Source organism: Lissotriton helveticus, chromosome 9, assembly GCF_964261635.1.
Source record: "Lissotriton helveticus chromosome 9, aLisHel1.1, whole genome shotgun sequence".
Lineage (NCBI taxonomy): Eukaryota > Metazoa > Chordata > Amphibia > Caudata > Salamandridae > Lissotriton > Lissotriton helveticus.
The window spans coordinates 502,618,022-502,762,200 of record NC_136070.1 but is presented as its reverse complement, the minus strand read 5'-3'; positions in this window follow the sequence as shown (position 1 = coordinate 502,762,200).

Genomic DNA, 144,179 nt, shown 5'->3' with positions numbered 1-144,179 from the left:
GTCCCAACTGATTTCATCTTAGAACTTCTGAAAATTGCAATGATGAGCAATTTTTTCATGTTTCAACAAGACTTTTTTCTTCAAACCAAGGGAGTAGCGATGGGGGCCACCTTTGCCCCCAACTTGGCAATATTATATATGGATGACTATGAGAGTAAATTCATCTTCAGTGATACCAACCCATTCGGACACCACATGGCCATGTGGGTCCGTTATATAGATGATGTGCTGTGCATTTGGGACGGCACCAAAGAGGACCTTACATCATTTCATACATGGCTTAATACAAAGAGTACGGACATTCAATTCACTCTGGAAGCTAGTAAAGAGAGGATCCCGTTTTTGGACATCACTATCTATGTCAATTCTGAGACCAACCTGCTAGAGAAAACTCTATTTCGTAAACCATCTGAACGAAATTCATTATTAGAGTACAACAGCCACCACCCCAGGGGGTTGCGTGATAACCTCCCCGTGGGCCAATTCTTCAGAATTCGCCGAAACTGTTCCTGTAAAGAAAATTACATGGTGGAATCGCAGGACCTCACAGAGCGCTTAATAGCACAAGGATATCCGGCACGTTTAGTCAAACGTGCTCGTAAAAGAGCTTGGTATAGCCCTTGAGAAAATCTTCGGAATTACGAGCAAAAAGAGGACTTGGCCGGAGAACGTGTCATATGTGTCACCACATTCTCCACTCGCAGCAATGATATCAAGAAAATCATCAACCACCATTGGAGCTTAGTGGCAGATGATATTGGACAGAAGGCCTTACCATTGCATTCTTTTAAGAGAGCACGCAACATCAGAGACCAAGTGGTACAATCATTCTTACCGATACCTCAGAACCCCACTATTCAATCATTGTGGCATCTCCCACCCATTGTAGGACACACTAGATGTGGATCGTGCGCAGCATGCGATACGACAATTCAGACCAAAGATCTAACCTATAGGGGCAAGACCTACAAACTCAAATCTCACACCAATTGTAATACGTCTAACGTAATTTATTGGATTAAATGCCCATGCGATTTGGCGTATGTAGGCCAAACCCAGCAAAAGGTTAAGGCCCGCATCCTACAACATGGTAGCAGAATTAGATGCGGAGTACAGGGGGCCCCCTTAGTAGATCATTGCACAAGAACAGGCCACACCCCAGACACTTTACAGTGGGTAGTACTAGAGAAAATCAATTTGGGACCCAGAGGTGGTAATATTGCACACATCCTTACCCTGAGGGAATCCAAATGGATGACAACCTTAGATACCATTCGTAATGGGCTGAATGAGGCTGAAAGTAGCCATGCCCAACTGGCTAGGTTTGGCCGTTGAGCTGCTCAATATAAAGATCTTCACCCTCATGTTTGAGAGGTGCATCTGCTTAAACGAATTACTGTATTGTTAGACTAAGTCCTTATTCTGTACCAACAATGCACTATCAAGAGAACTATTCATTTTGACACGATTCGATTGAGCCATCTTCTAACACATGTTAATATGCTTCCTTGTGGATCGAATTATTGATGTATCACCCTTCATGAAATGTTTCTCAGTATATTATGTATCTGGGTTTCTATAATTACTGATTAATTTGCTTAACATAAAAATTTTGCCCTTTCACCCTCCTGTGTGAGAGGTGCTCGGCAAATGATATTCTAATGACCTTACAACATGATACATGATTGATTATTAGTATGCTGTTTGCAAGAATAATTTAATTTGCTTGACCAATGTTGTCCATTTATGAATTTTTGATCACACATCACGCGAATTTTTGATCACACATCACGCGTATGATAGGGCCCTCTCCGAACTAAATGCAATGGATTGCATATTCTTCTGCTAAGATCGCATCTGTTTAATTCCATTAACATGACTCGATGCGTTTGTTTACACTAGCTCATGACCCGGAAATGATCTTGTTGCTATTCCACTGTTGCCTGGAGCAACGACCCGGTTGGGCTCGTAGTCCTCCGTTTATTTTTGGCAACACACCCACTCCCTTAGGGTTGCAGACACAAAGAGGCTGCTCTCTCATTTTGGGAGCACTGACGCCAGTACTAGGTAAGATACGCTCTAGACCTTTGGTCACTCTATGCCTCTCCGCATTTGCCCCACACTATTAAATATCATTATTGCCGCCCACAGACACGGCGTTTGGGTGCGATCATATATGACGCATAGCCCTTGTTTACCTTGACGGGTTAACCACTACCTTGGCGACTGCAGACACCAAGAGGCTGGGTCGCCAATAAGGAGAAATTTACGCCAGTATTAGGTAAGACTGGGCGGATTTAAATCTGCCATCTGATCCTTTATCACGTTTATTCAATATCACTGAGAGTCATAATTACCACCCTACAGATACGGCGTTTGTGAGCGGTCGGCTTTGATGCAAACCGAGTTCCGGCCGCAGGTATGTGGGCACTATGCTCTCTATAATTAATGGCCTGGTGTCACATTGGAGGCCGATTTGAATTACATGGCACCTCGTGTTTACCCTTGCAGGTTGTCCTATATCTTTCTGACCGAAAACGTAAAGAATAGTACACACCTTCGGTGTTCCTTGCTGCAGGTAGGCCAACCCTAATGCTTGTAATATCAGAGCTTTACTTGATCGATACTCTGAAGAATCTCATACGATATGATAACCATACCTTACTAGTGTGAATAGGCTTATGCCTATACTGTCCAAATGTCAACCTTGAACAATTTAGAAGGCTACTTCTTAATATTTATGCAATGATCTTCAACCATATTATGTTCTGGAATATGAATCTTGTTATTGACAGCAATTTGGTTTTTCCTGGTTGAGACAGGATTGCTTGTGTTTTTGTTCATTGTTTTTAACGTGGATAAGTTAGGTATCATTCATTGAGTTATAAAAGTATTTATTCAAGTACCGAACAGTGCAAAATGGATGATTTTTCATCTCTGGTGACCCAAAGACAGTAATTCATTATTTCTATTACCATAAGTAATTTTTCTTTAGAACCATGGTAACATTTGAATTGTTTTGTTTACCGCTCACTACGGTAACCCGATATTCACTGTCGCTTTTCATTATATTCATGTTACACTGTTTACATTTTTACAGAAATTGTAGTGCACACTGTATATACCCTGTCCTGATGAAGACCCCGATGTAAGGCTACAAGTACGCCTACAATTGTAGCGTGGGGTCGAAACGTCGACGGCTACCTTCTACTCTCCTCAGTTGACACCGCCCGCATTAATTTGGATATTTTCATACCAGTGTCAACATAGACAATCTTAAGAAAAATGGGATATGTGATGATCCCTCACTTTGGCTCTGGGATCTGAAGCCGTTGAATAGTGTTTGTATTTCAAATGAAATTGGATAATTTTTATTTGTCAAAACTACTACCCTTTCACCTTTTTCTTCCTTTCACAGCATCACGCTATCTCACTCCCTTTCCTCTGGGGCACTGTCATTTATCAATTGTATTGGTTTAATCATTGTGATTAATTTACAGTGCGTTGATTGTTTTATTACTTTGTCCTTAATAAATTTAAATATTGATACATTAGTTCACTGGGACCCCTCTTTTGTACATCATATAGCACCCAGGTCCCATGTGGAATCCTTTGGGTAAAACCCCCCTCCCTTATACTAACCCACCACATCTTCAACAAGGCCGACTCCATCATCGCACCCCAACTCCGGGACATCATCAACACCTCCTTCAACACCGCCACCTTCCCGGAGAGCTGGAAGCATGCCGAGCTCAACGCCCTACTGAAGAAACCAACAGCGGACCCCACCGACCTCAAGAACTTCCGCCCCATCTCGCTCCTCCCTTTTCCTGCCAAAGTCATCGGGAAGACCGTCAACAGACAACTAGCAGCCTTCCTCGAGACGAACGGATCCCTCGACCCCTCGCAGTCCGGTTTCCGAGCCAACCACAGCACCGAGACCGCCCTCATCGCTGCCACCGACGACATCAGAACCCTGCTCGACAACGGGGAAACAGCGGCTCTCATCCTCCTGGACCTCTCTGCAGCATTCGACACCGTCTGCCACCACACTCTAGTCCAACGCCTCAGCAACATCGGGATCCAAGAGAAGGCTCTGGAGTGGATCAGCTCGTTCCTCGCCGGAAGAACGCAGAGAGTCCGCCTCCCCCCGTTCCGATCCGAGGCCACCGAAGTCATCTGCTGTGTACCACAAGGATCATCACTCAGCCCCACCCTCTTCAATGTCTACATGAGACCTCTTGCAACCATCGCACGCCAGCACAACCTCAACATCATCTCCTACGCCGACGACACCCAACTGATCCTCTCCCTCACCAGAGACCCCACCACCGCCAGAACGAGCCTGCACGAAGGGATGAAAAGCGTCGCCGAATGGATGGAGAACAGCCGCCTGAAACTGAACTCAGACAAGACGGAATTCCTCATCCTGGGACCATCGCCCTCCGCCAGGGACGACTCCTGGTGGCCCCCCGCCCTGAGCACCGCTCCCAAGCCAACCGACCACGCATGCAACCTGGGCTTCATCCTGGACTCTTCCCTCCGATTGACCAGACAAGTCAACGCCATCTCCTCATCGTGCTTCAACACCCTGCGTATGCTCCGGAAGATCTTCCGATGGATCCCGACCGAAACCAGGAAGACGGTCACCCAGGCCCTCGTCACCAGCCGACTGGACTACGGGAACACCCTCTACGCGGGTACCACAGCCAAACTACAGAAAAGACTCCAGCGCATACAGAACGCCTCCGCCCGACTCATCCTGGACATCCCCCGACGCAGCCACATCTCCGGCCACCTGAGGGACCTGCACTGGCTCCCCGTCAGCAAAAGGATCACGTTCAGGCTCCTTACCCACGCACACAAATCTCTCCACGACCTGGGCCCCAAGTACCTCAACGACCGCCTGACCTTCTACACGCCCACCCGTCAGCTACGTTCTACAAGCCTCGCCCTCGCCGCCGTTCCACGCATCCGAAGAGCCACCGCCGGAGGAAGATCCTTCTCCTACCTGGCAGCCAAGACATGGAACTTCCTCCCCATCCACCTCTGGCTGACACAGGACCATCTCGCCTTCAGGAAACAACTCAAGACCTGGCTGTTCGAGCAGTAGTGGACCCCTCCCCTAAGCGCCTTGAGACCCTTCCGGGTGAGTAGCGCGCTATACAAATGGTATGATTGATTGATTGACCTATGTTGACCGTTTTCTATTCCCCTTTGTCAAAGATCTCAGGTCCTATCTACATGATACAACCAACTTTCTTCACAAAATACAAGACATCAGTGTAGGAGACAGAGACTGGTTGGTATGTCTAGACGTGGAGGCTCTCTATACAAGCATACAACACGAAGACGTGCTTAAAGCATGTCAGTTTTTTTCTCAAAAAACATAATGCAGAATTCCTACAACACACAAATATGCTACTTGACATGATCGCAATATGCCTCAAAGAAAATGTATTTAGGTTTGTAAATGCATACTACAAACAATTGCAGGGTACTTCCATGGGCACTTGCTTCACCCCCAGCTATGCCAATCTCATGGTGGGATAGTGGGAGAAGCAGGTGCCCTGGAATGACCAGACGGATCAGTGGATTTACAATGTATCAAAATGGTTGAGATATATTGACGATATTTTCTTTGTGTGGAGGAGAACCGAAAGTTACTTCAATTTATTAATTAATTGTTTGAATATGAATGATGTAAACCTTAGATTTACCAGACACTACAGCCAAGGTTCCATTGAATTTCTTGACCTAAAATTGACTGTGGAAAAGGGAATAGTAAGCACTAATCTGTTTAGAAAGAGCACATCAGGAAATTCCATCTTACACTCCACAAGCTCTCACCCTCCCAGTTTCAGATGGGGAATTCCTTATAGCGAATTCCTAAGGGCTTAGCGCAACTGTAGTACTGAGGAAGCATACCTACTAACCAAGCAGGAAATGAAAGAGAGATTCAAAGACAGAGGGTATTCAAGAAAAGCACTCCACCAAGCCGAGAAACGAGTGGAAACACAGTGTAGAGAAGAAATTCTAGAAAAGAGTAAAACTAAGGGAACACACAAAGACAGGGGTAAGGAGCCTACCAGATTCATCACTAAGTACTGCAGCCAATCAAAACAAATACGTAGAATTCTAAAGAATAGATGGGACTTCCTGAGACAGGACCCTATTCTACGTAATGAAATAAGTACATCCCCTTCCATCACATACAAAAGAAGTGCATCACTGAGGGACATACTTGTGCACACCCACCTCCATCCCAAAGAGAACAATTGGCTCAGACAAAGCAAGGGCTTCAGCAAATGTGGTAAATGTAAAGCCTGCGAACACAGCAACAATATCACTGGAACCATCCTAGAAAGGACCAAAACTAAATGGAACATACCACACTTGATTACCTGCAATACAGAGTATGTAGTGTATGCCATTGTCTGCCAATGTGGCCTCTGGTACATAGGATCCACGACATTTGCAGTGAAGAAGCGAATCCTGGAGCACTGGCACGCGATCCCCAATGGTGATGAAAGCTACAGGATGACCAGGCACTTTGCCAAGGAACATGGGGCTCACTGGACCAAAGCCAGATTCTTTGGACTGGATACAGCCAACCCCAATCCTGGAGGAGGCAACCGAACTGCAGCCCTCCGCAAACGGGAATCACGCTTCATCCTCTTAGCAGGCACCAAATTCCCATATGGTCTCAATCAGGATGAAGAACTGTACAGCCATCTATAACAAAGAAAACACCATTTGTATTGAATTGTAACCTTGCCTTCAAGTAGCACTCACTCCTCTCCCCCTTCCCCTTTACCAATTCACATCCTCGTTTGTTTTTAATCTTACAACTGCTGACTCCAGGATTGTGAAAATTATCACAAAGGTTGTCATTGTTTGTTGAATGCAAAATGTGTTAAACACAGAGCTTGGATGCCCATCTCCATATGTCTAATTCCGTGTGTTTTTTCATAGGAGAGAGATGCTGCCCATCACCGAAAGGTCACGTTAACGCTAACGATTTGAGCACCGGAGTCCTGGGCAGATACCCAATCAACTCCGAGTCACGTATATAGCTGAACACATCACAATAGGGTACTATACCCTCACTGTGCATTTGTGCTGTTTAGATAACACGTCACCTCTCTACATTGAAAAATAGCACACAAAGGGCACTAGATCCTCAAATGCAATTCTCATACTTGAGAGATGGCAAAACAATAGCATGAGTATTCACACAAAGCCGCTTTTAAAAAACAGCCAAAGTTATTTTTTATTCTACATCTAAAACCATATAGAAATACACATGTAATATGCACACAATATTGCTCAGCCTGCAGTCAATTTGTATCCTATTTGGCACTATTTTCATTTGTAATGTGACGTTTCTATATCTATGATTGTACAATTAAGACTACACATTTAAAAGATCTGTAAATGGAGGCGGAGGTCATGTGCGGAAATGTTTGTTCCTTTGTTTGTAATAATATTAAGAACTCTAAAGAGCGTAATTTCTCAGTTCCCGAGATAAAAACTTTCAATAATAATGAAGGTGAGACTAAGGTCTTCGATGTGTTCATACCCAGTCTTTTTTCGAAAAATTAAAACCGGATGAAATATATGTTGGTTAATCGTGGCGTTCTGTCACTGTTATTCACATTAATTGATGTTTACAACCACTGCAGTGAAGATTACATTTTGTAACTGACAGAAGCAGCAGCAACTTTCTATAAAAAAGTATTGATGTTAAATCTGTTTTCACTTTTTATTGTTTGTTGAGTCACGTGGTGATTTAAGGAAATGTGAATACACTGACGGCACTCGTGATCAAGGGACACTGTCCCGAAAATACCCGTTGAGTTGCCAGAATTTTGCTGAATAAATGTACTGCTTAAAGAAGCCAGCTTGAGTCCGTGGTTGCTGTTTTTTTTGGGGGAACTCAACAGCGATTGTTTGCGGTGTTTGGAGGTCCGCCCCCTCACCACAGACTGCCGTCGCGAGAGGCGAGGTCATGGCAATGTCAGAGCAGAGCACTGAGTTCGGATGTCGGATATATATATATATATACAACATATATATATATATATATATATTCACTGAAAAAACCATAGGTTTCAGGAGTTATATAGTTAGGAATTAGTTTTTAAAAAACCTTTGAAATTCACTCAAAAAACTATAAGTTTTAGTGGTGTTATAGTTAGCTGGACATTTTACTCATACAAAACCAATGAAATTGCTCCTATATAGTTAATTGTACTAACTATATTTCGCGCACCCGCAATCCACTGCTGATGATGTCACATATTAGATCATTCATGACATGGTCAGTGACATCACTGATGACATCTCAAATGACATCACTGATGACATCACTGATGACATCATCCAGTGAATGTGGTTTGCTTCGTTATTTAAATATGCATTATATATATATAGCAATTTACATTGAAGAATGAGTGGATATATATAAATAAATATTTGGATGGAGGATTTAGTAGCAGTGTAATTGACTGTTTACTTGACCAATTTATAATGTCTCACTAAATATAGTGGATAGTGACTAAACTGTGTGAATATCTGTATCACTTTGTCAGTTGTTGTGTAAACTGATTCTACAGTTGGTTACTAGCTATGTGAAAGTCTATATTAGTTATTGATCAGTTAACTGAGTATTTGTATGGGAGTGTGAAAGTGTGTGTGGTTCGGTGGGGGGGGGTGTGACTGTCCAAAGATGTGTGAATAGTTGATTCAGTAGATATATGAAGTTAAAACTACATGTTCTAACAGTTTGGGGGAGGGAATCTCTTTATGGGTGTGGTGATGAGCAAATATATTTCTCAAAGGTACAGGTCCAACAAACTGGAAAAATAAAAGGCAGTGTATGTGTCAGTTGTTGTATATAAATAAGTATACATAAGACACAATGATTGTGTGAGTGACTGTATGGATAACTGTATACTTGTAATAATGATTTTATAATTCACTAAGTATGACCTACTATCTAAATGAATAGAAGAAGTGGTGTTTGTATAAGTGTTTTGCTAAGTAAATATGTAAGTATGACCCATTGTTTGCATAAGTGAGTAGGATGACTTCATATGTGAATAGGATGCGTGCTGTTGTTTAATGTCGATATAGATGTATAAGTATTTTTTATAGTGTTCTATTCTTCATTGACAGCATGTATGAGTGAATCCATAGGTAAGGGATTAGATGTGTGCATACATGTATGAATCACTGAGTAGATTTTTAGATACTTGTATTGCTGTGACAATGGATTTAAATATGATACTCTGTATTTTACAAACATTGATGAAAAATTGTAATAGTGTATGAAAAGGTGTATGTGATTGTCACGTGGATGATGTCATCAGTGATGTCATTTGAGATGTCATCAGTGATGTCACTGACCATGTCATGAATGATCTAATATGTGACATCATCAGCAGTGGATTGCGGGTGCGCGATATATACTTAGTACAACTAACTATATAGGAGCAATTTCAATGGTTTTGTATGAGTAAAATGTCCAGCTAACTATAACACCACTTAAACTTATAGTGTTTTGAGTGAATTTCAAAGGTTTTGTAAAAGCTAATTCCTAACTATATAACTCCTGAAACCTATGTTTTTTTCAGTGAATATATATATATATATATATATATATATATATATATATATATATATATATATATATATATATCACTGAAAAAACCATAGGTTATAGACCATATATAGTTAGGAATTAGCATTTAAAAAACCTTATTTTACTCACACAAAACCATTGAAATTCCATATATAGTTAGTTGCACTAACTATATATCGCGCACCCGCAATCCACTGCTGATCATGTCACATATTACATCATTCATGACATGGTCAGTGACATCACTGATGACATCACTGATGACATCTCAAATGACATCACTGATGACATCACTGATAACAACATCCAGTGATTTTTTTGTTTCTATAAAGTCTAAATATGTCTTACATATTGAAGAATGAGTGGATGTGTAAGTGTCTGGACGAAGGATTTAGTAGGTGCATGACTGACTGTATGAGTGAGTGATTAAATGTGTCTCACTGAGTGCATGGGTTAGTGACTAAACTGTCTTAATTTGTGCATCATTATGTCTGTTGTTCTGTAAACTACTGCATGTGTTGATCAGTAGCTATATGATTAACTATTTGGGTTATTGATTGATTGTCCAAGTATTTGTATGGGAGACTGAGTGTGTGTGTGGCTGGCTGGGAGGTGTGTGACTCTGTGCAGATCAATGTGTACTTGTATCAATGATTGTATAAGAAAGTAAGTATGTGTTACTATATGTTTGAAAATGTAAGGTGCTCTATGTTTAACTGTATAGACAAGAAAATGGAAGTGTGATTGATTCTTTACAGGACTGACTAGGTGTGTGAGTAACTCCATGGATGAGTGGCAGAGTGTGAGTGTCTGTATAGGTGTATGAGTGCATATGATAGTGTTGTAAAGATGAGTGATTGTATGTATGAATGATTGTATGGGTGAATGAGTGAATGTGTGTGTAGACGTAGGAATCAGTGAGTACGTATGTAGTAACTAGTATTGGTGTGTCAATGGTTTCAAAAATTATACTCTGTATTTAACACTGGGTGAAACAGAGGTTATATTAAAATGTGAGGAGATGCATTGTATTGTCACATGAATGATATCATCAGTGATGTGGTCATTGATGTCAAATGAGATGTCATCAGTGATGTCATCAGTGATGTCATTTAAGATGTCATCAGTGATGTCATCAGTGATGTCACTGACCATGTCATGAATGATGTAATATGTGACATGATCAGCAGTGGATTGCGGGTGCGCGATATATAGTTAGTGCAACTAACTATATATGGAATTTCAATGGTTTTGTGTGAGTAAAATAAGGTTTTTTAAATGCTAATTCCTAACTATATATGGTCTATAACCTATGGTTTTTTCAGTGAATTTTCAAGGTTTTGTAAATGCTAATTCCTAACTATATATGGTCTATAACCTATGGTTTTTTCAGTGAATTTCAATGGTTTTTTAATAGCAAATATCATAAGCTGTCGAATGTCAAGTACGTGGTAAGTGAAAACATTTTCGTGTTTATGCACACTGATCTGCTTTGAATGGTGCCCCCCCACCCCTCATTTCTATTAGGAGTACTCTCTCTTTGCAGATAGTGAAAGGTAGTTAACGCAGGCCTTTGCCCCCGTTGTAATCCGTCGTGCCTGCTTCTCTCTCCATTTGATTGATTGTTATCCAAGTATTTACTGTTTTAGAATTAGTTCTCTTTGGTTCATTCTCTATTTACAAACAAACACAGAGTCGCAATACTCTGTTTAGTCTTTGCAGATAACGAAAAATCGTGTAAAAAAAAAGAAAAGGAATCGAGCAAAATCAGTAGGCCACTAATGGGATCTCTTTTTGACCTCGCTAAAATAGAAACATTAGGAACAACCCCTCATGACAAATACAAAACTAGTGAGATGAACTGAACTCCACACAATGATGGCTGCAAAACAGCTCGGCTCCGCCACCCACCCCGCCCAAAATAACGATAAAGAGCGGCTGCCATGATTGGTTGCGGAATGGCCACAACGGAGCTACGAAATGGTGCTGCTCTCATGCTAACCCCAGCTTCGGTCTGAAACATCCAGAAACACTGTAGACTACCAATTCGATCAGTTCCGGTAGCGCCCCAATGTAACCCGGTAGAGAAGAACTAGCCCTCCCCTCTTTGACTGATGGTTCTTGTTGCCTGTCCCTTCTGTTGTCATTTAACAGAACTATTTAGCCTGCTGAAAGGGGTTGTGTTTCGACCGCTGGTTGGTGGAGACATTTTGACTATATTCTGGACCTGCGTTGTCGCGTAATGCGTCATATGACGCGCCGCGTTAGCGCATCCGGAAGTCATCCGGGGCGCGCAGCGCGTAACGTAAGCATAACAAGTCATGTGACTTGTTAATAAAACTTTTCATTGGTTCATTTTACTTTTCTTATTCTAATGATGAAAGCCTTGGTCATATCACCTAAAAATTACGCTTTTAATTACTTCCGAACATTATTTTCTCTTAAATATATGTTATAATGTTCCAGGCTAATGTACTTTCCCGGAAATTTTACAACTGTCCTGCAAGTAAAATATATTCTTTTTTCGAGAAAAAGAGCGTTTCTTCGTCCCATGACGGAGCCGTTGAGCAAAAGAGGGTCGACCTGCTGTCTTAGTCGCCGATACGCCTGAATATGAGATTCTTATCGATCACTTTATGTTGCAGGAATAGAAAACACAACAGCCCTTGACCATTTATCTTTACTGCGTTCCTTCGTATTATACCTTTTACCCTTCATGTAATTGGTCTGCTTTATTTCACTTGCCTTTTAATGATTCTAAAACAGTGACTATTATTAAAAACTTTACCAATGTATACACTACTACCATGTTTTCTTTTAAAAACCTTTATTGTGAAAATTTCATTATACAAATACGAGCCTATAACCACGTGGGCCTGCCACGGAGCAAACTGTAATCGTATATGATGAATAGACATTTACACTGTAGAGGAACGTAACGGGCGGGCCATTAGGTTGCAAAAACTAAGGTGTCTAACAGTTACGGAATCGGTGGACGTACATTTTATAATTAAAATACGACAGGGCCAGTTACAATAAAATTATCTAGATATACATTTGCGGGCAAGTACCATGGGTGACGTTAATTCGAATTTTCAACAGTACAGTAATCAATAACACATCAGAACTTAATATCAATAGGGATGTCGAAATATTCAATCAATTCTCGTCCCCGCCCGCCATGTGCTTCAAAACTGCATACGTATCTCGTGATTTCAAGGTTCTGCAACCAGTACACAACAAGGAGTTACGAGTCCCATTTATTCCGGCGCCATTTTGGGCGAGGACGGGCAGGTCCAGGATATAGTCAAAATGTCTCTACCAACCATCGACTATGATGATGTTCATATGCTGTATTTATTAGAGTAACACTCATCTGCCCACATGAAATTAATTTACCACAATCTAAACATGTCATTTTAATCTTTCCAAAGTTCTTCTAAATATTTGGGACCGTTTCCCTTGCCTCTGAAGCTCTCAGTGCCACTTCTTTGATGAATGTACTAGCAGGTCAGGGGTTCTCCTCCAAATCTCTCTTTTATGCAGCACTATAATTAATTGGTGCCACCTCTCCATATGACGATGCATGGTATAGTTACCACAACTATATTTTTTTTCGGTTCCTCTGGAGAGTTCATCGTGGCAGATGAAGCGTGTAACATACCGGGCATTTACCTTTTTTTGCATGTACAGGAAAGGAAAAAAAAATCGAGCGTCCGAGTTCTAAGGTGTCCCAGGGCCATTTTAGTGGACCAGGCCCAAATCCAAAGAACAGCCATCTCACAGGCTAATGGGGCGACCCACGCCGAGTTTCAGCATTCTAGGATGACCACACAAGTACAGCAACTTGCTAGACATCACCTCGGTGCCATCCGGATCTCGGCGCCCCACTGCAGATGAAGTGCCTCTCAACTATGAAACCACCACGGTGACATCCGGATCTTGGCACGTTGTGCTGCCTTCGGCCTATTCGCACATCGGTCCGCTACTGACGCCATCTCACAGGCTAATGGGGTGACCCACGCCGAGTTTCAGCATTGTAGGATGACCACACCAACTTGCTAGACATCACCTCGGTGCCATCCGAATCTTGGCATCTCAACGCCTAGTGGTATCTTCCATACAGAAAATATTGTTACGCTGCCTTTGGCCCCATTCGCACATCAGTCCGCAACTTAGACATCACCTCGATGCCATCCGGATCTTGGCATCTCAGCGCCTTGTGGTGTCAGTCAGAAAATATTGTTGCGCTGCCTTTGGCCCCATTCGCACATCAGTCCGCTACTGACACCATCTCACAGGCCAATAGGGCGCCCCACGCCGACTTTTACCATTGTACGATGGCCACACCAGTGGCACAACTTGCTAGACATCACCTCGGTGCCATCCGAATCTTGGCATCTCAACGCCTAGTGGTATCTTCCATACAGAAAATCTTGTTACGCTACCTTTGGCCCCATTCGCACATCGGTCCGCAACTTAGACATCACCTCAGTGCCATCCGGATCTTGGCATCTCAGCGCCTTGTGGTGTATTCTCTTCAGAAAATATTGTTGAGCTGCCTTTGGCCCCATTCGCACATCGGTCCGCAACTTACACATCACCTCGGTGCCATCCGGATCTTGGCATCTCAGCGCCTTGTGGTGTCTTCTACTCCGAAAATATAGTAGAAAATATTGTTGCGCTGCCTTTGGCCCCCTTCACACATCAGTCCGCTACTGACACCATCTCACAGGCCAACAGGGCGCCCCACGCTGACTTTTACCATTGTACGATGGCCACACCAGTGCCACAACTTGCTAGACACCACCTCGGTGCCATCCGGATCTTGGCATCTCAGCGCCTTGTGGTGTCTTCAAATCAGAAAATATTGTTGCGCTGCCTTTGGCCCCATTCGCACATCGGTCCGCTACTGACGCCATCTCACAGGCCAACGGGGCGCCCCACGCCGACTTTCAGCATTGTAGGATGGCCACACCAGTGCGGCAACTTACTAGACACCACCTCGGTGCCATCCGGATCTTGGCGCGTTGTGCTGCCTTCGGCCTATTCGCACATCGGTCCGCTACTGACGCAAACTCACAGGCCAACGGGGCGCCCCACGCCGACTTTCAGCATTGTAGGATGGCCACACCAGTGCGGCAACTTACTAGACACCACCTCGGTGCCATCCGGATCTTGGCGCGTTGTGCTGCCTTCGGCCTATTCGCACATCGGTCCGCTACTGACGCAAACTCACAGGCCAACGGGGCGCCCCACGCCGACTTTCAGCATTGTTGGATGGCCACACCAGTGCGGCAACTTACTAGACACCACCTCGGTGCCATCCGGATCTTGGCGCGTTGTGCTGCCTTCGGCCTATTCGCACATCGGTCCGCTACTGATGCAAACTCACAGGCCAACGGGGCGCCCCACGCCGACTTTCAGCATTGTTGGATAGCCACACCAGTGCGGCAACTTACTAGACACCACCTCGGTGCCATCCGGATCTTGGCGCGTTGTGCTGCCTTCGGCCTATTCGCACATCGGTCCGCTACTGACGCAAACTCACAGGCCAACGGGGCGCCCCACGCCGACTTTCAGCATTGTAGGATGGCCACACCAGTGCTGCAACTTGCTGGACACCACCTCGGTGCCATCCGGATCTTGGCGCGTTGTGTTGCCTTCGGCCTATTCGCACATCGGTCCGCTACTGACGCCGCCTCACGTGCCAACGTATTTTCTCCGCATTTTACACCCTATGCCGCATAACAGGTCATGTGACTTGTTTATAAAACTTTTCATTGGTTCATTTTACTTTTGGTTTCCTAATGATGGAAGGCATGATCATGTGACCTAAAAACAACACTTTTCATAGGATGAAAACTTTTTTTTTTCCCCAAACGATGAAAGCCCCACCTTGTTTCTGGATGTTTCAGACTGAAGCTGGCGTCAGCATGAAAGCACCACCATCTCGTAGCTCAGTCGTGGTCATTCCGCGAGCAATCATGGCAGCCGCTCCCCACCAGAAGCCTGCAGGAGTCGGAGCCCCCAAAACTTTTGATGAATTCTCAAGGCGGAGGGGACGCTTTCGAGAATGGGGTCCAAGACCTAGCAGACAAGCGTCCGATTTCCAAGGTGTCCCAGGGCCATTTCAGTGGACCAGGCCCAAAAAGGAAACAGCCTGCCGCCATTTTGAGAGTCCTGTGACAGCCGCCTATCGCTGCACCGCAAGAGTGGGCGCAACTCAGCTGAATTGCGGCTTTTGACACAGTGGACCAAAAACGGACGGAATGGCAACTGAAACGGTAAAGGGGCGCCCCACTACAACAGATGACACTCCACCTGGAGAGGCCCGTTCACGCCGCCTCCCCCGGGGCGCTCCACGCCGTTATTCGGAGCAGCATTGTAGGATACCAAAACCAGTGCGGCAACTTACTGGACATCACCTTGGTGCCATCGTTCTGCTGCCTTGGAACTATTCGCGCAACAGTTTGCTACTGATGACCCACCCCCCGCGACGCCCCATGCCGTTATTTGCTGGGTGGCAACTTACTAGACATCACTTTCGTGTCATCTAGATTTCGGCGCGTTCTGCTGCCTTGGAACTATTCGCACAACAGTTTGCTACTGATGACCCACCCCCCGCGACGCCCCACGCCGGAAATCTGGACGTTGTGCTGCGTTGGGACTATTCTCACAGCCGACCGCTACTTCGTTGTTTTTCCCTAAAAATGTTTATATGTTATTACTATTTTTGTTTTCTTGTATATATTTATAAATTATTAAAGTTTTATAATCTTACTACTTTGTCGGAGTGCTATATATTTTTAATGTGACACATAATTGTAAAAACTTTGATGTACAAACAGTCATCCCTGGAATCTTCCGCTTCAGGCTCGGTCCCCTCCCCAATCACAATACAGGATGGTTTTCAGATAATAGCAACGCTTCTGCTGTGACGGATCTCATCGAGTGTGGGCCTTGATCTACTATAACTCCTTTGAAGGGGGTGATTCTTTACAGCTGTGGCCATAAACTACATCTGCAGGGCTAGCTGATACCCTAGGACCAGCCTGGACAATCGGACACAGAGGAAAAGGAGTGTCAGAGGGTGCGGTAGTGAATAGGGCGAAAGGGAGGTGTCGGGCGGGCACAGGGTGTGATTCTCAGGGAACAGCAGCGCAGATGGGGGAGGTTTATTACCCATGCATAAGACAGAGAGCGGGGGTGACCACTGCCTGGGGGAGATGCTTGCGAGGGTGGGGAGCCATGCTAAGGATCGACAGCGTGCACAGAGTGGGTCTGGTCAAGGCATCTAAAATGGCTGCCGTGCACGACAAAAGTGTGGCATTTGAAAAAAGACAAGATGGCGCAGACAATGTTTTTCAACACTTCCTGATTTCCTTCGAATCGAACGTTAACAGACGTTGGGGCATATTACCAAAGTTAAGCGATATTTATCCCTAACGATGCTTAGCAACGATTTTTTTACCGTCAGAAATTATCGCAGATAAACCTTGCTATTATCAAGGTTTATCGGAAATACGATAAAAAACGACCGCAATGCATTAATATCGCTGAAAACTCAGCGATATTCATGCATTACCGAGCTAATGCTCTTAGCCATGTTATCCACCTCCCATTGGATAACATGGCTAAGAACTGCTCAGGGCAGGTGGTAGCTTTTGGAGATATTCGCCCTTATCTCGAATATTTCCAAAAGTTGATAATAGGAGATAGCGATGTTAGCGACTGTTTCCAGTCGCTAACATCTTGGCATGCCCACTTTGCATGTCATTAGTGATAAATATCACTCACATGCAAAGTGGGGCCCAAGATGGTCGCTATCTTCTACTAGCCGTCGCTAACTGGTGTTAGCAACAGCTAGGTAATACACATATAATTTTATCTCCGCGAAGCGGAGCGCTGTTACAGATATATATCTTGTTTCTGAACGTTAATTTCTCAAAATGCACTGAAGCACATATATTGAGACCTAGCAAAGGCACATCGGGCTACCAGTCCCTACAATTTTGCCAAGTTTCGTGCAAATCCATTCAGCTGTTCGATCCTACCGAGAGACAAGATGGCGGCCGCTACGGACTGTTTGGAATGTTTACAGACACCGGAGAGCCAATCAGCTTCGCTTCGCAAAGCTCCGTAACGCGAAAAGTACGCGAAGCGGTGCGCTGTTACAGATATATACCTTTCTTTGAACGTTAATTTCTCAAAATCCACTGGAGCACATATATTGAGATCTAGCAAAGGCACATCGGGCTACCAGTCCCTACAATTTTGCCAAAATTCGTGCAAATCCATTCAGCTGTTCGATTATTATTATTTTTATTTTTTTTTGCCCCGCGGGGCCCTTTTAAAACCTCCACATCAAACCTAGGGGGTGAGCGACAATGTACTATGCCCCCTTATGGTCATTTGCCCCTTCGCTTTGGCCTCCTCTTGTCTCTCGATCCTACCGAGAGACAAGATGGCGGCCGCTACGGACTGTTTGGAATGTTGACAGACGCCGGAGAACCAATCAGCTTCGCTTCACAAAGCTCCGTTGCGCGAAAAGTACGCGTAGCGGAGCGCTGCCCAGTCCGCTGTTACAGATATATATCTTTTTTTGAACATTAATTTCTCAAAATCCACTGAAGCACATATATTGAGACCTACAAAAGGCACATCGGGCTACCAGTCCCTACAATTTTGCCAAGTTTCGTGCAAATCCATTCAGCCGTTCGGGCTAAAAGTGAGGCCAACCGCCCTATGGAAATTAACATGGGAAAAACGCGTTTTGGGACCCCCCTTTTTTCTCGGCCCCCCCTTGACGAACCCCCCCAAAATTTTCAGGGGCTGCTCAGAAACAAAATGTGCCATTTTCCTGAAAATTTCAGCCAATTACGTCCACAAACGCCAAAGTTATTAGACATAGAATTTTCAACAAAAACCCATAGAGAAAAAATCCTAACTATATATACCTACTGGCGACCGCCAGTAGGTAATATATATATATATTACCTACTGGCGGTTGCGGATTTCCTATGGAAAACGATCCTAACTATAACTACCTACTGGCGACCGCCAGTAGGTAATATATATATATATTACCTACTGGCGGTCGCCAGTAGGTAGTTATAGTTAGGATCGTTTTCCATAGGAAATCCGCAACATTCTTTTGGGAATAACTTTGGCGCCGGTGGACGAATCTTCTCAAAGAAGGTGGCCCGCTCCGCTCTGCTACTTCCCTGAAAGTTTGTGGGGGATTCGTCAAGCGGGGGCCGAGATAAAAGGGGGGTCCCAAAACGTGTTTTCCCAATGTTAATTTCCATAGGGCGGTTGGACTCACTTTTAGCCCGAACGGCTGAATGGATTCCCACCAAACTTGGCAAAATTGTAGGGACTGGTAGCCCGATGTGCCTTTGCTATGTCTCAAGATATGTGCTCCAGAGGATATTGAGTAATTTAGGTTAAAAAAAATATATATCTATATGCGCGCCCCGGTACGCTCACCCGGCGCACTACGCGAGTACGCGAGCAGAAAGCTGATTGGCTCTCGGGTGTCTGTCAACATTCCAAACAGTCCGGAGCGGCCGCCATCTTGTGTCTCGGTAGGATTGAGACACAAGAGGTGGCAAAAACAAAGGGGGAAATGACCATAAGGGGGCAGGGTAGACCCCCCTGACCCCCTAGGTTTGATGTGGGGGCTATAAAAGGGCGGGGGGAGCGCCTGGTACGCGCACCGGGGAGCCTACCGGGGAGCGTACCATGGGTCTGCATGATTAAATAAATATATTTTTTAAGAACACAGCTCTTTGATGAGAATTGGAGGTAGTTCTGAAAAGATCTTTTTTTGTTCTTCTTTTTTTTACAACAAAAACAAAAACAGGGAATGGGAAACTGCTCAACAGGAGCAAAAAAACAAAAAAAAAATTAGGGCTGGAAATGGCAGCGATGGTTATCCAATGCTCGAACCATGAGCAGAACACTTTGTTCCCCATAGCAAAGTAACTTATCGCAATATCTGCATTTAATAACGCCTTTATTAAAAGCAGGCTGGATGTTGGGAATCTGCTCTTGTGATTGCTCCCTCCCTGATGCAGTTTGTCCTCCGGTTGAAGTAGAGGCCCCATCACTGGGAGCCTCTCGTGCCAGAGCCCTGACACTTTCCTGGGCATAATTCTGGGGGTGCCTCCTCTCCACATGGCGAATCATTGTGGAGTTACTAAATGAATATTTCTTAGTGGGGTCACCCCGTGACAGGACAGTGTGACAAATCCTGCACTCCACTTTTGGAGCATGTACTTTCTTCTTGTCATCAGGAATAGAAAAAAACTTCCAAATAAAGTGTTCTTTTACTTTCGGCTGAGGAGCCTCTTCATCAAGAAATTCATTGGAGTCATCTTCGCTGCTGGATGGTCTGGCAGCAATGATAATCCAAGATTTTATTCCCACAAAGATCCGACAGCAAAAAGTCAGGTCTTGCAGTCACAAAAGTGAAAGAAGAAGTGTAGGAAATGGGTGGGGATTTCATTCTTTGTAAAAAAAAAATGTTAGCAACCAATGAAAAGTGTTATGTTCAGGTCACATGACCCGACGCGCTTAAGCTGCGCGCCCCGGTGCGCGCCCGCGTGTGTGCCCGGCAGCGCTTACGTTGCGCGCTCGGGCGCTCGGGCGCTTCCGGGTGCCTCACAGCATTTTGAATTATCACTGACGAAGGATTGATTCCGAAACGCGTTTGTTGCTTGTCGTGCATTTTGCCAAATAAACGGCTTCAACGGTAACTTTCTGAGTGCCCGATCTCTGTTTGAAAAGGCAGAACTGGGAGCGTGGATATTTTCGCGGCCACACCGTCACGATCGGGCACCCGCCCAAGAGTGCCTCAGCTTGAATGGTGTACTCAGGAGCGGGATATATATATATATGTATATATCAGCAGAAAATCTCCTCCTGAAGGTAAGGAAGTGAGCCGCACATGCAACACTTTGCTTGAAGCAATTTTATTCGACCAGTTTGGGCAGTTCTTGACACCCTGACGCGTTTCGTTCACCTCACTGTGAACTTTTTCAAGGGTTGGCCCAGGCACACACAAACATGTTTGCGGGATGCATCATGATGTTTTATATCATTGCCGGCCCTCTAGTGGACACCCATAATGATGATCGCCTGGCATGATGGATGTTGTAGTCCCGCAGCTTCTGTCCGTGATTATTTTCTCGCCGTGCCTCTGTTTAAACTGTGACGGAGGGAGACTCTGAATATCCCTGGTGTTGCTCCAGTAGCAGTCCGTAGTTTAGGGCTATATATATATATATATATATCACCTACTGGCGGTCGCCAGTAGGTAGATATAGTTAGGACCTACTTTCCATAGGAAATCCGCAACATTCTATTTGGAATAACTTTGGCGCTGGTAGACACATCTTTGTGAAATTCTCCAAGAAAATGGCCTGCTCTGCTCCGCTCCTTCCCTGAAAGTTTGGGGGTGATTCGTCAAGTAGGGGCCAAGAAATAAGGGGGGTCCCAAAACATGTTTTCCCCATGCAATTTTCCCTAGGGTCCTTTAGCCAGGGCTACAGCCCGAACGGCAAAACGGAATTACACCAAATTTGGCAAAAAGGTAGAGTTCAGTTCGCAGATTGTGCTTTTTGTTAAATGGTGTAAATCCGTTCAGTAGTTCCTGAGAAAATCAAAAGTAAAATCATAGTGATATCTAGAGACGAAGTACTGTACACGTACAATTACGAGCACGACCTGCATGCTGATTGGCTGTCAACTGTCTGTCAACACTCAAAACCAGGAAGTGTTGGCAGCCATCTTGTGCCTCAGTAGAACCGAGTCACAAGAAAACAGGGAAACAAAGGTGAAAATGAAGAAAAGGGGGCAGGGTAGAAACACCCTGACCCCCTAGGCCTGCTCAGGGGGTCCCACAAGGACCCTCAAGGCCTCCCCCAATTGTGTTTTAGAAAAAACGCTGGATACGCGTATGGTACACGTACACTGCTGATCCCCAAAAAATAATTCAGGCACCACTATGCAAACGCGCCCCCTGGCACGTTTGCAGAGGGGGAACTAATTCTCCTTGAATACCGGGGGTCCCTGGAGGCCAAGTAGCCAACCAACAACCTCCAGTATGCACCAGGGGGCTGCCTTGCAGAGACATGCAAAGAGGCCACGCCCCTTTTTACACCTCTCTGCCACGCAGTCCCCTGGCGCATACTGGAGGTTCCTGGTGGGCTTTTTGGCATCCAGGGACCCCCAGTATTCAAGGGGAATTAGTTCCCCCTCTGCAAACGCGCCAGGGGGCTGCCTTGCAGAGACGTGTAAAGAGGCCACACCCCCTTTTACACCTCTCTGCAAGGCAGCCCCCTGGCGCATACTGGAGGTTCCTGACCCACTAGCCCTGCTCAGGGGGTCCCACAAGGACCCCTAAGGCCCCCCAATTGTTGCTTTGTTTTTTTAAATCCAGGGATACGCGTAGGGTACGCGTACCCTGCCGATCCCCAAAAATACATTAAGGCACCACCGTGCAAACGTGCCCCCTGGCGCGTTTGCAGATGGGGAAATAATAATTCCCCTTGAATACTGGGGGTCCCTGGGGGCCAAGTAGCCCACCAGGGACCCCCAGGCGCCCTCCAGTATGCGCCAGGGGACTGCCTTGCAGAGATGTGTAAAGAGGCCACGCCCCTTTTTAAACCTCTCTGCAACGCAGCCCCCTGGTATATACTGGAGATTCCTGGTGGGCTAGTTGGTCTCCATGGACCCCCAGTATTCAAGGGGAATTAGTACCCCCTCTGCAAATGCGCCATTGAGCGCGTTTGCAGAGTGGTGCAATCCGCACCTCAAGCCCTGCCCCCTCCTCGCACCACTCTGCAAATGCACCCCCTGGCGCGTTTGCAGAGGGGGAAGTAATTTCCCTTGAGTACTGGGGGTCCCTGGGTGCCAACTGGCTCACCAGGTACCTCCAGTAGGCGTGGCCTCATTACAGCACTCTGCAATGCAGCTCCCTGGCGCATACTGGAGGTTCCTGGTGGGCTAGTTGGCCCCCGGGGACCCCCAATATGCTAGGGGAATTAGTTCCCCCTCTGTAAACACGCCAGGGGGGTGCTTTGCAGAGAGGTGTACAAAGGGGCATGGCCTTAGAACACCTCTCTGCAAAGCAGCCCCCTGGCGCATACTGGAGGTTCCTGCTGGGCTAGTTAGCCCCCAGGGACCACCAGTATGCAAGGGGAATTAGTTTCCCCTCTGCAAACGTGCCAGGGGCCTGCCTTGCAGAGAGGTGTAAAAAGGGGCGGGCCTTAGTACACCTCTCTGCAAGACTGCGAGCAGCTCTGTTGGCGCCGCAATTCTTAAGTGCTTGGAATTTTAAAGTTTGTGTATATTTTAACTTGCAGCTTTTAATCTGTGTGAGCCTGGGGGTAATTTAATTGTGCACTGTGTATAGGTTCAGGACCGGCTCTACTGGGAGTATTATTACTCACTGCTTTGTTAGTTGCTTTCACTGGTGCCGACCCCGTTCCGCCGCGGCTGCTGTGCCGTTTGATGAGGAGGGCGGTAACCATTACTCTACACAGAATCCCTACTTCTGGCAGGACGCGGGCTAGTCGTCCACCGGAAGGAAGGGTATTTAGACAAGGGTGGACCGGCCGTGCGACGGACTGTGAGCAGCTCTGTTGGCGCCGCAATTCTTAAGTGCTTGGAATTTTAAAGTTTGTGTATATTTAACTTGCAGCTTTTAATCTGTGTGAGCCTGGGGGTAATTTAATTGTGCACTGTGTATAGGTTCAGGACCGGCTCTACGGGGGTATTATCACTCACTGCTTTGTTAGTTGCTTTCACTGGTGCCGACCCCGTTCCGCCGTGGCTGCTGTGCCGTTTGATGCGGAGGGCGGTAACCATTACTCTACACAGATTCCCTACTTCCGGCAGGACGCGGGCTAGTCGTCCACCGGAAGGAAGGGTATTTAGGCAAGGGTGGACTGGCCGTGCGACGGACTGCGAGCAGCTCTGTTGGTGCCGCAATTCTTAAGTGCTTGGAATTTTAAAGTTTGTGTATATTTTAACTTGCAGCTTTTAATCTGTGTGAGCCTGGGGGTAATTTAATTGTGCACTGTGTATAGGTTCAGGACCGGCTCCACTGGGGGTATTATCACTCACTGCTTAGTTAGTTGCTTTCACTGGTGCCGACCCCGTTCCGCCGCGGCTGCTGTGCCGTTTGATGCGGAGGGCGGTAACCATTACTCTACAGAGAATCCCTACTTCCGGCAGGACGCTGGCTAGTCGTCCACTGGAAGGAAGGGTATTTAGCCACATATGCATCGGACGCGCAGCGGGCGCGCCTAAGGCAAGCCCGTCTGCGCCCGTCCGCGGCCGACCGGGGCCCAGGGCCAGAACCCCTTGTGGAGCGGGGATAGCCACTAGCTATACGTGGCAAGAACTGATCGATTTATGTATTGAGGTCAGGCCTGAATGCAGTCATGGACTGGATCCTATTAAGAGGGATTCAGTAAAGGACTGCAAATATTGTGCATTCACGTTTGACAGCCGCACCCATCTGGAAGGTACCAGTAGGGAACTTAGGTGTGCCCTGTTAAACTGCAGGTCAATCAAAAGCATAATATGGATGTACATGACCTTCTGTTAGATAAAAACTTGGACATTCTCTTTGCGACAGAGACTTGGTTAGATGAGGAATTGGATCCTGAATTACTGGGCGCCCTCCCACAGGGATTTGGTATATGCAGACAGGATAGAGTCTGCGGCAGGGGGGGAGGGATTGCAGTGATTTTTAGGGAGACTGTTAAATGCACCATGGTGCCTGCGAATATAGCGGACAGTGAGACTGGTGCATTCTCTATAACGGTGTCTAGCAACACCATTATTAAAGGCCTGCTGGTGCGCAGACCCCCGGGAGGGAGCTGCAAATTTGTGGATAGTCTGATACACAACTTGCTATCCCCGGTTATGCGCTATGATAAATTTCTCTTATTAGGCGATTTTAACCTGCATTTTGATGATGTCTCTAACGCTGCGGCCCAAGAAACTAGTCAGGAGTTACCAACCATGCAACTGGTATTACAGTCGGTGTTACCTACACACCGTTTAGGCCATCATCTAGATCCGATCTTTTGTAATTGGGATGGCATTAAGGCTGATCCCCCTGTTCCGATGGTTTGGACTGACCACTTTTTAGTACCTTTCCGTGTTAAATATACTGTGGGAAGTAATCCAGGGAAAGGAATCATTACTAAAAAAGAAACAGCGAAAATGGGCTAAATTTTCCCCAGACAATTTTGGCGCTAGCCTGTTACAGGGGGGTCCCCCTGATGGGCTGGGCACTACTATTGATGGAGCTTGTGCGGCTCTGGATAAACGCATTCAGATGGCTCTAAATCAGACTGCCCCCTGGTCTAGTAATGGCCCAGCGCGTCGTACTAAATCGGCGCCCTGGTTTAATGCTGAATTAAAAGAAGCCAAGACAGCTTGTAAACGAATGGAAAGAGCCTGGAGAGGGGCCTATCTACCAGCTGCTCGGAAAGTGTACAAGGACAGCCTCAGGGGCTATCATGCCTTGATTAGGAAAACCCGATCGGCCTATTACACCGACCGCATTGATAAAGCTGAGTGTTCAGCTAAGGAACTCTTTGTGGTTTACAAAGAGATATCCTCGATGGCCTCAGTAGGCGAACAGGCTGATTCCTCAGTACAATCCTGTAATCAGATTGCCGAATTTTTCTATAAGAAAGTGCAGGATATTTACACCACCTTTCCTAGCGAGGCCAGGACGGGCCTAAGTGGCACTGTTCCACTGAAAGGGGGTTTCTCGGAGAAGGACAGCATTAGGGTATTTTCAGTTCCGGACCAGGAGACGCTAATTGCGGTAGCTAGGGGAGTAAAATTAGGATCTCCTGTAGATCCAGCCCCTGCTAAGATCTTGAGTGGCAGCATGGAGCTGTTGGCCCCCTATGTTAAGTTCCTGTTAGCTCTGTCGTTTGAGTCTGGCAGGGTGCCGGGCATGTGGAAGCAGGCTGTTGTGCTTCCACTCAAGAAAAAGCCACAAATTAGCATAACACAACTTAGCAACTTACGGCCTATTTCTCTTCTCCCCTACTTCTGCAAGATAGCCGAAAAACTGGTTAATCAACAACTGACGGCACATATTGAAGCGCATGGGCTTCTCCATCCCTCCCAGTCCGGCTTTCGTGACTGTCACTCCACTGAGTCTGCCCTCCTCTTTTCCACAAAGGCTCTGAGGAGACATGTAGATGAGGGTCAAACAGCGGCACTGATTCTTCTCGATCTCAGTGCCGCAGTCGACACTGTGGCACATCATACCTTGCTGCAGTGTCTGAGGAAAGGCGGAGTGATTGGGAGGGCTTGGTCCTGGTTGGAATCTTTCCTTCACGACCGCAGCTTCTATGTTGAACAGGGTGTTTATAGGTCAGAGGCTTTTGGCCTAAAGCAGGGAGTCCCCCTGGGCTCCAGTCTTAGCCCCACCCTGTTCAATCTCTACGTAGCGCCGGTGGCTTCGATCACTGAGCAATATGGGGTAGAGGAGGTAACTTACGTCGACGATACCCAGCTGGTTGTGGCCCTGACACAACAAGTTGAGCACGCAGCCAGCAACTTTACATCATGCCTACAAGATCTGGCAGGTTGGATGGCCAACAACTGTCTCAGATTGAACGGGGACAAAACGGAGGTGCTTATCGTTGGTAAATCCCCCTCGGTCTGGACTACTGCTTGGTGGCCTCAGGCACTGGGCCCGTTACCCGCTCCGAAGGACCATGTGAAGAATCTAGGCATTTGGATTGATTCCAAAATGTCTTTTGACTATCACACTCGCCGCGTTGCAGGTACATGCTTTGGTATTCTTCGCAGTCTGAGAAAGACACTCGACCTGCTCCCTGTGTCAGCTAGGAGGGCCCTGGTCCATGCTTTGGTTACGTCCAGGCTGGACTATGGAAATGCCCTATACCTGGGAGCAAATGCGAGCTGCCGCCAAAGACTACAGCATATCCAGAATGCAGCCGCGCGCCTTGTGTTGCTGTTGCCCACGAGAGCCTCCTCTAAAAAAGCCTTGGAGACATTGCATTGGCTTCCCATCAAGGAACGCATCGAGTTCAAAGCTCTCTGTGTTAGTCACAAGATCGTTCATGGGAAGGGCCCTGGCTTCCTGCGCAACTTGCTTCTCCCGTACAAACCTACCCGGCTCCTGCGCTCATTGGGCGCAGGTTTGCTCTCGATCCCTAGGATCAACAGGGCGAGAATGAGTGGGAGATCTTTCTGCTCCTTAGCTGCACGCAGATGGAATACCCTCCCACTCAGGCTACGTGTGGAGTCTTCGGAGGCGGTGTTCCGGAGGGAGCTAAAACATTTCTGTTTCCCAAGCCTTAAGTTGTCGACGTAGGGCTTTCTTTTCTGCCCAGGTGCTGTTTAGTCCACTGATAGCGCGGGGACACACTGGTAAGTGTAACCAGGCGCTTTAGAAACTCAGAAATAATAATAATAATAATAACGCAGCCCCCTGGCGCATACTGGAGGTTCCTGGTGGGCTAGTTGGCCCCCAGGGACCACCAGTATGCAAGGGGAATTAGTTTCCCCTCTGCAAACACACCAGGGGGCTGCCTTGCAGAGCGGTGTAAAAAGGGGCAGGGCCTCATTACACCTCTCTGCAACGCAGCCCCCTGGTGCATACTGGGGGTTGCTGGTGGACTAGTTGGCCCCCAGGAACCCTCAGTATGCAAGGGGAATTAGTTTCCCCTCTGCAAACGCACCAGGAGGCTGCGTTGCAGAGAGGTGTAATGAGGCCACGCCCCTTTTTACACTTCTCTGCAACGCAGCCCCCTGGTGCATATGGGAGGTTCCTGGTGGGCTAGTTGGCCTCCAGGGACCCCCAGGATGCAAGGGGACTTAATCCCCCAACTTAGAACGCACTACGGGGCACGTTTGCACAGTGGCGAAGGTAGGGGGTGGGGCTTGAGGTGATATGTGTGCAAACATGCCCTGTGGCGCATTGTAAATTTGGGAATTAATTCCTCTTCAATCCAGAGGTCCCCTAGGTGCCAACGAGTCCAACAGGTACCTCCATTAAGCGCCACGGAGCTGCGTTGCAGAGTGTTGTAAAAAGGGGGCGTGCCCTCTGAACATCTCTCTGCAACACAGCTCCCTGGCACATACTGGAGGTACCTGGTGGGCTAGTTGGCTCACAGGGGACCTCAGGATTGAAGAGGAATTAATTCCCCAATCAAAACGCGCCACAGGGCATGTTTGCACACATGTCACCTAATGCCCCGCGCCCTTCCTTCCCTATTGAGCACAATATTCCTCTAAAATCAGCGGAACTACGAATTCCGATTTACTCACCTGTTATCACGAGAGCCGTCAGTGTTGCATCTTTGTGCCCAGTACGGACCCTGAAAAGTAAATCTAAGCGTACTTACCAGTAACTTGTATTTCCTTCCATAGGAATCTATTGTGTGGTTTTCACCATAAAAGTTTCTAAGTGTCTATTTTTGAAACGTACAAATATTCCTCTAAAATCAGCCAAACTACGAATTCCGATATACTCACCTGTTATCAGGAGAGACCTCAGTGCTGCATCTTTCAACTCTCTACTGATCCTGAAAAGTAATTCTAATCGTAGTTACAGTAACTTGAATTTCCTTCCATAGGCTAACATTGACTGGTTTCACTTGGAAATTTTTCTACGTGTGGAGTTTTGGAACTTAAAAAAAAATCCTCTAAAGTCAGCCGAACTACGAATTCCGGTTTACTCACCTGTTATCAGGAGAGACCTCAGTGCTGCATCTTTCAGCCCAGTACTGATCCTGTAAAACTAATTTTAACCGTACTTACCAGTAACTTCCATAGGCTTGCATTGACTGGTTTTATTTGGAAATTCTTCGAAGTGTGGAGTTTTGGAACTTTAAAAAATTCCTCTAAAATCAGCCCAACTACGAATTCTGATTCACTCACCTGTTATCAGGAGAGGCTTCAGTGCTGCATCTTTGAGCCCAGTACTGATCCTGAAAAGTAATTCTAACCATACTTACCAGTAACTTGAATTTCCTTCCATAGGAATCCATTGTCTGGTTTTCACCAGAAAAGTTTCTGTGTCTATTTTCACAAACTAAAAATATTCCTAAAAAATCGCCTGTATGACTTAAACACATTCTTTCAACTGTTTACAGGAGATGGACCAGTGCTGGAACCAGGATCCACCACTGAGTAAGAAAAAGTAATGATAACACTACTTACCTGCTAAGTGAATTTCCTCCCATAGGATAACATGTCAACTTTTAAAATTCAATAATATTCCTTAAAAATCACTACTGTAACTAAAACACTTTTGCTCAGCCGTTTACAGGAGATGTCCAAGGACTGAATCTAGGATCCAGTCCTGTGGTTAGAAAAGTAATCCATAAAGTAACTAATTGCATTTAACTAGAAAAACACATTGAGTCCAATGTTGCTTTGTGTTCAAAATTGTGTTGCCCATTGCAACAACTGTAACTACTGTACTTAAAAGTCTATTGCCTATTTGCAAAGTATTTCAACTAAAGTAATTCATTCTGAGAAAGTATATTTTGTAATGTAATGTATAATGTAATTACAATGTAATTTAAAAATTTAAATTTCTAAAAATAAATAGTTTAACAAATGTAGTAAATCAGTATAAAAAAATAACAATTTTCTTTTACAAAACCTTCGAAATTCACTGAAAAAACCAAAGGTTTCAGGCCTGATATAGTTAGGAATTAGCATTTAAAAAACCTTTGAAATTCACTGAAAAAACCATAGGTTTCAGGCCTGATATAGTTAGGAATTAGCATTTAAAAAACCTTAGAAATTCACTGAAAAAACTGTAGGTTTTAGGGGTGTTATAGTTAGCTGGACATTTCACTCATACAAAAACATTGAAATTCCTCCGATATAGTTAGTTGTACTTGGTTTGTGAATAGCTACATGAATGTCTATATGTGTTAATGATTGGTTGTCTGAGTATCTGTATGGGTGCCTGAGTGTTTATGTTGGTGGGGTGTGTGGGACTCTGTGCATAGATGTGTGAGTGGGTGATTCACTGGGTGCATGGTTTCAAGAGTGCATCTGTGATAGACTGTAAGGGTGGGTGACCTTGTGTATGGCCATGTTAGTGAGTGAATGTATATCTCAGTGGTACATGTGTGAGTAACTACATATGTGAAAGGCAGTATATATGTGTGTTGGAGTATATAAATGGCTATAAGTGAGAGAGTGTGATTCTGAGAGTGGCTGTATGGATGGGTGTGTGTTTGTATCAGTGTTTGTATAAGAGCGTAAGAATGTGCTAGTATTTGTATGAGTATATGAGCTGTTGTGTGTATAACTGTATAGGTGAGTAAATGGCTGTGTGATTAATTATTTGCATGGCTGACTAGGTGTGTGAGTACCTCTATGGATGAATGGTGGTATGTGAGTGTTTATATAGGTGTATGAGTGCATATGATAGTCCTGTACTGAATGACCATAAGTATGAGTGACTGTACAGGTGAGTGAGTGGATGTGTGTGTAAACCTAAGAATCAGTGAGTGTGTATATAGTTATTGCTGTTGGAGTGTCTATGGTTTTGAGATTGGCAGTCTGTAATTTAGAGTGGGTGTATCAAAGGTTATATTAGGGGTGAGAAGATGCATCAATTTATCACATAGATGATTTCATCAGTGATGTCATCAGTGATGTCATTTGAGATGTCATCAGTGATGTCATCAGTGATGTCATTTGAGATGTCATCAGTGATGTCACTGACCATGTCATGAGTGATGTAATATGTGACGTCATCAGCAGTGCATTGCAGGGGCACAAGTATTAGTTAGCAGAACTAACTATAACGTTGGAATTTCTATGGTTTTGTATGAGTGAAATATCCAGTTAACTATAACACCCCTGAAACCTATATTTTTTTCAGTGAATTTCTAAGGTTTTTTTAATGCTAATTTATAACTATAACGTGCCTGAAACCTATGTTTTTTTCAGTGAATTTTAAATGTTTTTAAATGCTAATTTCTAACGATAACATGCCTGAAACCTGTTTTTTTCAGTGAATTTCAAAGGTTTTTCAAATGCTAATTCCTAACTATTATTTATTTTATTTAATGCATTTTTATAAAGCGTGGACTTTACCCGAAGGTGTCAGAGCACTGTACAATAGAACCAGTTACGTTACATGAGAGAACTGTTACAGGAATGGAACAAACAAAAATAGCATGCCATAGAATCAAAGCGATGCAGGTATAAGACACACAATCTCAAGCACAGCAAGCACAGACAGTACAAGCAAAAATATGAATATATATGACAAATTTTACAATGACTAAAGAACTTCTTGGTGAAAAATAGCAGTCCATAGAATCAAAACAACGCAGGCAAAAGGAACACAATATCAAACGCAGCAAGCACAGGATGTACAAACAAAAGTATAAATATATGTGACAAATTTACAATGACTAAAGCACTTCCTGGGGGGGTCTGAGAAGGAAGGAATTAGTTCTGAAAGTGTCTTTGGAATAAAAGAGATTTGAGGTCCACTTTGAAGATCTGGATGTAGGTGATGGCACGGGGCGAAGGAGGAAGCGAGTTCCAGATTCTCACCGCATTACCTGAGAACGATTGTGCCATCAATTTTTCCCATTTGAAGGAGGGGGGCTCAAGAAGGAACTTTTCCACATTCTGAGAAGGTCTTGAGCCTCCAGACAATTTCTGTTTATTCACCAGATAGCGAGGGGATGAAGAGTGCAAAGCTTTGTAGGTGATGCACGCCATTTTGTAGATAGCTCTGGCCTTGTTGGGAAGCCATCGGAGAGAAGACAGGATAGGAATGATATGGTCACTTCGGTTGGACCCTGAAATGAAGCAAGCTGCTGAATGGAGGATGGATTTGAGGGGGGAGAGGTGAGATTTGGGAAGGCCATTCAGAAGAGAATTACAATAATCCAGTCTGGAGAGAACAAGCGATTGGACCAATGTTTTTAGGTCATTATTTATTTATTTATTTATTTAGGGTCTTTTGATATCGCGCACAGCTACCCCAACGGGGTGTCCCGGCGCTCCTTTGTGATTATCTACAACCTGGTGATTTTAACTGAGTCCGAGATCGAGGTCATTCCGTAGGTCATTTAACAGAACAGAAAAGTTTTAAGTGCTCTTCGAAAAGGTAGTTCCTCCTTGATCAGCCGAATGGTGATCGGGAGTTTATTCCAGAGGGCCGCGGTCAGTACTGGGAAGGTTTTCCCACCTGTGCGGGTTTTCCTGTATCTGGGGACTGTTAGAAGATGTTTAGAAGAGGAGCGTAAAGTCCTAAAGTTATTATAAGGGATCAGACATGTAGATAAGTAGGCAGAGCCTTTACCTTGCAAGGCCCGATGAGCCAATACCAGTGCTTTAACATCAGCTCTTTTATGCACAGGCAACCAGTGAAGTTCTCGACGATGGGGGGTAATATGTTCACGGAGAGAGGTACCTGCAACTAGTCTCACCGCCGCATTTTGGACCGTCTGCAGGCGATGACAAAGCCCCACAGACAGACCAGTATAGAGAGCATTGGCGTAGTCTAGGTGCGAGGTAATAAGCGCCTGTACTATAATCTTCCTGGTGTTACAGGGGAGGAAGTGTATAAACTTTTTGATCATTCTAATCTTGGCTAGACAGGCGGTGGAGACTGAGTGAACTTGCTGATGAAAAGTGAGGTTAGAGTCCCATTTGACTCCCAAATTCTTCACCGAATCTTTTGGGACGGGGGGGGGCACTTAGGTCTAGAGGCCACCAGATGTTAGGGTCAAGCGGAGAAGGCTGATGGAAAAGCAGAACCTCCGTCTTCCCTGCATTTAGCCTGAGGAAGTTACTGTCCATCCATTGAGCAATGGTACGGAGGCAGTTTTTTTAGGGAACAAATGTGGAGGGGGAGGTGTTATTGAAAGAAAACAACAGCTGGATATCATCCGCGTAGGAGGTGACCTTTAAACCTGTTTGAGCGATTATATCAAAAAGTGGGGAAAAATAAACATTAAACAAAAGAGGACTCAGTGAGGAGCCCTGCGGGACGCCCCACCGAAGCGGACGACTGTCAGAAGTAAATGGGGGGGGTAAAAACTGCTCCGGGAACATTCTCCGGGAAGAACCAACGAATCCCCCATAAAAGGCGCAGCTGATAACGTGCGCTCTTGGCCATGGAATTGGTGTGTGAGATTAGGTTCAGTCTTTTGTCAAGTATGACACCTAAGGATTTAGCACAGTCCACAATGATAGGTTTACTGTTGAGTAGATTCAACTGATCCATCCAGGATTGAACAGGAGGCGGGGAGAGAGAGCTAGATAAGAGGAGGAATTCCGTTTTGAAGGGATTGAAAATGAGTTGGTGCACTAACATCCAGTTGTGAATAGTGTTGAGAGTAGAGCTGAGTAGTGAGAGATCATGAAGGGAAGACACCTTGAGGTAGATTTGGGTGTCATCCGCATAGAGACGGTAGAAAATTCCAGATTTGCTTAGGAGGTTCCCTAATGGTTCCAGATAGAGATTAAACAGAGTGGGAGCAAGGATAAAACCTTGAGGGACGCCTTGACCAACCACCAGAGCAGATGAGAGACTGTTCCAATCTTAATCATTTGGGATCTGTCCGAGAGGATAGAGGCAAACCATTTGAGTACTGTGCCTTCCACGCCCATTCTCTGTTGAAGAATGTTAAGGAGGGTGTTGTGATTAACAGTGTCAAAAGCTGCAGAGAAGTCGAGAAGAATCAGAAGGCACGATTCCCCCTAATCGAGAATATGCAGCGCATCATCGATCACTTGCAGCAGGGCTGTTTCAGTGCTGCAATTTTGAATAAAGCCCGACTGGAACATGTCGAGGAGATTATTGCCCATACTGTGTTGGGAAAGTTGTTTTGCAACACATTTTTCTGTGGGGAGATTGGTGATGAGGTGGAAGTTATTGAGGTCATTTGCATCTGCAGAGGTATTTTTTAGAAGGGGGTAACCTGTCCTGTTTTGAAGACAACTGGGAGGGATCCTTGACTGAGGAAGAGATTGACTAGCCTGGTCCAGTAGGAGAGAGTGTTAGTATAGAAATCAATGGCGATGCCACTTGGTATGGGGTCAGAAGAATGGTTGGAGGGTTTGTTTTCGCGGATGCATTTGAGGAGATCATCCTCCGAGATGGCGGCAAAGTTCTGTCAAGTGACTAAGGTTTGTCGCTCCTCGATGGGGGTGGGGTGGGTGACTTGTTCCACCAGAGATTTTACCTTTTGATCGAAGAATATAGTGAACTCAGTTGCTTTCATTGAAGCATCCTCAGGTTTGATGGTTTGGGGAGAACAATTTGGGTTTTTGATGAGGTCGAAAAGTTTTTTGGGTCTGTTTGTAGCTGAATCGAGAAGGGATCTGAAACTTATTAAAAACCTATGTGTTTTTTAGTGAATTTCAAAGGTTTTTTAAATGATAATTTTAAAGTATATTTATTGTTCTTTTTTAAAATATTTTTTAACTAAATTTTTTAATCTTTTGTTTTTAGATGTTATTTTTTAAATGACATTTCACATATTTTTTAAATAATCTTTTTACATAAAAAGATATTATTTTTATTATTTTATATTGTTTATGACATACTTAAATTATTTGTATTTGTTTTCCTTTTTCTTGGAGTCGTGCACCCAAAGCGCACCCTACTCGTTTACTGCGCGAAACGTGTCCGCCATTTTAGGGTCGCTGTCTAGGACCCGCGTAGGGTGTGCGACGGATAGGACTTTTCCAACGCGGTTGCTTTATGACTTTTGCTCGACTCCTGGTGCATACTCGAGATGTACGTATTACGCGACGTGACGGACGCGCGGTTGCGCGTGACATCATATGCATATCGGACGCGGTGGGTGCGCGACTCCCACGATTTTTTTAATGTTGATAAACGTATATATATATTTAATATAAATATTAAGACAAGAGATTATCTGAGGTTATTATAAAAATAATATTCTTTAACTTTCTTAAAAAGTACATCACTTTTTAATGCAATTTCGCGAAGTCGCGCTGGGTGTGAGCACGGTGCGAGCAGGGTGCGTGCTGAGTGCACGCATCCTACGTGCATCCTAGGTGCACCCCATGTGACCTCAAAAAAAGAGATTTGATTGGTTCATCACACTTCCTATTGAAACTATTGAAGGACCCCACCCATTTCAATCACTCTCCTTAGAACATTTCTTTGGAAAAGACCTCCTGAGAAGATCTGTTGCACCATCATTATTGGAGAAGAGATTCACCTGAATACACCATGGCTGCAAATCCACCACCTTCCTCTGATTCAGAGAATTCATCAGAGCAAGAATTTGTTCCTGAACCTCCACCTAAGGAAAGATATACCAGCACTGTCTGGAAATTTTTCACTATACCTCCAGGCTTTAAAAAGGTGAATACAACAAAAGTCACTTGCCGCATTTGCAAGGCAGTGCTTTCCAGGGGAAAAAATATTCTTGCAGTACTGCAAGTATGCAGAGGCACTTGCAAACCAAGCATCCGGTGAACTTTGCCAGGGAGGAGTTAAGAAGATTGAGGGAGACTCCTCCTGATTCATCAGCAGTCCCGAGTACCAGTGGAGCAACACCAGGAAGCTCTTCATTGCAGCATGACATCCGTCCCCAATTAGAGAAAGTCCGCATTATGTGCATTAAATGCGGATGGCTAATTGCATATGGGGAGCAGTCGGTGGATCTGGTGTGTCGAGCCGTTGACCACCACCATCGTTAGTTTTCTTTTTCCTCTCCTCACAGTTTTTAGTTCTCTTTTCCCAGTTCACATTTTTCCCGTTTTAAAAAGCAAAAAAACTAAATCGTTCAAAAAATCCCCCAAAAAAACAAAACAACAAAAAGAAAAAAAAAGTTATTTTCAGAACTAACTACTCTGGTTAAAGGAAGAGCTAAACTAGTATGCTAGTGTGTGAACGTTTAGATGAATGTATGTGTAGTGCATAATTGACTGCAAAAATACATATGTGATGTGAGGTGAATGCATAAGTGCAAAATTATAAGGAAGTGCTGCAGCATGACACTCTAAACTGTTTAACTACAGCATGCTGTGGTACTTCCGAAGCACAGGGCTGCAGCATATCTATATAAATATGTTGCAGGTCTGTGCTTCACTTTGCACAGCTCCTTAAACTGCAGCCATGTGGTGACACAGACACCCTTGTACCATGGTGCAAGGATGTCAGTGTCATGAGGAGATTGTTTTTGTGCAGGAAGGGACATCTTCTTGCACAAAAACAATCAGTAATGGCATTTTTCTCCTTCAATAAATGCTGTGCATTGTAGCATATATTGAAAGTGAAAAAATGAGGAAAAGTGAAAACAATTTTCCTCATTGGGCTTTGCTACACCAATAGGAGGATGGAGCAGCATTCACAAACATGTCCAGATTTATGATTTCTGATAAACCTGGAGATGTGTCTTGTTCTATGAGTGTTCTGTGCACACACGCACAGCAAAACCTATCGAACACCTTTTCAACGCAAAGTGCTGTGTATATTGAGATTATATTTACATGGAAAAGAAAAAGTATACAGAATGCCTTTTCCTCACCTTGTAAATAAGAAAGAGAGTTAATGGCTAGGCCAATTGTTATTATAGGAGTATATTTCTGTACTGATAACAGAGAACAAGATACATTTACAACTACTTACGTTTTAGGGAACTGATAGGATATATTTATATATTACTGCCTCTTATGTTGACCCCCGTCCGCCAACCCTGCCGCCTTGTCTATTTTCAATTCCCCCTATTACGGAAGAAGTGTTCCGGGAAACACTTCTTAAAGTCAAGTCAGGTTCCCCTGCTGATATTTGTCCGGCACGCATCCTACAACAAATCTACTCAGTTTGCATACAGCCCCCGATCACTTTTCTTAACAGCTCCCTCTCACAAGGGATTGTGACCCCGGCTCTTAAAGCGGCCACCATCGTGCCCATCTTGAAGAAACCAGGTGCCGATCCAGCTATCCTAACCAACTATCGGCCTATCTCCTTGTTGCCATACTTGGGCAAGGTGCTCGAGCGCCATGTTGCCTCGGTGCTCGGTGCCCATGTAGAGGCTACGGGAGGCTTGGCGCCCTGCCAAGCGGGTTTCCGTCCCAAGCACTCTACTGAGTCCGTTGTGGTGTCGGTCCTGAACAACCTCAGGGAGGGCCTGGACCAAAATAAACATCAAGCCCTGGTGCTCCTCGATCTCTCCGCCGCTTTCGATACGGTGGATCATTCCATCTTGCTTTCACGTATCGGAGCGGCGGGAATCGGGGGCTCAGCACTAGTTTGGCTCTCGTCCTTCCTGCGGGATCGCACACAGGCGGTCCGGCTGGGAGAGTTCACGGCAGCCCCTCTTAAGATCACTTGTGGTGTCCCCCAGGGCTCCTCTCTGTCCCCCTTATTGTTTAATCTCTATATCTATCCTCTTATCTTTGCGCTTCAGCAGCTGGAGGTCACTGTATATAACTACGCGGATGACCTCCAGCTTGTCTTCAACCTCTCTTCTTCCCCTCACGCTATTTCCAATTTTCAAGCTATTATGATTTTCATCAGGGACTGGATGAGCCACAACCATCTGAAGCTGAACCCAGATAAAACCGAGCTGGTGCTCACTGGTGGCTCCTCCAGTCCCTGGAACTCTTCTTTTTGGCCCTTCACTCTTGGTTCCCCTCCTATTCCCTCTTCTACGGTCAAGACTCTGGGCATAAAAATTAACAATCAGCTCACTCTCCACTCACAAATCAGCTCTGTCGTCTCTTCTTGCTTTCTGATGCTCCGCACTATCCGCACTGTCTCCCGGTTTTTCTCCCCTCTGGCTCTCAAACTTATCATGTCTGCCCTGGTGATCTCCCGGCTAGACTATGCCAATGCCCTGTACAACGGCATCCCGGCATACAGCCTACGTAAACTCCAGCTTGTGCAGAACCAGGCAGCTCGGCTGGTGTATGGCCTCCCCCGTTTCCACCACTCTACACCTCTGCTGAAAGCGCTGTACTGGTTGCCTGTTCTGCAACGGTCTCTCTTCAAGACTGGGTGCATGGTTTTCCAGGCACGGCAGGGAACGGCCCCTGCCTTCATTTCCTCCCTTTTAAAAGATTATGTCCCCACTAGACAGCTTCGATCATCATCTCAGTCCCTTTTACAGGTTCCTCGCTATACCAGGAAAAAATGGGGAGGCTCCAATTTCTCAGTTTTGGCCCCCGTATTTTGGAACTCCCTTCCTGACCATCTACGAGCGATTAAACAATACTCCCTCTTTCGCAAGGGCCTGAAAACTTTCTTGTTTGTTCAGGCCTTCCCACACTAACGGTCCCTTCTTCCTTTTGCTCTTCATGCCTCCAAAAGCGCCAAGAAACCGTTATGGTGTATGTTGCGCTATACAAGCTTTTTAAATTCAAATTCAAATTCAAGGGATGCGGTCTAATATGACATGTGCAAAAACACTCAGTAATGTGGTTTAAGTTAAAGAGTTTCATTTCTTTTAATTCTGAAATTACCAACACCTGCAAAACAACCGTATCAGTCTATTCTGTACTATACCATGTATCTTGCAGACAGGTGTTCTTAAGCTGTTCCCTATTTCATACTTGTCTGCATTGGAATTTTATGGCACAAATCTAGTCCATCCATCTTCCTTTTCTTCAACTGTGTGGAAACACAGTCCACTGTGCATTTTAAGACTTACTAAAACTTACCTGAATAGTAATACACCTAAAAAACGCTACACATTTTATTCACTTGTTTTTTATAATCTAAATTGTGCTAAAATACAAATTTTAAAATTAAGATCTGTAAAAGAAAAGAAAAAATAGTTATAACATGTAATAATACAGTTTAACAGTACAGCATAATTTTAACATTTTACAAAGTAATTTCTTTGCCTTTTATGCTGTTCTTAGAATATATTGAATTTCACTAGAAATAGTGATTTCAATCGTACTCATCACATAACAGCGGGCAAACAACAACCAATCAATTAAATTGTTTAAAAAAATAATAATAATAATCCATCTATAGTAAAATACTAGATAATACAAATTACACATATATAAAATGATTACTGCTAAGAAAATGTTATAACTTAAATTTATAAACACTATAAATGATGTCAGTTAAAATTATACACCAAGACAATGTGCAACAATAAGTCCATAATTCAAAGAAATACCTCTCCTTGAGGCCAAATTGTATTTTTGCAGTCATTTTTATGTAAATTGTCCAATGGTAATCCTATTAAATCATAATAATAAATTCCTCAGAGGCTGAATTATCTTCCTAAAACTTTGGATTTAAAAATATTAGGTAGGAATTTGGTAATTCAGAAGGCAAACGTTGTTTAAAAACCAACTCAGCATCATTACAAAGGCTCCAGCCTTTCTCACTTTTTAAATAGGCATTGTAATGTCCAGATGTTGTTGAAGGACCATCATGGAAAATTATTGCTACTGCTACAAAAGTCCTTCCTGATATTGATAGTTGTGTAGCTACAAAGGTTTTATTAAGTATCCAATTTCGTCAGCTGTACAAAATTGCATCATTAAAATTATTTATTGTCCATATCTTTGTATAATGTTGATAACATTTCTGATTTGCATTGGCAGCACTCCATGTTTTGATTTGCAGCTTTAACTAATTTATTGAAAGACACTGATTTACAGTCTGGTAATGTCAAATATAGAAATCTTTCAGTGTCTACATTAGTGCTACATGTATACATACAATTCTCACAATAATGATCCCATTTATAACAAAGGCTAAAAATACTCTCTATGTCTACACCTTCATTTTCCAAAACAGTAAGCATATACATAAAAAACTGCTGAGCATATTGTTGGATATTTTGTGTAAATTGTGTAGAACCAGAACATACATCCAAAAGATTACGAACATCAGAAACGCTTTGTATTTTACTTTTATTAGTTCTCAATTTTCCATAAACAGAATGCAACAAGGAACAAAATCTTTTTTCCCCGATTCTCCATAATTTGCTGTTGCAAACCTTCAAGAAAAAAAACAACATTGACCACTACATTAGCATAGCAGTTGATCCCAGAACTATTTTCAAACTGATAACCAACAGTCTCTTCAACTGTGTCCTTTTTCTTTTTGCTTGCAATTACATTATCTTGTTTTTTTCCCCTCTCTACACCTTCAGTACAGATATTCTCATACCTTCTTTTTCGACCAACCACACGCTTTTCAAATACAAGAAATTGACCTAAATTAGGAGCATATGTTCTTCTTAACCTATTATACACTTTGACACAGTTGGCATCTGCAGTAACCTTTGTATCATCAAAATCAATCAAAAACAAAGCAGATAACGTTCTAACTCGTGACATAGCAACATATGCCATACCCACTTTAAACACAGTATTTCCAATGTTCACCACAGCACTGTCAACACTTAAAACTTGAGACTTATGAGTGGTCACTGCATATGCCAGAGAAACTGGAAACTGTTTTCTATGGACATATAAATATTTAACATGTTTAACTTCTTCAATCTGATCGGATTTTATTTTTAAGAATTCAATACCAATGGATTGACTGAAAACATGGCGGCCGCTGGTTAGGGCGATGTGCACGTCTTTAACGGACCGCTACTAGCCCCTGTCAGTAAGCGGTAACGTTACCCTCCCCGGCTGAAATTTTGTAACAGAGGTTCCTGGAGGTAATGAGCCGATGCAGATTTAGTTTCTGTCCCCTTCCTGCTTGCAGTTTTTGGAAAATCTAAACGAAACGAAGGATAAACCCAGCGCGGCTGATGTGCGTCAGCCCTCTTCCGATCCCCGCCTCTCTCCTACGGTGGACAGAAGCAGCCGTGGAGCTGCGGAGGAGCCGGAGGGCGGCGGCGGCTGCGCGCGGACACCTCAGGGGGTATGCTCAATGGAGAGGTGAGGAGGGGAAGGTGGGGAGAGTGCTACCCTCCGGGAGGCTGCTCTCGGTTGAGCCTGTCTCAGAAGCGAATTCCGACTCGGATCCGGAGCTGAACTCCGATTCTGACGCAAACACAACGCCTGAAAACAGTAAGCTCGGGCGAGGAGTGGAGAAGGGAGGTGAGCGTTCAACAGTCTGAGGAAAATGAAATTTTACATGACCAATATGTCCCCTGCGTGTACCCTATGTTTAATGTATGTGCATGTCATGCATGCATTTTCCCGTAGTGGCCTGAATCACAAGGCCTCTGTATTTACGTCCTGCATTAGGATGCCAGTCATCAAGTCTCCCATGTAAGAAATATTAAGTTAGCATTTAAGGCCCATGTATTTGCATTGTGCACTTTTAAATAAGTCACGATGAACCCGTTTTGTGGCTCAGCCTGAGCCCGTCTCTGAATTAAGGGTTTTCATGGCTCAGACACTCTGAGAGCTACAGTTACGTATCCCTGACCTCGCATACCTCTGGCTCAGCTGAAAGAGACCCAGCACGGAGTGCCAAGACAGTGTTTTGCAAAATAGTTATCTGCTTGTTGTACAGAATCACATTCCTGCCCAGTGAAGAAGGTAAACAGTACCCGTCTGCAGAGATAGGGCCTAGCCTTTCTGTCTCCGTTTAAGTAAATTACAGAGCTTGCATCCGTAGAAAGCCCACGTTCCCCATGCAATGAACGAAGAAATATATGCCCCCTCTGGCTCTTAGTGATGAGCGACCCTTGGTTCAGATAAAACATCCCCGGACTCAAGATATCAGATAATACCAGACGTGCTGGTCGCCCTGACACTGAAGGCCTCTCTACCAGACTGAATGTCAGCTTTCCCCCCAGTCACACGTCAGTTGCACGTCATGATCAAGTTGCACGCACAAGTAGGGCAAAGTTCCAGCCTGCCATGCAACCCCCCTCCATGTATCCACCCACCTATGACTCACCTATGACTCATCAAGTGTACACCCTCATGCACGCCCACATGCTCTTATCTTCTTTTCTCTCTTGCTCTGCCTCGATCGCTCCTCCTATGTACAAGATTGCACGTATAAATATGTATTCAGAAAATAATGTTTAGAAGACCCTTCCTGAACCTTAGAGGTGATGGAACAGATTCTCCCTTAACTCGAGTTATTGGAATAAAGCCCTTTGACTCGGATACCACGGACTCTGCCTCTCATTTAATGCATGACACTTTGTTTAAATATAGAAATTATGACAGGGTAATATTTTATTTACCACATTAATCTGGCGCCCGACAGGGACATATCCCTTTCCCCACGCGCCGGTGACGTAGGTCCAGCCTTTGCCCCCTTCTACAGCCGTGACGGACTCCGAAGTGTACACGCAGCGGGACTTCCTGCTTACTCCCTCAGGCCCACGGAGGTGATGGACTGCGACCAGGCGTCCACACGAGGCGGTGAGGATCACGGATCATCCCAACCAGAGCCCAACCCGTGAGAGAGCAAGGTCCGAGGTTCCGAAAGCCCACCTGTTCCGAGGCGCATGCATGGTATCAAGTATCAAGTTTCCGAGGCCTTCAAGTTCTGCTTCCCGGTGAGTACCACTATGGGGAACGCATCAAGTTAAAGACGTGTCCGTTCACACGGACACGGTAAAGACGGGTCCACGGTAAAACGTGGGCACGGTAAAGACGGGTCCACGGTAAAACATGGGCACGGTAAAGACGGGTCCACGGTAAAACGTGGGCACGGTTAAGACGGGTCCACGGTAAAATGTGGGCACGGTAAAGACGGGTCCACGGTAAACGTGGGCACGGTAAAGACGGGTCCACGGTAAACGTGGGCACGGTAAAGACGTGTCTCATTTTTGGGACCGGTATGGTTGTACTGTATTCCAGTGCATAAAGTTAACTGTTTTCAAGTATGTGTTTTATTCCATGTATCAGGTTAGACTGTATCTGTTTTAGTGTTTTAATGTTGTAGTGTGAATGATTGTTGATTTTTTCAGTCTATTCTATGTGTATTGTATTTCCATTGTGTTGGTTTCAACATGCCACTGTTTTCGAAATTACGTCAGATAGGGACCAGGAAAGGTATACTAGAAGAGTCAGTCAACATCCCGCCCAGAGACACACCTGGTCATTACATGTATAATAAGCACGGGCTAGACGCCATTTTGTTTTTAGACTTATGGGTAGATTACACGAAGGACTTGGAGGAGAAGTATAGATGGCCTGTCTCGGGAACATGGGATTCTGAATGCATTATGAGAGTAGAGGAAGCGCTATGGAAAAAGAAATCAAGACCCTCTCAGAAAGATGCCATTGAATTATGGCTCAAAGAGTCACATAGGAGAACAGAGAAAGAATTGAACAAAGCAGAGAGAACTAAACAAGCAGCGGAAAAAGCCAAAGAAAAAGAACTGCGGGAGGAAGGGGAACGGGTCAAAACAGAACAGGCTGATAGAGAAAGAAATGCCGTTGTTACTGGTATTTATCCCATCCTCTCGGAAGAACTAGCTAGAATGACCCCCTCAGAAACACCCAGTAGGTCGCGAACGCCACCACCTGTACCCTTTAGAGTATGTAGAAAGAAGCCGACAGCATCATAGGCTTTTATTTTCCTCCTATATAGAAGAGCCCGCACCGGACTACGTAAACGCAGATTTCCCTCCGCCCCCATCGGCCATATAAGTTTACTGTGTAGTTCCTTGTAAATAGCTCCTTGTAAATATGGTTTATGAAGAGCATGTCATTATTATAACTTGTTGAGTTTCTTGTGAATATGGCTTGTGAATAGCGCCATGTAGTTATGGTTTGTGCAGAGCATGTTATCATTACGTTAGGCAGGAGAGAGCTGGATCTCTTTCAAGTGCTTGGAGAAAACGTTTTGAAGATGTGCGTACGTGTTATGTGATAACGTGGAGAGATGAGTTCATGACTTTCCCATGTACTGCAGTCATTGGGGAAAGATTGTGTTTCAGCTGCCAAAGAGTTAATATCTTGTATTGAGAAGGCAGTATTTGTTTTAACATGCTGTTTAACATGCATGGTTATGTGAGCTGACACTAAAAGTCAGTGAGTGTTTAGTTGATTGATGGTTTGATTTAACTTTTTCATTGGTTGCTGGATCTGCCTATGTGCTTTGTCAGTTTGCTGACTGAGTGGTAACATCTTGCATGGAGAGTAAAGAAGTGTTCATTTAACATTCTATTTCAAATGCGTCCGTGTATTTGTGTGGGTTTGCCTTGGAACACTTGATTTAATGTGTTTGACTCAGAGGTCGGTAAAGTTGTAAATAAACTAGTCGGATTGAGATAAGGGTTTGCACGGAGGGTGCTTTAATGTTTTCACGGTTGAGAAGAAAATATAAAACAGACCCATCATAGAATGTGCTTTTAATTAGTGTATTGCAACCGTGTGTTTTATTTTAAAAATAAAAATGTGTTCTACAAAATATACATTATTATTTTTCCCAATGCAAGATGCCCTTTAGAATAGCGTGTGACAGTTAATCCACTCAATTAGAAAACATGGCTTTTTTGAAAAATGATGAATCTGGCCCTTTTAATAGGTAGAATAGTAGAGCTTGCACACTTAATTATGAAAATCTTGGTTCTGCAATGCAAAATTATGGTGTTTCACATGTTATTTTCAAAAAGTAAAATGTGATGTGTTTCCATGCCATGTTGTTCTGTTTCTTTTTTTCCTTTGCAGCTAGTAACAATATTTTATGATATAATTATTTTAAAATGCTAGCATGTGTCTAAGTTACGAAATAAAATATGTCCTTATTAATTACTGATTTTAGGATGCTTTTTATCACGTTTTGAATTTGCTTCAGTTAAGTTAGAGAATGTTGGTTAGCTCTCTGGCCTGGGTACGGATATGTTTTGAATTACAAAGAATGTGTTTTTCGACCTTGAGGTGGCCTGGCTCCCAGGGAAAGATATTTTGTGAAGGGAGGGCTTTTCCCTCTTGGAGCGCCGAGCAGTGCCTGTCTTGTTATTATTGGCCATACTCCAATTCTTTTCCGCGGACAGGCTTCCTTCGCATGCAGATAAAGAATGCTTGCAATTTGACCAAGCTCTCTCTTCAGTAACTTGGCAGCTGTTCTTAGCTCTCAGAGTTTTGAAAGGGTGGAGGAACCGCCCTGTGGGTGACATCACGATGAAGGGGAAGGCAGTGTAGAGAAAAAAAACTTGATGAGCCGCGGAGAAATGTTTATATAAGGAGGGGGTCAAGTTGCTCTTCCTTACAGTCAGCACTGAAAGCTTCATTGACTTCAGATAAGGCATGCTTGCAAATGAATAGTTTTTCCCTCATAGTGTAAACAGAATAATTGGCAGGAGTTTCGCTCTTGCAATGAGCCGTAGCATTTACAGTCAGGCATTGAAGAGACAGCTGGACAGTATTTATATGCCTCCCAACACTGCGCTACTCCAGTACGTAGACGACATCCTGATTACAGCACGATCAGAACCAGAATGCGAGAATGCATCACTGACAGTTTTACACTTTTTGGCTGACAAGGGGCACAAGGTGTCCCCTTCAAAGTTACAATTCTGTGAACAGCAAGTGGTGTACCTTGGACACTTGCTGTCCAAGGATGGTAGACGGCTAACACAAGAACGTATACAGCTCATTTCTAACCTTTCACAGCCCAAGACACAAAAGGAGGTACCGGCCTTCATTGGCCTCACTTCATACTGTAGGCAATGGATTCCCCAGTATGCCTATCTAGCCAAACCACTCATACAATTGACAACACAGGAAGCAGCGTCTTCGACTGTCCTCCCTTGGACACAAGAACATACCTTGGCATTTGAGGAATTAAAAAGAGCATTATGTGAAGCGCCAGTTCTAGCGACTCCTAGTTACAGTAAACCTTTTATGCTTTTCGTAACTGAACGGGATGGAACAGCGTTATCTGTCCTCACACAAGATCAAGCAGGCAAACACAAGCCTTGTGCTTATTTTTCTAGTACACTAGACCCAGTGGCCCAGGCTCTGCCTGCGTGCCTGAAATCGGTTGCAGCAACAGCCCTAGCCATAAGACAAAGTGACTCGATAGTGCTGGGACACCCCCTGACAGTACAGGTACCACATGCAGTGGAGGTTCTCTTAAACAGGACACAGACACAACATTTGACTGTAGCGAGACTGACAGGATATGAACTGACATTATTTCAACCACACATAGAGATCAGACGATGTAATATTCTAAACCCTGCTACACTTTTGCCCTCAAGTACAGTAAATGCACCACCACATGACTGTGTGGAAGTAATGAATATAGTGACGAAACCAAGACAAGACCTGACAGATATTGCACTTCCAGACCCTGACCTAACACTCTATGTAGACGGATCATGCATGAGAACGAGTGCAGGAGAGTTAGTAGCAGCATATGCCGTGACCACTGCTACTGAAGTCATAGAGACACAAAGAATAGACACACTGTCAGCACAAGCAGCAGAGCTCATCGCTCTGACACAAGCCTTCATAAGAGCTAAGCACTTAAGAGTGAACATTTATACAGATTCACAATATGCTTTTGGCGTAGTTCATGATTTCGGAGTACTATGGACGGAGAGAGGTTTCTTGACCTCTCATGGGGCCAAAATTCGGCACGGCCCGCTTATTCAGGCCCTGTTGGAAGCAATACATTTACCTGCAGCCATAGCTATCCTGAAATGCAAAGCTCACACCAAAGTTACAGACACCATTTCCCAGGGTAATGACCTGGCAGACCGAACTGCTAAACTTACAGCCCAGACACCAACAGACACGACAAGGACAGAAGTACCATTACTGACAAAAAGTATGACAGTCAGGGATCCTTCTCAAGATGTACTCGACATACAGACATATGCCACTACAGATGAAATAAAGAAATGGACTGAACAAGGAGGGGTCCAGACTGACCAAGGTTGGATGACTAAGGGAAAAGGCACATGGTTTCTTCCAGATTCCATGGTACAAGTAATCATAAACACAACACATAGTCCAGCACACTTGGGAGAAAAGGCAATGATAGACAGCTTACAGAATATCTGGTTTAACAAGCACCTGCGTGCAGCAGCGAAACAGAAAGTACGAACATGTATGATCTGTTGCCAGTTCAATCCAGGTAAAGGCATCCCGGTGGAACAAGGCGGATTTCATCCTCCTGACCACCCTTTTGAGGTCCTCCAGATGGATTATATCCAAATGGACAGATGTAGAGGTTACAAGTATGTCTTGGTAGTTGTGTGTGCACTATCTAGATGGACAGAAGTGTATCCAGTTCCAGATTATACTGCTGTGACAACCGCCAGGCAATTGGTGCGCGAATTCTTCCCCAGATACGGATTGCCCCGTGTCGTCTACTCAGACAATGGTCAGCCATTTTCCTCTGAATTACTGAAACAAGTGTCTCTTCTGTTAGGATATAATTGGAAGTTCCATTGTGTACGACACCCTGAAGCAGCAGGCCTTGTAGAAAGACATAATCAGACAATCAAGACGAAACTAGCAAAGATCTGTGCAGAAAAAGGCGTGGATTGGATGGTAGCCTTGCCGGTTGCCCTCTTTTACATGCGTATGGTAGCTCATTCCAGAACAGGCCTATCTCCATATGAAGTAGTTTTCGGTAGACCGCCAAATATGTGGGGTACGCCTATGCCCAAGAAAATAACTGATGTTGACAGTAACATGCTGACAGATTACCTGGCTTCCTTGATGTCTGCACTACTCCCTTGTCGTTCACAGGTTGCTGCCGCCTTCCCTGACAACACCCAGGTCAAGGAACACGCCATAGTCCCTGGGGATTTCGTGTTAGTCTGGAATTTTGATCGATCAAGCCCCCTTGAGCCACGTTGGAAGACGCCGAAGTTGGTGTTACTGACCACGAGGACTGCGATTAAGGTCGAGGGAAGAAAGGGATGGCTTCACGCCCATCACTGTAAACGATATTTTGGACAATCTGGAACTTTGGTAAAGAATAAAGACATTAAAGAGATTAAAGACTTTGCGCTGCTTGCGCCGCCTTTGCTAGAAAAGACTCCACAGCAAGAGTATAGGTCTAAGTTACGATCTAGTAAGTCAGACGAAGTTTAATTGTTTAAGTCCACTAGGTGGTGAATCGGTTAGACTAGATTTCTGACATGTATAAGATCGCATACGACAATAGTATGAAGAGCAAAATGAAAGAAAAATATTGCAAGCTATTACATAGTAGATGTATAGTTTCTTTGATTATTCTATTTTTCCTGTGTATCGTTATAATCTGTGTTAGTTTAATACTACATGTTTTCTTTCCTCCTATTGCCTCACATATGCACTCTTCCCTTAACAACACCGTAGAGCATACATTCAGTGAACTGCCACTCCATGAACTGTCATATCGACTTGCCCTGCGTAACAATACTTTCATTTGAATGTTACACCGTTCTCATCAGACCAGCAATGCGACTGATTGCTGGGTATGTGGCCAACTGCCACCTTATCAAGAGACGAAGGGAGTTCTGCCCTTCTTCCCTTTACCGTTCTCCCACAATGGTTCGTGCGGAGCATGGTTTGCCTTAATGACCTCACTAGACAGAAAGTCCATAGTATACCAAGATGACTGGATATATGGAAACCTGAATAAAGTAATGAATGAAGCATGTTTTCCAGACAAAGACGGATTTCCCCAAAGGAAGGGAACAGATCTAGAAAATGAAGAGTACGAGTAAGGAAATGCATCTGTTAGTTTTATAATGCTGAACGCTCAGCCCATGCAAAATATAGGTCCACCGTTTATATCAGTCCTACCGGAAAAAGGTGCTTTGTGCGTTAGAAAGAAAGGCTCAGTACATATGGGACACAGCGAGTGTAAAGCTGTAGTAGAGTTTAACGATAAAGGACAGTCTTCATTCAAAACATCACGCCATACCTATTTCATTTGCGGTCAGACAGCCTATGTACATCTGCCCCCAGACTGGGGTGGGACATGTTATATAGCGTTCCTGCTGCCACCCGTCTTTCTGGCCCCATCCCATTACCATCGAGATTCACGACTAGAGCAGGTTAGACAAAGGAGAGAGACTGATTCCTCAGAGATAGATCAGACTGAAACAGCTTGGGAGCAATATACAGATTTCAACAAAGGATTCTTTTTCTTCATAGGTCCCGTCCAAAACAGTAAACTGATACGCAGGTTAACAAGAACTCTGGAAGCAGTAGTGAATGTGACTGCCTCTGCTCTGGCGAATTTGACCCAGGAGCAGTCTGCCATGAGACTTGTTGTTATTCAGAACCGCCTTGTTCTGCGACTGCCTGTGTTCCACATCCACGTATACAAAGGATCAAGGATGAACAAATGATGCTGTATGATCAAATATACGGTCTCATGAATATAGATGTGTCCTGAAGGGTAAAGTAGGGGACAAGGAGGGAATGAGGAAAATGAAATTTTACATGACCAATATGTCTCCTGCGTGTACCCTATGTTTAATGTATGTGCATGTCATGCATGCATTTTCCCGTAGTGGCCTGAATCACAAGGCCTCTGTATTTACGTCCTGCATTAGGATGCCAGTCATCAAGTCTCCCATGTAGGAAATATTAAGTTAGCATTTAAGGCCCATGTATTTGCATTGTGCACTTTTAAATAAGTCACGATGAACCCGTTTTGTGGCTCAGCCTGAGCCCGTCTCTGAATTAAGGGTTTTCATGGCTCAGACACTCTGAGAGCTACAGTTACGTATCCCTGACCTCGCATACCTCTGGCTCAGCTGAAAGAGACCCAGCACGGAGTGCCAAGACAGTGTTTTGCAAAATAGGTATCTGCTTGTTGTACAGAATCACATTCCTGCCCAGTGAAGAAGGTAAACAGAACCCGTCTGCAGAGATAGGGCCTAGCCTTTCTGTCTCCGTTTAAGTAAATTACAGAGCTTGCATCCGTAGAAAGCCCACGTTCCCCATGCAATGAACGAAGAAATATATGCCCCCTCTGGCTCTTAGTGATGAGCGACCCTTGGTTCAGATAAAACATCCCGGACTCAAGATATCAGATAATACCAGACGTGCTGGTCGCCCTGACACTGAAGGCCTCTCTACCAGACTGAATGTCAGCTTTCCCCCCAGTCACACGTCAGTTGCACGTCATGATCAAGTTGCACGCACAAGTAGGGCAAAGTTCCAGCCTGCCATGCAACCCCCCTCCATGTATCCACCCACCTATGACTCACCTATGACTCATCAAGTGTACACCCTCATGCACGCCCACATGCTCTTATCTTCTTTTCTCTCTTGCTCTGCCTCGAGCGCTCCTCCTATGTACAAGATTGCACGTATAAATATGTAATCAGAAAATAATGTTTAGAAGACCCTTCCTGAACCTTAGAGGTGATGGAACAGATTCTCCCTTAACTCGAGTTATTGGAATAAAGCCCTTTGACTCGGATACCACGAACTCTGCCTCTCATTTAATGCATGACACTTTGTTTAAATATAGAAATTATGACAGGGTAATATTTCATTTACCACAAGTCAGTGCCGGGATGAGTAAAGCCCTGGGGAAGCGGGGAGCCGGAAAGGGCAGGAGATGAGGGAAGGGTCCTGGGTGTCATACAACGACCGACAAGCCTGGGGGAGGCGAAAAAAAGCAGTAAACCACAGCGACCCCGCAGGAGAGTGTAAAGGAGGGGAAGGAGTACCCAGGCCAAAGGCTTTGTCGGAGGGTGATCCTCAAACAACTATCTTAGGATCTTTTCAAGGGGAGATAACAGGAGGAGGGACTGCTTGTTCTAATCCCAACACAAATATTAAAACGCAGCCGGTGGGAAAAGGCAAATTCAGGGCCCCGCGTAAAACCGCAGCCCAAGTAACACCATCACTAAAATCGTATTTCAAAGTCCCACCTCAGGTACTTGACATTGTGCAGAGTCTAGAAGGGGAAAAGGGTGTCCAGACCATGACTACCCCCAATACCTCTATTGTGGCCACCCCTCAGGGCCCTCTGTCTTCCGGTCCCGTGGACGCAATGGAGGTAGCCATGTCCGTGCCAGCAGAGGACCCCGAGATGCTCAACCGGGTGCAGGTGGAGGCAGCAGGAGAGAGTGGCGATATCTGTGACCCAACACCAAAGGGTAGTAAAGGGGGAGTTTCCCTTGAAGCACTGCTGTCAGCAATGAGGAGTGAGATTAAATGTGGTTTTGCGGAATCCAGACAAAATCAAAATGAGATCATGGCAGTCTGTGAAACCCTGGAAAAGAAAGTAGATGGTCTCTTTGAGAGAACTGAGAGCTTGGAAGGCGCTGTGGGGAAACTAAAAGCCAAGCTGGAATCTGCAGAGGGCAAGATCCAGACCTTGCGGAGAGAAGGAGAGGCTACAAAAGACAGGGTCGAATCCCTGGAAAACTACTCCAGATGAAATAATCTTAGAATCCTAAAGATCCCTGAAGGGAAGGAGGGTGGTGAAATCAAAGAATATGTGGTTTCCCTATTAAAGAACGCCCTAAACTTGGACGAGTCTGCTGTGGAGCTGGAGAAAGACATCCAGAGGATACATTGTGACCCCTTCCGTCTAAACCCAGGGAGAGTGAAACCCAGAAAAATTCTTGTGAACTTCCTCACTTATTCCATCAAAGAGAAGATCCTGAATCTTGCCCTCAAGGCCAACTCACTGAAAGCCCCGGATTTCTCCTTTGAAGTTCGATCCGATCTGTCTAAAACCACACTAGATAGACAGTGGGAGCTGGGTCAGAAAATTGACAAGTTCAGGGCCCTGGGTGCAACCGTCCAGATGAGGTTCCCTGCTTTCTTGAGGGTAATGTTTAACAACAAAATGCATAACATTCGCTCGCCCCTGGACGCAGATGAGCTCTTAGCCACTATTAGCAATCACTCACAGGGGGGAAAATAGATCACTTCAGTGCCAGCCTAACCTACTACTTGGTTACCTCACGATCTTTCCCGCTTACCATTCCTAAAACTGTGTATGATATGTAAGATTAATGGATTAACACACATAACTTGCTAAATAGAAAGCCAAAATATATACTTGAAAAATAGAACATAGCAAACAGAAAGTTGGAAAAAACCAAGTATTAAAAAAAAAAAAACTTAATAAGGAATGGGAAAGGGGGGTTAAGGAAGTAGAAAAAGGAGAAAAGGGGAAAAATACACTCAATAAAAACATAAAAAGCAAAAACCCTAAATACAAAAAAAAAAAAAAAGGGGGGAATCATTCCACTCAAGCTATTAACCTCTCTAAACTCTTCTGTGACACAATATGGGGGCTCATATCCTCCTCCTATCTAGAAGCCCCTTGGGGCGAACATCTATATATAAATATCCAACAATATAATGCTACTGTTATGGCCGGTCACAATTTTCTATATAATAGACAGGGCTAGGTCAGGGTCATGTTAGAGACGTAATCTGGCGATTCATCTGGCCAGGTTAAGTATGGGGGGGGTTTCCAGGGTAGGGGTGGGAGAGGGGGTAAAGCACAGAAAAGTCCTCACAAGCCGGTTCTCTTTTTCTTCATTTGTCTATATATTAGCACCCATCTTAATTGCCGCAAGAGTCACAGAACCCAGGTCAAGTGCACTTATTCTTGGGTCCCCATAGGTTTGGGGGGTAGGCAAGGGAGAAGGGGTCTGGGTGGTGAATGAGGGGGTTACAGGTCCTATCCTGGAATGTCAATGGCCTGCGCGTGAGAGGTAGGAGACAAAAAAAATGTTGCAATATGGCGTGGCTTGCCGGGCGACGATGGCGGTCGCAGCGTTGTAGAGCTCCCGCCTGCCCTGACATAATCCTTTCATTTATCCTGACCCCCGAGCCCGCTAACTGCCCTACCTGAGCGGCGATTGTTCCTGGCAGCATCTCGATCTGTCCGGTGTGGCACGCTATCCCCCTGGCCGCTCTGGTGAGCTGACATCATCTGTGGCGAGGTGCGGCCTGGGGCCGGCAGACGGAGCCGGGACCTCAATTTTCGAGGCATCGGCCGGCGGCCGCTGGTCGGACCGGTCGGACGCCTCCCAGATCGGAGCCTGCGGCGCCGGAGGTGGAAGGGGCTACTGCAGTGTCCGGTGGAGCGGACTCCCACGCCGGGGTGGCCCCTGGATGTTCCGGAACCGCTGCGGCCTGTGCAGACCCCGAGCAGCCGGGGCCTCGAGTTTCGTGACACTGAGCTGGCCCGCGTCTGGAAGGTGGTGAGTCGGCGCTGGGTGTCCCTGGTGTTGGTGGGACCGTGGTCTTGCCAAGAGACATCATCCGTCGTGAGGAGGGGGTGCCACGGGTGACACCTCGTGACTACGGCCCGTCTACATTGTGGGTTGGACCCCTCTGGTGGCGTGGGGTCCGGCGGTGCAATTCCCTTGCCTGGGTCTGGGGCTGCCTGTTCCCGGGGACGAGACGGAGGAGTCCCTGGACTGACTTTGCTGTGGCGGCGGAGGGACCTGGCGCCCCGGGGACACCGGAGTGGTGCTGTGACCTGATGGGCCTCTGAGAAGCCGGGACCTTGAGCTTGGCGGTCCCCGCCTGGCACAATCATCTTTGGCTCTCTGTCGGGGGAGCAGACGCTGTGTGGTCGGAGGCCCGTGGGGTTGAGGGCCCCTTTGTGATTCGACCGCTACGAATCCTGCGGCTGTGCTGGCTGGGCAGTGGATCGGTGGCAGATAGAGTCCAGTGAGACCTATCCCCGAAACACTGGGGATTGCGCCTGCTGCCCTGGAGTGGACCGAGGCCTGATCCAACTGCGGCACACGGAGAACTGTGAGTACCCCCCGCTTTGGTGTGTCCACCTGCAGTGTGAAGCTCGGCCCCCGAGTGTATTCTATGTCTGTGTTACTGAGGGTGCGGAGTGGTTCGCCTGACTTCCCCTAATCATGACAAGAGGTGGGGGCGGCGCTGGACCCAACAAGCAAGGTCCGATCGACAAGTTTACCGGACCCAGCGGGGGGTCGGGGGCCTCAGGAGGCAGTCAGACCACGGGACCTGACAACGCGGCCCTGATGACTGCCATCACGCAATCCAGAGACTCACTGGACGCCAAGATCGGGGCAGTGGGGGCCGATGTCATGCTCCTGCGCCAGGACCTTCGCAACGCGGTTGCTCGCATCACGGAGGCCGAAACCAGGATCACGGGAGTAGAGGATGATGTGGGTGCCCTGAAAAAGAAAGTGGCAGAGATGGACAAGATTCAAAAGGGACTGGCACTCCGCATTGAGGACGCAGAAGGGCGAGCGCGCAGGAATAATCTACGCTTCATTGGTTTTCCGGAGGATTGCGAGAATGGGCCCATGGATGCGTTCTTGACGCGTTGGCTAGAAGGTTGGCTCCCCCCAGATGTCCTTTCGCGCTGTTTTGTAGTAGAACGTGCCCATAGAGCTCTGATGCAGAAGCCGCCAGTGGGAGAGCGACCGCTCCCTATCATCGCAAAAATCCTCAACTTCCACGATAGGGATACTATACTTCGAGAAGCACGGGCCAAAGACGCGTTGCTGTTCGATAATCATAAGATTATGATTTTCCCAGACTATACCAGACAGGTGCAGCAGCAGCGTCGCTCCTTCCAAGATGCGAAAGCCAAGCTCCGAGGTTTGAAGAGTCCGTATTCGCTGCTCTACCCGGCTCGTCTTCGAGTCGTCTTCCAGTCCAAGACTCATTTTTTTGATACTCCGGAGGCAGTGTATGGTTGGACCGATGAGACTATCCGGCTCCGGCCGAACGCCCAGCCGGGCCTGAACCCCGGACCATCGCGTGGATCGTCGCAGGAAAGGAGTGACTCCTCCGCCAGGGGTAAAATACACAGGAAATCTCGGTCGCGGAGACGCTCCCGATCCGGGGGCGCCCCGCGGGACGGTGTGCAGTCCGACACTGATCAGTCCGGGAAAGGGCTTTAGAGACCATGAGACCTCCATCTCCTATGTCTGATCTCTCTTCCTCATTGGACTATCCGAGAGGCCCGGAGCTGCTGCCGCGATGGCCGAGAGACTGACGCCAGGGGTGGTGAGACCCGGACATTGGTTTGTCTCAGGAGGGGCGCTGTTGGTGAGGCCTGATTGCCTCGCCCTGACCATGTTACAGGTCACTTGTGGTTCATTGGGGCTCGGGGTGTTGACGTATGGGCGGCCTTGTCCTCTCACGTTGGGAGGCGGCCCCGAAGGGTAGATCCCGTTAGTTGGGGGGTGTAGTGGGATCCATTGGTATGGGTGGTTTTGGGCACTATGTTTTGGGCCCGAAGCTCCCCATGCCGCGACAGATACTTCAGGGTTTAATGAGGTATAGGGGTGGGGGGAGGAGGGGTGTTGGGAGTTGGGCAGTTTTTGGGGTAGTGTTAGTGGGGAGAGCTGGGGGGGCTGGAGGGGTATTGGACGGGACGCACGTGATCTTGGCTACAGTGATATGCATGCTGCAGGGTGCCTGGGCTGGGTCCTGGGGCTTTCTGAGACTTTCCCATCGAGACTATGGCTGATCCCACACAAATGACACCTGCTAGTGGATCTATGAGAATTTTAAGTTGGAATGTGAGGGGGATGTTGGACAAAATTAAGCGAGGGGCAGTGTTGCGCTGGGGCAAGAGAGACTCAGCTGATGTCATGCTATTGCAGGAGACGCATATGTTGGGAACAAAGGTGCTAAGCTTACAGCGCTTTGGCTATACTCAAGTGTTTCATGCGGGATTTTCTAGAGGTTCGAGGGGGGTGGCCATCCTTATACACAGGAGACTGTCATATACCCACGAGCGTCATTGGCTGGATCCCCAAGGACGGTATGTCTTTGTCAAAGGTGTGATAGGTACGGAGCCAGTGGTGTTTGGCTGTGTGTATGCCCCTCCTCCTTTACAATGGTCCCTGGCTGAGCGCCTCTTTGCATTGTGGGCTGAGATCCCGGACTCTTTGGCCGTGATAGGTGGTGACTGGAACGATGTGGTGGATGTGTGCCTGGATCGGCAGAGGCAGCAGGAGACTGCGGTGGCGACCTCCCCTACACGCTTGAAGGCGATGGTTGATGGGCTGGGCTGGGTGGATGTCTGGAGGCATTTGCATGCCAGGTCGCGCGAGTACACGTATGTATCTGCTGTGCATGGCTCCTTCTCCCGACTGGACTGTGTGTTTGTGCCGGGGGCCTTTCTTGACAGAGTGAAGCAGGCCGTAATTCAGCCTCGCGGGCTGTCCGACCACTCCCCAGTCGTAGTACGGATTGCACTGCGCAGGTCGCACCAGCCATTTCGGTGGCGGATGTCCTCGTGGCATCTCCAGCAAACAGACTATACAAATCACATGCGCGGAGCGATTGCCCACTACTGGCACGAGAACCTGACTGAGGAGATTGATGGGGTGACGGTCTGGGAGGCCTTGAAGCCCACGTTGTGAGGTGTCGACATAGCTTGGTGCGCTGCCGCCCGTCGACGTTGTCAGGAGGCTATAGTAGCGGCGTCAGATAGAGTAGGGGTATTGGAAGCCCGGTGTCGGAACGACGGTAATGGTGTAGCTCTCAGACTGCTCCTGCAGGCGCAGCAATCTTACGCCTCAGTCTTGCTTGGCGAGGCGCGACAGGCCTGGCTGGCTACGAGGAGCAGGGTCTACCAGTGGGGTGACAAATCTTGCACCATGCTCCATAGACTGTGTCAACAAACACTGCAACCGGTTACTATACCGGGCCTCGTGGACGAAGAAGGGATTGCCATGACGGATCCGGCTACCATTGCGGCGAGCTTCGCGCGCTATTATGCGATACAATACGCCCCTCGGGACAGTCTCCCGCCGGAGGCTATTGACAAGTTTATCGCTGACCTTCCCCCTCGTGCGATAACAGACGAAGCCAGGACTGCCCTTGATCTCCCCTTGACGGCGGAGGAACTAGACGATGCATTGGGACAACTCAACACTGGTAAGGCGCCCGGACCGAGCGGATTTCCCAGCGAATTTTATAAGAAATTCCACTTGCAGCTGGGGCCGCATTATAGGCGGGCACTGGAGGCGGCGCGGGAATGTGGTAGCTTACCAGTGGACTGGCGTCAGGCCGAAATCGTAGTTTTTCAGAAGCCAGGCAGGCCACCCGACAGACACGAGTCATATCGCCCCATATCTTTGATCAACTTTGAAGCCAAATTGTTGGCCAAGGCATTGGCGAACCGCCTCCTCCCGTATATAGCAGACCTAGTCCACCCGGATCAAGCGGGCTTTATGCCCGGTAGGGCGACGCGACACAATATCAGGCGCGCGCAGGTGGCCGTGGATGCGATGGGAGCGACGGGAGAACAGGCGGCGCTTCTACTAGCGGACATCGATAGGGCGTTCGATTCGGTCAGTTGGACTTACCTCTTCGCTCTTTTGCCGCGGCTCAACCTAGGTCCAGTTTTTGTCTCATATGTCCGGCTTCTATACACGGACATCACCGCCTCGGTGCGTGTTTCGGGGGCTGTATCGGAGAAGTTCCCAGTCGCCAGGGGGACCCGCCAGGGGTGCCCCCTCTCCCCGTACCTTTATGCATTGGTCATGGAACCGCTGGCCGCGTGGGTGCGCATTGATGCGCAGCTTCGGGGCTTTGTGTGGGGAGCAGGACTCTCGGACAGGATTGCGTTATACGCAGACGATGTCCTCTTCTTTCTGACCGACCTTCATCGTTCTGGCCCGCGGATCCTGGACATGATGCGTATTTTTGGAGAGGTGTCGGGACTCTTCCTCAACCCGCGTAAATCGACTTTATGGGTACTAGGTGGGAGGTCGGAGGTGTTCCCTTGGGCCTCGGCCTTACAAGTCGCGGTTGGTGGTCTAAAATACCTGGGAGTCTTCCTGTCTGAGTCTGCCGCAATTGCATGGGAGCGCAACGTGCAGCCGGTGTGGGACAGGGTTCAATCGGACGTCAAGACCTGGTCTCGCATGCCCCTTAACATCTATGGCAGATCGGCAATCTTTAAGATGGTCGCCCTCCCTAGACTCCTATACCAGCTGCAGAACTACCCATATAAGGTTGACCCGCAATGGTTCCGTCGCGTGAATTCTGTACTGGGACGTTTCCTGTGGGCAGGGGGTGCCTCCAGAGTGGCACTACGGACTTGTTTCCTGTCCACGTACTGTGGTGGTCTCGCTACATCGGACATTCTATCCTACTACCAAGCCTCTCATTTGTTGGTTCTGAATGAGTGGTGGTACGGTGGGCGCGATGACCCGGCCTACGCCCTGGAACGCTTTCTGATGGGTGATGCCACGCTTCACACGCTGCTATACTCGGCCAGCCGGCGGAAGAAGCTGCCGCAGGCTACTCAGGTGGTTTTCATGCTTTGGAGACAGGTGCTGCGTCGTATGGGCTGGTGGGGTCGCCTAACAGCGGAAACGCCACTTTGGAACAATGGCCGGCTCCCTGCGTTCGCCTCACTGCCGGGGTTTAGTGGCTGGGACTCCATTGGGATCTCGACACTTGGCCATGTTCTTACTGGGACTACTCTTAAAACCTTTCAAGCCCTTAGCGCCGAATTCGACATGCCCAAGACCCAATTTTTTAAATACTTACAACTTCGTCACGCTCTTGCGCCGAGTCTAGTGGGGTTGGACCAACTTCCTGAGTTTAGCCCCGTTGAAGCCAAACTCTTCAAGGGGGATCTGGGGGATAAAAAAGTTTCCAAAATTTATCAAACCTTAATTACTCACTGCTCCTCTTCCCTTCTGTCGTTGAAGGCCTCCTGGGAGGTGGATGTTGGCCCCTTGGATGAGGATGACTGGAGGGAGGCACTGGAGTCCCCCCGTGGGGCGGCAATTGCTGTGAGACTCCGGTTTATACAGTTCAAGTACCTACATCGGGCCTATTACACCAGGGAGAGACTGTGGAAGGCTGGCCTCATTGCTACCCCTGTATGCCTGCGTTGTGGGACGGCGAGCGGTACGCTGTTACATACTGTGTGGTCGTGTGTGGGTCTGACCCGGTTCTGGAATGGGGTCTGGACTAGCTTGTCAGAAGTGCTGCAATGGGACCTTCCTCGCACGCCCAGACTAGGTCTTTTGCATATCCTGGATCAAGTGGGGGGTAACATTTATTAGCGTCACCTCCTTCTGTTGGGCCTGACTGTTGCCAAACGGGATTTGGCAAGGGCGTGGAAGAGCGACCGCGCCCCCCCACTCAGCGCATGGAGGGCGGGACTAGATTTTCTTATGGGATTGGAATTGCCAGTGTTTGAGGCCAGGGGCTGCCCCCGCAAACATTACAAGATCTGGAAGCGGTGGGCGGAATACAGAGACTTGCCATTGGAGCCTCCCGTCGACCTGGAAGATGGACTGCCTACCAGCAGTGACCTCGGGGCCTAGGTGGCTCCAGGACGCCTATTGTGCTTTACACTGTTTACTGCAGCTGATAGTGATCACGTGCACCGGGTTAGGGTGGGATAAGGGGTGGGTAGTTGGGGGTTTTGGGGTTGTTGGTGGGGGGCAGGAGCGTGGGTGGGGGGATAGTTGAACGTCTAGGCTGTTCATGCATTCTATTATGTGTTTTCCACTGACAGTGTCCTCCTGGCTATGGAGTACTGTGCATATGATTTGCCTAAAACCCTTAATAAACGCGGTTGTGAAAAAAAAAAATGTTTCAATATCTGAGAGACTCACCCGCGCAGGTCATTGTCATCCAGGAGACACATTTATTAAAACAAGAGGTAAATGAAATGATGAAAAGCTTGAAATGGGTGGACAATTTCCTCTGTACGGATCATAACGCCAACATCCGTGGGATCCTTTTTGTCTTCAAGAAACAGGCCAAGGCTCAGGTCATAGACTATAAGGAGGATCCCAGTGGTAGATGGCTACTAGTAAATGTTTTGTTAGATGGGAGGGCCTTCACTCTGGTAGGATATTACAGTCCCAACCATGACGACCCTTCATACCTTAACATAATTCAGAGCCACCTCTCAAAATCCTGTGATATGGATTGGAGACTTTAATCTAGTTCTAAATCCTAAATTGGACAAATCACCAAATTGCAGAGCACAGACGCATGTTAAATCTAGATCAATCCTTTTAGCATCCATGAAAAACTTGGGGTTAGCGGACCTTTGGAGGGAGCGAGCTGGTACTATTTTGGGGGTGTCTTTTCACAACCTCAAATACAAGCATAAGTCTCGAATCGACTACGCTCTCTTTAGTTATATTCTTAAGGACGCCCTGAAGGAGTTAGCCTACCTCCCATCCCATTCGGCTATCCTTTTCTCTCTGACACTGGATCAGCAAACTAAACACACTTCCTGGTCCTTAGACCGGACCGTTTTGCTTTAGGAAGAAGAGACTGATTTCCTTTTAGAAGAGTCCATCTTGTTTTTACAATCCAATTTAAACTCGGCTCCTCTGGCTATCGTCTGGGAGGCGTATAAGGCCTACCTAAGAGGATCCATTACCAATCGAGCCTCATACAGAAGGAGGCAATACAGAGAAGGGATATTGTGCATAGAGCGGGAGCTGACACTCCTGGATCTGAGGCTAGGCTCAGGCACTATACCCTCATCAGAGCCAGAAAGACGGGAGGAACTAAAAGCAAAGCTGGAAAATATACTACAAGCAAGGGTGGCAAAGAGGTGGGAGGCTAGCAAGCTCTCACACTTCGAGTACGGAGAGGCCGCAGGCAAAGGTTTGGCCTGGAAAATTAAATCAGACCAGGCCAAAAAGTATATCAGGAAAGTGAGAGCGGATGGTGAAAATACACCTACGTCCTCAAATACGGGTATAGGAAAAGCCTTTCAGGATTTTTTCCAGAAAATCTACAAAGAAGAGAACATAGTAGACCCAACGGTAAGAGATGCGTGGTTAGAGAAGGTCGACCTCCCAGCGCTCTCCTTGGAACAGCGCGACCGTCTGGACAAGGAAATAACAAAGTCAGAAGTCAGCAACACTATAAAAAAACTTACGCGGGGGAAGGCTGCTGGGCCAGATGGTATCCATGGTAAACTCTACCGTGCTCTGAGCTCAGGTATCGTCCCAGTTTTGACAGACCTTTTTAATGACATCCTACTAAATGGAGTGGAGCCACCCGAGTCGTGGCGCCAGGCAAACATCGCTCTGATTTTAAAACCAGGTAAGGACCCGGCCGGCTGTGGGTCCTATCGGCCGATCTCGCTCCTAAACAATGACTATAAGATCTTTGCCGCTATTCTGTCGGCACGGCTTGGGAGTGAGATCGGCACGATTATTCATCAAGATCAAAAGGGTTTTACACGTGGCCGCCAGCTAGCAGATCTAACCCATGACCTGGTAGGCGCGATTGACATTGCCTCAACCTTTGCCCTCCCTTTAGCCATTATAACCCTTGATGCCACGAAAGCATTCGATAGGGTCAATTGGCCCTATCTGAATGCAGCAATGAGGAAGTTTCAACTCGGGGCAAAGTTCTGTCGAACAATCAATCTTCTATACAGAGACCCCAGGGCCAGTCTCCTGGTCAACGGTACCCGCACTGAGCCCTTCCAAATTATATGGGGCACCTGACAGGGATGTCCACTCTCCCCCCTTTTATTTAACATATACGATGAACCCTTTATTCAGAGCCTTAGGGACGAAGGTAGTATTCCGTCTTTTAAATTCTGTGGTTGTGAGATGAAAGTCGGACTTTATGCCGACGATATCCTCATCTACACTACAGACCCTGTCCAGGCGATACCATTGATAGTAAAGAAGGCAGAGGACTTTGGGCGGGTCTCCGGGTATGAAATAAATGCGGGTAAAACCGAGCTTATGACGTGGAACATCAACAATTTAAATCTTCCTGTGACCCCCTCAATTCGTTACCTAGGAGTAAGAATCACCCTTGACATCGGTGCACTGGCTCAGACCAATTTAGATCAGGTCTTTCATGAGTCTAAGGCACTATTGAGAGCCTGGTCCTTTCTCGCTCTGTCTGTCTATGGGAAAACAAACCTAGTGAAAATGTCTATCCTCCCTAAATTCCCGTTTATTTTCAATTCCATCCCACTAACATTTCATCCCAAACAGATCCACAAATGTCAGCAGGAAATAAATTCCTTTATTTGGAGCTATAAAACAGTAAGGTTGGCATGGAAAAAATTAAGGAGGAGAAGGGAGGGCTTGCACTGCCAGACCTAGAGTACTACACCTGGGCTTTCCAGCTGTCCCATTCCAGGATGTTGCTGAAGAACCCCGAAGACAGCTCAAATGGGAAAATGTTTAAGGCCATGTTAACTGGGGCTAATCTTCCACTTGACGGGTTTTTGTTTAAGTTTGGTCACCAGAGGTTTTTAAAAAAGGTGAGACTAAAGATTCTACAATCACTACTAAGACAATGGGTTCAAATAAAAGCGAGAGTGGGGCTGGCTTATTTCTCTAATCTCGCCCCAATCTGGGATTCCCCAGGGCTCCCCCATGCCTAAAAGACAGCCTTGCAGTCCCCCTACTAGAGGCAGGGGTTCAAAGATGGGGAGAGCTGATGGCAGGAGGGTCTTTGGTAGAATGGGAGGCGCTCTCAGATAGGGCTAGTCCAGCTTTATCCAGATTTAAATATCTACAACTGGCCAGCTGGTCCCGGGAGCAGCTAAGAAAAAATGTTCAGCTGGGGAGGGACAGTTTCCTAGAAAACCACCTGGTAAAAAGGCAAACGGGGGGTAAGGAGGTCGCGTTCTGGTACTGGTCCATCATGGAGGAGGTAGACGGTGATTTTAATCTCCCGTCGGAATTGTGGGGAAGCGACATGGGGGCACAGGGTGAGGATCTATGGTATAGATCTTTTAGCCTACTATACAAAACAGTTAAGCCTGCATGGTTAAGACGCAACCACCTTTTTACTGTGCACCGAGCAAATCTCTCCCTCCAAAGGCTATCTAAATTTCAGCCAGGAAAGTGTTGCAACAAGTGCCTCCTCCCAGCAGCCTCCGATATACATATGTTCTGGTAATGCCCCGGCATCACGTTGTACTGGGGGAAAGTTCAGGGTATCTTGGAGTCAATCCTTAAAATACCGATCTCCCTCAGCCTAGCATCAATCATATTTGGCCTGGTAGACAACATTACGGGCCTGGCCAGGACTTTTCTTTTTTATGCAATCCTCGCAAGACGGCAAATTTGTAAACACTGGGTTGACTCCAATCCACCAACCCATGCAGAATGGCTGTCATCCCTCTAAGAAACATCAAAGGTAGACTTAGCTAGATCTAACAGCTCTCGGAACCTTGCCTTTTGGAATCTGTTAGTTAAGTGGAGATGAAAAAGCTATTCGGGCTTCCGTTTTTTTTTCCCCGGGTCCGATGATTACGCCCTTACACTTCATGGTCTAGACGGGGGTCCGCGATAAATATTCTAGGGCCAGCAGGCTGAAATATGTCTTGACCGAGTAAGATCTTCCGTAAAAGCACCTTTTGGTCTCTTTCTTAAGGACATTAAGGTGGTTGGCTATTTCTTGGAATGAGGACGTGGCAAATGAGGACAAAAAAAAAAAAGAATTCAATACCATCTTTATTTTGATAATTAACAAAATCCACAACTTTGCCCATTGCTCCATTAACTAAACCTTTTTCTACATCCAAATTACGCCTTAAAATTATATGACAGTTTCTACATGCATATAGATTACAGATTTATTTTCTGCAATTTCCATGTATATTTTCTAAGGAACTACATTTTTATTTGGAAACAAATTGGAAAGTAATCGAGTCTGCAAAGCTTGTTTGCCATGTTCAGTCAGTAGTCCAATTCTTATATCTTGGAGAATAGTTCCATAATCAACATCATTTGCCTGTCACATATTTGTAATGAGTTCTTTGTATTCAAAATATGACCAAATGTTCACGTTTCCAATACAACCCAGAGACTTTCTGGTGTCTTCATGCGCAAGTGTTTTAAATACTGGTTGTCCTTTTACAGGAGTCAGTTGCAGTAGATCTCCAAAAACTATGACGTGTTTTCCTCCAAATAACACGTCATACTCTGTTTTAAGAATTTTCTGCATTCTTAAATGCACAAAGGCAAGCATTAAGTTTGATACCATGGTTACCTCATCAGTAATAAGAAGTTTTATTTTCTTCAAGACTCTTGAAACTTCACAACAAGCTTCTCCAGATAGCTTTTGGTATTCCAATTTGTTTTCATGCTCTACTGGTAGCATTAGTAAACGATGTAAAGTAATTCCTTTAATTTTGTGTGCTGCCAACCCAGTTGGAGCAGTGACAACAAAAGACAAATGCGACTCAGTTGTTTTCTGTAGATAACTTGTAATTAATTTAAATAAAAATCGTCTTCCTGTTCCAGCTTGTCCACTCATGCACATTCGGACAGGTTCGGACAGGTCAATCTGTTGTCTCACTTACTCATATATTTGTTTTTGCTCAACATTTAGTTGTTCTTCCAAGTTTGCAATGTTAGTTACATCTTTTTGAGCTTGATGCATTGCTGTTTCCACCTCATTCATGGCTATTGCTGCTTCATTTTCAACAATTGATTGTCCTAGTGGATCTTGACTCAGCGCAGCGCAGCAGAACTTTGACTGTCTTGAGAACTGTCTCTAGCAATCTCAGCTGCAATTGTAGCTTCATGATCAATTTCATTGTTCAACATTTTCACATAATTTGCAAAAGCACTGCATTGTATGCTATCTTTACAAGCATTAAAGGAATCTTCATAGCTCTAGAAATCTCCAAGTAATTCCAGTTCTGAACCCCCTGGTTTGAATAGTTGTAAAAGGGCTAAATAGTACAATTCCCTTTTATAAGCGTTGTCGCAACTCAGCTTTCTGTGATTAATCAAATTTCTTTTCGTTTGTTTCACCAAACATCCTTCGGAATCAATGACTCCATATTTTCCATCGTTGATGTACTCTGTAGTATTCCGTTTAAAAGTGTAGATTTGCAGCACTTCATAGAGACACATGTTCTCAAGATGATGACTTCTGTTTGGGTAATATGTTTCCAACATATTCATTTTCAAAATATCTGTACTTTCTGGATCTTTTGCTGCTAAATATTCAATTTCTTGTACAGATTTCAGTACTCAATTTCGCTTTGCTGCTAGACCGAGACTCACTTTCTTGTAGATTTGGAGTATAGATTTGACGATGATAACCAATCTGAGCATTCATATGCTCCGATTTCTCGATGTGATAACATCTTCAAACTGAAGCTGTATAATTTCTTACTTAGAGTCTTCTCATGAGAAATCTCTTCCCACATTTCTTTCAATTCCGTCTTTTCTGATTTTGTAATATAAGATGTTACATATCAAGCAACGGAAATGGAATTGCCTGCGGCATATTGAATATCCATGTTAGCATTCGACATGGACAAAATAACTGGGTTGTAGTCATTTATGTATTTTGACTCTTCATTTCTTCTTAAGTTGTAGGTATTTTCTGGAGACTTTCTTGTGATAATATGTCGCAAAGATGACATAAAACTGTTCACTCTTCCTTTCGATATTACAAGACGTGGAAATCCAAAACAACATTTGGTGTAGAACTTGACCTTAGATTTGTACTTTCGTTGCCAGTATTTTCCACATCGGTGGCTTTGGAATTGTAACACTTGTGCTATTAAGGTGTCTTCTTCTGTGCTTTTGGGTACAGCACATGTTGCATATTGTTCAATAAAACTCAAAACAGTATTATCCGCATCTGTACCAAAATTGGGAGCGTCCTTAATCCATAACAGCATATGTATATGAGGATCACCTCTTGCTTGATACTCTTTTCTCCAAAAGAAATCCACAACTTCTCCAAGAGGAGGATTTTTTTTATTGCAGATAAAAGACATCATAGCCTGAAATCTATGATTGAAATACCTGCATACATTAACAGGATCCAAAGAGCACAATTCTCTAGGTGTCTTATATTCAAAAATGTTTATATTAGAATTTGCCTCCCAAAGAAATTCTAGTAAATCATCCCAAGCGTACTCAGCATAGCTTAGGCTAAGGAACCATGTTGGAGTTCCTAAGTTCCGTAGCATACATTTCAGTTCTCCATGACGACAGTACCAATATTCATTAGTCCCACGCTGACATGCCATCAAATTAATGAGCTGAGATTCTAGATGATCATCTCTCTAGTACAATTTATCCATGAAATATTTTGCAAATACATTTTGCAGATGTATTCCAGTTTTTAGAATATGATTGACTGCATATGAAAGTCCAGACAAGTCATTTTCAAACAAAAGATGAAATATATAAGGGATACATTGTCGAAATCTCGGATCTTCTGCATATAATCTTGTTGTCCGATATTCAGATGCAGGAATCTGCACAGGACGTACATCATATCGTCCTCCTTTTCCAGTTGGGAACAACTGTGGAAAACAACGAGCTTCCATCCTGTCTTCCCATACACTCATTGGAGTTCCTTTTGTTTTTTTCATTTGGAAAAAATCAATAGTGTTCCCCATCACTTCTTTTGAATGAAGTGGATGCACACTGTAATGTTCATAGATTTCTTCACATCTTAACATATCCACTTTTTCAATTTGTCCACTTGACGTTTCAGTATCTTCTGCTAAAACTATTTCTTCTTCTCCTTTATAAACATTCCTATAGTATGTATTGTTTTTTATCAAATACAATGTTGCCTTTTGCACTTTCCTAACATCCACTAACTCTTGCCAGATCTTCTTATTCTTAGTCGGCACACCATTAACAAGAATAACTAGTGGTTCACTTTCTACACTCTCTACACCAATCCAAACTAATATTTTAAAGAGAGAGCCCAAACCTTTGAGGCGGGTAATCTCAGTAACCACAGCACCAATCACAACACCCAATACAGCGTTGGAAAGGGCAGTTGCAGCAGAAAGACACAGGCTATGCAGACGGCCACCATATATATATATTTTTTTTGCTGGGTTTTATATAGCGCGAACTTGACCCGAACTGAATCAGGTATCAGAGCGCTTTACATAGCACCAGTTACGTTACATGAGGACACACATTCATTTTTGTTAAGCACCGGGAGATTAAGTGATTTGCCCAGAATCACAGGATGTTTGGCGTCGTTACCAAGACTCAAACCCAGATCCCCAGGTCCGAGGTCGAGCGCCTTAGCCGTTAGGCCAACTCCTCTATACATTTAAAAGGTAAAAGAACCATGCCAGCAAAGTAGTCCCTTGTGGGCGTGTCTGCGTTGTGCTGTTGGTGTGGGCTGGGGGCGTGACTAATGCTGGGGGTGTGTGGTACGGCCATCACATCGTGGGCTGTGGGCGTGTGCTGGGGGCGTGACAAACGCTGGGGGCGTGACAAACGCTGGAGGCGTGTGTCCGCCCTTCATGCCATGTGAGTCCTACATACAAGCACCAATTACGTTGCTGCGCAGCATCAAGGGGCACGCTGGGGGTGTGACACGCTGGGGGTGTGAGAAACACTGGGGGAGTGTGTCCGGCCTTCATGCCATGTGAACGCAATTGCGCCGCATCAAGGGGCACGCTGGGGGCGTGAGAAACGCTGGGGGCGGGTGCTACATTCCACCCTGCATGCCATGTGGGTCGTACATTAATCAGAAGATCGTCTGCTGTGGCCGTGTGCTGGGGCGTGACAAACGCGTTCACCTGGAGGCCTGGTAAGTAACGTTACTGCAGCCTCTCTTGCGCACTGTTACTGAACTCTCTCATTCAACAAAATTACATGTGCCTGCTACCATCAACCAGGGCTCTAGCTGGGCTCAGGCGGCGGATCAGTACACTAATTACATGCGCCTGATAACATCAACCAGGGCTGCAGCTGGGCCTCAAGCGGAGGAACACACGCCTGCTAACATCAAACAGGCCTGCACCTGGGCCTCAAGCGGGGGAACACACAAATGAGCGTGTCTGCAGGGACAATTACTGCAGCCTCTCCTACTCGCTGTCACTCAACTCTCTCTTTAAACGGATTTACCCGCGGCTGATAACTCTCTCATTCAATGACATTACACGCACCTGCTAACTTCAACCAGGGCTGTAGCCGGGCTCAGGTGGCGGATCACTACACCAATTACACGCACCTGCTAACATCAACCAGGGCTGCAGCCGGGCCTTTTCCGTCCCTATTCTAATGAAACAAAAAATGTTGTCTACCGCGAGATTTTAAAATAAATTGCCCTTGCCAAATACACACATTCTATTTCATACCCGGACAACGTCGGGACGGGCTGCTAGTAGTTTCAATATTTTCTTTAAATCGAACGGTAAATACACAACTCTTCCTTTTAATCCTCTTTGTAAATCTGAGGGAGGCAATTTACCTGTTTTAGGCCCCATATGAACAATAGCCTGAAACGGGTGCACACATTGAATGAGAATAGACTCATACGTGTTTGAACTTATCAGTTCTGGAGGAATAGCAACCAACTCTAGATTATTATGAACAGCTCTAGCGGGCATTTTATTCTCATCTACTTTGTTATAGCAATATTTACAAATACGCTGATCAGAACCCAATTCAAAACAATTCTCTACCAACAAATAAGTTGCAAATTCATTCCACGTATCATTATTTTCTTTTTTACTTTTTAAATACAGATCAACACTCCTAGTCTGAATTTTGTAGTGAGTTCGGCGACAACAAATACAAAAAAAATTTGGCCTTTCACCTGAAATCACCTTAAACTTTGTAATTTCATTTTCAAATTTTTTTGTACAACTATGTTCAACATTTTCTACAACATATTCTACTATTAAAGTCTGAGTTTCTTCACTCACTCTCTTCTTCAGGACCAAAGTAGCAAAATTCCATATCATCACAAACCTTTTTCACATCTGATACTGACCCACGCAAAAGAGCACTGTTGAACTCATGTAACTTTAGTGCTGGACTTTTTGCATAATACAATCTTCTCACTAACTTCTCCATTTCAGTATGAGATACTGCCAACATCCTGAAATGGTGAAAACACTTTGACATACTTTCTTAGAATGACAAGCCAAAAAATTACCATGCAAACCAGTATATTTTCTCACTCTGCAATGGTCTAGTCCTTGCAACAGCTTCATCTTTTGTTAACACTTTTCTTACAATATGCAGGAAATTTCGTAATTTATCAATAGATTCTTGTCGTACACAACAAATACTACTACAATCCCAAGTGTATACTGGGGCTTTAGGACATCTGCCTAGAACTTCATCAGCCATCACTTCTTCTGCATTTCTAGGAACCATTTGCTCTTTCTCAATTGGACAACCATCTCTAACCTCATAAGCTCGACCACTGGTGTCAACTGCATGCAACAAATTATTGCTCTGTAAATTACTCTCTTCATTAAAAAAAAAAAGGCTCAGAACTTGAAGAGTGTTTCCATTCCCCTAAAAAAATATCACAAAAATTACTTTGGTTAATTACTCTTTTGCTCTTATTTTTTGGCTTCATTAAATGGATTTGTTTATATAGTGATCAAATTCTGTTTCTTACTAAAAAATAAAGAGTTTCCTCTTTACTTCAAAAGCCTTTTCAACAATGGATTCAATATGCTTCTTCTTTTTATAAAATTATGTTCTCTTTCTATATTTCTTTGTATGTTTCAGTAAATTATGGACTACCCTGTTGTAAAAAAAATTTTGCGCAATTCTTTATATTGATTTTTTCTTCTTTTACAAAAAGCTGTAACCTGTTTTTACATTGCCTTTTTTCCTTTTCTATCCTTTGCACTTTCTTTTATGCTTTAAACATTTTCACTGCTTTGCACATTTGCATTTTTTTTCTAAATCTAGTAATATTTTTTATGAAGTCCTTTTATTACTATACAAACACTTTTCATATAAATTCTGACTAAAATTTTTTAGGCCTGAAGCACAACTGTGAAGGTTGTAAGAGCACTACATACATAGTGCATAGCAGCTTGAAGCACTCCATAACACTAAAACCTAAAGCACTCTATTAGTGCATGCATATTTTCCTAATGATCACAATACTATAAGGAAAGACACTGAGTGAATTCATAATTGGTTCACTTTTACTTTAGTAGATACATTACTACATGGTACATAAACAGTCACTATGGTTTTGCAACAGTACAGAGAATTCAGAGTAGTACAGTGTTGTTTGTCTGGTGTAGGGAGTCATGTTAAGGTACAGTTCTAGGGTAGTGCAGTGTTATTTCAGTGGTGTAGGAGGTCGTGCTGGCATAGAGTTAAGGTTTAGGGTAGTGTAATAGTGTTTCAATAGTGTAGGGGGTCGTGCTAGGGTAGTGTTTTAGAGTTTAGGATACTACACTGGTGTTTGGGTAGTGTAAGAGGTCGTGTTGGGATAGATTTAAGGTTTAGGGTACTGCAGTGGTGTTTGGATAGTGTAGGGGGTCATGCTGGGATAGTCTTCAAGGATAGTACAGTGGTGTTTATAGAGTGTACGGGGTCATGCTAGGGATAGTGTTTTAGGGTTTAAGGTAGTGCTGTGGTGTTTGTGTAGTGTAGGGGTCATGCTAGGGTAGTGCAATGGTGTTTGAGTAGTGTAGGAGGTCGTGCTGGGGTAGTGTTCTAGGGTAGTGCAGTGGTGTTTATGTAGTGTACGGGGTCATAATAGGGAGAGTGTTTTAGGGTTTAAGGGAGTGCAGTGGTGTTTGGGTACTGTAGTGGGCCGTGCTGGTATAGTGTTTTAGAGATTAGGGTAGTGCTGTGGTGAATGTGGTGAATGGGTAGTGTAGGATGTCATGCTGGGGTAGTGTTCTAGGGTAGTGCAGTGGTGTTTATGTAGTGTACAGGGTCATCATGGTAGGTTTAAGGTTTAGATTACTGCAATGGATGTTGGGTAGTGTAGGGGGTTGTGCTGGGGTAGTGTTTTACCACTTAGTTTAGTGCAGTGGTGAATGCGTAGTGTAGGGGGTCGTGCTGGGGGTAGATTTACTGTTTAAGGTTGTGCAGTGGTGTTTAGGTAGTGTAGGAGATTGTGCTGAATTACTCTTTTAGGGTAGTACAGTAGTGTTTGGGTAGTGGACGGGGTTTACTGGGGTAGGTTTAAGGTTTAGGGAAGTACAATGGTATTTGAGTAGTGTAGGAGGTTGTGCTGTGGTAGTGTTTTAGGGTTTAGGGTAGTGCAGTGGTGTTTTGGTAGTGTAGGAGGGCGTGCTGGGATAGTGTTCTAAGGTAGTACAGTGGTATTTGGGTAGTGTAAGAGGTTATGCTGTGGTAGATATAAGGTTTAGAGTGGTGCAATGGTGTTTGGGTAGTGTAGGAGATCGTGCCGGGGTAGTGTTCTAGGGTAGTGCAGTGATGTTTATTTAGTGTACGAGGTCATGCTAGCGATAGTGTTTTAGGGTTTAACGTAGTGCAGTGGTGTTTGTGTAGTGTAGGGGGTTGTGCTGTGGTAATGTTCTAGGGAAGTACAGTGGTGTTTGGGTAGTGTAAGAGGTCGTGTTGGGGTAGATTTTAAGTTTAAGGTAGTGCAATGGTGTTTGTGTAGTGTACGGGATCGTGCTGGGGTAGTGTTTTAGGGTTTAGGGTAGTGCAGTGGTGAGTGGGTGGTGTAGGTGGTCATGCTAGAGGTAGATTAAGGGTTTATGGTAGTGCAGTGGTGTTTGTGTAGTGTAGGGAATCGTGCTGGGGGCAGTGTCACTGCAAGAGTACATGCACTTATATCTCTGCAAACACATCAAGCAACCAAATCATTCTCTCTCAATTTTCCAAAATGGACACTGACTCACAGTGTGATTCTAGACAAATAACAATATTTCTTATAAATGGAGTAGTAGGGTAGTACAGTGGTGTTTGGGTAGTGTAAAGGGTCGGGCTGGAGTAGGTTTAAAGTTTAGGGTAGTGCAATGATGTTTGGGTAGTGTAGGAGGACGTGCTGGGATAGTGTTCTAAGGTAGTACAGTGGTGTTTTGGTACTGTAAGCGGTCGTACTATGGTATATTTAAGGTTTAGGACAGTGCAATGGTGTTTAGGTAGTGTAAGAGGTCGTGCTGGCGTAGGTTTAAGGTTTAGGGTAGTGCAATGGTGTTTGAGTAGTTTAGGAGGTCGTGCTGAGGTAGTGTTCTAGGGTAGTGCAATCGTGTTTATGTAGTGTACGGGGTCATGATAGGGATAGTGTTTAGGGTTTAAGGTAGTGCAGTGGTGTTTGTGTAGTGCAGGGGGTCGTGCTGGGGTAGTGTTCTAGAAAAGTACAGTGGTGTTTGGGTAGTGTAAGGGATTGTGCTGGGGTAGGTTTAAGGGTTAGGGTAGTGCACTGCTGTTTGGGTAGTATAGGAGGACATACTTGGATAGTGTTCTAAGGTAGTTCAGTAGTGTTTGAGTAGTGTAGAGTGTCATGCTGTGGTAGATTTAAGGTTTAGGGTAGTCCAATGGAGTTTGGGTAGTGTAGGGGGTTGTGCTGGGGTAATGTTTTACCATTTAGTTAAGTGCAGTGGTGAATGCGTAGCGTAGGGGGTCGTGCTGGGGGTAGATTTAGGATTTAAGGGTGTGCAGTGGTGTTTATGTAGTGTAGGAGATTGTGCTGAATTACTCTTTTAGGGTAGTACAGTGGTGTGTGGGTAGTGGAAGGGGTTTACTGGGGTAGGTTTAAGGTTTAGGGAAGTAGAATGGTATTTGAGTAGTGTAGGAGGTCGTGCTGTGGTAGTGTTTTAGGGTTTAGGGTAGTGCAGTGGTGTTTCGGTAGTGTAGGAGGTCGTGCTGGGATAATGTTCTAAGGTAGTACAGTGGTATTTGGGTAGTGTAAGAGGTCATGCTGTGGTAGATATAAGGTTTAGAGTGGTGCAATGGTGCTTGGGTAGTGTAGGAGATCGTGCTGGGGTAGTGTACTAGGGTAGTGCAGTGATGTTTATGTAGTGTATGGGGTCATGCTAGGGATAGCGTTTTAGGGTTTAACATAGTGCAGTGGTGTTTGTGCCGTGTAGGGGGTTGTGCTGTGGTAGTGTTCTAGGGAAGTACAGTGGTGTTTGGGTAGTGTACGAGGTCGTGTTGGGGTAGATTTTAAGTTTAAGGTAGTGCAATGGTGTTTGAGTAGTGTACCGGATCGTGCTGTGGTAGTGTTTTAGGGTTTATGGTAGTGCAGTGGTGTTTCGGTAGTGTAAGAGGGCGTGCTGGGATAGTGTTCTATGGTAGTACAGTGGTATTTGGGTAGTGTAAGAGGTCATTCTGTGGTAGATATAAGGTTTAGAGTGGTGCAATGGTGTTTGGCTAGTGTAGGAGATCGTGCTGGGGTAGTGTAGTAGGGTAGCGTAGTGATGTTTATGTAGTGTAGGGTATAGGGTTTAGGGTAGTGCAGTGGTGAATGGGTGGTGTAGGTGGTGGTGCTAGAGGTAGATTTAGGGTTTACGGTAGTGCAGTGGTGTTTGTGTAGTGTAGGGAATCGTGCTGGGGGCAGTGTCACTGCAAGAGTACATGCACTTATATCTCTGCAAACACATCAAGCAACCAAATCATTCTCTCTCAATTTTCCCAAATGGACACTGAATCACAGTGTGATTCTAGACAAATAACAACATTTCTTATAAATGGAGTAGTAGGGTAGTACAGTGGTCTTTGGGTAGTGTAAAGGGTCGGGCTGAAGTAGGTTTAAAGTTTAGGGTAGTGCAATGATGTTTGGGTAGTGTAGGAGGACGTGCTGGGATAGTGTTCTAAGGTAGTACAGTGGTGTTTGGGTACTGTAAGCGGTCTTCCTATGGTATATTTAAGGTTTAGGACAGTGCAATGGTGTTTAGGTAGTGTAAGAGGTCGTGCTGGCGTAGGTTTAAGGTTTAGGTTAGTGCAATGGTGTTTGAGTAGTTTAGGAGGCCGTGCTGAGGTAGTGTTCTAGGGTAGTGCAATAGTGTTTATGTAGTGTACGGGGTCATTATAGGGATAGTGTTTAGGGTTTGGTAGTGCAGTGGTGTATGTGTAGTGCCGGGGGTCGTGCTGGGGTAGTGTTCTAGAAAAGTACAGTGGTGTTTGGGTAGTGTAAGGCATTGTGCTGGGGTAGGTTTGAGGGTTAGGTTAGTGCACTGCTGTTTGGGTAGTATAGGAGGACATACTGGGATAGTGTTCTAAGGTAGTTCAGTAGTCTTTGAGTAGTGTAGAGTGTCATGCTGTGGTAGATTTTATTTATTTATTTATGGGTTTGTACCGCCCTAGAATCAACTCCCGGAGGAGTATCTCTGCGCACACCGCAAGTGAGAGGCAAGAGTGGGAGAGCTGAGCATCTATGGAGGTACTAAGCCTGGAACAAAAAGGTTTTTAGACGTTTCCTAAAGGACAGGTGGTCCGAACATTGCCAGGACCGAGAAAGGATAAGGCTTTTCCACCCTGTCTTGCCTTTTTAACCATTGGGACTTGAAGCAAAGACTGATTACTAGAGCGGAGGGTACGTACTGGATTGTAGGGGATGAACTTTTCCGCCAGATACGAGGGGCCTAAACCATGTATACCCTTGTGGACTACACAGCAGGTCTTGAATTTGACCCGTTGGCGAATCGGCAACCAGTGTAGTTTTTCCAGCAAGGGGCGTGATGGAGATCTAGGTGGGGCGTTCAGGACCAGCCTTGCGGCAGTATTTTGCACCACCTGAAGCTTGCTAAGTACACCATCATTTGCCGATAACAACAACCCGTTGCAGTAATCCAGGCGACTGAGCACCAGGGCCTGGTCCAACGTTTTCCTAGTTGTGTCTGGAAGTAAAGGAAACACTTTGCAAAGTAGTCCAATCATATGAAAGCAGGACCCAACCTTCTGGTTTACGTGGTCCTTTAAGGATAGATCTCGATCCAGCCGCACGCCCAAGTTCTTTACCACCTGTTTAGGGCTAGGGACGGGACCCAGATCTGGGGGCCACCAGTCTGGAGTCCACAGCATTGAGGCTTCCCCAAAAAACATAACCTCCGTCTTTCCAGCATTTCACTGTAGGAAATTCAGGGCCATCCACTGAGAGACCGCCTTCATGCCTTCTGAAAGGACTGTTTGACCACGGAGCTTAGTGACTTGAAAGGGAAAAGGAGCTGAGTGTCATCAGCGTATGACACTGGGATAAATCCGTAGGATCTCATAATACTGGCATGGGGGGCCACATATATGTTAAAAAGAGTAGGGCTTAAACATGATCCCTGTGGCACCCCCTTTGTGAGCTCTACAGAGGCAGATCGAAATGAGCCCATATTAACACACAGTGTACGGCCAGTTAAAAAGCTCCTCATCCAGGCCAATGCCGAAACCTCAAGCCCCACCTCTACCAAACGCCTGAGCAAGATGTCATGGGATATAGTATCGAACGGCGCCGATAGATCCAATAGCACCAGAATCACTGAATGCCCCATATCCTGGGACATTCGGATGTCATCTACCACTGAAAGGAGCGCTGATTCGGTGCTATGGCGCGGCCTGAAGCCGGACTGGGATTGATCAAGACTTCCTGTTTGCTCGATAAAACTTGACAGATGGATATTAACGTGCTTTTTCGTTAATTTTCTCAGGTACGGGAGGAGAGATATGGGCCTGAGGTTGGACAACTCTGTCCATGGGATGGAAGAATTCTTCCTAATGGGTCTCACCATTGCCGTCTTCCACTCCTGTGGGATCCGGCCCTCGGAAAGAGAAAGGTTGACAAGAGACTGGATCGTAGGACCGAGTGTCTTGCCAACCGATGACAACATTCTTGCCGGGATAAGGTCTAATGGTGAACCACTCTTGATTTGACTTATAAGGTCCTCTGCCTCACCCATGGAGGCAGCAGGAAACTCGGTGAGCATGATGGACTTAGTACCCCTACTTTCCTGAGATGGCACCAAGGGCCGGCCCATGGAAAGGCTTGAGTCAATGATTTTATCATAGATCCTGTCAATCTTGTTGGTGAAGTAGAGAGAGACATCATCGCATAATTGTTGCGATGAAATATCAGGACTCTCACAAGCCATGGGTTTGGTAAAGGTTTGGAGAATCCGATACAAAACCTTGGGGGCATTGCCTGCCTCCTTAAGTTGTAAGGCAATATAGTTCTTGCGTGCCAATCTAATATTCTTGTGATAGGAGGCTAACGCTATATAGTAACAGTTCTTATCCACCTCCGAGTGAGACGATCTCCAGATCTTTTCAAGCTTCCTACAAGCCTGTTTTTGAGACCGTAATTGGTCGGTAAACCAAACTTCCTGGCGTTGTGCAGGGCGCAGTTTACATAGTTTCAAGGGGGCAATGGTTTCTACAGCAGAGTGAATGGCAAGATTGTATTTAGACAGGGCTAACTCAATATTGTCAGAGGTTGTAATTGGGGGCTCGACAAATATCTCTTGAAAAACTTCATGAGATATTTTATGAAACTGTCTCCGCAACAGGGGTAGAAGTAAGAACTGGCTAGGGGGTTTAACACAATCAGGCATAACAAATTCTAAGACCGAATGATCGGTCCAGTTTACCTGTTTAGGAAATTGGCATAAGATCTTAGGAGAGTTGAAAAAGATAAGATCTAATGTATGTCCTGCCCTGTGGGTAGGGCCCGTATTGTATTGTGTAAGCCCAAGTAGGGACAAATCTGCTAGCAGAGACTGTGCCTCCATATTATCCGGTAATTCACTGTGTACATTAAAATCCCCTAGGAGTAGGAAATCATTACTGGAATTAATGTGCGGGGCTAATGCTTCAACTAGTGAGATGGAGAAAGTCGTACAAGGGCCTGGGGGGGCGATATACCAAGGCCCCTTTCCAACCAGCCTTTGCCGAAGTTTGATTCAAAAAATCATTAGTTCCATATCCGCAGTGCAACAGTGATCCAGTATAGAAATGGTTACGTCACATTTATGGACTATGGCGATGCCACCACCAGTTTTCTTGGGTCTATCCCTCCTCACTATTTTATATCTTTCCAGTATGCCAAGGGTGATTGCAGGGACCGAATGGGGCTTCAGCCACGTCTCCGTTAGGAAACACAGTTCAGGTTGTGAGGTTGATATCAAGTCCCAAACCTCCGTGTAATGTTTAGACGGATCTGACATTGCAGAGCAAGTTCTTCCACCCTTTTCGTATGTTAGGAGTAGTCAGAGAAGGCACTCCAGATTGATAGTCATCATGGGGAGCCTGAAACTGACAGTACCTACAGGAAAATGGCCCCTCCGGGGAAGGCCTGGCCTCCTTAGCACAGCCTTGCAAAGGGGCTAAACGAAAAGCTAATAGTTCCTGGGACGAGAATCTGATAGGATTAAATGTGTAATAATCCCCGTCTAGCGGGACAGAGGTCATGGCCCCTGGCCCCGTCTGGTCGCGGACGGGCGCAGACTGGCTTCTCTTTGGCTTGTCTTAGGCGCATCTAAGGCGCTCCTCTGCGCGCGACCGCTGCGCGCTCAATGCGACGAGAGGGCTAAGTAGCCCTTCCCTTGCAACAACTAGAGCGCTAACCGCTCCAGTTGAAGGGCGGAAGTACCTGGCTCTCCCTGTCCCGCCCTCCGCTCAACGGTACTAGCTACCGAGTTGGACCGGGGCGGGCAGGATCAAAACACCGAGCCCAGGCTTCCCTACTTGGTAAGTGCCAGGCCCCCCTTTTAATTTCCCCGTATGGCACAGAACACTGTTAAAAGCAGAGATGCAAATGCACTAAGCACATAAAATTAAGAGATTGAATTTAGCGATTTTTAAAAGTCAATATAGCACCATAAAATCTCAGCTCTGGGTTATCTCACTGTTTGCGTGAAGCGGATCGGGAGAGACACTGCCACTGTCCCCCCTACCGCAGTAGGTTTAGGGTTTAGGGTAGTCCAATGGTGTTTGGGTAGTCTAGGGGGTTGTGCTGGGGTAATGTTTTACCATTTAGTTTAGTGCAGTGGTGAATGGGTAGTGTACGGGGTCGTGCTGGGGGTAGATTTAGGGTTTAGGGTTGTGCAATTGTGTTTATGTAATGTAGGAGATCGTGCTGAATTACTCTTTTAAGGTAGTACAGTGGTGTTTGTCTAGTGTAGAGGGTTTTGCTGGAGCAATGTTCTAGGAAAGTACATTGGTGTTTGGGTACTGTAGAAGGTTGTCCTGGTGTACATTTAAGGCTTAGAGTAGTGCAATGGTGTTTGGGTAGTGTAGGAGGTCATGATGAGATAGTGTTCTAAGGTAGTACACTGGTGTTTAGGTAGTATAGAAGGTTGTGCTGGGGTAGATTTAAGGTTTAGGGTAGTAAAGTGGTGAATAGGTAGTGTAGATGTAGGTGTAGTATAGGTGGTCATGCTGGAGGTAGATTAAGGGTTTACAGTAGTGCAGTGGTGTTTGGGTAGTGTAGGAAATCATACTGGGGGTAGTGCCGCTGCAAGACTACATGTAATTATTTGTCTGCAAAAACATCAAGCATGCATTCCATATATTTCAGAACTGCATTTTACTATTAATACTAAACTCATTTTGGAAACACATAACCAATGACTATTTTCTAATTCTACCAAAATGTGAGAACACAATACGTTTTTAACCAATTACATGTCGGGAAACACATGAATTACCAAAATGCTTCTCTCAGAGTGATTCCTAAATGCACAGACTCACTGTGTGATTCTAGACAAATAATAATATTTCTTATAAATACAGTAGTAGGATAGTATAGTGCTGTTTGGATAGTGTAAGGGGTCCTGCTGTGATAGATTTAAGCTTTAGAGTAAAGAAATGGTGTTTAGGTAGTATAGGGAGTCATACTGGGGTAGTGTTCTCGCATAGTGCAGTGGTGTTTATGTACCGTAGGGGATCATGCTAGGGATATCGTTTTAGGGTTTAAGGTAGTGCAGTGGTGTTTGTGTACTGTAGGGGGTCGTGGTAGGGTAGTGTTCTAGGAAATAAAGTGCTGTATGGGTAGAGTAGGAAGTTGTGCTGGGGTAGATTTAAGGTTTAGGGTAGTAAAGTGGTGAATAGGTAGTGTAGGTGGTCATGCTGGAGGTAGATTAAGGGTTTACAGTAGTGCAGTGGTGTTTGGGTTGTGTAGGAAATCATACTGAGGGTAGTGTCACTGCAAGACTACATGTACATTTTTTTTCCTGCAAAAACATAATTTCTAATTCTACGAAAATGTGAGAACACAATACGTTTTTAACCAATTACATGCCGGGAAACACATGAACTACCAAAATGCTGCTCTCAGAGTGATTCCTGAATGCACAGACTCACTGGGTGATTCTACTCAAGCAACTCTACCCCTTGCTTTTTACCAAAACACGTTTACCACTCAACAAGACTTTAGGCAACTCTACACATTGCACACCATTTTCTCCTACCCATTAGTATAGAGTGCTTCTATCAGTATGATTCCTAAATGCACAAAAGACTCAAAGTGACACTCTAGACAACCAACATTATCCATTGCATTTTACCAAAACACATTTCATAGTCTAGAATGAGTACTGCATTTTAATGTAGAAACTTGAGTCATTTTTGCAAATAAATAAAAAATAACTGGTTTCTAATTCTACCAAAACATGAGAACAGCATAGTTATCTGTCTGCAAGCACATACAATAAATACACAAATGCTTATCTCAGAATGCTTTTTAAATGCACACACACTCACAATAAAACACTAGAGAAAAAAAGTATTCCCTGCACTTTAGCAGGACAAACACATTAGTCTGATTAAAATCAAAATGCACCACATACATTCCCTCACAAATTATTAACTTACCTTTCAAATTGTTTTGTAGAATAAGAAGTATATCAGTCACACAGCAGATTTTCTTATACAGAATCTCTGTTTTGCACACCTCTCAAGAGAACCAAAGAATGGCAGAGTTTCCTCTCATTTTGAACACATATACACCTTCACATCAAATCACATTGCTTCCCTCATTAATTCAAAAGCAAACACACATTTCTATTGGTTACAGATTTCAACCCTTTCCAAATGACATACATTTCAACCATACCCCCTATCTGCCTTCTGCCTGTTACCATAGAAACAGTTTATGGAACACTTAACTGAGTACACAGGTCAAAAGTTCAGCAAGTGTACTTGACTTCTCAATATACCAGCTTATCCTATGTAATGTTCTTTTCAATCACTTTTTGATAACCAATGAGAATCATGCTTTTAAAAAACAGAAACATGCACCCTAGTTTTCAGTGTAGAATGTTGTCAAACAATGATTTCTTTTCTGTTTTTCAACACTGCATGTTATTTACCATTTTAGAATAATCTTAGTTTTCAAACTGCCACTTCATTTACAGAGAGCATCTGAGTGCATCCAGACCTCCCTTCAAGATGCTTAGAGTGTGGGTTGTGGGAGGACATAGGTTTACCAAATGTAGACATTAAATGGATTGGACAGAGAGGGTTAAAGTGGCACAAAATGATGCAATTGCTTAAATCCTTTTTACATCTCCAACACCCTGACCTCATAATTGTGCACTGTGGTGGCAATGACCTAGGCACTTTGACTTGGGTAGGTCTGGAAATGCTTATGAAGGACACCTTTGGAGAATTGAAGTCACTTTTCCCCCAAACTGCCTTTGTCTAGTCTAACATATGCCAAAGGCAGAAATGGAACTGATCCAATCAATTTTGTCCACAGATTGAGAAAGCTAGGAAACATGTGAATAAATCTGTTTCTGTTTTTCTCTGAGGTTTTAGAATGGGGTCCATATACCACAACAATCTGCGTTTCAATATGCATGGCATCTATAGGAGAGATGGTGTACATTTTACAGATGAAGGGAACAGAACTTCCTCTTGAACTTCAGACTCTGCATCGGTACTTACTTGTAGGTACTAAAATCTCTCAATAAACACAAGGGCTCTTTTTAGAGCCACCTAACAACTAAACACATAAGCTTCATGTATATCTGAAAAATATTATTTGTTTTTTACTTGGAGTTGTGTACCCAACGGGCCACAGTCATGCACCACACGCGCTGGAGTTGCGTACCCTATGGGTTAGATGCTGTGCATCCAACGCGTGCACACCAGGGGCCGCACTGAGCGCCGTGCTGAGTGCGTCACTCCTAATTTTACCATAAAAAAACAATTTGCCCCTATCAGTAATTTCTATTATCCCTCGGGACCCCATCCCGCGGTGCCTATATAATACGTGGGGAACCGTGGGGGGAGCCCCAATGCCCCCACGGTCCTAGCCGGCTCCCTGCATCCTTCGAGAGCCGGCATTGCTTTTCCTCAGGGAGAGCAGCTACCATGCTGCTCCCCCTGAGCCTGCTCTCTCTTCCAAATAGGAAAGCAGTTTGCAATGACAGGGTGGGAGCCACTTGGCTCCCGCCCTGCCATTGCAAACAGCAGTATCCCGGGAGTGGGCACTCCGGGACACTGCAGGAGCAGGCCCTGGGGGGTGGCGGTCCCCAGGGCCTTCTTGGGCTCCAGTAGGGGGGCCACACGGCCCCCCCTCCACACTTTAAAGAAGCCCCAGGGATGGTGGTCCCCAGGGCTGGGGGGCCTCAGAGCTCCCCTCAAATAATGTTTTGAAGCCCCAGGGGTTGGCGGTCCCTGGGTCCGGCAATTTAAAAAATAAATTAAAATATTTGAGCCCTGGGGGTCCTTGTGGAACCCCCTGAGCAGGCCTAGGGGGTCAGGGTGTATCTACCCTGCCCCCTTTTTCCGGTTTGCACACATATTTCACATACTTCCTCAGCCTCGCTTCTACCGAGGCATAAAATGCCTGCCAACAGTTTCTAGTTACAAATGTTGACAACCACTTGACAGCCAATTAGCATTCAGCGCATTATCAGGAGGGAGCGCTTATGGTGCACTCATGGTACGCGCAGGGTGCGCGGAACCACCGCGCCCATAGATATATATGTAATTTTAAATGTCATTTTCTCAGAAACTACTGAACAGAATTCCACCAAATAAGCAAAAGGCACGAGTCTGAACCAAAGACTACCTAATTTGGTGTAATTCTGTTCAGCATTGGGTTGTAGCTACAGCTAAAGGTCCTATGGGAAATTGCATGGGGAAAACACGTTTTGGCACTCTCCTTTTTTCTCGTCTCCCGCTTGAATCATCGTGAAACTTTCAGGACAGAAACAGACCGGAGCTGGGCAAAATTTCACGCAGATTTATGAACCGACGCCAAAGGTATTCCAAATAGAATGTTGCGGATTTCCTATGGATAATAGGTCCTAACTATAACTACCTACTGGCCGGCCACTGCCAGATATATATATATATATATATATATATTACCTACTGGCGGTCGCCAGTAGGTATATATAGTTAGGATTTTTTCTCTATGGGATTTTTGAAAATTCTATGTCTAATAACTTTGGCGTTTGTGGACGGAATTGGCTGAAATTTTCAGGAAAATGGCACATTTTGTTTCTGAGCAGCCCCTGAAAATTGGGGGGGGGGTTCGTCCAGGGGGGGTCGAGAAAAAAGGGGGGTCCCAAAACGTGTTTTTAACATTGAGGTTTCCATAGGGCGGTTGGCCTCACTTTTAGCCCGAACGGCTGAATGGATTTGCACGAAACTTGGCAAAATTGTAGGGACTGGTAGCCCGATGTGCCTTTTGTAGGTCTCAATATATGTGCTATAGTGGATTTTGAGAAATTAACGTTTAAAAAAAGATATATATCTGTAACAGCGGACCGGGCAGCGCTCCAGTACGCGTACTTTTCGCGCAACGGAGCTTTGTGAAGCGAAGCTGATTGGTTCTCCGGCGTCTGTAAACATTCCAAACAGTCCGTAGCGGCCGCCATCTTGTCTCTCGGTAGGATCGAGAGACAAGAGGAGGCCAAAGCGAAGGGGCAAATGACCATAAGGGGGAATAGTAGATCCTCGCTGACCCCCTAGGTTTGATGTGGAGGTTTTGAAAGGGCCCCGCGGGGCAAAAAAAAATAATAATAATAATAATCGAACGGCTGAATGGATTTGCACGAAACTTGGTAAAATATTAGGGACTGGTAGCCCGATGTGCCTTTGCTAGGTCTCAATATATGTGCTCCAGTGGATTTTGAGAAATTAACGTTCAAAAAAAGATATATATCTGTAACAGCGCTCCGCTTCGCGTAACGGAGGTTTGCGAAGCTGATTGGTCATTCTGTCACTGGGCTATAGTTGGGCTACATCTGGCTGATATTTGGGCTACATTTGTTTTTTTTGTCTCTGGCGGCCATCTTTGGGCTACATTGGGCTTCATTGGGCTTCATTGGGCTACATTGGGCTACATTTGGGCTCCAACATATATATAGGCCAATGTAGCCCAATATATATTTTTCAAAGTTAATTTTCGTAAAAACCACTGGAGCATATATCTTGAGACATAGCAAAGGCACATCGGGCTACCAGTCCCTACAATTTTGCCAAGTTTCGTGGAAATCCATTCAGTCGTTCGAGCTAAAAGTGAGTCCAACCGCCCTATGGAAATGAAGGAAATGAATGGGTAATTTGTAATTAGCAAATAGCTCATCGCAAACTAGGAATGGTAAAGAATCGCTATTTATTCCTTAAAGTTCGCTATTTAGGAAATGCAAAAAACTTTGATGATACATATGGCGGTTCATCTCTAACAAGATAAGAAGCATAGGGATAGATTTATGATGACTGGCGCATCACCAGGGATGTGTTAGTCATTCTGTGCCGCTGTTCCGTCACCTATGGTGTGCTGCATTTACAATGCGGCGCATCATGGGGCAAAAACAGCACAGATGCGTGATGTATCTGTGCCGTAAAGGTGGCGCATTGCTGGAGTTGTATCGCAAGTGTGATGAAGCTCCAGCAAGGGTCGGGGGTGCCCCTGTCGCAGGGTTTCTGTTCTCACACAGAACTGTGGACAGAGGATTGGAACCTCGGCGAATTAGGGTGTCCCAAAACTCACCTTAGTAATCAAAAACCCCTTAGCAAGCTAGGTACAGTGTCACATTGGATATAACAAACTCTCAATGTTTAGACAATCCAGAATATGAACTTATAGTACCTCAGGATACGTGGAACTCATGAACAGTCGGTCGTTATATATTTCTTAGAAACCAGAACATGGAGTTAAGAAGAACACATGTGTATTTGAAATGTTTATTTACTAATGCCGTCTTCTCAGGCGTAGTATCTTAGATAATACAAGTACACATATTATCAGTAGCAAAATTACCAGCATAGTTACTAGTACATAAAAAGCGAATGGTGACAGTATGTTAACATGCTGTAAATGAATAAGAGTTAGCAACACTTATAAGCAGCCACGGGCCGTGGAGGGAGTTACGGTGGGGCAGGGAGGCGGGGAGGGGGAGGGGCAGGGTGGAGAGGGCTCCACCCTGCCCCTCCCCCTCCCCGCCTCCCTGCCCCACCGTAACTCCCTCCACGGCCCGCGGCTGCTTATATCTCACCCTCCCTAATACACATATTATATTATTTGCTAAGAAGGTCTGTTTGTGTTGGTTTAGGGCGTGCCCATACTTTAGTGTCTTAGATTTGAAGGAATCACATCAGCATACACCAGCTCTCTCTTCATGTGAACCGCATCAACTGTTGTGTATGTGTGTTCGGCAAAGCAATATAAAACCCGCCTCATGCCCAGAATTGGCAGAAGCTGCACTTATGTTATGAGTATGAAGTCGTGGAGATCAGACCTCATAACAATTCTGTATCGTGTTGTTCTTGAAACTTCAGCACTCGCTGTACAGATATAGTTTAACAAGCAAAGCAGATAGTAGAGCAATAACATATTATTCTCATGTAAACCACGATGAACTACTAGGTTGAAAGCTAAAGCAACAACTAAGTGTCGTGTGCAGAAGTTGCAAAAAAGGAAAAATGGCGTTTAAACCGGTAATGAGCTCATGCTAACTTAACACGGTGTAAAGATATCCAGGACCTAGATGACACCTCCCCATGATCCGGAAACGAACTGAATAAGATAATAGAAGTGCCATCTCATGAGAGCAGATTGCAACTTTATATGTGGACGGTCCGCAAGGTAAAACATTAAAAACTAGGAAAATTTAATGCTAAAGAAAAATAAAACAGCCAAGTACTTTATCGAGTCTTAAGCCAATAGGCAAGCTAAATAATAAAAACTTGACAAATAAGTCAATGAATTGTCAATGAAATGCTAGTACTCAGCATATCAAACATGAAAAAGGTCTATGACATAACTGTGTATGCAAAATAAGCTGCAACAGCCTCCAATAGGAAGTCACCGTCTTCATCCGAAAAGAGTTCAGCCATCCAATTTAAAAGCGGAAAAGAACATACGTGCTCTCCCAGCACCGGATCCTCTATCACCATCAGAGGACAGCTCGGTGGGTTTTCAAGAAAGCTCTGTTCCAAGAAAGACTGTGTTGCCGCCAGTAAATTCCAGGGACCAATTAGTCCATGCATCAATGCCACAGCCATAATCCTTTCGCCAGGACAAACCAACTCGTGAGTAATGATAGGAGTCATCAGCTGATTAAAGTCGACGTCAGGAGAAACCGGTCCGCAGAGACACAAATCAATGGCCCAATCGAAATCACAGGTCAGGCAGTGAAATACAGGCTGGACACAGGTGAAGTAGGAGAATCGAAAAGATAATCCATATGCCGTGCTTAATATCGCCAACGGCATTGTGCCATAATATTCTAGCATGCGATTGCGGAACAGTGTCAGCAGCTGCAGGGCGGGAGCTTGCACAGGAGGGACATCCATATTTAAAAATGTAAAAAAGCACAAGAGCGTCCGCTGGTAATGCAAGTAAAAATGGGAATCCACGAAGCAGAGTGGAAAAAATAGAATGAAAGAAAGCAGGGATGACTCCAAAGATTTTCTCAAATGAAGTCACGAGACCACTGGTAACAACTTTAAAAAAGTGCGCCAGGGCCTTTGTGGAGGACGCGTCAAAGATAGTCCGAACCATGTCGCTGAAATGCAAAGGCGAATCAGTATTTAAAAGGGTCTGCACCTCTGTACGGGTGTTCGCTATGTGAAGCACGAAAGTTTCACGGGCCGAACTCAAGGCCACCTCTCTCTGAGACAAAAGAGCTCTTATTCTTGCCATGCCGTTGAAATGTGCTCCCAAGGTTGGTATTTGTGGCCAGATTGAAAACTCCCTATGTTCATGTGTGGGAGGAAATAGAACATTTCTGCAGCAAATAACCCGTTCACTTACTGTTACGATAAAAGGAATACTTTTAATTAACCCAGAACAATCTTCATTATTGAGCATCAAATAACTGTCATTTTCCAACAACTTGAACGTGGGGATGATAGCAGGAACTGGCGTGCCTTGCAACACGCAAGCCATATTTGGTCGGTGTTTGTTTTTTGTTTTTTTTATCCTCATATTGCGATTTTTATGTTTTGTTTGGGAATCCTAGGGGTTCAAGCCTCTCAATGAGTGTACCAGCACTGCCCCAAAACGCGAGTATGCTAGGGGAGTTTCCCTACCGATGGTATTGCAGAGGACTCCCCTTTGGAACCAACACATATGTAACTTGTCTGTTTTTTCGTTAGTCGGGGAGAGCTAGCCACCATTGACTACTCGATGAGTATTATACCCATCAACAGATGTTACCATCGCTTAATCATAGGATCATCATTTCATCATTCCATCTCGACCATTAATTAGGGTTAAAGTGATTTTCCCAAATTCCCCAAAAGTTATTTCTTTTCGTATGCTTTTCCCTTCTATCTAGTTTGTTTATTTTTATGACCGAATTCATCCATTCCCCGATGGTTGGAGATACTGGACCAACCCATTTAATACAAATCTCCCTTCTTGCGAGAAGGATCAGCACAAAAACTAGATCTTCTTGCTCTTTTGTTAGCTTGCCCGCTCCCATATTACTATCAATCCCAAAAAGTACAAGAGAGGTACTTACAGTTATTTGCTGTTGGAGGACTGAAGTTAAATTCTTACCCACTTCGTACCAGAACTCTTCAAGGGATGGGCACTCTTTAAAGATGTGAATATCGTCTGCCTTCTCCTCACCACATTTCGGGCATTTCCTGATTTGGGCTCCCTTGAATTTGGACAGTTTTTTAGGAGTCCAGTAGGCTCTATGAATCGTGAAGATGTGATTCCTTTTTAAGGCCGCTGATTTTAATGTAGCCCAACATTTCTCAATTGATTTGAGCCACACCTCTTCAAGATTTAGAATTTGGAGGTTCTTCCCCCAAATTAGTTCTGCAATCAGGGCATCTTCCTCATTTGATGTTATTAATGCCCAATACCATCTGGCTATCTCTTTTTCTATGGGAAGAACTTTCTGCATTTCTTTCTCCAGCTCTTCGGTATCATTTTCCTGCTTTGTAAGGGTATTTGCCCAACTGGAAAGCTGGTAGTATTTAAATTTGGAGATAGTAAAGTTGGTCTTGGTTTGAAGGTCCTCCCATGAAATTAGTGATGTTCCAGTTAGTAACTGGCCCCAGTGCTCGATGTTTGATAATTTTAGCGGTTTTGCCAGGCTATCTTTCAGACAGTCTGGGGTGCCTGGGGAGTCCCATATGGGAGCCAGAGGGCTATAGTATGAGATGTTTAGAGTCCCTCTGACCTGCGCCCATATTCTGGCCGCGTCCTTCAGAATCTTCAATTTAACCTTTTTGAAAAATTTTGGGTGGCCAAATTTATACAGGAAGTGGTCGGTTTTCATGGTCATTGCTTGGAGATATTCCATGTCATGAATGATGTAATATGTGACATCATCAGCAGTGGATTGCGGGTGCGCGATATATAGTTAGTGCAACTAACTATATATGGAATTTCAATGGTTTTGTGTGAGTAAAATAAGGTTTTCTAAATGCTAATTCCTAACTATATATGGTCTATAACCTATGGTTTTTTCAGTGAATATATATATATATATATATTTTTTTTTTTTTTTCCGATCCTGGATCCAAACATGCAAAAACAGGCGCTGACACCGTGGGATCACTTTCTCAACGAAAAGTTTTCTTTATTCCATTAGGATGGTTTGACGCGTTTCGGCGGCAAAACCGCCTCCACCTTGCTCACAACACATATATATATATATAGATATACATATATATATATATTTGTAAATATTGTAAATACTATAAATATTATGAAATTTATAACAAAATTAGGATATATTTTTCTATATATAGTGTTTTTACATATAATCTCCCTCCAATGTTTAAACTTCCCCTTTATATGTGCATATGCTGCTATAAATGTTGGTGTATATAGGATGTATATTTATTAAGCATGGGCGTAAAATCCGTTTCGCTCGCGGATTTTGCGGATTTTCGGCAAATTCGCAATCCGCGAACTCTCGCGAACTTGCCGAAAATTCGTAAAACCCGTGCGAAGCGGATTTTTTGCTTGGTCGCACTTGCCAACTTGAATACTATACAATTTCGCGGGGGGTAAACACTTGCGAACACGTAGATGCGGCGGGCAGCGACAATCTCGCAATTGCGAGATTGCAAAATTTGCAATTTCGCACAAGAAATCCACCAGCAGGCAGCATAAACCTTGAAAATTATGATTTTTAAAAGAATAACTCCTCAGGTTGACAATTGCCTGCACTTTTTCTTTGCAAGGAGTCCATTTTGGGGGGGGGGGGTGGGAGGAAGGAAGTGCCCCACAGTCTCCAACTTCCTGTTCCTGTCCAGCAGGCTCCTCCCAGTGCTTTCTTCATGTGCTGGTCACTTTGATTTGGATCTTGACCTGGAAGGGTTACTTTTTGTGGATGCTGCTGGATATTTGGATTTTTGCAAAACTGAAATCACTCAGCAGGTGCAAAAGTTCAATCTTATCATTAGTAACCTTTCCCTGTAGTGCTTCCTGATGGGCCCCTTCAGAGTTCATTTGCCTACTTGCAACTATTCTATGACCCTGCTCTGACCCTCACAGCAGGCTCAGAGAATAGCTACAAGTATACAACAAAGGTCCTGTTAAAAAAATTACACTGCAACAGAAAGCAATTACAGACAAAACTGAAAGCACTCAGCAGGTGCAAAAGTTCAATCTTATCATTAGTAACCATTCCCTGTAGTGCTTCCTGAGGGGCCCCTTCAGAGTTCAGTTGCCTACTTGCAACTATTCTATGACCCTGCTCTGACCCTCACAGCAGGCTCAGAGAATAGCTACAAGTAGGCCACAAAGGTCCTGTGAAAAAAAATTGCACTGCAACAGAAAGCAAATTACAGATAAGGAAGCAGGTGCCTGCCAGACTGGAAGTTTAAATTCAGTGACACATTAATCAACCCCAAATTAATTCATGTCAGTTGAAGCAGGGCAGGTGTGCTTGCTTTTTTTCACCCCCATAATCTACAGTGATAAACCAACCAGGGGGTGGCAGTGATGTACCAGAGGGTGGCATGGGTGTACCAGAGGGTGGCAGTGGTGAAACAGAGGGTGCTGTGAACCTGTGATGATGAACCAGATGTAGAAACAACATAGTCGCGGCCGTTGCGAGCCGACAAGTAAGTTCGCAATTGTGAACTGGTACACAACCCTCGCGAACTGGCAGAAACACTTGCGAACACAAAAAAAAAAAATAATCCGCAAATTCGCGAGAGTTCGCGGATTTTGCGGATTGCGAATCCGTAAATACGCAAGTTCGCGGATTGCCAATTCGCAAAATCCGCCCATGCTTAATATTTATTAACTATTGCACAGGTCTTAGTGGTACAATCTGAGGCTGAATATATTGTGATGTAAATTGGGCACTATGTCCTTTATCGAACTAAAACAAAGACATCGTCTTATTAATGTGAAACACCTTTGCATATGAAATGGTTAAAGGGGTTGGCCTAAAAACATTGGGTGCCTCCCCATGTGATTCCACAAGCTCTATAAGTACCCTCATCTATGTCTAGCAACCTATCATGTGATCAAGCCTCTGGCTAGAGGCGAAACGCGTCATGCGGACTTGCTTGGGTGTTATTCTAATTTGTTAATGGAATAAACACACTATTTGCACAGAAACTTGGGTCTTACTTGTTCGTTCTGAAATCCAGTCTAAGGAATATGACTGGGATGCTGCAGCATCGAGCGAAGTGAAAAAGGAATATATATATAAATATATAAATATATATATGAAAGTTCGAATCGACCCACAGGTAAGGAATGCACTCATCCAGCAGCCCTCATTCAAGCGGGTAAAAGACATCACCGCATCCCAGTCTGCAGCTTCTCATGTCTCGGTTAAAAGCCTGACGCGTTTCTGAGCCTGCGCTCGTCTTCAGAGGCTCGACTTGAGTTTCTAACGCCTGACACTCCCACTAATATTTCAATGAACCGCCCTCCAATGGGCGATGTGGGACTTGTAGTTCGTGTCTCTTCCCTGTATGGGTGTGTATTCTGCCATTTCACAGCCCTGGATGGGCCCCAGGATGCGGATGTCCATAAATCCCTTGGCTGCTGTTTCACCGTCTGCTCGGCGGCTTCCGGCCCGTGACCCCCTGTGGTTTTCGAGCGGAGGGGTGCATACATTTGCGGCTGGGCTGCCGCGTATAAATGAAAGCTCGAAGGACCCACAGGTAAGGAATGCACTCATCCAGCAGCCCTCATTCAAGCGGGTAAAAGACATGACCGCATCCCAGTCTGCAGCTTCTCATGTCTCGGTTAAAAGCTTGACGCGTTTCTGAGCCTGCGCTCGTCTTCAGAGGCTCGACTTGAGTTTCTAACGCCTGACACTCCCAATAATATTTCAATGAACCTCCCTCCAATGGGCGATGTGGGACTTGTAGTCTGGGTCTCTTCCCTGTATGGGTGCGTATTCTGCCATTTCACAGCCCTGGATGGGCCCCAGGATGCGGATGTCCATAAATCCCATGGCTGCTGTTTCACCGTGGGCTCGGCGGCTTCCGGCCGGTGACCCCCTGTGGTTTTCGAGCGGAGGGTTGCACACCTTCGCGGCTGGGCTGCCGCGTATAAATGAAAGCTCGAAGGACCCACAGGTAAGGAATGCACTCATCCAGCAGCCCTCATTCAAGCGGGTAAAAGACATCACCGCATCCCAGTCGGCAGCTTCTCATGTCTCGGTTAAAAGCCTGACGCGTTTCTGAGCCAGCGCTTGACTTCAGAGGCTGGACTTGAGTTTCTAACGCCTGACATTCCTACTAATATTTCAATGACCCACCCTCCAATGGGCGATGTGGGACTTGTAGTCCGTGTCTCTTCCCCCTATGGGTGCGTAATATGCCATTTCACAGCCCTGGAAGGGCCCCAGGATGCGAATGTCCATAAATCCCTTGGCTGCTGTTTCACCGTGGGCTCGGCGGCTTCCGGCCCGTGAGCCCCTGAGGTTTTCGAGCGGAGGGGTGCACACCTTCGCGGCTGGGCTGCCGCGTATAAATGAAAGCTCGAAGGACCCACAGGTAAGGAATGCACTCATCCAGCAGCCCTCATTCAAGCGGGTAAAAGACCTCACCGCATCCAAGTCTGCAGCTTCTCATGTCTCGGTTAAAAGCCTGACGCGTTTCTGAGCCTCCCCTCGTCTTCAGAGGCTCGACTTGAGTTTCTAACGCCTGACACTCCCACTAATATTTCAATGAACCTCCCTCCAATGGGCGATGTGGGACTTGTAGTCTGTGTCTCTTCCCTGTATGGGTGCGTATTCTGCCATTTCACAGCCCTGGATGGGCCCCAGGATACGGATGTCCATAAATCCCTTGGCTGCTGTTTCACCGTGGGCTCGGCGGCTTCCGGCCAGTGAACCCCTGTTGTTTTCGAGCTTAGGGGTGCACACCTTGGCGGCTGGGCTGCCGCGTATAAATGAAAGCTCGAAGGACCCACAGGTAAGGAATGCACTCATCCAGCAGCCCTCATTCAAGCAGGTAAAAGACATCACCGCATCCCAGTCTGCAGCTTCTCATGTCTCGGTTAAAAGCCTGACGCATTTCTGAGCCTGCGCTCGTCTTTAGAGGCTCGACTTGAGTTTCTAATGCCTGACACTCCCACTAATATTTCAATGAACCGCCCTCCAATGGGCGATGTGGGACTTGTAGTCCGTGTCTCACTCTCTTCCCTGTATGGGTGCGTATTCTGCCATTTCACAGCCCTGGATGGGCCCCAGGATGTGGATGTCCATAAATCCCTTGGCTGCTGTTTCACCGTGGGTTCGGCGGCTTCCGGCCCGTGACCCCCTGTGGTTTTCGAGCGGAGGGCTGCACACCTTCGCGGCTGGGCTGCCGCGTATAAATGAAAGCTCGAAGGACCCACAGGTAAGGAATGCACTCATCCAGCAGCCCTCATTCAAGCAGGTAAAAGACATCACCGTATCTCAGTCTGCAGCTTGTCATGTCTCGGTTAAAAGCCTGACACGTTTCTGAGCCTGCGCTTGTCTTCAGAGGCTCGACTTGAGTTTCTAACGCCTGCCACTCCCACTAATATTTCAATGAACCACCCTCCAATGGGCGATGTGGGACTTGTAGTCCGTGACTCTTCCCTGTATGGGTACGTATTCTGCCATTTCACAGCCCTGGATCGGCCCCAGGATGCGGATGTCCATAAATCCCTTGGCTGCTGTTTCACCGTGGGCTCGGCGGCTTCCGGCCCGTGAGCCCCTGAGGTTTTCGAGCGGAGGGGTGCACACCTTCGCGGCTGGGCTGCCGCGTATAAATGAAAGCTCGAAGGACCCACAGGTAAGGAATGCACTCATCCAGCAGCCCTCATTCAAGCGGGTAAAAGACCTCACCGCATCCAAGTCTGCAGCTTCTCATGTCTCGGTTAAAAGCCTGACGCGTTTCTGAGCCTCCCCTCGTCTTCAGAGGCTCGACTTGAGTTTCTAACGCCTGACACTCCCACTAATATTTCAATGAACCTCCCTCCAATGGGCGATGTGGGACTTGTAGTCTGTGTCTCTTCCCTGTATGGGTGCGTATTCTGCCATTTCACAGCCCTGGATGGGCCCCAGGATACGGATGTCCATAAATCCCTTGGCTGCTGTTTCACCGTGGGCTCGGCGGCTTCCGGCCAGTGAACCCCTGTTGTTTTCGAGCTTAGGGGTGCACACCTTGGCGGCTGGGCTGCCGCGTATAAATGAAAGCTCGAAGGACCCACAGGTAAGGAATGCACTCATCCAGCAGCCCTCATTCAAGCAGGTAAAAGACATCACCGCATCCCAGTCTGCAGCTTCTCATGTCTCGGTTAAAAGCCTGACGCATTTCTGAGCCTGCGCTCGTCTTTAGAGGCTCGACTTGAGTTTCTAATGCCTGACACTCCCACTAATATTTCAATGAACCGCCCTCCAATGGGCGATGTGGGACTTGTAGTCTGTGTCTCTTCCCTGTATGAGTGCGTATTCTGACATTTCACAGCCCTGGAAGGGCCCCAGGATGCGGATGTCCATAAATCCCTTGACTGCTGTTTCACCGTGGGCTCGGCGGCTTCCGGCCCGTGACCCCCTGTGGTTTTCGAGCGGAGGGGTGCACACCTTCGCGGCTGGGCTGCCGCATATAAATGAAAGCTCGAAGGACCCACAGGTAAGGAATGCACTCATCAAGCAGCCCTCATTCAAGCGGGTAAAAGACATCACCGCATCCCAGTCTGCAGCTTCTCATGTCTCGGTTAAAAGCTTGACGCGTTTCTGAGCCTGCGCTCGTCTTCAGAGGCTCGACTTGAGTTTCTAACGCCTGACACTCCCAATAATATTTCAATGAACCTCCCTCCAATGGGCGATGTGGGACTTGTAGTCTGGGTCTCTTCCCTGTATGGGTGCGTATTCTGCCATTTCACAGCCCTGGATGGGCCCCAGGATGCGGATGTCCATAAATCCCATGGCTGCTGTTTCACCGTGGGCTCGGCGGCTTCCGGCCGGTGACCCCCTGTGGTTTTCGAGCGGAGGGTTGCACACCTTCGCGGCTGGGCTGCCGCGTATAAATGAAAGCTCGAAGGACCCACAGGTAAGGAATGCACTCATCCAGCAGCCCTCATTCAAGCGGGTAAAAGACATCACCGCATCCCAGTCGGCAGCTTCTCATGTCTCGGTTAAAAGCCTGACGCGTTTCTGAGCCAGCGCTTGACTTCAGAGGCTGGACTTGAGTTTCTAACGCCTGACATTCCTACTAATATTTCAATGACCCACCCTCCAATGGGCGATGTGGGACTTGTAGTCCGTGTCTCTTCCCCCTATGGGTGCGTAATATGCCATTTCACAGCCCTGGAAGGGCCCCAGGATGCGAATGTCCATAAATCCCTTGGCTGCTGTTTCACCGTGGGCTCGGCGGCTTCCGGCCAGTGAACCCCTGTTGTTTTCGAGCTTAGGGGTGCACACCTTGGCGGCTGGGCTGCCGCGTATAAATGAAAGCTCGAAGGACCCACAGGTAAGGAATGCACTCATCCAGCAGCCCTCATTCAAGCGGGTAAAAGACATCACCGCATCCCAGTCTGCAGCTTCTCATGTCTCGGTTAAAAGCCTGACGCATTTCTGAGCCTGCGCTCGTCTTTAGAGGCTCGACTTGAGTTTCTAATGCCTGACACTCCCACTAATATTTCAATGAACCGCCCTCCAATGGGCGATGTGGGACTTGTAGTCTGTGTCTCTTCCCTGTATGAGTGCGTATTCTGACATTTCACAGCCCTGGAAGGGCCCCAGGATGCGGATGTCCATAAATCCCTTGGCTGCTGTTTCACCGTGGGCTCGGCGGCTTCCGGCCCGTGACCCCCTGTGGTTTTCGAGCGGAGGGGTGCACACCTTCGCGGCTGGGCTGCCGCATATAAATGAAAGCTCGAAGGACCCACAGGTAAGGAATGCACTCATCAAGCAGCCCTCATTCAAGCGGGTAAAAGACATCACCGCATCCCAGTCTGCAGCTTCTCATGTCTCGGTTAAAAGCCTGACGCGTTTCTGAGCCTGCGTTCGTCTTCAGAGGCTCGACTTGAGTTTCTAACGCCTGACACTCCCACTTATATTTCAATGAACCACCCTCCAATGGGCGATGTGGGACTTGTAGTCCGTGTCTCTTCCCTTTATGGGTGCGTATTCTGCCATTTCACAGCCCTGGATGGGCCCCAGGATGCGTTTTGTCCATAAATCCCTTGGCTGCTGTTTCACCGTGGGCTCGGCGGCTTCCGGCCTGTGACCCCCTGTGGTTTTCGAGCGGAGGGGTGCACACCTTCGCGGCTGGGCTGCCGCATATAAATGAAAGCTCGAAGGATCTACAGGTAAGAAATGCACTCATCCAGCAGCCCTCATTCAAACGGGTAAAAGACATCACCGCATCCCAGTCTGCAGCTTCTCATGTCTCGGTTAAAAGCCTGACGCGTTTCTGAGCCTGCGCTTGTCTTCAGAGGCTCGACTTGAGTTTCTAACACCTGACACTCCCACTAATATTTCAATGAACCGCCCGCCAATTGGCGTTGTGGGACTTGTAGTTTGTGTCTCTTCCCTGTATGGGTGCGTATTCTGCCATTTCACAGCCCTGGATGGGCCCCAGGATGCGGATGTCCATAAATCCCTTGGCTGCTGTTTCACCGTGGGCTCGGCGGCTTCCGGCCCGTGACCCCCTGTGGTTTTCGAGCGGAGGGGTGCACACCTTCGCGGCTGGGCTGCCGCGTATCAATGAAAGCTCAAAGGACCCACAGGTAAGGAATGCACTCATCCAGCAGCCCTCATTCAAGCGGGTAAAAGACATCCCCGCATCCCAGTCTGCAGCTTCTCATGTCTCGGTTAAAAGCCTGACGCGTTTCTGAGCCTGCGCTCGTCTTCAGAGGCTCGACTTGAGTTTCTAACGCCTGACACTCCCATTAATATTTCAATGAACCTCCCTCCAATGGGCGATGTGGGACTTGTAGTTCGTGTCTCTTCCCTGTATGGGTGCGTATTCTGCCATTTCACAGCCCTGGATGGGCCCCAGGATGTGGATGTCCATAAATCCCTTGGCTGCTGTTTCACCGTGGGCTCGGCTGCTTCCGGACGGTGACCCCCTGTGGTCTTCGAGCGGAGGGGTGCACACCTTCGCGGCTGGGCTGTCGCGTATAAATGAACGCTCGAAGGACCCACAGGTAAGGAATGCACTCATCCAGCAGCCCTCATTCAAGCGGGTTAAAGACATTACCGCATCCCAGTCTGCAGCTTCTCATGTCTTGGTTAAAAGCCTGACGCGTTTCTGAGCCTGCGCTCGTCTTCAGAGGCTCGACTTGAGTTTCTAACGCCTGACACTCCCACTAATAATTCAATGAACTGCCCTCCAATGGGCGATGTGGGACTTGTAGTCCGTGTCTCACTCTCTTCCCTGTATGGGTGCGTATTCTGCCATTTCACAGCCCTGGATGGGCCCCAGGATGTGGATGTCCATAAATCCCTTGGCTGCTGTTTCACCGTGGGTTCGGCGGCTTCCGGCCCGTGACCCCCTGTGGTTTTCGAGCGGAGGGCTGCACACCTTCGCGGCTGGGCTGCCGCGTATAAATGAAAGCTCGAAGGACCCACAGGTAAGGAATGCACTCATCCAGCAGCCCTCATTCAAGCAGGTAAAAGACATCACCGTATCTCAGTCTGCAGCTTGTCATGTCTCGGTTAAAAGCCTGACACGTTTCTGAGCCTGCGCTTGTCTTCAGAGGCTCGACTTGAGTTTCTAACGCCTGCCACTCCCACTAATATTTCAATGAACCACCCTCCAATGGGCGATGTGGGACTTGTAGTCCGTGACTCTTCCCTGTATGGGTACGTATTCTGCCATTTCACAGCCCTGGATCGGCCCCAGGATGCGGATGTCCATAAATCCCTTGGCTGCTGTTTCACCGTGGGCTCGGCGGCTTCCGGCCTGTGACCACCTGTGGTTTACGAGCGGAGGGGTGCACACCTTCGCGGCTGGGCTGCCGCATATAAATGAAAGCTCGAAGGACCCACAGGTAAGGAATGCACTCATCCAGCAGCCCTCATTCAAGCGGGTAAAAGACATCACCGCATCCCAGTCTCAAAACCAAAGCACACAGCAGGAGACCAAGGTTTAGCACATTAACTTTCTCTGTTTCATCAATTATTGTGGTGCAACCACTCTCCACATCCACTGCCAAGGATGTCTGATATACAGAAGATTTACAAAAAGTTTGAGAGGTGCACTCAATAGTATAGTTAGCAAAAAAAGTTCATAGAATTTATGGATCTTCTGTTCCTTCTTTATTGATTTCTTTATTGATTTCTTTGTAAAATACAGAGGCACAGCCAACGCGTTTCAATCCCTTTCGTGCCTTGGGAATTTCGTCAGGGCTGCAAAAGAATTTTTTACATACGTAAACATATTTGCCTCATATGTAGACACAAACATTGACATACATGATGCATAAATTAAATTAAAAATGACTAAAGGATATACCAATAGACAAAGAGATTTTTAAAAGATACATATGCCAAGCGGCATGTACATCATCTGTCTGAAAACATGCATGCCCTCACCTGTGCATGATCTCAAAATTAAAAAGGGGTGTGTCTCAATTATACACACCTAGGTATTGAATCAAACCAAATCCATATGTTTTGACATGCCCATAGGGGAAAAAAGACATCCAAAACAGAGGCCAAGAGGAACAAGAGAATAGGGTGCCAATAAGCCCGGTCAATCAAATGAAAAAATATAGACGAGGAAGAGAAAAGAGATGAAAAGATCGTGTACAAGTTTTACGATGCACCAGAATAAAAAGAAAGAAATGAAAAGGAACATTCCTCCCTAGTTGTGACCCAAAGTTATATAACTTTCTTTCAAAACTTTATTTCGATTTCACATAGAAACCATAAAAGTATACATAGACAATTTTAAAAAGCAGTAAAATTAATCAACCATAAAATCACAATACATGTTTTCATGGTTTTTCTTAAAACCAAATTCCATCAATATCTATTTCTAACAAAACATTCAGACTAATGGATTAACACAATATAAAAACAAAAAGAACAAATAAAATTCGTTACAAGTTGAGATCTACATATTAATAATGTCAGTGTCTATACAATTTAAGAGAGTAAGTGAAAATGATTAGAAGTGGGGATGTTGTAACCACTCGAGACGAGGGAACTTCTGCTCGTCAAACATTTGTTCTCAGGTCTTTGACTTGATAATGGAACGTATGACGTTCTAGGGTAGAAATCAGTTAGGCCCCAAATCAATATAGGGCCATCCCCTATTTGTGGCTGCCTTGATTGGAGATGTGAGACAACGTGTTTATTTCTAAATCTTACCAGTACCAGATCACCAGCTATATCCTTTGACAGATGTCCTAACCAGCCCACCCTTCTAACACTTTGTATACTTCCGTCTATGTTTGTAGGAAGAGGTCTATTTTTAGTTAACCAAAAGACAACCTTATTCCTAAGGTCCTGTTGTCTTTCGCTTTTCCCCTTGGTAAGTTCCGGTACTCCCGAGAGGACACAGACAAAGGGAGTAGCCTCCGGTGGCAAATGTAAATGATTAGTTTTAGGTACGTTATTGTCATAATTGGCAGCTGTCCCCTTGTGTGATATAAAATCTTTCTTAGTCCCTGCTTTGGGGTAGGCACTCCGTGCTACTGCGACTGCTTTCGGGGTATTTAAAGATGTTATATGAGGGGATACTGAATGTTTGTTGGGGATTTTACTTAGTGCAGTATTTTTAGGCACTTCTGTGAGAACTGGTGTCTGTGATGACTGTGGTTGAAAGGGACCTGCCAAACTCTTTATGTATGCCGAGTTGGCCTTAATTGCTTCCTCAACACCTGTGAGCCTTTCCCCTAAGGTGTTCATTTTTTCCATCAGAGGGGATATTATTAATTTGATCATGATTTCGATCTGGGCCAGTAAAGTAGCCTGAATAGGTACTTTGAGGGTGGGAGTGTTGGGAAGTGGGGAACTTGGTTTTGGTTGTTGAGTCTTTACATGTTTCCCCCATTGTTTGGCCCCTTCTCCCTTCCCTTTAACAGAAAGGCTCTGAGGGGACAGTGTACATTGGGAATTTGCTTTTGTTTGTACTAAAAGGGGAGTATCCTGGAAGCTTTCATTTGATTGGAATGATCTAGTGCGCTGGGGGCTAGTAGTTACTGTGTGACAGGTCGAAGCACTAGTTTGCGTACTTCCTGCATCAACGGGAACATACTTAGATTTACAGAGTTTGTTTAGCTCCGCTAGGAGTAATGAATCTAGAGCTGTTTTTTCTGTCTGGGAAGAAAGGCATGTGCTCAAAGAACTACCCATGTCCATGGATCGTTCTATACTCTCAGGTGTCGCTGGTAATGGGGGATGTCACCCTCTTTAAGTAATTGTCCATAGTTCCCTGGCACAGGTTACTCTGCGTGAAAAAGTTTTTAGTGACCCCCTTGCAAGTCATAGCTTAACAGTTTTGTGTGGGAAAAAAAGGGGCGTCAACCACCAGAAATTTGATCAATTGTCACGATGTGGTTGCACTTCGGAGGAACCTGTAAGGCACAGAACGATAGATTATCTTTACCTTCCTATGCCAAGGGGGGTGTCCCGACCCGGCCTCCTCTGGCCTTGGATGGCCGCTGATGGCCCCGCCCTTGTCCCGGGCTTAGCCCAGCGCCGCCCGCGCGCGTCCCGCGGGCCGGAAATGAGGCGTCGATTATATCCTCCCCGGTGTCCAGGGGGTGTGGCTGCCGGTCCTCTGCTCGCAGCCTCCTGGGACAGGTAGTCCCACTGCGGCCCCCGCTCTCCCCAAGCAACAACTGGTGGCAGGAACGATGCGTCTCCCGCGAAGCGGGAGGCGCGAGAAGTATTTCAGGGATTTCCCGGTGTCCAGGGGGTGTGGCTGCCGGTCCTCTGCTCGCAGCCTCCTGGGACAGGTAGTCCCGCTGCGGCCCCCGCTCTCCCCAAGCAACAACTGGTGGCAGGAACGATGCGTCTCCCGCGAAGCGGGAGGCGCGAGAAGTATTTCAGGGATTTCCCGGTGTCCAGGGGGTGTGGCTGCCGGTCCTCTGCTCGCAGCCTCCTGGGACAGGTAGTCCCGCTGCGGCCCCCGCTCTCCCCAAGCAACAACTGGTGGCAGGAACGATGCGTTATATAACAAAATTGAATCCAACAGGATTCTCACCAAAATTATCATCATCTGGGTCCCATAATTCAAGGGAAAAGCTGCACGTTCACCGTAGACGCGGATTTAATATATTGTTTAGTACCCAAATTTCCAGTACCTAAAAGCGAGAATAATGATGAAAATAAAAATCCACTGGTTTCAACCACATACAAATTTGGATACTGTTTCTAAGAATCTTGATTAATATAAACACAAGGCATTATTACATACCAACGTGTAACCGGTATCTATTCTGCTTTGAGTCCATGATCAAAGAATGTCATTCGTAAAACAGAATCCATTAAAAAGGAATACATTTTCTTATTATGTTCATTTCTTATGGAGAATCGTCCGAGCATCCCAAACATATAACATCAAAGAATTCCCAGGTTCATTGCTAGTCTGTTATTTTACGGTGGGGGAGACAAATACCTTTAATTAGGATAGTATTCCTGAATGGAATCCAAATTTGTTCCTCCTTGTGTAGGGAATGGTAGTGTTCGCAACCAGAGCGAAAAGTAGTTCTTGCCCCCTAGGTGAAAAGCGTATAAGTATAGCGTTATAGGTCGAAATTGCTGGGGCAAAGTAGTGCTGAATAGCACAGGTCTATATACATGAATTCTAACATCGTTGATGACCATAGATTATGTTTTAACTGAGTGGTAACATCACTCTGAGTAATATGGACATATGGCACGTAAATGGCATATGTATCGTAAACGTCTAATAGAATTGTCAACAATTAGAGTGCATTTCACCAAAAAGAATGTAGACTTAAATACGTCCGTTCTAAAATTCCAAAGGCAGCAGGCTAAGGATAGTATTGGAGAAACTGACCTATAGCCCGGATACACAGAAAAAGTGTGTCCAACATCTAGGCAAACATATTAAACCCAGAAGTCCCTACCTATTATTTCTTTCTTGTATTACATTTGACACCCTAAACATAATATACTGAAACTAAGTAATAAGTGATTTACCAATGGGGGGTGTTATGTCCTTTGCGCCAACAGTTCCTATGGGTAGGTATGGACTCGATATCGAACGGCGTGCATTCAAGTTGTTAAGGGCAGTATAAAGCCCTGCCATGGTACCTGTAGAAAAGAATAATAATAGTCCGGCCTCGGATGAATATACCTATTCGCGTATCTAGGCGTGTGGAATCTCGTCTCATAGTGCTTACCTCTGATAGGGTTTACGGCACCATCTGCTCCTTAATCCGTATTCGTAATCAACAGTCAACAAAACCCGCCATTCCTGGCGTGGATCTTTTGATCGGAGTCCCGATCACGTGAGCCCTCCATGTGACTATGCTAGGTCAGGTCCATACAGCGCGAATCCGCGCATGTATGGCAGCCATATTTGAGTGGTGATGTATCGTACAGAATTCTGCGAGAGATATGGGTAAATTATCAATAATAGACAGGGCGATAGAGTACAACACCCCATATGAAATGATTTCATCGCCTATATAAAAACGATAATTTACTGACCATATGGGGAAATAAACACCACATACTAGTCGGGTATGATAAATTGGACATATGAGTTCCCTGTTTCTTACCTAAGGAGTGGACATATTTTTCTTGACCTAATGTCACAAATTCAATATGTGGATGCTGCCCGCAATGCCCATAATTGAAATCAGTTCAAATGAAGATGACAGAGAAAATCCTGTTTACACTAGTTGAAAAGGGTAGTTGGTGAAAAGAAAAAATAGCGTCAGGAAAAATTTGGAGAAAGTCACTCCATTGTGCTAAAATAAATAGTAACAGAAAGAATAAGAGAAATCAAGAAAACACATTCAAATTTGAATTACCAGAGTACACAGAAATAAACAGATCTACCAAAGGCAATGCATTTTTAAAATTTGTGACTCCAAAATCATGAATGTTTCAGGGAGGAGAAGAAAAAAGAGGTAAATCTCATAGATCAGTTAGACAGAAAACATATGATTCATTAGTGTTCAATATGCTACTTATAAGATATTCACAATGTACAAATCATAATGGCATTACAGATGTGGTAGGGTGGGTGGCATCTATGCACTATTCAAGAAAATAATGCAGTTCTTTGTCAGCGTTGTGCCCCATCTGTGTGGCCCTCAAACGGCAAATCCATTTAGCCTCCCTCTGTCTGACTGCTAATTCACGGTCGCCCCCTCTTTTGTCCTGGGGCACATGATCTATTCCGTGAAACCAGAACGAGGTTTCTCCTGGGTGTTTATCATTGTAGTGTGTGCTTACTGGGTAGCGATTATCACTGCCAATGATCGCCCTCCGGTGTTCTTGAATACGTGTTTTTAGAGGGCGCACTGTACTTCCTACGTAAATGATGTTACAACTACATCCCAGTACGTACACCACATGGGTGGTATTACAATTGATAAAACTATTGATCTTGTAGTTTTTGGGCGTATTGTATGTGAAATTGGTGGTCCTGTTTAGACCTGATTCACAAACTATACACGAGCCACATGTGAAAAAGCCTAATGGCTTGGAGGGAAACCACGAGTCCCGTGGGGTGGGCACATAGCTCTGGCATAGATTGTCCCACAGGGATCTCCCCTTGCGATAAGAAACAATTGGCCTTGCTGATATAGACTCTCGTAGACCAGGAGAGTTCTTAAGAATATCCCAATGCGTGTTGAGTATCTTGTAAATCTTATTGCTGTTTGAGTTGTATTGAGTCGTAAAGGTGATACCTCGTTCCCTCCTAGTGGAAATGTCATCACATTTGGTCACTAGTGTGTCTTCTCTACGTAGGTTTCTAGCTTTTTGAATAGCAGTATCTACAACTTTGTGGTTATAGCCTCTTTTAAGGAACCTGGTTCTTGCCACATTTAGATTTTGAGCGTAGGAGTCCTCCTCGCTGCAATTTCTCCGTATTCTCACCATCTCGCCATATGGTATGTTATTGATGACTGAGTGTGGGTGTGCGCTCTCCGCGTGCAATACAGCGTTACAGGATCTTTCCTTCCTGTACAAAGTACTCTGTACTACAACTTCTCTGATAAAGAAGTGGATATCATGAAAATTGTTGGATTCTTTATCATGTGTCATTGTCAGCTTCACGTTGTATTTGTTGTTATTCAAATATGTGTGAAATTGATTTAAAGATTCCGTGGAGACTGACCAAAGTAAAATGATGTCGTCAATGTACCTCCCCCAGAAAACGATGTGTTCAATCCAGGGGGAGGCACATTTATTCTATGCGTGGTTCTTCTCATATTGACCCATGAACAAACAGGCGTACGAAGGCGCAGCCTTAGAACACATTGCGGTGCCACGGGTCTGGTGATACCAAGCAGAATCGTGTAAAAAATAGTTATTACACAATATTATCTCCATCATCTCTAGTAGCATGTTGTTAAAATCATGTTTGTCTGCTGGTTCCCTGTCTAAGAAAGATTGTAGTGCCGCCAGACCGACATCCTTGTGTATACAGGTGTATAAGCTCTCAACGTCAAATGTGACGAAAGACAGCTCTTCAGACCATTGATAGTCGTTCAATTTGACTAGGATATCTTTACTATCCCTTATGTATGAGGGAAGGGCCACTACGTATTTCTGTAGATATAGGTCTACAAATTCAGAAATTTTTTCGGTGGGGGATCCAATTCCGGAAATGATTGGGCGTCCCGGTGGAAATGCCCCCCCTTGTGGACTTTGGGCAAGACATAGATACAGGGATACTTAGGTTTCATCACCCTGAGGTATCTGAATTCATTCTCGGATAGAAGGCCTGTCTCTTTCCACTCGGTCAATTTGGCAGTGATCATGCATGTGACATCATTAGTCGGATTTGTAGGGATTTGTCTATAACAGCTGATGTCACTGAGCTGTCGGTTGATTTCAGCCATATAGTCACAAAGGTTCATAACCACAACATTACCGCCTTTATCTGCTTCCTTGATAACAATAGTTTTGTCAGATTTGAGTTTTTCAAGGGCAAGTCGTTGTTTGGCGGTAAGCATGAGCGCAAAATCCGCTCCGATCGCGGATTTTGCGGATTTTCGGTAAATCCGCGATCCGCGAACTCTCGCGAATTTACCGAGAATCCGCAATCCGCGATCGGAGCGGATTTTGCGGTCAAAAGTTCAAGCCTAACATAATTTACGATGGCGCCGGCAAGCTGCCAGCGCCATCCTCAAATGGTTACTTAATTAGCTTCGACAGGAAGCTCTAACAGATAAGATAAAGCAGGGGCTCGAGCGCCTGCTTTATTTTATCAGTTGGAGCTTCCTGTTGAAGCTAATTAAGTAACTTTTGCAGGATGGCGCTGGCAGCTTGCCGGCGCCATCGTAAATTATTTACATGGTGTGTCTTCTTGAATAAATATGTGCCCTAGTTGAAGCTTAAATTCAGTGACTCATTCATTAGCCCAAAAATAATCGTGAGCGTTCTGGAGGCTGGGCAGGTGTGCCTTGTTCCCAAATATACCATGGGAAATCCGCTGTGATGCTGGCCAGAGGCATTTGCATCTTTGGCTTTCACGTGCGCAATACCCCTGCTGTTCCTGTGACCAGGGGCTTCTGTCTCTTAATCTGCTGCTCTGATCGGTCTCTGACCTTTTGTATACACACAAGGGGCATGTTCGCTCGCATGGAAGCCCCGTCCGTTTGGCCCCACCCACACACTCGAGGTGTGCACCCGCCCGTCTTCCCGCCATTTACCCACTATGATGGACATTTCACTCAAGGGACCCCTGCGCACTTCGGCGCGATTGCATAGTAGTAAGAACACACACTTGGTCGCTGGAACTAGTTGAAGCGCAAATGCAGTGACTCATTCATCAGCCCAAAAAAAATCGTGAGCGTTGGGAGGCTGGGCAGATGTGCCTTCTTCCCAAATATACCATCGGAAATCCGCTGTGATGCTGGCCAGAGGCATTTGCATCTTTGGCTTTCACGTGCGCAATCCCCCTGCTGTTCCTGTGACCAGGGGCTTCTGTCTCTTAATCTGCTGCTCTGATCGGTCTCTGACCTTTTGTATACACAAGAGGCATGTGCGCTCGCATGGAAGCCCCTTCCGTTTGGCCCCGCCCACACACTCGAGGAAGCCCCGCCCCCAAATCCGCCGATCCGCAAAATCCGCGGATTTTGCGGATCCACGATCCGTGAATCCGCAAATTCGTGAATCGTGGATCCGCAAAATCCGCCCATGCTTATTTGGCGGTAATGTTGTAGTTAGAGATGGTAGACAAGGATCCAGTGTCCTCCAATTTGTATAAATCATTTGACACTTGTTCGTAGAAGGTATCAATGCTTGGATGATAATTATAAGTTGGTACAAATGTGGATTTTGGTTTTAGTTGACTGTCCATATTAAGATCCTGTTCTATGTCCAACTCTCTGAGCATGGTTGTCAGGTCCTGTTCCTCTTCCTCATCCAGATTGTGCAACAGTAAGGCAGTACGAATGTCGACCACTGAGTGTGGAGTATGTGAATGTGCCCCCCTTTGTGAGCATTCTCTCGATATTTGGCGTGAGAAGAAATCTTTTAGTTTTAAGAGTCTTGTGAATTTAAAATGATCAATGTGCACATTGGTCATATCAACATTTTGGGAAGGACAAAAACGAAGACCCTTGCCCAGAACGGCCAATTCGTCTTCATCTAATGCTTTATTTGATAAGTTCACAATCTTCAAGTCAGTGTTACATTTTGGATCAACAGTTTCTTGTACAGAACATATTAAATGTTTCATTTCTGTTTGGCTCCTGTCGTTGCCTTGCCCACTGCTCCCTTCTCTGTACCTGCCTTTTGACCTCCTTCCGCCCCTCCTTGTTTTGGTGGTGCCCTTGGTTTTGGTTGGTCCTTTTTTTGCAGTAAGCGGCTGCTTGTACGTATTTTGGCGAGCTCCTTCTAGAAAGTAGAAGCTCCCTCTCCTAAAGGGATCTCAGCTACAGAGTTGGATCTGGTACTACTTGCGGATGCGGTAGAGGCACTACCCTCTGATTGCGCATCTTCACTTGTCTCTCTTTCCTCACGCATTCTCTTTCTTTCCTCCACCCCTTGGGCCTGATCAAATTTCTTAGCGAACGTATAAATGCGTCCGTCTCTGTAGTCCCTGTCGTCCCTCTTAATTTTCTTAAGTTTTTTGTCCTTTAAATATTTTTGATGTTCCTCCATTACTTTTTTAGAATAGTAAAGTTCTTTTCAATGAGGTCTTTAGGTTCTAAACCATTTATCTCTAGTAATAGGGCATCAATTTCAGCTATTAATTTTTCCCCTTTCTCTTCGGCGTGGCGAATCAGTATTTTCATCATAACTTGTGAGGCATGTTCTAGATTGCCCTCCCACTCATTGAGGAGATCTTCCCCTAAATCCTCAAAGGTGGGGAATAGTAAAATCCTCAATCCTCTAGGGATCTTTTTATTGGATAAATACTGAGTGAGGGTGGCCCCATCCCACCAGCGTGATAATTCTAATTTCTTTAGTCGCTCAAATTTAAGGAAAAGGGCCTTTAAGCTAGGTTTGTTAGGTTCTCCAGGATTTTCAGATTCATTTGGTCTATTGGTTCCGAACAGATTGAGGGCCATCTCCTCCCTTCCATCTCCAAAGTTAGGCATTTCTAGTATTATGCTATCACGAACGAAGAAAAGTGCAAAACAGTCAATTCCTAAGAATTCCAAAGCCAAAGCACACAGCAGGAGACCAAGGTTTAGCACATTAACTTCCTCTGTTTCATCAATTATTGTGGTGCAACCACTCTCCACATCCACTGCCAAGGATGTCTGATATACAGAAGATTTACAAAAAGTTTGAGAGGTACACTCAATAGTATAGTTAGCAAAAAAAGTTCATAGAATTTATGGATCTTCTGTTCCTTCTGGTGCGTATTCTGCCATTTCACAGCCCTGGATGGGCCCCAGGATGCGGATGTCCATAAATCCCTTGGCTGCTGTTTCACCGTGGGCTCGGCGGCTTCCGGCCTGTGACCCCCTTTGGTTATTGAGCGGAGGGGTGCACACCTTCGCGGCTGCGCTGCCGCATATAAATGAAAGCTCGAAGGACCCACAGGTAAGGAATGCACTCATCCAGCAGCCCTCATTCAAGCGGGTAAAAGACATCACCGCATCCAAGTCTGCAGCTTCTCATGTCTCGGTTAAAAGCCTGACGCGTTTCTGAGCCTGCGCTCGTCTTCAGAGGCTCGACTTGAGTTTCTAACGCCTGACACTCCCACTAATATTTCAATGAACCACCCTCCAATGGGCGATGTGGGACTTGTAGTCCGTGTCTCTTCCCTGAATGGGTGCGTATTCTGCCATTTCACAGCCCTGGATGGGCCTCAGGATGCGGATGTCCATAAATCCCTTGGCTGCTGTTTCACCGTGGGCTCGGCGGCTTCCGGCCTGTGACCCCCTGTGGTTTTCGAGCAGAGGGGTGCACACCTTCGCGGCTGGGCTGCCGCATATAAATGAAAGCTCGAAGGACCCACAGGTAAGGAATGCACTCATCCAGCAGCCCTCATTCAAGCGGGTAAAAGACATCACCATATCCCAGTCTGCAGCTTCTCATGTCTCGGTTAAAAGACTGACGTGTTTATGAGCCTGCGCTCGTCTTCAGAGGCTCGACTTGAGTTTCTAACACCTGACAGTCCCACTAATATTTCAATGAACCGCACGCCAATGGGCGATGTGGGACTTGTAGTTCGTGTCTCTTCCCTGTATGGGTGCATATTCTGCGATTTCACAGCCCTGGATGGGCCCCAGGATGCGGATGTCCATAAATCCCTTGGCTGCTGTTTCACCGTGGGCTCGGCGGCTTCCGGCCCGTGACCCCCTGTGGTTTTCGAGCGGAGGGGTGCACACCTTTGCGGCTGGGCTGCCGCGTATACATGTAAGCTCGAAGGACCCACAGGTAAGGAATGCACTCATCCAGCAGCCCTTATTCAAGCGGGTAAAAGACATCACTGCATCCTAGTCTGCAGCTTCTCATGCCTCGGTTAAAAGCCTGACGCGTTTCTGAGCCTGCGCTCGTCTTCAGAGGCTCGACTTGAGTTTCTAACGCCTGACACTCCCACTAATATTTCAATGAACCTCCCTCCAATGGGCGATGTGGGACTTGTAGTCCGTGTGTCTTCCCTGTATGGGTGCGTATTCTGCCATTTCACAGCCCTGGATGGGCCCCAGGTTGCGGATGTCCATAAATCCCTTGGCTGCTGTTTCACCGTGGGCTCGGTGGCTTCCGGCCAGTGACCCCCTGTGGTCTTCGAGCGGAGGGGTGCACACCTTCGCGGCTGGGCTGCCGCGTATAAATGAACGCTCGAAGGACCCACAGGTAAGGAATGCACTCATCCAGCAGCCCTCATTCAAGCGGGTAAAAGACATCACCGCAACCCAGTCTGCAGCTTCTCATGTCTCGGTTAAAAGCCTGACGCGTTTCTGAGCCTGCGCTCGTCTTCAGAGGCTCGACTTGAGTTTCTAACGCCTGACACTCCCACTAATATTTCAATGAACCGCCCTCCAATGGGCGATGTGGGACTTGTAGTCCGTGTCTCTTCCCTGTATGGGTGCGTATTCTGCCATTTCACAGCCCTGGATGGGCCCCAGGATGCGGATGTCCATAAATCCCTTGGCTGCTGTTTCACCGTGGGCTCGGCGGCTTCCAGCCCGTGACACCCTGTGGTTTTCGAGTGGAGGGGTGCACACCTTCGCGGCTGGGCTGCCGCGTATAAATGAACGCTCGAAGGACCCACAGGTAAGGAATGCACTCATCCAGCAGCCCTCATTCAAGCGGGTAAAAGACATCACCGCAACCCAGTCTGCAGCTTCTCATGTCTCGGTTAAAAGCCTGACGCGTTTCTGAGCCTGCGCTCGTCTGCAGAGGCTCGACTTGAGTTTCTAATGCCTGACACTCCCACTAATATTTCAATGAACCGCCCTCCAATGGGCGATGTGGGACTTGTAGTCCGTGTCTCTTCCCTGTATGGGTGCGTATTCTGCCATTTCACAGCCCAATCAATCAATCAATCATATCACTTGTATAGCGCGCTACTCACCCAGAAGAGTCTCAAGGCGCTTGGGGGAAGGGGGCCGCTACTGCTCGAACAGCCAGGTCTTGAGTTGTCTTCTGAAGGCGAGGTGGTCCTGGGTCAGCCGAAGGTGGATGGGGAGGGAGTTCCATGTCTTGGCCGCTAGGTAGGAGAAGGATCTGCCTCCGGCGGTGGCTCTTCGGATGCGTGGTACGGCGGCGAGGCTAGCGGAACGTAGCTGGCGGGTGGGCGTGTGGAAGGTCAGGCGGTTGTTGAGGTACTTGGGGCCCAGGTCGTGGAGAGACTTGTGTGCGTGGGTGAGGAGCCTGAACATGATCCGCTTGTTGACGGGGAGCCAGTGCAGGTTCCTCAGGTGGCCGGAGATGTGGCTACGTCGAGGGATGTCTAGGATGAGTCGGGCGGAGGTGTTCTGGATGCGTTGTAGTCTTTTTTGTAGCTTGGCTGTGGTTCCGGCATAGAGGGTGTTTCCGTAGTCCAGCCGGCTGGTGACGAGGGCCTGGGTGACCGTCTTCCTGGTTTTGATCGGGATCCATCGGAAGATCTTGCGGAGCATGCGGTGGGTGTGAAAGCATGAAGAGGAGATGGCGTTGACTTGTCTGGTCATGGAGAGGGAGGAGTCCAGGATGAAGCCCAGGTTGCGTGCGTGGTCTGTTGGCTTGGGAGCGGTGCCCAGGGTGGGGGGCCACCAGCAGTCGTTCCAGGCGGAGGGTGATGGTCCAAGGATGAGGACTTCCGTCATGTCTGAGTTCAGTTTCAAGCGGCTGTTCTTCATCCACTCGGCGACGTCTTTCATCCCTTCGTGGAGGCTGGTTCTGGCGGTATCGGGGTCTCTGGTGAGGGAGAGGATCAGCTGGGTGTCGTCGGCGTAGGAGATGATGTTGAGGTTGTGTCGGCGTGCGATGGCTGCGAGGGGTCTGATGTAGACGTTGAAGAGGGTGGGGCTGAGTGATGATCCTTGCGGGATGCCGCAGATGACTTCGGTGGCCTCGGAACAAAACGGGGGGAGGCGGACTCTCTGTGTTCTTCCAGCTAGGAACGAGATCATCCACTTCAGTGCCTTCTCTTGGATGCCGGTGTTGCTGAGGCGCTGGACTAGGGTGCGGTGGCAGACAGTGTCGAACGCTGCAGAGAGGTCCAGGAGGATGAGTGCCACTGTTTCCCCGTTGTCGAGCAGGGCTCGGATGTCGTCGGTGGCTGCGATGAGGGCGGTTTCGGTGCTGTGGTTGGCTCTGAAACCGGATTGCGAGGGGTCGAGGGATCCATTCGTCTCGAGGAAGGTGGCCAGCTGTCTGTTGACGGTCTTCTCGATGACTTTGGCAGGAAAAGGGAGGAGCGAGATGGGGCGGAAGTTCTTGAGGTCGGTGGGGTCCGCTGTTGGTTTCTTCAGTAGGGCGCTGAGCTCGGCATGCTTCCAGCTCTCCGGGAAGGTGGCGGTGTCGAAGAAGGTGTTGATGATGTCTCGGAGTTGGGGTGCGATGGTGGAGACGGCTTTGTTGAAGATGTGGTGGGGCAGGGGTCAGTCGGTGATCAGGAGTGGATGGTGTTCATCGTGCAGGCTGTGTCTTCGGTGGTCACTGCGGTCCAGGTGTGGAGGGTGGCGGTGGGGTGCGTTGGTCCGACGGTTGGCTGAGAGGATGGTGTGCCGAAGCTGTTGTGGATGTCGGCAATCTTGCGGTGGAAGAACGAGGCGAGGGAGTCGCAGATATCTTGTGAAGGGGTGATGTCGTTGTTGCTGGTTCTGGGGTTGGAGAACTCCTTGACGATGCTGAAGAGTTCCTTGCTGTCATGGGCGTTGTTGTCCAGTCGATCATTCAGTGATTTCTTCTTGGTGGTGCGGATGAGCTGGTGGTGCTTGAGGGTCGCGTGTTTGAGGGCGGTGATGTTGTCAGTGGTCCGGTCGAGGAGCCAGGCTTTCTCGAGGGTGCGGCAGGTCTTCTTGGAGTCCGTGAGTTCGTCGGTGAACCAGGGGGCCTTCTTGCTTCTAGGTTTGCTGGGGGGGTTCTTCAGTGGTGCGAGGTCGTCGGCGCAGGCGGTCAGCCATTGCGTGAAGTTGCGGGCTGCTTCGTTGGGGTCCGGTGTGCTGGCAGGTGGGTTCTGGCTGAGGGAGGCGGTGAGCTGGTCGGCAGTGATCTTGCTCCAGCTCCTGTGAGGAACCTGTTTCGGGTGGTGGTGGGTGGTGGTTTTTCTGAAGCTGAAGTGGACGCAGTTGTGTTTGGTCCAGTGAAGTCCGGTGGAGTGGCTGAAGGCGATGTGCTTGCTGGATGAAAAGACGGGGTCGAGCGTGTGGCCGGCGTAGTGGGTGGGGGTGTTGACCAGTTGCTTGAGTCCGAGGTTGGCGAGGTTGTCCAGCAGGGTGATGGTGTTGTGGTCCTTGTTGTTCTCCAGGTGGAAGTTGAGGTCCCCTAGGAGGATGTAGTCGGCGGAGAGGAGGGCGTGTGGGCTGATGAAGTCCGTGATGTCTTCGCAGAATTGTGTGCGTGGTCCCGGGGGTCTGTAGAGGAGGGTTCCTCTGAGGGTCGTCTTTGGGTCGGTGTGGATCTGAAAGTGGAGGTGTTCGGCGGCGGTGTAGGTGTCATCTGCGTCGGTCGTGATGCGGATGGTGTTCTTGTGGACGATGGCGATGCCTCCTCCCGTCTGATTGACGCGGTCCTTCCTGATGATCTTGTATCCATCCGGGATGGCGATGGCGATGTCGGGGGCTGAGGAGGCGTTCATCCATGTTTCAGTGAGGAAGGCGACGTCTGGTGATGTAGTGTCGAGCAGGTTCCAGATTTCGACGGCGTGTCTGTGGACGGAGCGGGTGTTGAGCAGGATGCACTTGAGGTGGTTGCTGATGGTGCTTGGCTTGGCGGGCGCGGTGCATGTTCGGAGGCAGGTGAACTTGCAGGTTGTGCAGGCGAAGGGTCCGTGGAAGCGTTTCGGGGCGGCTCGGCAGCAGGTGGACTTCCGGCCTGTATTGAGTGCGTTGAGGGGCGCTGCGTCGTAGGTTTGTCGGGTCATCTTGCGTCGGTGGGGGCCAGGGGTCCGGGCGCTGGGCGTGGTCCAGGCGCGGACAGGCGCAGACGGGCTTGCCTTAGGCACGCCTTTGGTGCGCCAGCGGCGCGCCCGCTGCGCGCGTCCGCTGCGCGGCCTCGCAGCGGCCGCCATTTATGGGTATCTGGGGGAGGAGGGGTCAGCTGGGAGGTGGGCGGCGGGAGGGTAGGCGGGGAAGAGACCGATTTGCGGGCAAAACGGCGGGAAAGGGTGGCGGGGGGGCGGGAAAAGAGTGAGGGGGAATTTGTGGAGAAAAAAGAGGGTGAACAGAGGCACACAGAGAGGTCAAAAAACGAAGGGGAATCTGTGGAGAGAAAGGAGGGTGAACAGAGGCACGCAGAGAGGTCACAAAACGAAGAGAATCCACATCCACATCCACATCCTGGATGGGCCCAAGGATGTGGATGTCCATAAATCCCTTGGCTGCTGTTTCACCGTGGGTTCGGCGGTTTCCGGCCCGTGACCCCCTGTGGTTTTTGAGCGGAGGGCTGCACACCTTCGCGGCTGGGCTGCCGCGTATAAATGAAAGCTCGAAGGACCCACAGGTAAGGAATGCACTCATCCAGCAGCCCTCATTCAAGCTGGTAAAAGACATCACCGCATCTCAGTCTGCAGCTTGTCATGTCTCGGTTAAAAGCCTGACACGTTTCTGAGCCTGCGATCGTCTTCAGAGGCTCGACTTGAGTTTCTAACGCCTGACACTCCCACTAATATTTCAATGAACCACCCTCCAATGGGCGATGTGGGACTTTTAGTCTGTGTCTCTTCCCTGTATGGGTGCGTATTCTGCCATTTCACAGCCCTGGATGGGCCCCAGGATGCGGATGTCCATAAATCCCTTGACTGCTGTTTTACCGTGGGCTCGGCGGCTTCCGGCCTGTGACCCCCTGTGGTTTACGAGCAGAGGGGTGCCCACCTTCGCGGCTGGGCTGCCGCGTATAAATGAAAGCTCGAAGGACCCACAGGTAAGGAATGCACTCATCCAGCAGCCCTCATTCAAGCGGGTAAAAGACAACACCGCATCCCAGTCTGCAGCTTCTCATGTCTCGGTTAAAAAGCCTGACACGTTTCTGAGCCTGCGATCGTCTTCAGAGGCTCAACTTGAGTTTCTAACACCTGACACTCCCACTAATATTTCAATGAACCGCCCTCCAATGGGCGATGTGGGACTTGTAGTCCGTGTCTCTTCCCTGTATGGGTGCGTATTCTGCCATTTCACAGCCCTGGATGGGCCCCAGGATGCGGATGTCCATAAATCCCTTGGCTGCTGTTTTACCGTGGGCTCGGCGGCTTCCGGCCCGTGACCCCCTGTGGTTTTCGAGCGGAGGGCTGCACACCTTCGCGGCTGGGCTGCCGCGTATAAATGAAAGCTCGAAGGACCCACAGGTAAGGAATGCACTCATCCAGCAGCCCTCATTCAAGCGGGTAAAAGACATCACCGCATCTCAGTCTGCAGCTTCTCATGTCTCGGTTAAAAGACTGACGTGTTTATGAGCCTGCGCTCGTCTTCAGAGGCTCGACTTGAGTTTCTAACGCCTGACACTCCCACTAATATTTCAATGAACCACCCTCCATTGGGCGATGTGGGACTTGTAGTCCATGTCTCTTCCCTGTATGGGTGCGTATTCTGCCATTTCACATGCCTGGATGGGCCCCAGGATGCGGATGTCCATAAATCCCTTGGCAGCTGTTTCACCGTGGGCTCGGCGGCTTCCGGCCTGTGACCCCCTGTGGTTTACGAGTGGAGGGTTGCACACCTTCGCGGCTGGGCTGCTGCATATAAATGAAAGCTCGAAGGACCCACAGGTAAGGAATGCACTCATCCAGCAGCCCTCATTCAAGCGGGTAAAAGACATCACCGCATCCCAGTCTGCAGCTTCTCATGTCTCGGTTAAAAGCCTGACGCGTTTCTGAGCTTGTGCTCGTCTTCAGAGGCTCGACTTGAGTTTCTAACACCTGACACTCCCACTAATATTTCAATGAACCGCCCCAATTGGCAATGTGGGACTTGTAGTTCGTTTCTCTTCCCTGTATGGGTGCGTATTCTGCCATTTCACAGCCCTGCATGGGCCCCAGGATGCAGATGTCCATAAACCCCTTGGCTGCTGTTTCACCGTGGGCTTGGCGGCTTCCGGCCCATGACCCCCTGTGGTTTTCGAGCGGAGGGGTGCACACCTACGCGGCTGGGCTGCCGCGTATAAATGAAAGCTCGAAGGACCCACAGGTAAGGAATGCACTCATCCAGCAGCCCTCATTCAAGCGGGTAAAAGACATCACCGCCTACCAGTCTGCAGCTTCTCATGTCTCGGTTAAAAGCCTGACTCGTTTCTGAGCCTGCGCTCCTCTTCAGAGGCTCGACTTGAGTTTCTAACGCCTGACACTCCCACTAATATTTCAATGAACCGCCCTCAAATGGGCGATGTGGGACCTGTAGTCCGTGTCTCTTCCCTGTATGGGTGCGTATTCTGCCATTTCACAGCCCTGGATGGGCCCCAGGATGCGGATGTCCATAAATCCCTTGGCTGCTGTTTAACCGTGGGCTCGGCGGCTTCCGGCCCTTGACCCCCTGTGGTTTTCGAGCGGAGGGGTGCACACCTTCGCAGCTTGGCTGCCCCATATAAATGAAAGCTCGAAGGACCCACAGGTAAGGAATGCACTCATCCAGCAGTCCTCATTCAAGAGGGTAAAAGACATCACTGCATCCCAGTCTGCAGCTTCTCATGTCTCAGTTAAAAGCCTGACGCGTTTCTGAGCCTGCGCTCGTCTTCAGAGGCTCGACTTGAGTTTCTAACGCCTGACACTCCCACTAGTATTTCAATGAACCACCCTCCAATGGGCGATGTGGGACTTGTAGTCCGTTTCTCTTCCCTGTATGGGTGCGTATTCTGCTATTTCACAGCCCTGGATGGGCCCCAGAATGCGGATGTCCATAAATCCCTTGGCTGCTGTTTCACCGTGGGCTCGGCGGCTTCCGGCCCGTGACCCCCTGTGGTTTTCGAGCGGAGGGTTGCACACCTTCGCGGCTGGGCTGCCGCGTATAAATGAAAGCTCGAAGGACCCACAGGTAAAGAATGCACTCATCCAGCAGCCCTCATTCAAGCGGGTAAAAGACATCACCGCATCCCAGTCTGCAGCTTCTCATGTCTCGGTTTAAAGCCTGACGCGTTTCTGAGCCTGCGCTCGTCTTCAGAGGCTCAACTTGAGTTTCCCTAACGCCTGACACTCCCACTAATATTTCAATGAACCGCCCTCCATTGGGCGATGTGGGACTTGTAGTCCGTGTCTCTTCACAGTATGGGTGCGTTTTCAGCCATTTCACAGCACTGGATAGGCCCCAGGATGCGGATGTCCATAAATCCCTTGGCTGCTGTTTCACCGTGGGCTCGGCGGCTTCCGGCCCGTGACCCCCTGTGGTTTTCGAGCGGAGGGATGCACACCTTCGCGGCTGGGCTGCCGGTCACGGGCCGGAAGCCGCCGAGCCACTGTGAAACAGCAGCCAAGGGATTTATGGACATCCGCATCCTGGGGCCCATCCAGGGCTGTGAAATGGCAGAATACACACCCATACAGGGAAGAGACACGAACTACAAGTCCCACATCGCCCATTGGAGGGCGGTTCATTGAAATATTAGTGGGAGTGTCAGGCGTTAGAAACTCAAGTCGAGCCTCTGCAGACGAGCGCAGGCTCAGAAACGCGTCAGGCTTTTAACTGAGACATGAGAAGCTTCAGACTGGGAAGCGGTGATGTCTTTTACCCGCTTGAATGAGGGCTACTGGATGAGTACATACCTTACCTGTGGGTCCTTCGAGCTTTCATTTATACGAGGCATCCCAGCCGCGAAGGTGTGTACCCCTCCGCTCGAAAACCACAGGGGGTCACGGGCCGGATGCCGCCGAGCCCACGGTGAAACAGCAGCCAAGGGATTTATGGACATCCGCCTCCTGGGGCCCATCCAGGGCTGTGAAATGGCAGAATACGCACCCATACAGGGAAGAGACACGGACTATAAGTCCCACATCGCCCATTGGAGGGCGGTACATTGAAATATTAGTGGGAGTGTCAGGCATTAGAAACTCAAGTCGAGCCACTGAAGACGAGCACAGGCTCAGAAACGCATCAGGCTTTTAACTGAGACATGAGAAGCTGCAGACTGGGATGCGGTGATGTCTTTTACCCGCTTGAATGAGGGCTGCTGGATGAGTGCATTCCTTACCTGTGGGTCCTTCGAGCTTTCATTTATACGCTGCAGCCCAGCCGAGAAGGTGTGCACCCCTCCGCTCGAAAACCACAGGGGGTCACGGGCCAGAAGCCGCCGAGCCCACGGTGAAACAGCAGCCAAGGGATTTATGGACATCCGCATCCTGGGGCCAATCCAGGGCTGTGAAATGGCAGAATACGCACCCATACAGGGACGAGACACAGACTACAAGTCCCTCCTCGCCCATTAGAGGGCGGTTCATTGAAATATTAGTGGGAGTGTCAGGCGTTAGAAACTCAAGTCGAGCCTCTGAAGACGAGCGCAGGCTCAGAAACGCGTCAGGCTTTGAACTGAGACATGAGAAGCTGCAGACTGGGATGCGGTGATGTCTTTTACCCGCTTGAATGAGGACTGCTTAATGAGTGCATTCCTTACCTGTGGGTCCTTCGAGCTTTCATTTATACGCGGCAGCCCAGCCGCGAAGGTGTGCACCCCTCCGCTCGAAAACCACAGGGAGTCACGGGCCGGAAGCCGCTGAGCCCACGGTGAAACAGCAGCCAAGGCATTTATGGACAGCCGCATCCTGGGGCCAATCCAGGGCTGTGAAATGGCAGAATACGCACCCATACAGGGAAGAGACACGGACTACAAGTCCCACATCGCCCATTGGAGGGCGGTTCATTGAAATATTAGTGGGAGTGTCAGGCGTTAGAAACTCAGGTCGATCCTCTGAAGACGAGCGCAGGCTCAGAAACGCATCAGGCTTTTAATCGAGATATGAGAAGCTGCAGACTGGGATGCGGTGATGTCTTTTACCCGCTTGAATGAGGGCTGCTGGATGAGTGCATTCCTTACCTGTGGGTCCTTCGAGCTTTCATTTATACGCGGCAGCCCAGCCGCGAAGGTGTGCACCCCTCCGCTCGAAAACCACAGGGGGTCACGGGCCGGAAGCCGCCGAGCCCACAGTGAAACAGCAACCAAGGGATTTATGGACATCCGCATCCTGGGGCCCATCCAGGGCTGTGAAATGGCAGAATACGCACCCATACAGGGAAGAGACACGGACTACAAGTCTCACATCGCCCATTGGAGGGCGGTTCATTGAAATATTAGTGGGAGTGTCAGGCGTTAGAAACTCAAGTCGAGCCTCTGAAGACGAGTGCAGGCTCAGAAACGCGTCAGGCTTTTAACCTACACATGAGAAGCTACAGACTGGGATGCAGTGATGTCTTTTACCCGCTTGAATGAGGGCTGCTGGATGAGTGCATTACTTACCTGTGGGTCCTTCGAGCTTTCATATATATATATATATATATGTATATATATATATATATATATATATTCACTGAAAAAACCATAGGTTTCACACACGTTATTGGTAGGAATTAGCATTTAAAAAACCTTGCAAATTCATTGAAAAAACCATAGGTTTCACACATGTTATAGTTAGATGGACATTTCACTCATACAAAACCATTGGAATTCCCCTGTTATAGTTAGTTCAGCTAACTATAACTCACGCGCCCGCAATGCACTGCTGATGACGTCACATATTACATCACTCATGACATGGTCAGTGGCATCACTCATGACATCACTGATGACATCTCAAATGACATCACTGATGACACCATCCTTGTGAAAGAGTGGCAGACCTCCTCTCAGCGTAATATAACCTTTGATACACACATTCAAAAATAGAAACTAAAATTTTCAAAAAAATGGAGATACCAATACCAGTTACAACAACCTATACAGTAATTCCACCATCTATATACACATCCACTCATTCACCAACAGTTCTATAAGGTCACTCATACATGTACTCAGTCATCATATGTACTGATACACCTATACATCCTGTTACACACCGACAGTCATCCATAGAGTTACCCACACACATACTCACACATGCAAATAAACTATCAAACATTCATTTATTTGCATATACAGCTATACACACACTACCACACTTACTTCTACGAAAACTTACACATACTTACTCTCTTAAACAATCACTTATAGAAACACATACTTATTTAAACAGGAACTCTTCCAATCTCTCACTCTCACATATACTCACTTATATACATCAATACTCACATATACTAGATTGAAACATATGTAGTTACTCATAAAGATACTATTGAGACAGTCATTCACTCAGTAACACACCCATACACACACTCATCCACCCATACAGTCCTGCACACATGCTGTCTTCAAAACACATACAAACAGTGAGTCAGTCATTCATGCATCTATGCGCTAATTAATACCCCCCACCAAACCATACAGACACTCATACTGATACTCAAAAAAACAACTAATAACCCATATACACACTCATGTAGCTACTCACCAACCCATGCAGCCACTTATACACAAAGTGAGACACTGATACATATATTTAAATATTTAAACATTACTCGCTAATATATGCATTCACTAAGATACACTTAATAAGTCAGTTAACCAATCAATTTTTTTTTAAAACCCATCCATTTAGACACTTATTTACCCATTTATTCTTCCATCGACCTTTAGGTATACATATATAAAACATATTTATTTTTCAGAAAGACACACATTCACTGGATGGTGTCATCAGTGATGTCATCAGTGATGTCATTTGAGATTTCATCAGTGATGTCATGAGTGATGTCACTGACCATGTCATGAGTGATGTAATATGTGACGTCATCAGCAGTGCATTGTGGGCACGCGAGTTATACTATAACGGCGGAATTTCAATGGTTTTGTATGAGTGAAATGTACAGCTAACTATAACATGTGTGAAACCTATGGTTTTTTCAATGAATTTGCAAGGTTTTTCAAATGCTAATTCCTAACTATAACGTGTGTGAAACCTATGGTTTTTTCAGTGAATTTGCAAGGTTTTTTAAATGCTAATTCCTAACTATAACGTGTGTGAAACCTATGGTTTTTTCAGTGAATATATATATATATATTAATCTGCCTTGAAGACGGAGTGCCTGAATGGAGGATTTAGTAGCAATGTGATTGACTGTTTAAGTGACTAATTTAAATTGTCTCACTAAATATATGGGATAGTGATTAAACTGTGTGAATACCTGTATCACTCTATCTCTTGTTGTGTAAACTACTACATAAGTTGGTTACTAGCTTTGTGAAAGTCTATATTAGTTATTAATTAGTTAAGTGAGTATTTGTATGGGATAGTGAATGTGTGAGTGACTGAGTGGGAGGTGTGTGACTCTCCAAAGATGTGTAAATAGTTGATTTACTAGGTATATGAGGTTAAGACTGTATGTGGAAACAGTTGTTTGGGTGAGTGAATCTCTTTATGGGTATGGTGATGAATAAATATATTTCTCAATGATACATGTCTAACAAACTAGAAATATATAAGGCAGTGTATGTGACAGTTATATATAAATAAGTATACATAAGACCCAGTGATTGTATGAGTGACTATCGAAAACTGTATACTTGTAATAGTAATTTTATACCACACTAAGTATGAGTTACTACCTATATGAATAAATAAAGTGGTGTTTGTATAAGTGTGTAGCTTAGTAAATGTAAGTATGATCAATTGTTTGCATAAGTGAGTAGAATGACTGCATAAGTGAATAGGATGTATGCTGGTGTGTAATGTCGATGTAGGAGTATAAGTATATTTAATAGTGTTCTATTGATCATTGAAAGCATGTATGAGTGAATCTATAGGTAAGTGTTTAGATGTGTGTGTAGATGTAGGAATCACTTAGTGGGTTTTTAGAAACTGGTATTGGTGTGTCAATGGTTTCAAATATGGTACTCTGTATTTTACAGTGAGTGATGAAAGGTTATACTTGTGTATGATGAGGTGTATCAGATTGTCACGTGGATGATGTCATCAGTGATGTCATTTGAGATGTCATCTGTGATGTCACTGACCATGTCATGAATGATGCAATATGTGACATCATCAGCAGTGCATTGCGGGCGCACAAGTTATAGTTAGCAGAACTAACTATAACAGAGGAATTTCTATGGTTTTGTACGAGTGAAATAGCCAACTAACTATAATACCGGTGAAACCTATTTTTTTTCTGTGACTTTCTAAGGTTTTTTAAATGCTAATTTCTAACTATAACGTCTCTGAAACCTATGGTTTTTTCAGTGAATTTAAAAGGTTTTTTAAATGCTAATTTTTAAGTGTGATAGTAGTTATACCTATTTTTTGTTCTGATTTTCTACAGTTTTTTAGCTGTTTATTTATAAATATTTTATTCATTAAATAACATTATGTATTTTTCTGAAAATTGCAAAAAAATATTTAAAAAAAATTTTGACATTTGAAATTTGATGAATTTTTTTGTTTTCATTTTTTATTTTAATATATTTATATTATTTTCTTAAAAAAAAAAAAAGTTCCCAATTTTTTTTCGGAGTCGCGCACTCAAAGAGTACACATCACGGTGGGTGCGTGGATTCTAGACGCCATTTTAGAAAAGTCGTGAAGGATCCACGTACGGTGTGCGAAGGCTGCGTGTTTTTCAGTTACATCATATACATTTAATATTACGTGATGTGCGCGATTGGTATGCGACCAGCCGCGACTCCTGCTCCCGCGCATTCACGACACATGCGCATTACGGTACGAGACGCTTGCACGGTGGCGGGTCCCTCATGACGTCATATACGTGCTAAGGCACGCTGGGTGCGCAACTCCCGCAAAAAAAAATGTATGTTCCAAAATTATATGTATGTGTCTTTAATATGCATATTAGGGCAAGAGATTATCTAAGATATTCATAAAAATAATATATTTGTACTTAAAATAAAACATTATTTTCAAATATATTTTCGAGAAGTCGGTGCGTGCATCTTGAGCGCAGAGAACCAGGTCAGCAGAGCTGCTCTAGAGGCAGAGAACCAGGTCTGCAGAACTGCTTTAGAGCCAGAGAACCAGGTCAGCAGAGCTCTTTAGAGGGAGAGAACCAGGTCAGCAGAGCTGCTTGAGAGGCAGAGAACCAGGTCGGCAGAGCTGCTCTGGAGCCAGAGAACCACATCAGCAGAGCTGCTTTAGAGCCATAGAACCTGGTCAGCAGAGCTGCTTTAGAGCCAGAGAACCAGATCAGCTGAGCTGCTCTAGAGGCAGAGAACCAGGTCAACAGAGCTGCTTTAGAGGGAGAGAACCAGGTCAGCAGAGCTGCTTTAGAGCCAGAAAACCAGGTCAGCAGAGCTGCTCTAGAGCCAGAGAATCAGATCAACAGAGCTGCTTTAGAGCCATAGACCAAGGTCAGCAGAGCTGCTCTAGAGGCAGAGAACCAGGTCAGCAGAGCTGATTTAGAGGGAGAGAACCAGGTCAGAGGAACTGCTCTAGAGCCAGAGAATCAGGTCAGCAGAGCTGCTCTAGAGCCATAGAACCAGGTCAGCAGAGCTGCTTTTGATCCAGAGAACCAGGTCAGCAGAGCTGCTCTAGAGCCTAAGAACCAGGTCAGCAGAGCTGTTCTAGAGCCAGAGAACCAGATCAGCAGAGCTGCTGTAGAGCCAGAGAAACTAGTTCAGTAGAGCTGCTTTAGAGCAAGAGAACCAGGTCAACAGAGCTACTTTAGAGGGAGAGAACCAGGTCAGCAGAGCTGCTTTAGAGCCAAGGGACCAAGCCAGCAGAGCTGCTCTAGAGCCAGAGAACAAGTTCAGCAGAACTGCTTTAGAGCCAGAGAACCAGGTCAGCCGAGCTGCTTTAGAGCCAGAGAACCAGGTCAGCAGAGCTGCTCTAGAGACTAGGAACTAGGTCAGCAGAGCTGCTCTAGAGCCAGAGAACGAGGTCAGCAGAGCTGCTGTAGAGCCAGAGAAACCAGATCAGCAGAGCTGATTTAGAAAGAGAGAACCAGGTCAGCAGAGCTGTTTTAGAGCCAAAGAACCTGGCCAGCAAAGCTGCTTTAGAGCTAGAGAACCAGGTCAGCAGAGCTGCTTTAGAGCCAGAGAACCAGGTCAGCAGAGCTGCTCTGGAGCCAGAGAACCAAGTCAGCAGAGCTGCTTTAGAGCCAGCGAACCAGGTCAGCAGAGCTGCTGTAGAGCCAGAGAAACCAGGTCACTAGAGCTGCGTTAGAGGGAGAGAACCAGGTCAGCAGAGGTGCTTTAGATGGAGAGAACCAGGTCAGCAGAGCTGCTCTAGAGCCAGAGAACCATGTCAGCAGAAATGCTTTAGAGAACCGGGTCAGCAGAGCTGCTTTAGAGCCAGAGAACCAGATCAACAGAGCTGCTCTGTAGCCTAAGAACTCGGTCTGCTGAGCTGCTCTAGAGCCAGAGAACCAGGTCAGCAGACCTGCTGTAGAGCCAGAGAAACCAGGTCAGCAGAGCTGCTTTAGAGCCAGAGAACCAGGTCAGCAGAGCTGCTTTAGAGCCAGAGAACCAGGTCAGCAGAGCTGCTCTAGCTGACACTGACTGACTGACTGACACTGACTGATTGACACTGACTGACACTAATTTAACAGACACTGACACCGATTGACACTGATTGACTGACATTGACTGACTGACACTGACTGACACTGACTGAATGACACTGACTGACACTGATTGACTGACACTGATTGACTGACACTTACTGACTGACTGACACTGACTGACTGACACTGACTGACACTGACTGACTACTCTCTACTACTCTACTACTCACTCTCTACTACTCACTCTCTACTACTCCCTCTTTACTACTCCCTCTCTACTACTCCCTCTCTACTACTCACTCTCTACTACTCACTCTCTACTACTCTACTAATCTCTACTACTCACTCTCTACTACTCACTCCTTAATAGTTTCTACTTCTCACTCTCTACTACCCACTCTCCACTACTCACTCTCTACTACTCTCTCTCTATTACTCTCTACTATTCACTCTCTACAACTCACTCTCTACTACACTCTAGTACTCTCTCTACTACTCACTCTCTACTACTCTACTACTCACTCTCTACTACTCTACTACTCTCTACTACTCACTCTCTACTACTCTCTCACTAGTACTCACTCTCTACTACTCACTCTCTAATATTCACTCTCTACTACTCACTCTTTACTACTCTCTACTACTCACTTGCTACTACTCTCTACTACTCACTCTCTACTACTACTCTCTACTACTCACTCTCTACTACTCTCTACTACTCACTACTACTCTCTACTACTCTCTACCACACCCCCTCTACTACTCTACTACTCACTCTCTACTACTCTCTCGCTACTACTCACTCTCTACTACTCTCTTTACCACTCTCTACTACTCACTCTCTACTATTCACTCTCTACTACTCACTCTCTACTACTCTCTACTACTCACTCTCCACTACTCAATCTCTACTACTCGCTCTCTGCTACTCACTCTCTACTACTCTACTTCTCTCTTCTGCTCTCTCTACTACTCGCTCTCTACTACTAGCACTCTACTACTCACTCTCTACTACTCTCTGCTACTCTACCACTCACTCTCTACTACTCTACTACTCACTCTCTACTACTCTCTCTCTACTACTCACTCTACTACTCTCTATTACTCACTCTCTACTACTCTCTCTCTACTACTCACTCTCTACTACTCACTCTCAACTACTCACTCTCTACTACTCTCTACTACTCACTACTACTCTCTACTACTCTCTACCACACCCCCTCTACTACTCTACTACTCACTCTCTACTACTCTCTCTACTACTCACTCTCTTCTACTCTCTTTACCACTCGCTACTACTCACTCTCTACTATTCACTCTCTACTACTCACTCTATACTACTCACTCTCCACTACTCAATCTCTACTACTCGCTCTCTGCTACTCACTCTCTACTACTCTACTGCTCTCTCTACTACTCGCTCTCTACTACTAGCACTCTATTACTCACTCTCTACTACTCTCTACCACTCACTCTCTACTACTCTACTACTCACTCTCTACTACTCTCTCTCTACTACTCACTCTACTACTCTCTATTACTCACTCTCTACTACTCTCTCTCTACTACTCACTCTCTACTACTCACTCTCAACTACTCACTCTCTACTACTCTCTACTACTCACTCTCTACTACTCTCTCTACTTCTCACTCTCTACTACTCACTCTGCTACTCTCTCTCTACTACTCTCTACTACTCACTCTCTACTACACACTCTACTACTTGCTCTGTACTACTCTCTACTACTCACTCTACTATTCACTCTCTACCACTCCCTACTACTCACTCTACTACTCTCTACTACTCACTCTCCACTACTCACTCTCTACTACTCACTAACTATTACTCTCTACTACTCACTCTCTACTACTCTCTCTTCTTCTCACTCTCTACTACTCACTCTACTACTCTCTCTCTACTACTCTCTACTACTCACTCTCTACTACACACTCTACTACTTGCTCTGTACTACTCTCTCCTACTCACTCTACCACTCACTCTCTACTACTCCCTACTACTCACTCTACTACTCACTTTCTACTACGCACTTTCTACTACTCCACTACTCTCTACTACTCATTCTCTAATGCTCTACTACTCTCTCTACTGCTAACTCTACTACTCTCTACTACTCACTCTCTACTACTCACTCTCTACTACTCACTCTACTACTCATTCTAAGGACTGTCTCACTCCATGACTACATATTTTTCCGTATTTTAAAACACATCAACTAAGCAAATTATTCTGCCACATTTTTCCGAAATGAATTCTCACTCACACTGTGATCTTAGACACATGACAGTATGCCTTGCAATTCAGTAAAATGATTACTACAGTGAAAGAAAGTCTTTCTAGGGGTGCTGTTTCACATTTTAAGACAGTGCAGTGGTGTACAGGCAGTGCAGGGGCTCAAGGTGGGACTGAGAATGTAGAAATGAGAATTCACTGAAATGATTTCTAAATGCTACAGAAAAAGTTGGTATGCAATTTCTACAGCACACCCATGATCTTTATTACACAGAATGGAGACTATTTGGGAATTCAGAGGCCTGACACACATGCTGCTTTGGACTTTACAGCACTAACTGTCCTAAAGACTGACTCACTCCATGACTACAACTTTTGCCATATTTTAAAACACATCAACTAAGCAAATTATTAAATCATTTTTAACAACAGCACTGTACTGCAAAAAAATATCTCCTCAAACACATCAACATACCAAATGCTCCTTTCACAATGTTTTTTCCAAAGCAGACAAATTCAAAATCAGACTCTGTACAAATAAACTCCTGCTTCAACATTAGAATACATTTTTCAATTTAACTTAAACTTCACAACATAGATCCCCTTACAAATTAACAACTCACCTTTAAAAATGCTGTTGTAGTTTTGTAGCAGTGTCAATCACACAGCAGATTTTCTTAAGCAGAATCTCTGAATAGTGCACCAGTCACTGCAACCACACAATGGCATAGCTTCCCTCTCATTTTACACTCATATTCTTGAAGATAACCAATCAAATATCTTCCGACACAAATTCAAAACCAAACTAACATTTTTATTGGTTCTACATTGAAACACTTTCAATCTCACATAAAATTCAACCTTACCCCACTGCTCTCTCTGCCTGTTACCATGGTAACACTCCATAGAATACCTAACTGAACACACAGGTGAAATGTTAATCTGCAAAGCAAACCAGCAAGGTTGTTTGACTTTTCAATACAGCAGCGTATCCTGTGCAATGTTCCTTTCAATCACTTTCTCTCAACCATTAGCATTTCTCCTTAAAAAAAACAGTAGCATGCACCCTAGTTTTCAATGTTGAATTTTCAGAAACCACCAATCATTTATTCTTTTTCAAGTGCACTGAATCTCATCCACATTTTTCTAAACTCCTACTTTTCATACTGCCATTTCATTTCCAGAGCCCATCTGAGTACAACCAGATCTCCCTTCAAGATGCTTAGAGTGTGGATTGTAGGACACAGCTATATTTTCTGGAGTGAAAGGTATGCAGCAAATAGATGCTTTCTCAACCTTGACTTACCAAATGTGGATATTATGTGGACTGGCCAGAGAGGATTGAGATATCACCAATTGATGCCATTGGTAAAATCCTTTTTGCATCTCCCACACCCTGACCTCATAATTGTGCACTGTGGTGGCAATGACCTAGGCACTTTGACTGGGGTAGGTCTGGAAATGCTTTTAAAGGACACCTTTGGGCAATTGATGTCACTTTTTCCACAAACTGCCTTTGTATATTCTAATATATGCCAAAGGCAAAAATGCAACTGGACCAACCAATATTGTCCACAGATTGAGAAAGCAAGGAAACATGTGAATAAGTCTGTTTCTGCTTTCCTCAGAGACTATGGTATGACTGACACTGATTGACACTGATTGACTGACACTTACTGACTGACTGACACTGACTGACTGACTGACACTGACTGACACTGACTGACTACTCTCTACTACTCTACTAGTCTCTACTACTCCCTCTCTACTACTCCCTCTCTACTACTCACTCTCTACTACTCACTCTCTACTACTCTACTAATCTCTACTACTCACTCTCTTCTACTCACTCTTTAATAGTTTCTACTTCTCACTCTCTACTACTCACTCTCTACTACTCACTCTCTACTACTCTCTCTATTACTCTCTACTATTCACTCTCTACAACTCAATCTCTACTACTCTCTAGTACTCTCTCTCTACTACTCACTCTCTACTACTCTACTACTCACTCTCTACTACTCTACTACTCTCTACTACTCACTCTCTACTACTCACTCTCTACTACTCTCTTACTAGTACTCACTCTCTACTACTCACTCTCTAATATTCACTCTCTACTACTCACTCTTTACTACTCTCTACTACTCACTCGCTACTACTCTCTACTACTCACTCTCTACTACTCTCTACTACTACTCTCTACTACTCACTCTCTACTACTCTCTACTATTCACTACTACTCTCTACCACACCCCCTCTACTACTCTACTACTCACTCTCTACTACTCTCTCTCTACTACTCACTCTCCACTACTCTCTTTACCACTCTCTACTACTCACTCTCTACTATTCACTCTCTACTACTCACTCTCTACTACTCTCTACTACTCACTCTCCACTACTCAATCTCTACTACTCGCTCTCTGCTACTCACTCTCTACTACTCTACTGCTCTCTACTGCTCTCTCTACTACTCACTCTCTACTACTAGCACTCTACTACTCACTCTCTACTACTCTATACTACTCTCTACCACTCACACTCTACTACTCACTCTCTACTACTCTCTCTCTACTACTCACTCTACTACTCTATATTACTTACTCTCTACTACTCTCTCTCTACTACTCACTCTCTACTACTCACTCTCAACTACTCACTCTCTACTACTCTCTACTACTCACTCTCTACTACTCTCTCTACTTCTCACTCTCTACTACTCACTCTACTACTCTCTCTCTACTACTCTCTACTACTCACTCTCTACTACCCACTCTACTACTTGCTCTGTACTACTCTCTACTACTCACTCTTCTACTCACTCTCTACTACTCCCTACTACTCACTCTACTACTCTCTACTACTCACTCTCCACTACTCACTCTCTACTACTCACTAACTAATACTCTCTACTACTCTCTCTACTTCTCACGCTCTACTACTCACTCTACTACTCTCTCTCTACTACTCTATACTACTCACTCTCTACTACACACTCTACTACTTGCTCTGTACTACTCTCTACTATTCACTCTACTACTCACTCTCTACTTCTCCCTACTACTCACTCTACCACTCACTCTCTACTACTCACTCTCTACTACTCATTCTCTAATACTCTACTACTCTCTACTACTCTCTCTACTGCTCACTCTACTACTCTCTACTACTCACTCTCTACTACTCTCTCTCTCTACTACTCTCTACTACTCTCTACTACTCACTCTCTACTACTCACTCTCTACTACTCACTCTACTACTCATTCTAAGGACTGTCTCACTCCATGACTACATCTTTTGCCATATTTTAAAACACATCAACTAAGCAAATTATTCTGCCACATTGTTCTGAAATGAATTCTCCCTCACACTGTGATCTTAGACACATGACAGTATGCCTTGCAATTCAGTAAAATGATTACTACAGTGAAAGAAAGTCTTCCTAGGAGTGCTGTTTCACATTTTAAGACAGTGCAGTGGTGTACAGGCAGTGCAGGGGCTCAAGGTGGGACTGAGAATGTAGAAATGAAAATTCACTGAAATGATTTCTACATGCTACAGAAAAAGTTGGTATGCAATTTCTACAGCACACCCAGGATCTTTATTACACAGAATGGAGACTATTTGGGAATTCAGAGGCCTGACACACATGCTGCTTTGGACTTTATAGCACTAACTGTCCTAAAGACTGACTCACTCCATGACTACAACTTTTGCCATATTTTAAAACACATCAACTAAGCAAATTATTATATCATGTTTAACAACAGCACTGTACTGCAAACAAATATCTCCTCAAACACATCAACATACCAAATGCTCCTTTCACAATGTTTTTCTCAAAGCAGACAAATTCAAAATCAGACTCTTTACAAATAAACTCCTGCTTCAACATTAGAATACATTTTTCAATTTAACTTAAACCTCACAACATAGACCCCCTTACAAATTAACAACTCACCTTTAAAAATGCTGTTGTAGTTTTGTAACAGTGTCAATCACACAGCAGATTTTCTTAAGCAGAATCTCTGAATAGTGCACCAGTCACTGCAACCACACAATGGCATAGCTTCCCTCTCATTTTACACTCATATTCTTGAAGATAACCAATCAAATATCTTCCGACACAAATTCAAAACCAAACTAACATTTTTATTGGTTCTACATTGAAACACTTTCAATCTCACATAAAATTCAACCTTCCCCCACTGCTCTCTCTGCCTGTTACCATGGTAACACTCCATAGAATACCTAACTGAACACACAGGTGAAAAGTTAATCTGCAAAGCAAACCAGCAAGGTTGTTTGACTTTTCAATACAGCAGCGTATCCTGTGCAATGTTCCTTTCAATCACTTTCTCTCAACCATTAGCATTTCTCCTTAAAAAAAACAGTAGCATGCACCTTAGTTTTCAATGTTGAATTTTCAGAAACCACCAATAATTTATTCTTTTTCAAGTGCACTGAATCTCATCCACATTTTTCTAAACTCCTACTTTTCAAACTGCCATTTCATTTCCAGAGCCCATCTGAGTGCAACCAGATCTCCCTTCAAGATGCTTAGAGTGTGGATTGTAGGACACAGCTATATTTTCTGGAGTGAAAGGTATGCAGCAAATAGATGCTTTCTCAACCTTGACTTACGAAATGTGGATATTATGTGGACTGGCCAGAGAGGATTGAGATATCACCAATTGAGGCCATTGGTAAAATCCTTTTTGCATCTCCCATACCCTGACCTCATAATTGTGCACTGTGGTGGCAATGACCTAGGCACTTTGACTGGGGTAGGTCTGGAAATGCTTTTAAAGGACACCTTTGGGCAATTGATGTCACTTTTTCCACAAACTGCCTTTGTATATTCTAATATATGCCCAAGGCAAAAATGCAACTGGACCAACCAATATTGTCCACAGATTGAGAAAGCAAGGAAACATGTGAATAAGTCTGTTTCTGCTTTCCTCAGAGACTATGGTATGGGTTCTATATACCACAACAACTTGCTTTACAACATGCAAGGAATTTATAGAGGAGACGGTGTACATTTCACAGATGAGGGAAACAGAGTCTTCCTCTTGAATTTTAGACTCTGCGCCAGTACTTACTTGTAGGTACAAAAAACGCTCAATGAACACAACGGCTCTTTTTAGAGCCAACCAACATCAAAACACTGAAACTTGTTATTTAACTGTATTTTATTTTCTGACCTGTGCGCAACGTGCGCGCACCTTGCGGTTTTAACCTCGAGGGTGCGTGCAACATGCGCTCACCTCGCGATTTTCTTTTAAAGAAATATATATATTTTTGACCTTCAGGGTCCTTCAGGGACCCCCTGAGAAGGCCTAGGGGGTCAGGAAGTCTCTACCCTGCCCTCTTTTCACGTTCTCCACTTTTCTTTTTGACTCACTTCTGCCTTGAGGGTGCGTGCAACGTGCGCGCACCCTACGATTTTTTTTTTTAAATAAATATTTTTGGGGGCCTTCGGGGTCCTTCAGGGACCCCCTGAGAAGACCTAGGGGGTCAGAGAATCTCGACCCTGTCCCCTTTTCACGTATTCCACTTTCGTTTTGGGCTCTCTTCTGCCTCGGACACAAAATGGCGGCCAACACTTCCTGTTTTCGACCGATTGGAATGTTGACAGATGTCTAACAGCAAATCAGAATTCTGCTCGCGCACACCCGATTCGCGCACCGTGCGCGCCTATAGATATATATTTTTTTCTCTTTTAGTTTTCTCAGAAACTACTGGAAGGATTTACAACATTTCAGCAAAAGCGTGATCTGCGAATCAGACTCCACCATTTGGCCAAATTTCTTGTAATTCCGTTCAGCCGTTCGGGCTGTAGCCGTGTCTAATCGTCCTACGGAAAATAACATAGGGAAAACATGTTTTGGGACCCCCCTTTTTCTCAGCCCCCACTTGACAAATCCCCCTAAAACTTTCAGGGAAGGAGTGGAGCAGAGCGGGCCATCTTCTTTGAGAAATTCACGAAGATTCATCAACCGGCGCCAAAGTTATTCCCAATAAATGTTGCGGATTTCCTATGGAAACTAGGTCCTAACTATAACTACCTACTGGCGACCGCCAGTAGGTAATATATATATATATATATATATATATATATATATATATATATATATTACCTACTGGCGGTCGCCAGTAGGTATATATAGTTAGGATTTTTTCTCTATGGGATTTTTGAAAATTCTATGTCTAATAACTTTGGCGTTTGTGGACGGAATTGGCTGAAATTTTCTGGAAAATGGAACATTTTGTTTCTGAGCAGCCCCTGAAGATTTGGGGGGGTTCGTCAAGGGGGGGCCGAGAAAAAAGGGGGGTCCCAAAACGTGTTTTTAACATTGAGTTTTCCATAGGGCGGTTGGCCTCACTTTTAGCCCGAACGGCTGAATGGATTTGCACGAAACTTGGCAAAATTGTAGGGACTGGTAGCCCGATGTGCCTTTTGTAGGTCTCAATATATGTGCTCCAGTGGATTTTGAGAAAGTAACATTTAAAAAAAGATATATATCTGTAACAGCGGACCGGGCAGCGCCCCGGTTCGCGGACCGGGGCGCGTACCGGAACTTCGCGTAGCGAAGCTGATTGGTTCTCCGGTGTCTGTCAACATTCTAAACAGTCCGGAGCGGCCGCCATCTTGTCTCTCGGTAGGATTGAGAGACAAGAGGAGGCCAAAACAAAGGGGGAAATAACCATAAGGGGGCATAGTAGATCCTCCCTGACCCCCTAGGTTTAATGTGGAGGCTTTAAAAGGGCCCCGCGGGGCAAAAAAAAATAATTTTTTTTTGTTTTTTTGCGTGGGTAGCGCCCGGTCCGCGAACCGGGAAGCGTTCTGGGCAGCGTACTGAAATGAAAATTGAATGATAGACTTTTTAAATGCTGTATGTATGTATGTATGTTGATGGTGCGCTTCCCAGGGAGCGACCCGGTACGCGAACCGTTGAGCGCCCCGGTTCGCGAACCTTAAGCGTTACGGGAGTCCACCATTTTGTGTTTCGGTCGAATTAAGATACAAAATGGAGGGCAAATAATGTTCAGAATGGGTAGAAGGGGGCACGGTAGACTTATCTTGACCCCCTAGGTTTTGTGAGGGTGGCTGAGGAGGCTTATATGTGCGAAAAAAAAACATTTTTTTAAAAAATTTCGCGAGGTTAGCTCCCGGTTCGCGTACCGGGTAGCGTCCCAGGGAGCGTACTTTGTTGAAAATTAGTGAAAAATGTTAGAGTAAAATAATAATTGTGAGTGATCAGATGTAGGGTAGCTCTGAGAAGAGCTTTTGGGTTTATGGTACATTTAGGTACTTATAAGTAGGTACCAATGCACAGTCTTAAATTCAGAGTGAAAATTCTGTTGCCCTCATCTGAGAAGTGAACTCCATCTCCTCTGTAGATATCTTGCATGTAGTAACGCAAGTTATTGTTGTACATGGAGCCCATTCCATGGTCTCTCATATAAGCTGAAACAGATTTGTTTACATGCTTCCTCGACTTCTCAATTTGTGGACAAAATTGGTTTGACCACCTCCATTTCTGTCTTTGGCATATATTTGAATATTTCAAGGCAGTCTGAGGAAAAAGTGCCATCAATTGCTCAAAGGTGTCCTTTAAAAGCATTTCCAGACCTACCCCAGTCAAAGTGCCCAAATCATTACCTCCACAGTGCACAATTAACAGGTCAGGTTTGGGCAAATGCATTAAGGTTTTCACCAATGGTATCAATTGGTGACATTTTAATCCTCTGTGGCCAAACCACTTAATTTCCACATCTTGTAAATTGAGGTTAGGTAATTTTCTGTTCTCAGCATACCTGTGAGCCCAGTGAATATAACTATGTCCAACAATCCAGACAGAAAACATGGTGAGAGGAGGTTCTCCTGCAGTCAGATGAAGTGTGGCAATGAAATGGCAGTTGAAAAAATGAGAGTTTAAAATGAAAAAAACTGTGGAGTTTCTGTGTTCATGAAGCAGTAACAGTGATTGGTGGATTTTGATTGCTGAAAACAGAAAGTTAGGGTGCATGGATGTGTTCTTTGAAAGATGTATTTTGAGTGGTCAATAAAAAATCATTAAATGAAAGATTGCAGTGGATACGCAGGTGCACTGAGAGTTCAGAGTTCAATTGCAACATTGTTGTGTGAACTTGCAAACACCAGAGGTCTTCCAAGAGGTGGTTGCTATGCAGAAAAGGCATGAAATGGCAGAGGGGGGAAGGGTTTTCATTTGAAAAAAAGTGAGGGAAGAGTTTTGATTGGGTGACATGAGAGATATGTGTGAAGAATTACAGCATTTCTGTGCTTTTGATAGCTGCAGACTCTGGAGTGCATACCTTTTGCTCTGCTGAAGACAAATTGGTGTGTTTCTGAGACTGTTTTCAAACTCAAAGTATTTGCTAAGGTGAGAAAATATTTCTTTAACCACTTGGATGCTAAGGCATGCCGATCATGCCCATTGACTTTCCATTGAAATCAATGGAAACTCCATGACGAGTTACCCTTGTCATTAGCGCTGAAGGGGTTAATTTAGATAGAGAATAGTGTGCTTTAAGGAAAAAATTATGAATTATGTGGCGCAAATTGCTTGTAAATATGCTCCCATCTGTGCATGGAAAATTTAGATTTTGAATGTTTGTGTTACATAGCCATGTTAAAAGTGATACAAACATGCTGCAAAGGCAATTAAAAAACGCTTTTATGTGACTGACTGACACTGACTGACTGACACTGACTGACACTGACTGACTACTCTCTACTACTCTACTACTCACTCTCTACTACTCACTCTCTACTACTCCCTCTTTACTACTCCCTCTCTACTACTCCCTCTCTACTACTCACTCTCTACTACTCACTCTCTACTACTCTACTAATCTCTACTACTCACTCTCTACTACTCACTCCTTAATAGTTTCTACTTCTCACTCTCTACTACCCACTCTCCACTACTCACTCTCTACTACTCTCTCTCTATTACTCTCTACTATTCACTCTCTACAACTCACTCTCTACTACACTCTAGTACTCTCTCTACTACTCACTCTCTACTACTCTACTACTCACTCTCTACTACTCTACTACTCTCTACTACTCACTCTCTACTACTCTCTCACTAGTACTCACTCTCTACTACTCACTCTCTAATATTCACTCTCTACTACTCACTCTTTACTACTCTCTACTACTCACTTGCTACTACTCTCTACTACTCACTCTCTACTACTACTCTCTACTACTCACTCTCTACTACTCTCTACTACTCACTACTACTCTCTACTACTCTCTACCACACCCCCTCTACTACTCTACTACTCACTCTCTACTACTCTCTCGCTACTACTCACTCTCTACTACTCTCTTTACCACTCTCTACTACTCACTCTCTACTATTCACTCTCTACTACTCACTCTCTACTACTCTCTACTACTCACTCTCCACTACTCAATCTCTACTACTCGCTCTCTGCTACTCACTCTCTACTACTCTACTTCTCTCTTCTGCTCTCTCTACTACTCGCTCTCTACTACTAGCACTCTACTACTCACTCTCTACTACTCTCTGCTACTCTACCACTCACTCTCTACTACTCTACTACTCACTCTCTACTACTCTCTCTCTACTACTCACTCTACTACTCTCTATTACTCACTCTCTACTACTCTCTCTCTACTACTCACTCTCTACTACTCACTCTCAACTACTCACTCTCTACTACTCTCTACTACTCACTACTACTCTCTACTACTCTCTACCACACCCCCTCTACTACTCTACTACTCACTCTCTACTACTCTCTCTACTACTCACTCTCTTCTACTCTCTTTACCACTCGCTACTACTCACTCTCTACTATTCACTCTCTACTACTCACTCTATACTACTCACTCTCCACTACTCAATCTCTACTACTCGCTCTCTGCTACTCACTCTCTACTACTCTACTGCTCTCTACTGCTCTCTCTACTACTCGCTCTCTACTACTAGCACTCTATTACTCACTCTCTACTACTCTCTACCACTCACTCTCTACTACTCTACTACTCACTCTCTACTACTCTCTCTCTACTACTCACTCTACTACTCTCTATTACTCACTCTCTACTACTCTCTCTCTACTACTCACTCTCTACTACTCACTCTCAACTACTCACTCTCTACTACTCTCTACTACTCACTCTCTACTACTCTCTCTACTTCTCACTCTCTACTACTCACTCTGCTACTCTCTCTCTACTACTCTCTACTACTCACTCTCTACTACACACTCTACTACTTGCTCTGTACTACTCTCTACTACTCACTCTACTATTCACTCTCTACCACTCCCTACTACTCACTCTACTACTCTCTACTACTCACTCTCCACTACTCACTCTCTACTACTCACTAACTATTACTCTCTACTACTCACTCTCTACTACTCTCTCTTCTTCTCACTCTCTACTACTCACTCTACTACTCTCTCTCTACTACTCTCTACTACTCACTCTCTACTACACACTCTACTACTTGCTCTGTACTACTCTCTCCTACTCACTCTACCACTCACTCTCTACTACTCCCTACTACTCACTCTACTACTCACTTTCTACTACGCACTTTCTACTACTCTACTACTCTCTACTACTCATTCTCTAATGCTCTACTACTCTCTCTACTGCTAACTCTACTACTCTCTACTACTCACTCTCTACTACTCACTCTCTACTACTCACTCTACTACTCATTCTAAGGACTGTCTCACTCCATGACTACATATTTTTCCGTATTTTAAAACACATCAACTAAGCAAATTATTCTGCCACATTTTTCCGAAATGAATTCTCACTCACACTGTGATCTTAGACACATGACAGTATGCCTTGCAATTCAGTAAAATGATTACTACAGTGAAAGAAAGTCTTTCTAGGGGTGCTGTTTCACATTTTAAGACAGTGCAGTGGTGTACAGGCAGTGCAGGGGCTCAAGGTGGGACTGAGAATGTAGAAATGAGAATTCACTGAAATGATTTCTAAATGCTACAGAAAAAGTTGGTATGCAATTTCTACAGCACACCCATGATCTTTATTACACAGAATGGAGACTATTTGGGAATTCAGAGGCCTGACACACATGCTGCTTTGGACTTTACAGCACTAACTGTCCTAAAGACTGACTCACTCCATGACTACAACTTTTGCCATATTTTAAAACACATCAACTAAGCAAATTATTAAATCATTTTTAACAACAGCACTGTACTGCAAAAAAATATCTCCTCAAACACATCAACATACCAAATGCTCCTTTCACAATGTTTTTTCCAAAGCAGACAAATTCAAAATCAGACTCTGTACAAATAAACTCCTGCTTCAACATTAGAATACATTTTTCAATTTAACTTAAACTTCACAACATAGATCCCCTTACAAATTAACAACTCACCTTTAAAAATGCTGTTGTAGTTTTGTAACAGTGTCAATCACACAGCAGATTTTCTTAAGCAGAATCTCTGAATAGTGCACCAGTCACTGCAACCACACAATGGCATAGCTTCCCTCTCATTTTACACTCATATTCTTGAAGATAACCAATCAAATATCTTCCGACACAAATTCAAAACCAAACTAACATTTTTATTGGTTCTACATTGAAACACTTTCAATCTCACATAAAATTCAACCTTACCCCACTTCTCTCTCTGCCTGTTACCATGGTAACACTCCATAGAATACCTAACTGAACACACAGGTGAAATGTTAATCTGCAAAGCAAACCAGCAAGGTTGTTTGACTTTTCAATACAGCAGCGTATCCTGTGCAATGTTCCTTTCAATCACTTTCTCTCAACCATTAGCATTTCTCCTTAAAAAAAACAGTAGCATGCACCCTAGTTTTCAATGTTGAATTTTCAGAAACCACCAATCATTTATTCTTTTTCAAGTGCACTGAATCTCATCCACATTTTTCTAAACTCCTACTTTTCATACTGCCATTTCATTTCCAGAGCCCATCTGAGTACAACCAGATCTCCCTTCAAGATGCTTAGAGTGTGGATTGTAGGACACAGCTATATTTTCTGGAGTGAAAGGTATGCAGCAAATAGATGCTTTCTCAACCTTGACTTACCAAATGTGGATATTATGTGGACTGGCCAGAGAGGATTGAGATATCACCAATTGATGCCATTGGTAAAATCCTTTTTGCATCTCCCACACCCTGACCTCATAATTGTGCACTGTGGTGGCAATGACCTAGGCACTTTGACTGGGGTAGGTCTGGAAATGCTTTTAAAGGACACCTTTGGGCAATTGATGTCACTTTTTCCACAAACTGCCTTTGTATATTCTAATATATGCCAAAGGCAAAAATGCAACTGGACCAACCAATATTGTCCACAGATTGAGAAAGCAAGGAAACATGTGAATAAGTCTGTTTCTGCTTTCCTCAGAGACTATGGTATGACTGACACTGATTGACACTGATTGACTGACACTTACTGACTGACTGACACTGACTGACTGACACTGACTGACACTGACTGACTACTCTCTACTACTCTACTAGTCTCTACTACTCCCTCTCTACTACTCCCTCTCTACTACTCACTCTCTACTACTCACTCTCTACTACTCTACTAATCTCTACTACTCACTCTCTTCTACTCACTCTTTAATAGTTTCTACTTCTCACTCTCTACTACTCACTCTCTACTACTCACTCTCTACTACTCTCTCTATTACTCTCTACTATTCACTCTCTACAACTCAATCTCTACTACTCTCTAGTACTCTCTCTCTACTACTCACTCTCTACTACTCTACTACTCACTCTCTACTACTCTACTACTCTCTACTACTCACTCTCTACTACTCTCTACTACTCTCTTACTAGTACTCACTCTCTACTACTCACTCTCTAATATTCACTCTCTACTACTCACTCTTTACTACTCTCTACTACTCACTCGCTACTACTCTCTACTACTCACTCTCTACTACTCTCTACTACTACTCTCTACTACTCACTCTCTACTACTCTCTACTATTCACTACTACTCTCTACCACACCCCCTCTACTACTCTACTACTCACTCTCTACTACTCTCTCTCTACTACTCACTCTCCACTACTCTCTTTACCACTCTCTACTACTCACTCTCTACTATTCACTCTCTACTACTCACTCTCTACTACTCTCTACTACTCACTCTCCACTACTCAATCTCTACTACTCGCTCTCTGCTACTCACTCTCTACTACTCTACTGCTCTCTACTGCTCTCTCTACTACTCACTCTCTACTACTAGCACTCTACTACTCACTCTCTACTACTCTATACTACTCTCTACCACTCACACTCTACTACTCACTCTCTACTACTCTCTCTCTACTACTCACTCTACTACTCTATATTACTTACTCTCTACTACTCTCTCTCTACTACTCACTCTCTACTACTCACTCTCAACTACTCACTCTCTACTACTCTCTACTACTCACTCTCTACTACTCTCTCTACTTCTCACTCTCTACTACTCACTCTACTACTCTCTCTCTACTACTCTCTACTACTCACTCTCTACTACCCACTCTACTACTTGCTCTGTACTACTCTCTACTACTCACTCTTCTACTCACTCTCTACTACTCCCTACTACTCACTCTACTACTCTCTACTACTCACTCTCCACTACTCACTCTCTACTACTCACTAACTAATACTCTCTACTACTCTCTCTACTTCTCACGCTCTACTACTCACTCTACTACTCTCTCTCTACTACTCTATACTACTCACTCTCTACTACACACTCTACTACTTGCTCTGTACTACTCTCTACTATTCACTCTACTACTCACTCTCTACTTCTCCCTACTACTCACTCTACCACTCACTCTCTACTACTCACTCTCTACTACTCATTCTCTAATACTCTACTACTCTCTACTACTCTCTCTACTGCTCACTCTACTACTCTCTACTACTCACTCTCTACTACTCTCTCTCTCTACTACTCTCTACTACTCTCTACTACTCACTCTCTACTACTCACTCTCTACTACTCACTCTACTACTCATTCTAAGGACTGTCTCACTCCATGACTACATCTTTTGCCATATTTTAAAACACATCAACTAAGCAAATTATTCTGCCACATTGTTCTGAAATGAATTCTCCCTCACACTGTGATCTTAGACACATGACAGTATGCCTTGCAATTCAGTAAAATGATTACTACAGTGAAAGAAAGTCTTCCTAGGAGTGCTGTTTCACATTTTAAGACAGTGCAGTGGTGTACAGGCAGTGCAGGGGCTCAAGGTGGGACTGAGAATGTAGAAATGAAAATTCACTGAAATGATTTCTACATGCTACAGAAAAAGTTGGTATGCAATTTCTACAGCACACCCAGGATCTTTATTACACAGAATGGAGACTATTTGGGAATTCAGAGGCCTGACACACATGCTGCTTTGGACTTTATAGCACTAACTGTCCTAAAGACTGACTCACTCCATGACTACAACTTTTGCCATATTTTAAAACACATCAACTAAGCAAATTATTATATCATGTTTAACAACAGCACTGTACTGCAAACAAATATCTCCTCAAACACATCAACATACCAAATGCTCCTTTCACAATGTTTTTCTCAAAGCAGACAAATTCAAAATCAGACTCTTTACAAATAAACTCCTGCTTCAACATTAGAATACATTTTTCAATTTAACTTAAACCTCACAACATAGACCCCCTTACAAATTAACAACTCACCTTTAAAAATGCTGTTGTAGTTTTGTAACAGTGTCAATCACACAGCAGATTTTCTTAAGCAGAATCTCTGAATAGTGCACCAGTCACTGCAACCACACAATGGCATAGCTTCCCTCTCATTTTACACTCATATTCTTGAAGATAACCAATCAAATATCTTCCGACACAAATTCAAAACCAAACTAACATTTTTATTGGTTCTACATTGAAACACTTTCAATCTCACATAAAATTCAACCTTCCCCCACTGCTCTCTCTGCCTGTTACCATGGTAACACTCCATAGAATACCTAACTGAACACACAGGTGAAAAGTTAATCTGCAAAGCAAACCAGCAAGGTTGTTTGACTTTTCAATACAGCAGCGTATCCTGTGCAATGTTCCTTTCAATCACTTTCTCTCAACCATTAGCATTTCTCCTTAAAAAAAACAGTAGCATGCACCTTAGTTTTCAATGTTGAATTTTCAGAAACCACCAATAATTTATTCTTTTTCAAGTGCACTGAATCTCATCCACATTTTTCTAAACTCCTACTTTTCAAACTGCCATTTCATTTCCAGAGCCCATCTGAGTGCAACCAGATCTCCCTTCAAGATGCTTAGAGTGTGGATTGTAGGACACAGCTATATTTTCTGGAGTGAAAGGTATGCAGCAAATAGATGCTTTCTCAACCTTGACTTACGAAATGTGGATATTATGTGGACTGGCCAGAGAGGATTGAGATATCACCAATTGAGGCCATTGGTAAAATCCTTTTTGCATCTCCCATACCCTGACCTCATAATTGTGCACTGTGGTGGCAATGACCTAGGCACTTTGACTGGGGTAGGTCTGGAAATGCTTTTAAAGGACACCTTTGGGCAATTGATGTCACTTTTTCCACAAACTGCCTTTGTATATTCTAATATATGCCCAAGGCAAAAATGCAACTGGACCAACCAATATTGTCCACAGATTGAGAAAGCAAGGAAACATGTGAATAAGTCTGTTTCTGCTTTCCTCAGAGACTATGGTATGGGTTCTATATACCACAACAACTTGCTTTACAACATGCAAGGAATTTATAGAGGAGACGGTGTACATTTCACAGATGAGGGAAACAGAGACTTCCTCTTGAATTTTAGACTCTGCGCCAGTACTTACTTGTAGGTACAAAAAACGCTCAATGAACACAACGGCTCTTTTTAGAGCCAACCAACATCAAAACACTGAAACTTGTTATTTAACTGTATTTTATTTTCTGACCTGTGCGCAACGTGCGCGCACCTTGCGGTTTTAACCTCGAGGGTGCGTGCAACATGCGCGCACCTCGCGATTTTCTTTTAAAGAAATATATATATTTTTGACCTTCAGGGTCCTTCAGGGACCCCCTGAGAAGGCCTAGGGGGTCAGGAAGTCTCTACCCTGCCCTCTTTTCACGTTCTCCACTTTTCTTTTTGACTCACTTCTGCCTTGAGGGTGCGTGCAACGTGCGCGCACCCTACGATTTTTTTTTTTTAAATAAATATTTTTGGGGGCCTTCGGGGTCCTTCAGGGACCCCCTGAGAAGACCTAGGGGGTCAGAGAATCTCGACCCTGTCCCCTTTTCACGTATTCCACTTTCGTTTTGGGCTCTCTTCTGCCTCGGACACAAAATGGCGGCCAACACTTCCTGTTTTCGACCGATTGGAATGTTGACAGATGTCTAACAGCAAATCAGAATTCTGCTCGCGCACACCCGATTCGCGCACCGTGCGCGCCTATAGATATATATTTTTTTCTCTTTTAGTTTTCTCAGAAACTACTGGAAGGATTTACAACATTTCAGCAAAAGCGTGATCTGCGAATCAGACTCCACCATTTGGCCAAATTTCTTGTAATTCCGTTCAGCCGTTCGGGCTGTAGCCGTGTCTAATCGTCCTACGGAAAATAACATAGGGAAAACATGTTTTGGGACCCCCCTTTTTCTCAGCCCCCACTTGACAAATCCCCCTAAAACTTTCAGGGAAGGAGTGGAGCAGAGCGGGCCATCTTCTTTGAGAAATTCACGAAGATTCATCAACCGGCGCCAAAGTTATTCCCAATAAATGTTGCGGATTTCCTATGGAAACTAGGTCCTAACTATAACTACCTACTGGCGACTGCCAGTAGGTAATATATATATATATATATATATATATAGATATATATATATATTACCTACTGGCGGTCGCCAGTAGGTATATATAGTTAGGATTTTTTCTCTATGGGATTTTTGAAAATTCTATGTCTAATAACTTTGGCGTTTGTGGACGGAATTGGCTGAAATTTTCTGGAAAATGGAACATTTTGTTTCTGAGCAGCCCCTGAAGATTTGGGGGGGTTCGTCAAGGGGGGGCCGAGAAAAAAGGGGGGTCCCAAAACGTGTTTTTAACATTGAGTTTTCCATAGGGCGGTTGGCCTCACTTTTAGCCCGAACGGCTGAATGGATTTGCACGAAACTTGGCAAAATTGTAGGGACTGGTAGCCCGATGTGCCTTTTGTAGGTCTCAATATATGTGCTCCAGTGGATTTTGAGAAAGTAACATTTAAAAAAAGATATATATCTGTAACAGCGGACCGGGCAGCGCCCCGGTTCGCGGACCGGGGCGCGTACCGGAACTTCGCGTAGCGAAGCTGATTGGTTCTCCGGTGTCTGTCAACATTCTAAACAGTCCGGAGCGGCCGCCATCTTGTCTCTCGGTAGGATTGAGAGACAAGAGGAGGCCAAAACAAAGGGGGAAATAACCATAAGGGGGCATAGTAGATCCTCCCTGACCCCCTAGGTTTAATGTGGAGGCTTTAAAAGGGCCCCGCGGGGCAAAAAAAAATAATTTTTTTTTGTTTTTTTGCGTGGGTAGCGCCCGGTCCGCGAACCGGGAAGCGTTCTGGGCAGCGTACTGAAATGAAAATTGAATGATAGACTTTTTAAATGCTGTATGTTAATTGATTGTTGGTTTTGTTGATTATTTTTTATTTTCTTTATTTTTTAAGCATTTTTTTTTATTGTGATTGTGTTTCATAATTTATTAAACTTTCTAACATTTCATTGTCAGAAATTTCATAATTATCATTGAATATACATTGTAGTCTCTGAGGGTGTAAAATGTCCTCATTTTCATGGAGGTTATCTACTGCTTGTACACATTGCAGTAGTTCTTTGTCCCAAGTTTCATCGAAAAATTCAATATCATTTTCATCAATGATTTCTTGGCTGCTCTCTTGCAGGACAATTTGAAATTCAACTTTCTGTTCGCCTTCCATTTTGCCTGAAATTTAGATTAAAAAAATATTTATTAGTAGAGATAGGGCACTGTTGGGATTAATTTTAGATAGGCAGTTTTTATCAGTGAATTTATCTTTGGGCAGTGTATAGTATCAGAGTGGAAGTAGGAATATAAAAAAGTGTATGTGATTTAACGTAAGTAAATTCATAATTATACAAGAGAAGCCTAACTCCATCCATAACTATAACAGAGAAGTCTATCTAAATCTATAACTACTACAGAGGGATAGTATATAACTATCAGAAAAAGTTTACCATATTAACTTATAGTGCACAATATACTTCAGTTTTAAAAATAAAAACTTACCTTTAGAAAGAAGTTGAAGGAATTAGTGAAAATACTATTGAAATGTACACCAAGAAGTAGTAGTCAAAATGGCTGTGTTTTCTTCTCTTCCTTTATATATATTCAGGTATATATCCAATGAAATGTCAGGTAAAAAAAGTAGAAAATGAAAGTAACATATTAATTGGTTGTCAATTCCAACACTTCAGATGTGTTTTGTGAAGTAATTTACCTCAGGGTATTTAGAGAGGTCTACAGGCTAAATGGCTAAATGGAATTCCAATCAAATTTGTGAAAATGGTAGGGATTGGTATGTAGTATGAGCTAATCTATATTTGGTGAAATTGTCTCCAGTGGCTTTTCTGTGAACTACTTTCCCACCTTTTTTGATGGTGCGCTTCCCAGGGAGCGACCCGGTACGCGAACCGTTGAGCGCCCCGGTTCGCGAACCTTAAGCGTTACGGGAGTCCACCATTTTGTGTTTCGGTCGAATTAAGATACAAAATGGAGGGCAAATAATGTTCAGAATGGGTAGAAGGGGGCACGGTAGACTTATCTTGACCCCCTAGGTTTTGTGAGGGTGGCTGAGGAGGCTTATATGTGCGAAAAAAAAACATTTTTTTTAAAAATTTCGCGAGGTTAGCTCCCGGTTCGCGTACCGGGTAGCGTCCCAGGGAGCGTACTTTGTTGAAAATTAGTGAAAAATGTTAGAGTAAAATAATAATTGTGAGTGATCAGATGTAGGGTAGCTCTGAGAAGAGCTTTTGGGTTTATGGTACATTTAGGTACTTATAAGTAGGTACCAATGCACAGTCTTAAATTCAGAGTGAAAATTCTGTTGCCCTCATCTGAGAAGTGAACTCCATCTCCTCTGTAGATATCTTGCATGTAGTAACGCAAGTTATTGTTGTACATGGAGCCCATTCCATGGTCTCTCATATAAGCTGAAACAGATTTGTTTACATGCTTCCTCGACTTCTCAATTTGTGGACAAAATTGGTTTGACCACCTCCATTTCTGTCTTTGGCATATATTTGAATATACCAAGGCAGTCTGAGGAAAAAGTGCCATCAATTGCTCAAAGGTGTCCTTTAAAAGCATTTCCAGACCTACCCCAGTCAAAGTGCCCAAATCATTACCTCCACAGTGCACAATTAACAGGTCAGGTTTGGGCAAATGCATAAAGGTTTTCACCAATGGTATCAATTGGTGACATTTTAATCCTCTGTGGCCAAACCACTTAATTTCCACATCTTGTAAATTGAGGTTAGTTAATTTTCTGTTCTCAGCATACCTGTGAGCCCAGTGAATATAACTATGTCCAACAATCCAGACAGAAAACATGGTGAGAGGAGGTTCTCCTGCAGTCAGATGAAGTGTGGCAATGAAATGGCAGTTGAAAAAATGAGAGTTTAAAATGAAAAAAACTGTGGAGTTTCTGTGTTCATGAAGCAGTAACAGTGATTGGTGGATTTTGATTGCTGAAAACAGAAAGTTAGGGTGCATGGATGTGTTCTTTGAAAGATGTATTTTGAGTGGTCAATAAAAAATCATTAAATGAAAGATTGCAGTGGATACGCAGGTGCACTGAGAGTTCAGAGTTCAATTGCAACATTGTTGTGTGAACTTGCAAACACCAGAGGTCTTCCAAGAGGTGGTTGCTATGCAGAAAAGGCATGAAATGGCAGAGGGGGGAAGGGTTTTCATTTGAAAAAAAGTGAGGGAAGAGTTTTGA